General features: G+C 35.3%; 1 pseudogene; it reads left to right on the top strand.

Annotated features, from left to right (window-relative positions):
• The first annotated feature begins 79,669 nt into the window (after window positions 1-79,669).
• Window positions 79,670-102,804, top strand: LOC123809929 (annotated as a pseudogene).
• The last annotated feature ends 41,375 nt before the right edge of the window (window positions 102,805-144,179 follow it).

Below are 144,179 nucleotides of genomic sequence, written 5' to 3'. Positions count from 1 at the left end.
AAATCTATAGTAATTCTTATGCAGGCTACAGTTACACTCCCCCCACCTTTTTTACTGAGAAATGTTTGTGACAGTTCATTCAATTTATTCTCCCAAATCTGACTTGCTATTTATAGGAGTGCATCATGAGGGACTGTGGCCTCAGATTTATTGGGAACATCAGAGTGTATGCACTGAAAAGGAGCAGAGAACCCCCTGAGTGCATGCAGCTCTCCACAGCTCCTGAGTAGGACTTCTTCCTGGAAGATCTGCCTTATACATAGGTGACCATCCTTTGTTATGTGGGCCCCCATCACTCAAGCCATGGTTGATGGAACTAGGGTTAAGGGCCTGCATAAAAAAGAACACAATAGGCTGTACAGATGTCTCATGTATTTTGTCTTAAAAAAAAAGGTTACTAAATCTAATAATATATAGATGTTAAAGAAAATTGAAGGTATAGCCTGGCTGGCATAGCTCAGTGGATTGAGCATGGGCTGTGAAGCAAGTATCACAGGTTCAATTCCCAGTCAGGGTACATGTCTGGGTTGCAGTCCATGGCCCCCAGCAACCACACATTGATGTCTCTCTCTCTCTCTCTGTCTCTCTCTCTCTCTCTCTCTCACTCTCCCCCCTCCCTCCCCTCTCTAAAAATAAATAAATTTAAAAATCTTAAAAAAATTGGATCTCTTAAAAAAAAGAAAATTGAAGGTATAGATAAGAATATTCCTTAAAATAGAAAAGAATTCATATTAACTACCATGTATGGAACTTTCCACACAAAATGTTTATAAGTAATTTCTACCATAACATAAATGTGAGAAATGCAGAGATAAATTAAAATGAGTGGGTCTTTTTATTACAAAATTTCTTAGAATGTTTAAAACTTCAATATAAATTGGGAATCTCTGTGGAAAGTAATACCCCAATGTTTGGCTGTACATCTTAGCCTGTTTTTTAAACAAGCCTGTTGAACTCTGCATTCACGTGAATACAACTTAGAAAATACAGAAATAGTGAGAAGCATATGGACGAGAGACTGATTTTGAAAATAATGCTGGCATCAGTGAGTCCCCACACTGGTGCAAGAACAGAGTTTGGTAAAATAGGGAACAATAAACATGGGTTGCAGGAGGACATAAAGATCCTTTATCACTACACTATTGCCCTGCTTAAAACACCTGTAATGCCACTTGCATTGTGCTTCACTTTCATGAGAGTTGTTCCAAATTGTGGAACTCTATCTTACTGTGTTCGATTATTCTTATGAAAATACTCATCAATTGACTATATTGCATCAATATAGAGCAATTTATCTAATTCAAAGTTTCAACTGAGAATAGACCCCTTTTGTTCTAATGGAGAGACATCTGAATGGAGATATTTTAAAAATGCACAGGGTCTGTGCCAACTTGATTGTTGCTTTCTGCCTTTCCTTGAGCCACAGGAGAAGAAGAATCGAGAAGCCCCTAGACCAGGGGAGTCCAACCCAAGGCCCTGGGGCCACATGTGGGCCATGGCTATGGATGGCTATGGATGGCTATGCATGTGGTCCAACACAAAATGGTAAATTTACTTCCAACAATATGAGATCTTTTTGTGTGATTACATATCGCAGTGCATTTATTGTGTGGCCCAGGACAACTCTTCTTCTTCCAGTGTGGCACACAGACAGCAAGAATTTGGACACCCCTGCTAGACAATGGTTCCATTGAGGGGCAGAGCTTTCCTATTCCAACTAGAGTTAAGAAGGTGGAGAATAGCCAGGCTGTGTTCTGGTCTAATTGGTGGGGGAGAAATGTGGGCTTCCTTAGACTTAGCCAAATAACAGAAAATACTAATTTTCTAACTGTTATCATTTTCTCCTCCTTCCTTCTAAGAGAAAGTCCCTCATGAACATCATCACTACCCTCTTACAAAATTATTGCAGGTGGCAATGGGCCTCATTACAGTATTCTAGTTTTCAGTTTTCTTTGTAGATTTGTATGGACAATGAAATATCAACACACATAGAACAGTGGGGATTATTAGAAAGCCCTTTTTGTCTTTCTACTTTTTCTTTCGCTTATTTCCTAGAATGTGCTTGTGATGGCTTTAAATGTCAGCAGTTATACTGAGATCAGAGGAGAAAGGCCAAGATTATTGTACAAAGTACAGATGTACTGAGTAGCTGCTGAACCAAAGCTAGAATCCACCCATCTCTAGTTTTCTCATTGAACAAGGAGGATGAACTCTTATACAAAGATTACTCTCTTCACACAGTCACTCTACTTTAAATTAAGTGTTTTAAAAGTGCTGTCTTTAACTGCCTAACCCAGTTATTAACTTGTACAAGAGAAGAGAGCTGATGTCACTTAGTACAACAGAAAACTAAGACTGGATCTTATGTGTTTCCTCAGACTGCTCCAAGGTATTCATGTTTCTGACAACAACTAAGAGTGATCTTGCCTCCTATTTAAAGTGCCCATCCATTCAGGCACAGGACATTTTTTAAATTGTACACCAAGAAGTCCATCATACTCTCAGTTCAGACAGAGCCTTTTCACCTGGATCCTAACTACTGCATTTCTATCAGCTTGTTTTCTGTTTGTCTTACAGGAGCCCACTCTTTGAAGATACAACTTGGTCATGAGAGAGAAAACTTCTTTTTATGTAGTAGCATTTGTTTCCAGGGCCCAGGTACAAAACAACAACAAGGAAACCAAGTTGTCCCAGGGATTATGAAGATCTTCAATGTGTTGAACTCCATGAGACTTAAAAATGCCTAGCTGAGACAGAGCAGAAACTAAATTACTTTCTTAAATCACATTTGGAAAACTGCTGAAATAAATTAAAATGAATAATGTTCTGGTTTTATTTTCATTTTGTCTCATGAGAAGACCTGACTTAGATTTTTAGTAACATTTGGAAAACAGACTACTGTACAGATGTATGTTAGATAAACTTTGAAGTTTTATATATAATATATGATGTATTTAAATATATCATATAGTATATATGTATATATAAATATATAGTATAGATAATGTGTGTGTGTATATATATATATGAGCTTTTGTGCAGAATATATTAGAGAGTTAAAATGTCTACTTAAAACAAATCAAGAGAGATATTTAAGGAGATTTCGATGTAACACAGAAATTAAATGTACATACAACTCTTAGTTGTATAACACCTGTCTATAGCTATAAGTAGCTACCTATTGATACAGTTATACTAATATGCATTTGCAGTCAGATATTACAGAAACTTGAGTTTTACAATGCAATCCTGAAAGTCATTTATTTTATTACCCACTGTCACTTTAAACTTTATTTGCAGGGGGATATCCCCTGAGCCTTGGTTGGGAACAGTGGCAGATCATCACATCTTTCTACGTCACTCATAAATAATAGAAAGTTATTATTCCAATTTCACTAACAAATCTTAGTCTTGATTATGACAATTAGGGTCCATTATTCATCACTTTGATTTTTATCCAGAGGTGAGACCACTGATCCAGAGCCCCCAATAGGGCCATGGTTTATTCATCTTTTTGGCTGAAGACCTCCCTGGTCCTGGGGTGCAGGGAGGAAAGCGGGGAAAGGCAGGCAGCGCTCCTTCCTGGCCTGACTCGTCTTCGCATTCTCTTGGCTTTGTGATTAATTGAGGTAAAAACTCTCTTACGTGGGAACATTCTTGGTTTCCCTGAAGGACTGCCCTGTGGGTTCCTCTCATTTTGACACTCACGCTGAGTCTACTTCAACCCAGTGCTGCTTTCTCACCTCAGACTCTGGCTTCCTGTACCTCACTCCTCGTGAACCACCTCTTTTAAAAGCCCCCCTATTTTCTAGCAGAAGCCCTATTAAGACAAATTTCCCAAATGGCGCAATGCAATATGCCTACCACTGGTTCCATGTTTGTCCCCGAGATTCATGTCACTGAACACACTGCTAGAGGGGGACGTGATCAGTTCTCCATGAGTGATCCCTCCCTCTGTGGAACTTGCTGCCCCAGGGTAATAACTATCTTTCACTTTTAGAATCCTCGTACTAGTGCATTATGTCCATTTAAATAGAATACATAAAGATAGGAACTATGTAAAAGAATAGGAAATTTCTAAAAATGGTAACAGTTGGTTAATGTGTCTTGGTTTTGGTTACATGGAAACTTGTCTTCCTTTGTGTTTTCCAAGTATTTTATGTGAACACTGACAAAGGTTATCGTCTCTTCGACCAAACTCTAGTCAGGCTCTTCTGAGACCTCTTCTCCAGAAGGCCTTTACCTTGGCCTCTAAAGACTGGAATAACAATAACATAGTTTCTAACAACTCAAGAACACATGCGTAGGATGATCCTAAACCCCTTAAAGTGCCTGCCTGAGAAAACTCAAGGATGCCCAAAGAATGTACTGTTTGTCCCAGCCAATGCCTAAAGATGGGGTCCCTGTCTCCCATCTTCTGTGGGAGGATAGGGGTTCAATTTTGATAAGAACCAGTTAGCAAACCCAGCTGTGTTTCACATGGACCAACCACCCCTTTCCATGTTTTGTCATCTTTACTCCCTTGACTGTGCCGAGACCCCATTTATGTCATCCCTATTCCCTCATTTGCCCTTTAAAATATCCAGTTAGCACCTCTGCAAAAAGTTGAATTCAGCTCATGCTGCACTTTTCCCCCCTAGTACAGCAGTATACTACTGGTTAAAATCTTTCCTTAGCACTTAAAATGGTGTTTAGCTTTGTTCATCACTGCCAGCGTACATTGCATTTGAAAGAATGATTTAAAAAATATAATGAAACAGACAAACAATTCAAAGTTTTAACTGGATAATGCTAGTTCATTTACAGAAGGTTTAGAAGATTCTAAAAAGTACCCATGTAAGAAGGCCAGACCTACAGAGAATTTTTAAGAGTTTATTTGAGCCAAACTGATGACCTGCCAGGGGGCAAGGTCTCAAATGCTTTGGAGAATGTCAGTTTCACTGTTTCTTTTATGCATTTGAAATTAAGGAGGAAATTTAGGGAAGATTACATGGAGGTAGGAGAAAGCAAGGCCAGAATTGGATTATGTGACATCTAACAAGATTACGTATTCTCTTGAGGGTGGTTATGGCTTGTTTCAAAGTTGTGTTAACCTAGTTGTACGGAAACATCGGAGAGGGCTTGTTTACAGCAAAGATAAACCTTTTACTAAAATATTATAAGTCTAGGGCATGATTACCCCCCATGACCTCCCTAATTAGGAGTTTATAATCAGATTGCCCTGTGAGGGTATTTCCCATAAAACTTTTTTCTTTCAAAGAGTGAAAGAAAATAATTTCATACAAGAAGCAAAAATTGAAGATTGAGGAAACATTTTAGGCTGAATGCATGGTCCAAAACCAGAGGTGAAAAAGAATAAATATACAGAGAGTGGTACATAAAAGATCAAGATATAAACACAGAAACAAATAAACTTTATATATGTACATATCTACATATACACATGTACTTTATATGTATACTCATAAAATTATATAAGATGAAAAGAAATTATTTTAGTAAAAATGAAAAAAGAAAAAAGAAAAATAAACTGTATACATTGCTTAAGGCATAGGAAAAATAAAGAGCTTACATCTTTCAGGGGCTTATTCAGAATCAGCAGAATAATATAAACCTCAAGGAAAACTTATGAAGTTGCTTGTAAAATTGAAGACGAGGGTGGGAATCTATGAGAGATTGCATCCTGTGTCATTCCCATATACTCTGTGGATGCCAGCGATCAGTATTGCCAGGTCCTCGCTTTCACTGCTTCCTGAGAGTTGATGGCATTGTTCTGACCTAGCCAAGCTATGGAAGAGAACAAAGCCAAAACTTTGGGGGCCATAGGCTCTTTTCTCTGTCTTCTCAGACAACATGTTCTGACCAGCACAGGTTAATGTTAAGGTCACCAGGCTTCATCAATAAGGACATTAAATTTACAAGTAAACATGAAACAATGGAAAATATCATGGTAGGTAGAGTTAATTTATGAGCTGTCTCATCTGTTGTCCCTGGAATATTGTTTGTTCTTATTGGGGTTTTTTTGGTTTTTGTTTTTGCCTTCTCTATCAAGGTAGTTCCCTTTAATTTGTGTATAATTCCCAGAGCCTACGTTTCAGATGGAGTGTGATTACATTGTGAGACCTCAAGAATATGCCTATAAAATGTAACTCCCCACCTTTCTTTTCTACATATTTATAGTACACATTGGAGGGCTGGGGGGCATATATGGAGCTTCTGTTTTCTAGTTTCAACTTGTAAAGAAGCTGTTTAGGGGATACTAATAGCTCTTCATGTCAAAGATGGCCTATGGTGACACAGTACTAAATTCTTCTTAGAACCAAAATTATTCTCAATCTTCCTATTAAACCTTTATGATGTACTGATGGCGGTTTATTTCTGTTTCAATAGGTTTTAAACTCTTTTTCCTTATTTCAGGCTACCTCTGAGAAATTCTCTTTGCATATTCAAGTGATTTCAAATCTGTTTTACACTTAGCATCACCACAGTCTGGGAGCTGTATGGGACTGATGCCATCCTCATCTAACACACATAAAGTCCAGACATTTGAAGGTGACTTTTTCAAGGTTATGTAGCAGAGCTGTAACAATAAACCAGATGTAATTACTCCAAGTTATACAGAATTTCCAATGTATGCAAAAACATCGATATTATCTAGTGGAGGTTCACTCTCTCCTTGCCATCATATGCCAGATAATTACATTTGTTAAAAGCCATGTCTTTGTAGAATCTATATCCTGTAATGATGTAAAAGAAAAATCCTTAGAATACTTAGAATAAAGCCATCTCATCTCCAAATAAGCATTGAATACAGATTCGAGATTCAAAATACAGTATAATAATATAGCTAATTTCATAAAACTCAAATCCCATTTGAAACGTTTATTTGAAATCTACTCCCAACTAAGAAATCTAGGCTCAAGGAGTCTAGTGAAATTAAAACAAAAAAAAAACTTTAAAAATTACTATAAAGCTGTCTTTCACTCATCAAAACTTGGTACATTTTTATAATATTTCCCTTCTGCACTTTTAGTTGGAGGATTTCCTAAAAATTCTTCTTCCAGGTGTGGCATTTAATTAAACTGTATATTAATGCCGCTCTATTTAATAAAACTAAATCAGAGATGTCATTCTGCCCTGACTCTCTCTTCGTTCCTGACTCAAAGTAGTCTCTCGGTTGCTTGGAAGACAAAAGCTAAGATAAATATAAAAAATAATTCTCATTAATTTTAATATTCCAGCACAAGTTTTCAAAATTACAGGACAACTTTAATATACTTTACGGTACCATTTGGTAGAGTACAATTTTCTCCTGCTGTGTAATAGCTGTATTTCTTACTGAAAGTGAATACATATGGTTTTATATATAGCTAATAAAATATAGTTGGGAAAAAAGTTGTTTGGAGAACCTGCCTTTGTGATTTAAGAATGCATGAATTTTATCAATTGACTTGAACAAAAGAATTATTTTAAAAGCACTAGTCACTTTTTAATGGAAGCCTGCAATGATTTTGTGTGTGTTTGTGATACAAATAATCCTGTTCATAATGAAAAGGTCCATTCCCTAATGCACATGTGTAATCAGCTTTCATTAAGTGGAGCATTCTATGCAGTCATGAACTTATCCTTGTAACAGCTGTCAAATAAACAAACAAGTGGTTGTTTGAAGTAACTTTGATTCTATTGCCCCTGGTTCAAGTGCAGAGGTGCACACTTGTGAAAGGATAGCGCTACACGACGTGTCAGACAGGTGAACTTCTGGGAAACGATAATCTCCGACAGATTGCCTGGCGTGACGCTATCCGCAGAGCGGCCTCTTTTTGAAAACCCCGAATTTACCAAGCTGCAAATGCAACTGCATCTCAATTTTCGGCCGCAGCCTTGGACAGGCACTGTATTGCTGTGGGCATTCCTTTTCCCCTTTCTAGACAGAAAACAGTCACCGTCGGTGTCGTCAGCGTGAAATATAATGACAACGATGTATGAAGTCTGAGATGGACACACCAAAGACAGCCATAGTAGGGGTTGTGAGGAAAGGGCCGGGGTTTGCAGGTGACATGAAGCTATAAGTGATGGGTTTGGGCAAAAGATAGGTGGATGGGATAAAGAAAAGAAGAGTGAAAGAGACCTTGGGGTTTACAGTTTAAGAAGAGGTGACAGTGCACAAGGAGTAACCTTAGAGGAAGAATGAGTTGCCGTGTCTTGACATTATAAAGTAATAAACGCATGTATGTCATTTATCTGAGGTCTTTATTTACATAGCTTCAATTATTATCAACCAAACAGTAATATCCGGTAGAATAAAAACCTAGTTTAAAATAAAAGTCTATTATTTTCCTCCATGGTGTTTTGAATGTTCTACAAAAATAGAAATCTTGATCCTTTAAGAAATTATCTTTGTAGGTTGATACAAAACAAATAGGAAGCTGATAGCCAATCATAAAATAATTTATTATTATGAAATAGAGATACTGGCTTCAAAGAACAGTGAGTCAGACAGGCAGAGACATGTACAAAATCATGAAACGACTTCATCTGGAGGGAAAAATTTATCACAGAGAAATTAAAAATACAGATCTCTCTCTCTCCCTCTCCCTCTCTCTCTCTCTCTCTTCTCAACCCCCACCTTCTCTTTCCTTTGAACATAAAGATGCGTGGAGCAAAATGTCAGTCTTTTATGTAAAAAGACAGACTAAGATTGAATAGATAGACAGAGGTAAGCACAGAAGAGCACAATGAAAAGATCACATTTTATGGCTGGCAGATACATCAAAGATTTTTTAGTCCACTATTATAGTTTCAAGATGAGAAAACTCTGGCATAGGAAATAAAAGTGAGACACTGAGTCTCACCAGTGGTAAGTGACCTAAGCATTTATGACTTAGGCATTTGTCATTTAGCAGACTACATTATACATAACGTGTTACATATATTAATTTAAATACTATATAATTTTAGGTTACAATGCAACTTTATAGCTTTGCAAAGTATATTCAATAACAGAATAAATTCATATTAAGAAAATAAAACATAGCCAGGAAGCAACAATGACACTCTCTAAATACACACACACCACACACGCACACAAAATAAATGTCTACAAAATCTTTTTAGCTGAAGGAAAATTGTAGAAAATAAGGATGTATTTACCATTTACATTTTGTGTGGCATATTTTTATTCAAATGTTAAAGTGTAACCATTATGTATGTACAATATTTTTGTATCTGTAGTATAATAAGTGTATTTATCATATCACATATATCATAAGGGTTTCTTCATACTTTTAGGTGACTGTATTTTTTAAGACAGCTTGACATTCTAAATATTATTGGTATTACAAACTAAAATTGTTTTTCTCTCCAAATTTGTTACATTTTCTAATTTGAACATTGCATTTGTAAGTATTTATTCTGATTCTGAAAGCTAGAAATGAGAAATTTATTAAAACAAGATCATTTTTATCTGGCTTGGATCTTCAGAAACCATAATTATTGCTAAGAATTAGCTATGGATACAACTGTGGATGTAAGCTGTGGACATACAAGGTGGAGCAAAAGTAGGGTTACAGTTGTGAGTATGTGAAATACAAAGTTTATTCTTGTATCACTATTTGTTAATTATTGTATTGTTTTCCATACAAACAACTGTAAACCTACTCTTGCCCTACACTGTATATACATCGGGATTCCACACAATTGTCACTTAAATAAACGTTGCTTTAGCATCTAACCACTAGGGGGCACCCTCACTGCACATAATGCTGTATGACCAGTACAGGAGTGATCTTTGGACAGAGTGCAGTGACATGAATCTTATTTCTGGCTAATTTCAATTCAGAATTTGTTCTGCTATTGTTATATTTTTAACACCTGACCCAAGAATTTGACATTACTGCATTCTTTGAGATGTGAAACCACTTTAAATAAGTGGTATTAATATTCAGACACTTTGGAGTGTTTTCTGAGAAATGTGAGCTTAAATAGCTCCTTCTAATTTTACATTGGATTTCTGTTCTCTTGAGCAAACACATAAACGCTCATGGGTATGCAGCCTCAATAGTTACAGTTTCACATAGTTCCTTATATCTATTTTCATCGGTTTAAAGAAAATAGCCAACATTTATAGAAGCTAATGAGAGAACATATCATATTATTGACAATATTAAAAATTTCAATGTAAAAATAAAATTTGTCGTGCCAATTACTTTTAAACTAGTTAATTTATTATCTTATCACTAGCGAAAAGAACGGATTTTTGCATCTGTTAATCTATTTGACATTTTAAACATTCTTCACACTGTACTTGATTTGGTCTGAAGACTGTGGGTTATTGTTAAGCTGGTTAACAATGCACTTTCATTCACATTTTATATTACATTTACATTTACAAAGGTTTCTCACACCACTCTAGTATGACCTTCCTGAACAAAATAATAAAATAAATGATTAAAATTTATATGAAACCCTTGATTATTATATCTGCCATGAGGGCAATAAGATTAATTGAACTCTGTTTCTTATATTTAAGCAGTTATCAATGAAAAACTCAGGATTGCTGATAAATTATTAATATAAAACAACAAACACAGTCTTTAGTCTTAGATGATATCAGAACATATTTTGGGAGATTTTAAAATGTGAAAAATATTTAGTGGGTACATTCTCTAGACTACCTATTCTAGATTATCTACATCTTACATTGTCTTTGAGCTAGTTTGAAATTTTGTAGATTGTAGAAAAGTGATAATGCAAATGATTTTTGTCCATAAAATAGAAATTAGTGTCTAGTAAAATGCAATAGAATATTGGCCTGTAAATAGGCCTTATTTTATCTATTTGCAAATGCATTTCAGAATTTCTTATTTCCAGTGTATCTGTGTCTTTTGGGATTCTTCTTTGAAACAATTTTAATAATTCCACATTCATTATCCTGTTAACATCTTTGACACATCATCTTATATTTGTATCAGTCATGATTTTGCCTTTTTTGGCAATTACCTGTTCACAAGTGTTTGATATAAATTAATGAATGAGATTTTAGACAACAGGAGTGGGCAGGTTCCATTAAACCAAAAACTAGCTACTTTTTTTAATTATAAAAAATTCTACAAAAATCCAAATTCTTTTATATGTATTAAGATACAATATTAGTTTCACCTACATAAATCTTTTAATGAGCCACTTTCCTTCTCTCCCTCTCTCTGCCTCTGTCTCTCTCTTTCTCTAACTTCTATTCACTTCCATATCCTCTCTCTGTTGCTGCCATGAGGGCCTAGCAGCCACACGGCCGAAGTATGGGCCAGGTTACAGAAATGCAGTGCCAACTCCAAAGCGCAGCTGGGAACAGACTAAGTTGGCCAGATGGGGACAGAGGCTGAACTGGACCAAGCTTTGATGTGAACTAAACCAATGGCACAGAATTTCTGGACCCTGGCCTTTCCTCTGGGCTTGATAAAGAGCAGGCTGGGCTTCTTCCACAGCTAGATGAAGCTGAAGCTGGGAAAGTTATTTGTGTTTGCCACAGCTTCAATAAATCTCTGCACCATAATTCATCCTTCCATGTGTGGGCCCCAAATTGCTTTTCTTGTGACACTGAAAAGACCCCATTTCCACTGGCAACATAAGTGTGTGTGTGTGTAAATAGATCCTCAGTTTCAGGGTGTTTTATGTGAGAGTAAAAGGGTTTATTCTCCCTGCGAATAGCACACATTCAGAATCATTTAGGAATTTCAGCTACAAAGAAATAGAATTCCTTCTAAACTAAACAATTCTTGGGCCTTAGTACATGATGGTGCTACCACTGAAGGCACATCTTTGTGGCCAGTGATTGCTGACTGAAAAACATTAAGGTGCAAGCCAAGAAGGCAGTTGCTCATGGCAGCAATTTTTAGAGAGCACTAAAATATTACTGGGCAGGCAAACTGGTGGAAATATGAGCTGATGAAGGCAATATATTTATTTTGGCTCATCTACTTGCATCACACTGAATTTTTTCTTAAACTTAACAATGATTGCTTCAGCCCAGTTATTTTATCTACTGTCTGTTTAGGACAGTTTTTAATATATTAGTGATAGAATTTATTCATTCCTTATTTTATTAATTCCTTCAGCTATTATTTATGGAACATCCTCTTATTCAAAGAGTTACCCTTAATGGTACACATTCAACGATAGATGAAAGAGTTTGTTTTTTGCTTTGTGGAGCATGAAGTCCATTAATATAAATATATTTAGCCCTAACAATATACTTGCTTTTGTACTAGGCATTTGGGTATTCACAGGTGAATAAAGCTAACACTGACAACAGTATTACGGAGTTTAAAATCCAAAGTTCCAGAACAACACTTAATCATGGTAGAAAAATAATGATCTTGAGTACATTTGAAATGATTTCAGCATGTCACAATTAAGCATGGTAATTTTGGGGAGTTTCTAGGAAATAGTAAATCATCTGAGGCTTTCAAATGAGGCATAAGGGTGTGCAGCAAATATTTCCAATGCTATAGAGGGCCAAAGGTCACCTGAAGAGTACCTAGGGGAATGTATTTAAATCAGCTCAGTTTACTAGTTATTAAAGGTCCCAGATTTCTTAAATTGGAGACCTTTTGGTCCAGTAAAGATGCAAATAGTTTCCCTCTGGTACAACAGGTAATCCTAGAGGTTCATGGCCCTGTTAGACATAAGTCAGTTTTGCATCTAAGCCAGTTTTTAGCACTGTTTATATACACCTGGTCTATAATGCTGTAAGCTGGCCATATCTTACGTGTTCCCTCATTAAATAATGAGTTTAAATAGCTTTGATGGATGCATATAGTCTATTAATCTGAAAGCCAGGATTTTTACCTATTTGAAAATTATACCTAACAGTATCATATTTAACATAAATATCTTTTACAGGTACTTGATTAGTAGGTTTTTATTTATTTTAATCAAGAATAGTTATTGAAATTTTATTTACTTATCTTCTATAATATCTATCATACAATGACAAAATTATCTTTTTCACCTCTTTGATTAATTAGTGAAATATCACTAATATTTCACTAGTACTTCTTTTAATGCTGGGCCACCTTGATATTTATGAGATGAATAATATGTTTTAAATGTATTATTTTAATATACTTCTAGGTTTAATTTAGTAATATAATTATTTAGAAAATTTTATGTCTAAATTAACACTTGAGTTTCCTTTTTTAAATTTTAAGTTTATATCTGATCTTGTATCTTTTTTTATTATAGAAATGGTAGGATTTCATTTATTTCTTCTGTATTCTAGAATAATTTAAGCAAAAGAGGAATTCTATATGTTTGAAATTGGATAGTATTTTCCCTTTGAAAAATTTAAAATCTGATTACATTTTCAATTTTCAATGGATATTGGCCCACTCAATTTTTCTACCTGATATTGTCTCTCTTAATAAAAATATAGATTATCTTAGTACTTTCTTCATTTTATATAATCACATTTATTAATACACACATGTATTCTTTTATTAATTTAAATATATTATATACTATATATGTATTTATGTATTATTCCATCTTATTGAGTATTTATATGTGATATGTGTTTGATTTTATGTAAAGACATATTAAAAGCATATTTTTCTATAACTTGCTAGTTTGCATATCTCAATTTACTGTGTGAACCCAAATCCTTCAATGTAAATTTATTTAAATGTCCTCCATTTTTCTTTGAATTGTGCATGTTTTACATAGAAGTTCTAGAGTTTATCAATTATTATACTTATAATTACTTTGATTAGATATACTTTTCCTTTGACTTTAAAAGATGAATGCCTTGATAATTCATTTTCAGCTTCTCTACCATATTTTTATAAGTTATTAACTATTTTGTCTTTCCTGTCACATTCTTAATCACATTTTTTTCACAAATCCTTATTTTACATGTTTATAAATATATAAGTCTTATATTATGCAGAGGGTAGAGAAAATAATGTGTGTTTTCTACACCCTTTATTTTTTACATCAGTTTCTAATGTTTCTGCTCTGACCCTGATTTTATCCATCCTTTTTTAATTTTCTTTTTTAAAACAGCTTTGCCTTGAGTTAGCTCCATTCCCTGGGAAGCAAAGTGACATACTTGCAAAGGAGGACTGTTGACTCCGTAATCGCATTAGGCTTCTATCACCCCATTTCATAAGTAACAATTAGAGGTGATGACAGGATGTTCTACAGATTCCAACAGCAAGAAGCTCTTCCCAAGGTCTGCCGTCAGGTGCCAGGGAGCCACCAGGAACTGAAGCAACTGCTCTTTTCCTCTCGCTCACGGTCACTTAACACTTACCTCACTCATCTATTCTTGTGTATGCTTCATTTATCTTTTTAAAGAATGGTTTTCTCTACTTCCTCATGCCAAATAAGTTTGCAGGTACTATTTTCATAAGTGACCACTATTCACCCATAAACTTGTCAAAGAAAACTGCACTAGAAAAGTTTAACAAGCACAGAAAATCTTATGGGAGACTATTGCAATCAGGGAGAGAGATTGACCTCAACTCTGCTGAAACAAAGGGTAGTTTGTAAGAGATGGGGTGAGCTAGTGAAGATGTACCAAAGGCTGTTAGCGCGGAGGTTGATGAATAGGATGTGCTCATATAATGAGTTATTCTTGAATTCACAACTGTTTCTCTCTGTGATTAGTCTGTATTTGCTGATTGGCACGCACTGAAGTGAGGGCCCTCACCTTAAAGAAACCAGGAGATAGGGGACATATCTTCCAAATGAATTACTGTCAGGTCCTTGACAAAAATTCCTGGGTTATAAACTATCAAGAGGTTTGGAGAAGACTAACACACATTTCAAAGGGGCATAAAAATAAATCTCAATGACAAGAGTTCAAAAGTAAGTGTACTAAGGAAAGGGGAGCCTGCAACCTACAATCAAGAAGAAATGTGTCTAATGTTTAGTCAAGCCAGGGGAATGTTAAGCCTTCTTGCTCAAGCCCAAAGTTGCAAACATCTTTCAACTGAGATTCCAGATTTTCAGGTGAATAAAACTGATGGGCTTGGGAGAGGCTAAATATCTAATCCAGGTCCAATCAGAGCTAGCTGTCTAAGCAGAATAACATAGCTATCAGAGAAGGGTCCCTCTCAGAGGCATCGGTTATAGCTTTGCAGGTCTACAAAGACAGCTAGTGCAAATGTTTGGTCAACTGTCAATCTGAAATGATTGTTTACTATTTTACAAGCTTAAATATTAAAGTTATACCTCCTGGCAAGTCTATAGAATAAGAACGTTTAAACAGCAAAGATACTAATGTGCCTTTATGCTGTGCAAGAAATTAATAGAATGTACATGTTAACAATATGCAGTAAAATGGAAAATATGAAATTCGTGTATAATCTATGAAGTATGTGGTATTATTCTTGTTTACTTAATTTCTTTTAGATTGTATTATATTTCTCTGGGAATAAATTTATGAAACTTATTGGCCACAGGATGCTATATGGTGAATACATGAAAATAATGATCAGTCATTTGCTCAATAAATAGGTGAGTGCATTGCACTAAAAGCTGTATATACACTGATCAGAAAAAAACAAGCCCTAAAATGGAAATTTTAAAACAGTATAGAAGAACACTATTTGAGAATACCAAGAGTCCTATGGAAGTTAAATAGAGGGCTACCTAGTATAGCTGGGGTGGGAGAAAAGAAGGTCAAGTTCTTTGGAGGAGATAATCCTGGCTGAGCTGAGTAAGAGTAGAGGCTAGAGCATTACAGATACAGAGTCCAGAGTGAGTAAGGAGACAATGTAATGTACATGGAGAATCATCATGAAACCTCCTGTGCAACAAAAGGTTAAATTCCAAGTCAGGAAGTGATGAAAAATGAGACAGGAAAAATAGGCTATGTCGGAGAATGCTCATAGATGTCTTATTAACACCCTGAATTTTTGCATGCAAATCTTACCATGAAATGGCCATTTGTGAAAACCTTAGCTCCTGCAGTTGTTCCAAATGTTGCTTCTATCATAGCATAGATTGGAGAAATAAAATGCATGCAGCATCCTAGAAAAATGGTAGTGAGGCTTGTTTGCCCCACCCCCTCGCATGCCCCCCAGGCTCTATGCAGCTTCACCAAGAGCTGAAGATATCAATCGACACAAAAGTGTTTGTACAATAGCTGTCCAGCTGCAGGCTTTGAAAATGCCATTTAAGTAAAGGGAGGAGTGAGGCTTACAAGCCTAAAGGCAAAGAGAGAAGTTAAGGCAAGACAATGTCTTCTGAGCACTCACATTAGAAATTGTGAATCAAAGATAAGAGAAGTAGTAAGTGTGGAAGGGGCAGAGATACATTTAAGAAATATTCAGGAGGTAAACTTGACAGAGCTTAGTGATTGTGCAAAATGAAGGGTAAGAAGTAGTCCAGGATTGTGTCTTATTTAACAGCAACGCTAGCATATTTTTCCATAGCAGTAAATACAGTTTTCCCACATTTTGGGAAGATAACATGATCTAAAATATAGTGAAAAAGTGGAGTTGTTAGCAGAAAAAGAGTAGATAAGAAAAATAAGAAGGAGAAAATAAATAAACCGTGTGGGAAAGTAACATAAAGAGAAAATACAAGGCATATTTAGGAGACAACTATTAGTTCCCACGGGTTAAAGTGGATGGAAATGAGGCTCCGAAGGTAGATTTAGCCCAGTTAGTTGAAAACAAGAGTCCTGCTAAAGCCACAGTGAAACAGGGCTGATGAGATTCTCTACTCAGACACCTCATGAAGAAACATGATTGACTTTGGTGCTTTGCTGGACTGAATAAGCTCCTAGGATTCTTAAACAATCCAAGAGAAGTCCAAAGGTTCAGAGTATAAGTTAAGTCTCTCACTCTCTCTCCTTCGTTTTCCTGTGCATTGGCTACATATCAGATAAACTATCTCCACACAGTAGCAATATAAAACCTTGACCACTGACTCCTTTAGTGTCATCTTATAAAGAAAGATACCTTTTCTCTTCTTATAAAAATATTCTGAAAATAGACAAATGAATAATGTAATAGACTTACTCTCACCTTCTGCATTTTTCTAATCTCATGGACCCCAAACAACCAGTTCAAAGACTGGTATTGTTCTGTGGGCTGCACTTAAATAACACTAAATCTAGAGGTCTTCTACCATTTAAAAAACCACCACACTTAAGGGGCTGAACTTCTCTAATTTTGGTAGGAATGATGTCTGAAGAGCCTTTCTTGTTTTCTGTCTATGCAGAGGGAGGCAGAGTCCTGTTTGTACAGCCTCACCGGTGGGAAAGTGGAGCACCCCCAAAAGTTGAGTTACCAAACAAAAGGTTGGGCAGAAACAGCAGGTACCTTTATAATAAGCATAACACTGCCAATGTATTGCATTAGCTACTTTGAAGGGATTAATTCATCATTTAAATAATACAAGTTTATTGAGTGTCTAATATGAATATTTTTTTCCTCTGATAAATTTTAGACACATAAAGGTAAAAGAAATACACATAAGTTTTGCCTTTATGGGGCAGATTTGGTAGAACCTGACCCAGAAACCTACCTAGGGATAAAGCAGTCCTTCAAATCTAAGACCTTAGGCCAAGTCTGTGTTCTCGCCTTTTTTATGAAAATGCCCACTCATGGTATCTTCTTCTAGTTACTGATGATATGTAGATTATGGGAAGATGACTAGCTGAAGAAGAATGGTGAGCTGGAGCTTATAATATTTTAACAATTTCCTAGACTCTTCCATTTTAATGATCAAAATGAATAAAAGCAGGCATACCTTCAAAGTTAGATATGTATATCAGTAAGGTAACCCTATGACATATAGGCTGTGCTCATACGGCTACCGAGTGGATAGAAGAGTCAGTACAAATAACCTTTGAACAAAAGGAGTAAACATGTGGCTCATTTCCCTTACAGCTTGTGTGACGAAGGTGATTTTCGCACTGGCTAGTAGGCAAGAAAAGTGTTTAAGGCAGCAACTCTTTGTCTTAGTTCACAACCCCCCTGGGTAGCTAGCTTGGTGCCTGTCACATCTAACCGGCTCAATACAATGGAGATGGAAATAGTAAATGAGAGCAGCTTTCTCATTGAAGAAGTACTGCGACCTTCCTGTTTCCTTATTGAATAAGGAGCAATGATTCTCTTCCGAAAAAAAGAAATATGTACAATCAAAGCATAAGAAAAAATGTCTCAAGAATCTAGATCTGCTTTCAAATATTTGTACATTTTATTTTCAATTAAATATGTAATGGTTGTTTCTTTTTTTTTCACATTTTGCTCTGGTAAATATAAACTCTACAAAGTCTAAAGGGGCACACCAGCTGTCAATCATTGGACGGATGCTTAAGGCTTCTTTTATTGTTTTGCAGCAGGTGCCCTTTACTGAAGGATATCTCTTGTGGTACCCAGTGGCAGGAACAGAGTAAACACATTTTATTTTATGGAAGCAATTAGACACACCTCTGTTCCAGAAATTCTATACTGAATGCTTATTCACATAGACCAGGTGAATTTCAAAATACCTATCTATGTCAGGGAGGTTTTAAGTCACAGCAGCATATGAAGACCTGGGATTTGGGATTTGGAACCTCTTTCCCTTGGGCTTGATCTAAACCCAGCCTTTCACTCCTCCAGTAATTAAAAACCTGTGGTTATCTCTGTTGCAACCAACCTAAGAAGAATTATTATAATTCATTTGGCTTTTTATATGTATTTCATATGTGATTAAAAGATGCTTTTTTTTCACCTCTAACTCACCAGCTTTGAGCTTTATGGATAGCCCATTAACGACTGCAGAGTGAGTAAATAAATGTATGCAAAAATGAAATAACTGAGTTTCTTAAACCCATATAGCATTATCCTTGAACTTACAGACTTTTTCTGAGGATGAAACTTGCTTGTCCTCCCTTTATTAATTAAAATAATAAAATTAACAAAATAAAACAAAATAGTTTTAAATAGCCATAGACACGCACACAAACAATAAACCGCATACATGCAAATTGCCTGTAGTTATTCATTGCCTCCAGTTGATTGGACTTCAGGAAGTAAGGTTTTAGGTAAAAGATATTAGATAAATATTTAATACAAAATTTATGAAAGTAAACAGAACTGAAAGTAATTTATATGCCTATATAATTTTTTAAAAACCCACAAGGGAGATTACATATCCTTTTACTGTAGTTGTTTTTTTGTTGCTAGATTCCTGTCCCTCTTCCTTTTCCACCCCCACATCACCCTAGACATGGAAATAATTTTAACGACTGGCTTATATTTTTATTTCCATGTTCAGAGTAGTATGTCCTTCTCTCTACTAATACTTAAAGCAACGTCTTAATCTTTGCTGCTCCCTTAGCTTCTCTAGAAGAAACAGTTTCCCATCTAGGTAGTGTTACAGGGTGCAGCCAAGAGGCGGAGGGGCCCAAATAGGGATTTGGAATGGGGTCCAGAACTCAAGGTGTCCAGGACATTTTAGGATGTCATCCTTCCCCCCCACCAGGTGTGGGTTGGGGGAAGGGACAAATGGAGCAGGGCCATTGAGAGCTGTTTCATATAGCAATGGCCTTGCAGCTAACCTCTGGCATGGTCATTTAACATATCTGTAACCTTTGACTGGTTGTATAAATACATTAAATAGCTGTGGCCATGCTCTGGGTCAGGGGGATAGAAAGGAACTGCCCCACTAAGATGTAACTGGGGGGCAGGTCCCCCCGAGTTACAGCACCTGCGTGGGAGCTCAGAGAAGATTGGCTCCAGGACATGGGGCCACACCTGCCCAGACTCATGATGGCAGCCCAGTAAAGCTGGAAGGAGATGAGTACTGGCATGTGAGGCCGAGTGTGGGAGGAGTCGGAAATGGGGCTGCAGAGGAAGACTGGTGCAGGGATTTAAAACCCAGACTTGGCAGCCATTGGGGAGAGAACCACGCAGCTTTGGCAGAGCGGGAACTCCCACAGCCCTGAGAGAATCACCATGTGGCTTTAGCAGAGAATTGCCACTCGGCTTTGGCAGAGTGGCAACCCCCACCCCTGCAGCTTTGTGGGGAGAAGCACATGGTTTCGGCTGAGTGGGGACTCCCATGGCCCTGAGAGAGAGAGGACCTCCGGCTGGAGCAGAGATCCCGGCAACACAGCTAAGGGTGCCTGGAACCCAGGGAGGTCTCCCAGCCAAGACGGATTACTGGGAAGAACCGGAGGCTGCCTGAGCTGTGGACTTCTATTTCCTTTCCTGAGATATAGTACTCTGGACTGAGCAAAGGGGGAAGGAAGGACTGTGTCTGTTTGTGGGTGTTTTTAAGGGACTTTGAGATTTTAATGAAGACATTAGATCACTACTTTAAGTTTGTACAGCATTAAATAAACATTTCCTTTCCTTTTCACGAATCTCTGGCATTGAGAGACGTCTTTCCTCTAGCAGCAGACATAACGGACCTGGGGGGGTTCTTTCAGTAATAATATATCATCCCAAGGCCCCCCTTGTTTTGTTCTGTAACAGTAGGGTAACTCCCCTCCATTGATTGGCTCTTTATTGAGATAAGTTCTCCCTCCTCTTCCTCTCCCACCTCCTTTTCCATGTTCCATATTTATATTTCAGATTTTATTCACATTAGCCATTAATGTTGTTTCCACAGGAGCACAGGGTGTTCCAGTTTTGTTTTCTAACAGCCTCAGTTCTACTCCTTGTTTGAAATGACTAATGATATGACTCAGGTAGAGGGAGAGTTTCTTTTTCTTCCACCCCTGATTTAAAATCCTCATTTCGTACCTTCTGAATTAAGACTGCTCATGCAATCCTGTTCAAACTTCTCCAACTTTTGGACCTCCAGTCGTCCTTGTTACATACTTTGTAGTTCTGAACTGTAGGCTGGGACTGTGACTCATTCACCTTTTATTTCCAACTCCTGGTTGAGTGGTTCATACATCATGAATCTCAGTAAATGGTTGTTAGACAAAGGAAGTAATAAATGAGTCAATGGAACATCCAGAGTTACCATGCAACCTCCAGTACCTATGGAAAGTTAGGGCTATATTTAGATTCAGAAGTCTCTAACCTACTTTTTCATTACTTTTCCCAAATATATTACTGTCTATAAAATGGGTATGGAGTTAAATAACTGTTGAACAACTATAAATAATGACCATGAATAAGATCAATCACTCAAAGATGATAGTTTTCAGGAAAAAATAGTATTATTCAGCTTCAACACAGGCTTTAAAATGATTTGCTTTGTCTAATAATATATTTAATGAAAATTAGAAAATTTATTTGAAATAATACTATAAATTTTTGAACTAAAACTATGTACAGCATAAATTTAATAAAGTTATCAGTTACATACTGAAATACCTGTGATGTAATAAATTTAGCATTTAACGTTTCTAATATATCTGTATCTTTCCAATCACTGTATACTTATACTCCATTTGTCTTTCTTTCTGTACACTTTACTCTGTGTGCTGTGAAGTGCACTGTATGTTTCCTGCCTGTGCACTTTGTTGCACAGAGTAAAACAATCTATGAGAAATTGAATTCTTCTTCTAAAGCTACTAAAATCATTCACCTCTTTACAAATTGTTTACTAAATACTTAATATATGTTAGATGTAACCAAACAAGTATTTAAAGAATTTAGATAATGCATCAATAAAGAATTTTTAATTATACAGTGAACTTTATAATTCACTTTTTTAGTTTTAGTATCTAATTAATTACGTAATTAATCATTGGTAACTTGGCCCTTTTGTGACTCACTTTTTTTTAAATAGATAAGTTCTCATTATCTCTGGTTTTAGAACTCAGCACATTCTTCGTTTTCTAATATACTCTTTAGTTAATATTGTTGTTAATGGCAAATAAATTGGAGACCATTTGAGAATGTGTGTTACTCTTAATAAAGTTTTAAAATAAATGAGCATGGGCATTAGTAATGAGTTCAAGCCATAGCATGGAATCGTAGTCTCTTAACAGAAATGAACACAGAGAATCTATTATGTGATGAGACACGGGAAGGTCTTCCAGGAACTGGAAGTGGTCCTTGGGTTCTTCAGATGTCACAGAGCATTATACTTGTAACTATTCTAAACGCCACTTTTTTATTTTTTTATTTTAGTTCCTCTGTGAAAATCTTGCTTGATTTGTTAACCTTTGAACATTACCGCCTGGAGTGGAGAACAATTAGGTTCATTAATTTGTTTTCCTTTTCGTTTGATTTAATACATTCTCAGTTAATAGAGTATGCTCACTAACAATTGTAGTCTTGACTTTACTACTTATTAGCAAATTATACTTTAAACTGAATATTAAATTATCATTGAAGAATGTGAATAAAGACAGAGCATTTCAAAGCTAGGAAAAAAAAACCCTATTTTTGGCAGGTAACTTTCAGAGGCATAGGATTTTATTTACTCAAAATTGTTCAGAAGATACAAGAAAAACCATGGCGGCATAACTCTCTCACATTGTATTTTTACTAAGTGAAAAATAGCTTGTGCACCACTCACATAAATTAACTAAAAATGGATTAAAGACTTAAATGTTAGACTTAAAACCATGAAACTGCTAGTAGAAAATAGGAATAAAACTCCTTGGCATGGGTCTTGGTAATAATTTTTTTTTGCAAACGATACCTACAAAACAAGTAATAAAATAAAAAATAATAAACGAGACTACATTAAACTAAAAATCTTCTGCACAGCAAAAAGAAACATGCCATAAAGTAAAAAAAAAAAATCTATGGAGCGGTAAAAATATTTGCAAACCATATATCTGATAAGGAGTTAATGCACAAACTATATAAAGAACTCATGCAAGTCAATAGCAAAAACAAACAACCCAATTAAAAAATGAGCAAAGAGCCCTGGCTGGTGTAGATCAGTAGACTGAGCTCCAGCCTGCAAACCAAAGGGTGGCAGGCTCAGTTCCCAGTCAGGGCACATGACTGGGTCGTGGGCGGGTCCTGGTTGGGGTTGTGTGACACTGTTTCTCTCCCATATTATTGTTTCTCTCCCTCTCTTTCCTCCCTTCCCCTTCCTCTAAAAATAAATAAATAAAATCTTGAAAAAACACAACTCAGCAACGCACCTCAGCACCAACTAAGATGGAATAGCAGCTCCATACAAGCCTGTCTGTCCTACTGACCTCAACTAAAACTCACAGGGAGATTTCAAAAACAACTACATGAAAACATAGATTCTTCATGTAAAGAGTAAAGACTGACCAGTGGAGAAAATAGGGAGTGAATTCAAAATTTGTAGGACAAACTGCCCTGTGGGGAGTTTCCTCTTCACTCCTTAATTCTCTACCTTTTTGTCTTTGTCCCTAAACTGGCCCAAGTAACAAGGCTTTTGTTACTTGTCTGTCCCTCAGGCACAGACAACAAAAACTCCAACAAAAACCTCTTTCTGGCTAGAGGCCTGAGGGAAGAGTCCCTAGGCACTGGCCAGTTGGAAGGAGATCCTTGTTGTATTATTTCTCCATCTTTTCTTTTTCTCTCCCAGCTGGTAAAAACCCAAAACACAACAAATAAAATCAAACACGTTTTACTCATAAACCGTGACAATGAGTTCTGGTACCTGCCAACCACAGGGACCTCTCTGCCGGAAGAGAGTGGGAAAAGAGAATCCTCTCGTAGTCGGTGTGACTGGACTTGTCTCAGGTCGACAGGAGAGCTGTGCATTCACACAAGAAAACCTGACACTTTGCAAAGGCTCTGAGGAGGAAGAATGACAGAAAGCACCACCCCACATCTCAGGCTGACTCTGGAGGGACTATGGGAATGGTGAACCCAGGCAGCCCAGCCAAGGCTCTGCACACTGTGCTAACACTGGAATCACTGCACACAGTAATCGTCATCTGAACCTACATGAGTTGACTGCCTGCTAGAATGAGCAAATCCACATGCTCCCCCAAACAAACGGGGCTTTAAAAGGCCCCAGATTTTCACACACTGAAAATCTCCAGGATGCAATTCAAAATTACTCGACAGGCAAAAAAGTGGGAACATTTAGATAATTAAATACATCTAATCAATTAATTAGCTCTGATTTTCTTTAATAAGCACAATCCTCAATAATCCAGATACTTGAATTATCAGATAAAAACTTTAAAGTAGCTATATAATTATGCTTCATAAGGTACAGTTGAATACCCTTACATAAATGGAAGAATAGAGGTTGTAAAGATATTTTTCACTGAATAGATATTGCACAAGGGAACAAAACTGAAATTTAGAACTGAAAACTGTAGCATATGAAACATATAACTAGAGACTCAAGAGCAGAATGAAAATGACAGTATGAGAAAGATAAATCAGCATAAATTATTCAATCAGAGAAACAGGGAGAAAAATTTAAAAACATCAAAGAAAGTCACTGAGGTCTGTGCAATAATATCAAAATATCTAACATTTGCCTCACTTGAGTCTCAGAAGGAAAGGAGAAATTGATGTAGGCAAATACATTTAAAAACTAATGATTGAAAACCTCACATTATTGGTGAAAGACGTACATTACAAATTCCCAAAGCTCAAAAATCCCTAAGCGGGTAAACTCAAAAGCACATGAAGATATGAGGGGGAACTCAGAGCAGACAGAATTGATTTATAAAAAAGTGTGTATTTATTTTTACATGTTTAAACTTAAGTCACCTTCAAAATATTTCCCCTTTGGTGCAGTATACCTATTGAGACCTTTTTTCCACTGCTCAAAACAGTTTTTGAACTCATCGATTTTGGTGCCTTTCAGTGCTTCTGACACTTTTTGTTTCACCTCCTCCACTTTGGCAAGGTGATTCCCTTTGAAGACTTTTTTTTTTTTTTTAAATCAGGGAAACAAACAAGCAAAAGTTGCTCAGGACAAGATCAGGTGAATAGGGAGGGCTGGGCATGGGGGTCATGCTATTTTTGGTCAAAAACTGCTAAACACTTAGTGGGGTGTGAGCAGGCACACTCATAAATCACCCATCATGAAATGCGCAAACATGTTAAAAGAGTCTTAAAAAAAAATTCACAGAAGCTGAATGCAGCCTCTCACAACAATGCCAGCTGGTACACTGATACAGATGATGGGTTCCTAGCAGGGAGAAATCAGTACTATAAGGGGCCTGCTGTCCAGAAGATAATTCCAGGGTTTGGGAATTTTTCCAAAAAAACTAAAACACCAGAAACCAAAGGTAAAGAAAAAGATCTTTCAACTATCTAGAGTAAAAACGAATGTTATAAGCAGGCATAATGACTGAATAGATATTACTCTTACATCTGAAACAGCAGAAGTTAGGAAACAATAAGGCAATATAGTTGAAGTATTTATAAAAAGAAAAAAATCAATATATTACATATCTTGTGAATATACACTTCAGGAATGAATAAAATATGGGGCTTTCTTAGATGAAAGAAAACTAAAAGAATTTGTCACCAGTGTCCCAGATTTAAAAATAAATGTTAAGCCCTGGCTGGCATAGCTCAGTGGATTGAGCGTGGGCTGTGAACTAAAGTGTCGCAGGTTTGATTCCCAGCCAGGGTACATGCCTGGGTTACAGGCCATGACCCCCAGAAACTGCACATTGATGTTCTCTCTCTCTCCTATATATATATATATATATATATATATATATATATATATATATATAGATATAGATATAGATATATATAGATATAGATAGATAGATAGATAGATAGATAGATAGATAGATAGATATAGATATTGCACAAGGGAACAAAACTGAAATTTAGAACTGAAAACTGTTCTATATATATATATATATATATATATATATATATATATATATATATATATCCCTCCCTTCCCTCTCTAAAAATAAATAAATAAAATCTTTAAAAAAATGTTAAAGGGAAGTTCTTTAGTCTGAAGGGAAATGGTACAAGTGGGAGAAATTTATCTCACTAAATGTCTATACCAAAAAATAAAAAGGTCTGAAATAAACATTCTCAGTTTGTGCCTAAACTATGCACATGCACACATGTATATATGTGTGAGCACAAGTGCAAGCATATATAATAGTGAATTAAGTGTAAAGTGAGGAATGATAGGAAATGATAAATATGAGCATAAGTAATAAAATTGATAACAGAAAATAAATACAAAAATCAATAAAACCAAAAGCAGTCTCTTTTAAAAGATCACCAGGATTGATACAGCTCTTTCCAAACTAAGAAATACAAACTACCAGTATCTAGAGTGCACACATTAGGTGTCAATATGGATAGGGACCAGAAGATGAAACAATCTTAGTAATGAAAACCTAATGATAAATGTCTTAAAGTTGATTAGTTTAACCTATTTCATGACAGGAGTAAGTACTAAATCTCATTTAAGGAAAAAAAATGAATAGTTATAAAAAAGGTAAAGAAATTGAAGTTGATTTGTCAAACTTCCAACAAAAAAGAAAAACTTGCAGGCTCATATGATTTCGGTGGCAAATTCTAACAAACATATATAAATAGCAGTGTGAACTCTACACTATCTTGACTTTTTTTGTCTGATAATTTGTCGTGCCAGCAATAAAAAATAACACATCGGGATTTTTATTGAGAAATATATGTTAAGATTATCAACAATAATTGTGAATTTGAGTATTTATCTTTTAGTCCCATTGATTTAACTATATAGTATTTTTTATCATAGAAAATTATTTAATTAAGCTATTAAAGAATAATTCAATTATAATTTTAGACACTAGGGAAAATGGAATATCTTTATGGTTGTTGGCTTAAACCTAAAAATCAATATTGTTTATAAACCCTCGTTTTTAAACAAAAGAATGGTTAATTTTTTATTATAATGTTTGAGAATTTTCTTTTATTTAAAGACAAATCCATAATGACATGTGTCCATTATTATAGTATCATACAGAATATTTTTATGGCCCTAAAACCTCAGTGTTTTTCTTCTATTTATCACTTCCTCTGCCCTCAACCTTTGACAACCACGGATTTTTTCATTATCTCCAGAGCTTTGCCTTTTTCAAGAATGTTACATAGTTGGAATCATCATGTACATAGTCTGTCAAGATTGACTTCCATTATTTAGTAATATGCATTTAAGTTTTCTTCATGTCTTTTCATGTCTTTTCAATGCTGAACGGCATTGTATTTCATTGTAGTATTTCTGCATGCACCACAGTTTATCTATTTATCTACAGAAAGTCTTTGGTAGATCGCGCGCTTCTAAGTTTTGACAATTATGAGCAAAGCTGCTGTGAACAGCCATTGAGCCATTTTTGTGTGGACCTTACTTCTCAGCTCCCACAGCATCTCGGGGTGTCAGCATTGCACAAAGTGGTGTCTCAATGCTGTTTTAATTTGCCTGTGCCTGATGGCATAGGATGTGCAACACCTTTTCAAAGGTTTGTTTGCCACCTCTGTATCTTCTTTGGTGAAGAACAGACTTTACATATTTTAGGTATTCATGCTTTAAACTTTATATCATCCTGATTACTTGACCCTTTTGTCAGTAGAAAACGTCCTAATCATCTGTTCATGTGATATTAATAGAGCCCTGCCAGCTTTCTTATGGTTACTATTAAGATAATGTGTAACTTGTCATTTGTTTACTTTCAGTCTGTGTCTCTGTGTTTAAAGTGATTATTTTTTTTAAATTATTTTAATTGTTGTTCAAGTACAGTTTTCTGTCTTTTACTCCCATCCCAGCCCCCCCCAACCCTCCCCACCTCCCTCCCATTTCCACCCCCTAGTTTTTGTCCATGTGTCCTTTATACTTGTTCCTATACACCCTTCCCCTTTTCCCCTGAAATTCCCTCCCCTCTCCCCTCTGGTCATTGTCAACCTGTTCTCTATTTCAGGGTCTTTATATTAAACAACAAAACAAACAAACAAGTAAAGTGATTCTTAAAGAGAGGCTTGTACTAGAACTTATGTTTATTTGCTTGAGTATGGCCACTTTATTATGGGTGTATATCTCTGTCTGTTAATTAAAATGTTAAGCATGTTTACATTTAATGTAATTAGTGAGATGGCTGAATTTACTCATACTTCTAGCATACTTAGAGCATACTGTTATTTATATATCATTTGCTTTTTTATTTTCTCTTTATTTTTCTTTAGATGACACCAATATTTTTAGCATTACATTCTAATTCTTCTACTGAATTCTCAATATATCTTTTAAATTATATTCTTGTGGCCAATGTAGAAATTAAAATAAAATCCATAATGTATTGGAGTCCACTACCCAGAGTTTCTGAAGAGCAGTCAGCTTTACTTTTTATTACTCTTCTCTTAACATATAATTTTCTTTGAATATTTTAAAGATCTATCTCTTTAACTTTTGTTTTTAGAAATTTGACTCTGATATGCTCAGATGTGGTTTCCTCTAAATTATTCTTCTTGTAATTTGCTGAGCTTCCTAGAAGTTAATATCTTTCATCAACTTTGGGGAAAATTTTTGGTCATTAGTTTTCAGTTACTCTTCTTTCACGTCTGTCCTGAGATTCCAATTACTACGCGTGTTTGACCATTTCAAACTGACCCACAAGCTCCTGGTATTGTTTCTTTTCCTTCTTTTCTTTCCTTCCTCTCTTTTCAGTTTGGACAATTTCCATTACCTTGTTCTCCGTCAGCCCTCGCCTCTGCTTTGTCCGTTCTGTTATTGATTTCATCTGGTTACTTCTTCATTATAGTCATTGTAATATACTTTCAGTCCTAGAAATTTACTTCGGTTACAGTTTTATTTTTCTACTTTTGTTGCTTCATTTTTCCATCATCTTTCCTTCATCTTTTCAATTTAATTGTCTTATGTGTTTAAATAGTTATTCTAGAGTCCTTGTTTTATATAAAATCAATGAGTCATTTCATTTGTAGATATCATCTGATTATTGTAATTTTCTTTTCCTTATGTGTTACATTTGTCTACTTCTTTGCCCATCTCACAGTTTTTCTATTTTATAATGGACATTTTATATAAAAAGAACATTAGAAACTAAAGTAGATAATTTTCCCCAGACAAGATTTGTTCTTTTCACTATTTGGCAAAAAGAAATAGGATTTGTTCACTACTTCCTTAATTTCAGAATCTGAAGTGGATCTGACTTCTGTTAGAACATTAATTATTGTTAACTCTCATCTGAATTAGCAAGACTTGTGGGGGATTTCAGGCAATTTCCTCCAGTAGGGCTTTGAGATGAAACACTGTGACACTCAGGACCACTTTGTGCTTCCCACCCTACCCTCTAAATTCCCTTTTTCCTTTTACTAAGCAAAAGTCTCATGGGCAAAAATTAGGAATTTCAGAGAAGGCCAGTTCTGTGGTTTAGATCCCTCCAGATTCTGGTGTGCCTCACTAGTTCACATGGATATTAGACAGTCAGCCAGTTTCTCCTAATCACAGCAAAACTTACCTGCCTAGGGCAACCTTACTCTTTCAACATCCCATGTACCAGACCCGATTGTAAATCCTGCAGATTTTAATATGAATTCTAATCTCTGCTTACATAGTAAAGGTTTGTCCTCTAGAATTTGATGCAGTTAATTGCTTCCACAGCCCAACTATCTATCTATCTATCTACCTACCTATCTATCTATCTATCATCCATCCACCCATCTTCTATCTATATATTTACACTTTAATAAATATAGTGTTCACTTAATCTTATAGCAGAAATAGTGGTATTTTGCAATCTTCTATAAGCTATACAAAAGAGGCAATATCGGGATCACTTTGATGTTAAAGATTATTTCTGTTCTGGAAAAATATGTCTCCTCAATGAAGGCAGTGTTACAAAAACACTATATTATATCTAACTGGTGGGTGAGATGTAGTTCATTTATTTATGCATCATTACAGTTACTTATTCTTGAAAATATTTATTTACTGCTACATATTCTAAGTCCTCTTCTAAATGCTGAGGAAGCAACTGTAAGAAAACCAAAGACAAAGGAGAGCAACAACTACAATAAAAATTTTTAAAAAGGAAAGAACAATCACAACAAAACATAATAGTCCAGTGGCCAACAGGTAAATGGAAGTTGGTCTGGGACACTGAGCAGCTATCTTCCTCATCATTGTCAAAAGTACATACTGTGGCATCAATTTATCACACTGTTTCTTTTCTTCATTGGACTTCACATATAACCCAGGTAATATCTGTGTTGGTTTTGCATATAATTTATGCTCGATGCTTTGAGGGCTTTCTGCATATGAGCAGTCAAACCATTGTGTATATATTTACTGAACAAATGAGTTCAGTCAGGGTAGCAACCACAATTTAGAAAAAAGAAACTGGCTGCAAATAGTCTTAAAGAAATGTAACATTGGTGGGTACAATAGGTTTGTAAAAATATGTTAATATAATATGTAAGCAACATCTGTACTCAGACTGCCTAGGTGTCAAGAACAGTTCCATCACTTATGACCTTTGTGATTTTGTTACATTACTTAATATGGGTACTTCAGTTCCTTCATCTATACTTCGAAAAATAATAGTACCTTTTAATATTTTGTTGTGAGCATTGATTAATGTTTGTGAAGGGTTTAGAAGAGCAGGTAGCACTAAACAAAGCATACTATATGTTATCTATTCATAGTAATAGCAGTAGAAGTTTATATAAATATTTTATTACTTTTCTATTGCTGCATGACCAATTACCCCAAATGTATTGATTTAAAACAATACCCCTTTATTGGCTCACTGTTTTGTGGGTCAAAGGTCTGTGTGGACTTGAATGGGTTCTCTGCTTAGAAGTACAGAAGGTCAAAAACAAGGTGTTACCCAGGCCAGGTTTTTTACTGGAAGTTATTGACTGTGAGGAAGAATCTGCTATGAAGCTGTCTCAGAATATTAGCAGAATTAAATCTCCTGTACTCGCAGGATTAAAGCCCTGATATCTTTCTAGGACTTTTCTCAGATGCTGTAAGCTATTCTCAGATCCTTTCCTCAAGGTCACCTCAGCAAGGAAAAATCCCCATTCCAACACGTCCCTCCTGCTTCAAATCTCTTTCATTTCTCCTGCTACCAGTGGAAAAGCACTTTGCTTTTAAAAGACTCAGGTGCTAGGGTTAAATCCACTTAAATCACCTCCATGTGTTAAGGTCAATTGGATAACCTCAATTACATCTGCAAAGTCCATTTTGATATGTAACCTAACATAGTCAAAGTTGTAAAGTCAAGGGAGCCACTTTAGAAGGCTGCCTGCTACATTCTCAACCAGGAATCCCACAAGGAGGCCTACTGAGAGATTTCAGAGAAGTGATTGTACTAAGGGCTGTCCAAGTTGTCCCTCTCCTGACCCTTGTCACAGATGTAGGTTAACGCAAGCGGAGGACTGGAGTGAAGGACTTAGAGGGTTTGTGAAGAAAATGTACAGTCCCCTCCGCTCATGCCACCATTCTCCAGAGATCATGGACGACTTTAGTAGATTCACTTAGTGATGTCTGAGAACCAGTGCTCTCTCCACAAGCGCAGACTGGTGAGCATTTTCCATGTTGTACTTGGCGTATCTGCTAGAACTGCAGTGCACCGTTGGTGCTGGAGTATAGGGAATCAGGTAGAAGAGGGATGGCCGAGTTCACAGATGAGCTGTCTGTGAATCAGGCAATAGTTCTGCTTGGTCTGGTAAAGATATAAGCCATTCTGGCCCAAGAAAATCTTTTACAAATATCTTCCCGTATCTAGATACTGCCACATCTTGTGATTAAATACCAAGGAAAATTTGCTTGCTTGGTAGATTTGCAATGTATTCCCAATTAATCAAACCCAATATTGGTAACCATGAGAGAAATTTACTGACCAACGCAAGTTAATGGTTACAAGATACACCATGAGAAGAGTCACATAGGAAGATAAAGCTTGGTTGCAATCTATTAAATTATTAAATTAAGATTTTGAAAACAAGATGTGCCCAGTCAAGAACTCAGATATTATGTGGAACAGTGTGCAATGACCATACAATTAAAGGTATTTATACTATATACTATTAAATTCTAGATGAGAGAACTTAGTATGCACACCAAGCTAAGGAATATTTAATTGGAAATGTTAATTCTTAGGTATTTATAGCCTTCTCATGCATTGATTGAAATGGATGATATTATAGTACAGTGCTTTATATACACTTGGCATTTAATAACATTTAATGATATGATTGATTTAGTTCTATGTGCCCAGAATCATAGAATTTCTTTTTAAAAAGTCAGGATAAGGAAGTTAAAACAAATTACTGGGAATGAATGATTTCTGTACAAAGTCAGGAAAACCAGAATAGGCCAAGGTTATAGAAAACCCTAGTGCCAGGCACCAAGGTTAGACATGGGCAATTCTTGGAGAAAGTGTGAAGGGTAAGGAAGTGGGAAAGATCAAACTCTTTTGTCAGGGAATTTCAGTGTGGATCAGAGTATAATATAGTAAATATCTTTGTGAACCTATACAACGTAGTACATGGGGAAGAAATTAAAGTATATTCAGAGAGGTATAAGTACTTGGTGTAAAATAGTAAAATTGATCTCATTTATTGGAAAAGAAAGTTGACTGCTAATTTGAAGTAGAGTGTCCTCCTCCTAACCTCCCTAGAACAATATTTTTAAAATATTTGATGTGGAGATGGAAAGCCAGCGCTGCATATGTTTTAGCATAACCTTGCTATTTGTACAGGGGTGGACAAAGTAGGTTTATAGTTGTGAGTAGGCAAAATAGACTTTATTCTTGTATTATTATTATTATATTATTTATTTGTATTACACCTGTTAACCCAGTTTTTCCCACCCCTGCATGTAGGGCTGCCCAATACAAACTTCTGTGACTATGAAAGTGTTCTGTATCTGCACAGTCTAATAGTGTGGCAGCCATGAGCCACATGTGACATTTAGCACATGAGACATGGTCTATATAATCATACAATTGAATTATCAATTTCACGTAAGCAATTTAAACTTAAATGTAAGTGCCACATGTGGCATTGGTTACCCTATTGAAAAGCACAGGTAGAAAACAAAAAATACAAAACTCATATTGTAGGTCTTCACTCTGAAAAGTATTTATTTTTAGGGTACAGAATTAATGAGTGGACTAAGATGAAACTCAAGAGGCTTCCAAATTTCAGGATACTTAACTATAATGACTTAGACACATGGATTATTTCCTAATTCATAATAAGTACCCTGGTTTTGACACTGACATTACCTGCCACTTGGCCATGCTACCAGTCACTAGGTTTTTGGGTTTATAGCTCCATCTCTTCTAGTGGCCCCAGCTCTTCCCTCACTTGAGGGCTTCATTCTCCCCTACACGGTTCTGAGAGGGATAGCATAAGGATTTCTCTTAAACCTGGACTTAGTCCAACTACAACTCTAAGGTGCCTCGCACATCAACACTTGCCTACATTATTTAGTTCTTGTTTATATTTCTCCAGTTGAAACCCTTTCTCAGAAAACAAACTGGAGAGTCATGCTGTTTTACTTTGTCAGTGTTTTAATAGATTGCTGGAATCTCAAACTGCTTCTTCAACTTTCTGTCTATGTGCACTCACTGTCATGTTTTTCACACTGTATATAACCAAAGAGCTGCCAACATGCTGATCATGATCATTTAAAAAAAAAGATAGTTAAAATGTTTTGATTACCTATAAATTATTAGGAATGGAAATAGGCATAGTAGCCGCAACAACAGCATAGGAAACATTGACACTGCGATAATCGTTGCTTTGGGTTTTCAGTTCCCAACGTGCAAAATGAAACATCCATACAACAATGTTCAAAGGTGAAAGGATTAAGAAGTACAAATCGGTAGCTACAGGAGAGTCACAGGGATGTAAAGTGCAGCACAGGGAATATGATCAGTAATATCGTAATAAGTCTGCACGGTGCACGTGGGCCCTGGAAACATCAGGGAAACACTTGGTAAAGTACGTGATTGGCTCACCTCTATCCCACACACCTGCAACTAATACAAAGCAATATCAGACATAAACTGAAGTAGAAAAGTAAAATTTAAAAAATAGTAGGAACAAGATTAGGTGTCTTCTCCTTTCTCCTAACTTTACAAGGAATGATTTGGGTCTATATCATGTAAAATGCTGATTTTTACAGTAATAATTACTTTTAAATCTATTTTAGAAGTTCCTATTCAATCTTATTTTAATAATATGAATGTGCTTTGATTTTTGTCAAATGCCTTTTTAGCAGCTATGATCATTTTCTTCTTGGGTATATGTATATGTATATGTATATGTATATGTATATGTAGATGATGTATATGTATAGGTTGTATTGAGTTTTGTTTTCATGTTGCTGTTTTGCTATCCTCATTGGTCTGTTCAGTTTTCTGGAATAGGTGTTTTTGCCTTCATCACACATCTGGAAGGCTTATGTATTTTTTCCTAAGTAATGAAAAAATCAGCAGGATGCTATGGTGATTACCTTGGAGAGAGTAATAAGGCGAAGTGAGTGGGATAATGTCTATGACCTCAGCGTGCCTGAGAGTGAATGGGCAAAGGTGAGCATGAGGATAATCTGGTCACTGAGAAAACAAGAGACAAAAATGCCTGAAATGCTGAGAGCTGTGGAAGAAAGGAAAAAGGAATGACTGGACTAGTGTACGTGTTAGCTTGGCCCATTCTCCAATTACCATGGAGACTGACCTCATTGTCAGTCCGTCATTTTTAGGCCATGATCTAAGTCACGTAATTACCCAGATTCTTCTCTTTTTGTCTAATTTCATTAAGGTGCCCAGGTCTACGTAATAGCTTTAGTGTGAAAACAGTTTCTTTTCAGCCTAAATAGGGTTTCTCATTTCATGATTTTGTTGGAAGATTCCTGTCAATAGCTGGTTCTCTGACTGAGAAGGGAAGCTCCGTGTTCACAGATTTAGCCCACGTGCTGACTTTATTGACCAGGGCTTGACACCTTGTCCAATTTTTCACTATTGTGATCTTCATTCATTCTGTCTCCCCACCTAAGAGTTGCTAAGAAATTTCCCAGAATAGCTTGTGTTTTTCTTGCCTAATGAACCTTTCTTTCTACAAGCATAATAGGAGATTATGCACATACATTTGGCAGTGCCTTGTAAAATTGCACAGAGAGAAAGTTTCTGCGCAATGAATTCCTTCTCTTCCTCCTCGCTTGTGGTGGTTCCCTGGTCAGGAAATTTGTGGAGGAAAGAGTAAAAATGACAGAAGTAGTAACTTTTCCTGATGCAGGGTATGCGTTCTCTTATCCTTCTGTCAAAATGACCGGAACCAAGCTGTTATTGTTACTGCACGTGAGCGACCTTACCGTCTCCAAGGCCGATGTGGGTGCCTTACATTAGCTGATCTACTGCACAGAAAAGTTCTGGTCAAAAGCAGAGCAATATAAATGACAAAAAAATCAGAAATAAAGTTTAAATAGTATTTCTTGAATGCTAGATGGATTCTCATACATAACTATAAAGTGAGCCCCGCATACAAATTGATGGCTATACTGTCTTTGAGCTCTGTGGCTATGATCCAGATGATTTCCTCAATTCAGAAGGAATCACAGCCAGATGCCTTAAATTTTCTCAAGCATTCTGAGTTTAATCATAAACTAGTGTAGCTGGAAGTCAGAATCTTCCCATGTTCACTAGAAGAGGCACTTCTTGGCTACAATTTTAGACATTCTATCAAAAACCAAAGCTAAGTAGTTAAGGTTAATTTTTTTCCTATGGCTTGATTACAGCCTTCGCACCTTAATATTTGAAACTGAAGATGGAAATTATATGATTGACATTAAAAATTAAGAGGGATATTTTTCTGATTCATTGTATAACATACGATTTCTAAAATTTGGTTTCAGGGAGTCCTATAGTAAACAACAAAATAGGGTATACAAGGCATTTTATTCTTCTGATTAATCTCAATCAAGGTGCTAATTTTGTTTCAACAGAATTATTGAGATTCTTTAGAAAGGGAATTGTGCCAATAAGATGAATGAAAACATCATATCCATAGATTGAACAATTTCTACACATAATTTTCTCCATATGCATTATAAAAACTACTTTGGTGTATTACAAATAATGTTCATTGTTTTATTTTAAAACTGAATTTTAAATTTTAATTATTATAAATTAAAAAACACTTAAAAGTATTTCATACATTCCCCTAGATTCTTCTTCACAGAAACTATGTCTGCATGTCACTCTTTGGCATTGCAGAGTTAGCACCATGCATGTCGGTTTTCATTAAACTCATAGACTTGAGTCTTTTCAGGTATTAAGTTTGGAATGGCTACCTCTTCATTGCGTAACAACGTTATATATTCCAGACTGCTAAATGGAATGAGCTGTTGAAGGTTTGTTTGTTGTTTTTGTTAATCTGAGGGCAAAATCGTTGCTGTCCCACTGGGTAGGTTATTGTTGTACTGGATCCAGTGACCCGGTACCATGAGCGAGTTCAGGAGATTTAATACAGATTTTGTGTTTTGTGCTTCTATACATTGGCTACTGACAAGAATTTTTATTTCATAGTTTCAAACTAGATGTTTTTCACTATACATTAGATACTGGGGAATATACAAGTGACCACAGTGATAGCTGGCCACCATTTAAATTAGCAGCAAGTAGAATGTTACTTGTTTTATTTTTTACTTTTTTGTCTTTGCCTAAAGTATGTTTTAACTATCTAAGAGAAGGAGCAAGTCTTGTAGGAAAGGAGTACTGGATTTGTCACCAGTCAGACTAGATCAGTTTAACGTCAGGTTACATGGAATCAGTTGATTGAGTGAATCAACTTATTTGAGTCTTTTGGACATGATGCTCATTTTACACATGAAGTCCAGTAAAATTCAACTCCTATTATTAATAAAATATCATAATGCCTGTCTGAAAGGATTGCTATTTTATAATCCACATCTAACTGCTAATTGTCCATATGTTAAGTGATCTTAACTGTTTATTATGACACCAAAACCAGTAGGAGGACACTGAGTCATTTCTTTAGATGTCTAGAATTTTATATCATATTTCTTCAGAAACATATTATCTACTATGACTATGATAAAATTCACATCCAGAATGTCTCTTAAAGCTTAGTAAAAACCAAGAGGTGAGACAAACAGGAATCGATACATTTCTATGTCATGGTTATTGAGCTAGAAGCTAGGAAAATATTAGTGAAAAAATATGATTAATGAAAAAATACTACTATTATCTTATAGTCTAATGGAAATTATATTTAATGTGGAGTTAGAAGACAAGGTTTCATAACTGACTATAGCTCTGTTATCAGAAAAGTTACTTAACTTTTCTTGCTTCTTTGTTTTCTTAGTATTATATTTGAGAACCTTAAAAGATCTACATGAAGTAATATTTTTATATGTGCTATAGAAATGGTACAAGGCTTTTTATAATTATTCAAATGAACATTGAATGTCTTGGCAACTGGTGTATTTACAAAATTTAACAGTTTTAAAAAACATTTATACAAATAGCCAGTACTGTATGTGCTAGTGCATGGAATGAATTGTGATGGTTTATATTACCTAATTATTGAAAAACAGTATTAGTAAAGAATTAACATAGGTGGGGAAAGAAAGAAAGAAAGAAAGAAAGAAAGAAAGAAAATATCCCCCCTTGACATAGTAATCTTAGTTAAATTATGTTTCTAAAATCTCACCATGACAATGATAAGCTCACATGGAAAAGTATGAGGAAAATAAAACAAAGATTTAATGGACAATTATTCAGTAACTTCATTGTGATCCCAAGTACTACTACATGCTGTGAAGAAAATATTAAGAGAAATAGTAGCAAATTCAAGAAAGTAGACCAAGTACAGATTTTTAAAGTAAAATAATGTCATTTTAGGGGAATGTCCATCAAGGAGCATGTATAAAGGACACATGGACAAAGCCAAACGGGGTAGGCTCCTGGGTGGGGGGTGGGCATGGATGGGGGGTGGGCATGGATGGGGAGGGAAGGGCAAGGTGGAGTGAAACTGGAGACAACTGTACTTGAATAACAATAAATAATAATAATAATAAAACAAAAAAGAGATTTCAAAACGGACAGAAAAATCAATTAAGAGAACTGAGAACAGATCTAAGAACACTCTCCTTCAGGAAGAGAGTTTTCTGATCCCCTGTCTTAGGAGGTTAAGAAATCCAAGACTGAGATAAGACGGCCTTTCAGAACTTGTCGACACAATTACACAGGTGTCTCTTGATAGTACCACCAACAGGCCCAGTATTTTGTAGTTTTCAGGGAAATGGACTATGTCATGTTTTTAATGCAGGAGCTTAGTACAAATCTTGTTTAAAGCATTCATAGCCCTTCAATTAACCTACAGTGTGATTTTTCTCAGGATTTGTAGGAATAAAAAGAAGTTTCTCCACAGCAATATCTTTGACTCCACGGTCATCTGCATTCTATAGAGCCAATTTGATTTCATCAAAAATATGCACATAAACATCTCAAGGATAAAAAACCTACCTGCTGACATTTTCAGTCTGCCTACTTTACGGCCAAGATATCAGCATCTTCTGAGTCTTGCGTGCCAGAAGACCTGGCAAGGCAACACATTCATTTCCCTGAGTGTTTCCATTTGATACACTTAAAAAGCAATGCAGGTAAACAGTAGAAGTGCTTATGTGAGCACATTTCCTCCGAGCTGATTTACCGTTTAATTCACTTCTGGGGAAGAATGATGACAAATAGGAGGCTCTGATTGAATAGACACACAGCTGCTTTTAATATTATACAATTAAGATTTTGACAACAAAATGTGGTTAGAGTATTTTCTCTTTTTTGTGAGAAAAAAAATAACAAAGAAATACAGGGAACTTAATGAATGTATCAGAGGCATTGTGGTATGGTTGAATCACTGCGCTACCTGACATTATCTTATATATTATGCAAAAAGAATGTGAGTTTTAGGATAGTAGCGACTTTGTCTCCTTCATTTAGCCTAGATATGTGTTTCACTGTTAGAGTTTGATTACATTTTTTAAATGAGTAAATGGAACGAACACACAGCTGAGGACCAGTGACCTGTGTAAATTTTAAACAACACTTCATTTGACAGTGTGTTCACTCACCTGTAGGAAAGGGCAGACAAGTGAGAGTCTGATGTGATGTACAAACTGAAGTATAAATTAAGAAATTTAAATGTACATTAATAATACAATTTAGTGGTTTCAAAATTTAGTTATTAAAGTCATTTTAGTTTATGAAAATGTAGTTATGAGACATTTATTTTATAAATTATTACTATATAGGACACAATCAGAGTAAGATTTTTTCTAATAAGAGGGACCATAGGAAGACTATATTTACCTTTGAACGAGGAAAATTAAAGATTTTGAAAAGAAAATGTCTTTGAATTTTCCAACTCTCTAACTACAAAAGCCTTGCCTGTCCTTTTTTAGAAAATGAACCATCATCTTGTCTGCTCTCCTTGTGTATCTCTGTTTTTGGTACTGTACTATGAAATGATTTTTGTTTGTATCTCTACCTTACCAAGAAGATCCATATTACCTTGAAATACAGGATGGAGGTATGTTTCTATATATTTGTAGACCAGATATGTTTGCAACTAATCCTTGTACTTTTTAAGTAGCTCAATTGTATTAAGGTTGCTTGGTATTTATGGCCATGTCCAACAATGGTACCCTTGTTACCAAAGGTCTTGTGACATAGCTTTTTGAATTTAGAAAATACTTGTTATAAGTTTGCCTACAAAAACTAACTGAAGGAAACTTCAAGTGTATGAGAGATGAGTCTCTCCTAGTTAGATTTTTATTCTATCATTTTAGCTAGCATAAAAATCAATCAATCAATGAAAAATGTCTAAAAACTTTAGACTGTATGTAAATGTTTTGTATTTCTAATATTAAAATAAGAACTGATATTTAAGAATATACTATTTTTTTATTTTTACTAAAGTAAAATATACATGCATGAAAGTGCATTGGTGGGCAACTATCTAAGTTTTCATAAACAAAGATGTTTCTGTGACTAGAACCCCAGAAGTCCTCTTTATGTCCCCTTTTAATCACTATATACCCAGCATCACTATGGGTAATCACTATTTTAGTTTCTAAACACATAACCTAAACTGTCTTTTTACCTTATATTAATGGCAGTGTAGACTATGCATTTTTTTAGGTCTGGCTTCTTTTATACAACATTACATTTCTGAGATTCATTGTTAGCACTGTGTTTTGCAAAGAATTCATTCAGTTGTTGAATTCCATTCCATCGTGTGAATGGCTCTTCAACCAATGACAGTCATTAAGGAATTTTATAGATTTTAACTATTATGAATGGTGCTGTGCAACTCATCGTATCACATGTTGCCTGGTGAACCTGTATACAAAGGAATTTCTGTGCCATGGCAAAAGTATGTAGTCATCTTTGGAAGATGCTGCTGAACACTTTTCCAGAAGAGTTGTACTAAACTATTCCGACTAGTAAGGTATGACAATTCTGCTAGCTCCATACAATTATAACTTTTTATACCTATCATTTTTCAGCACTTAAAATAGTTATTATTCAGTGCAAAGGCAATTTGCATAGATTATCAATAATCTTCAAATAATCTTGCAAAGTAGAATGCAATTTTCACTTAACAGATAAAGAAACTTATGTCAAGAAGTTTAACAAATTTTCTCAAGGTCAAAAGCTGATAATATCAGTGCAAGAACTCAAACTGAGGTCTGCCCAAACATATTGTTTTGTAATGTTGGTATTATCATAATCCTCTAGGTGGAAAATTTACCAAGATGATATCTGTGACAGCCATCTGCAAACTGTAAAATTCGATTGCTGTTATTACTTTAATTTTCTTAGTTTCTTAAGTGTTTTATGATATCTGCATATCAACCTTGTGAGAAAGTTATTGCCATCTCCGTTTTACAAGTGAGCAAAACAAGATTTTGTAGAGATAACTAGTATTCATGAATTCACACTGAATGGCATCTCCAAGAGGTCAGAGGACATAGGGGATAAAAATGTGAATTGTTTGAAGATGGGAGCTCTTTCACTCACTACTGCATCACTGGGTCCAGCAAGAGTGAGTGTCCGGCACATGAGAAGCACTGAATGAATATCTGATGAAGGACTGAATGGAAATGAAAGAAGAGGCAAAAGGGAATGATATAACTATATTCCTCTAACTAGTACATACTTAGGTGCCTGAACCTCAGCAGTCTGCTTCAAATCCTTTATGGAAAGAAAACGTCCCTCCTGGAGGAAGGGTATATTAAGTTTATCATCAAGTTTGCTACTAAATAGAGTTGTTTTAAAAAACCAAGAACATCACTTGTTTGCTTTCTGTTAGAAATGCACTATAAAATCAAAGATACATAGTTGAATATAACACTGCAACTTAGTCATCTGGGAAAGTTTGTTCTCTTACCCACCCATCTAATAAATATATTCTAAGTGTCTTCCAGGGGCTAAGAACATGCTTGTGTGGGGTTAATGGATAGAAAAGGAAAACATATCCTTGCCTTTGTTTACATTATACTTATAGATAATATAAAATCCTTGGGCCTCAGTTTCCTAATCTACAAATTAAAATGATAGTAATAATATTATCTAACATTATAGTAACAATAGTAGAACATTTTGATGATTAAAGAGATGGTCCATTTATGAGACAAAACATAGTCAGCTGCTTACAAACTAGAATGGCTAGTATTGTTAATATCCTTAAATTATCTTTAGTATAGTAAAGAAGAATATATGAAATCACAAAAGATAGTTTTTCAAGTATCTCATTTCTATTTTGTTTTATGCCCCTAGCATCCTTAGACTATTCACTGATACCTCTCTCATTCATTTTTTATAGTCAACAATTACTTTTTTTACCAACTGAAACCTTCATGTCTTTATTGGTTTATCTAATTACTTATGTATTATACTCTACAAAAGAGAAGCTGGTGTTCTGTGGAATAAAATACACATTCTTGGCACTGTAAGGATAAAAATATATCCAGTTTACATGCAACCCCCTTAAATGTCTATTTTACAAGGTCCTACCTTTGTTTATTAGGTAGGCCCTACTTATCCTCTTTAGGACTTCTTACTGTGTGACCTTTTTCCCCTTTCATCCAATAAGAGAGTTTCCAATCTTAAGCCAGTTGACAGGTTCTTTTCACCACCTCTGCTATACAAACAGTGATTTTCTTCCCAGAGATTGTAGGTTTTCATGCAGTGGATTAGTGGTAGAGTGCTAGAGGGATGGTCCCGCATAACCTTGGCTATGAGTCCCTGTCTTCTCACTGAGCCCCTGGGCCCAGTAAATATCTACGTTGGCCCTTTATTCACTTTTGCTGTTCAGAATCTAATCTGCTCAGAGTACATCAGTGGTTTCTAGGGCACAGTATAACCATGTTTCACAAGTGACAAGTCTGTTATAATACCAGTTTTCATATGAACAAATAATGGCCCCCATCCATTCATGTATCAGTCACTTAGTGAAAGTACAGTTTATGTCAGGCTTTGTACTAAGTGGTTATTAAACACGAATGTGAGTCAGAATCATTTAATTCAGTAGGCTCAGTGTGAGTTACCATATCTGCTTTTCTAGCATGTCTGCAGGACATGCCACTGTTGCTGGTCTGGGCACCACACTTTGAGAACCATTAAAGTAGAGGACTCCCTGTACAATATATTCCCCATTGGAAGTCCTACTATTCATAATTGGTACACTTGATAAAACCAGTTTGGAATTGGACCAAGTGAAGCCCTGGCCCTAAGGATAACATAAATTTGTTTTGGCTTGGCATTGTGCATTGAACAGGACTTTGCCTTGGGAGAATTAAGTTTTCCAAAGTTAATATTTAGAACACATGGGCCATTTGAGAGGAAAGCCAAGACTGTTTCTGTTACCAGTAAAAGCTTAAACACTATATTTATAAAGGTGGCATTAATAAATATAAAGCTATTGAGGTCTTAAATTTTAGGTTAATTTCCAATAGCCTAATAGGATCATTTTCTAGCTTGAGTATGTCCAAATTGTTATGACATATAAACAAATAAAATTTTCTAAATTAAACATAGTATAACAAGTGCAATTTCTAAAATAAAGATCTTTTACAAATTTTGTGGGTAAAAGAAGATTGAAGCAAACTCAAGAGTCCAAGTGGTAATCACAATAAATGGCCACAAATCTCAGAGCTTTATTTCATTATTTAAGAAATGCTGAAGGAATTTTCAACATGATTACAGTGCAAGGGTATGAATTTTAACTTAAACAAAGCCTTTAACCAATCTAATTAATCATTTTTATTCCTTGATCCCTAGGGTAATTGGAATATAAATATTACCCAATTTTTTCACCTGTATTTTAGTAGTTAAATTTCCAGATCCTCTCATCTCAAGGTTATTCATTTAAATTAAATACCATTGTGACTTGTCAGGTCTATTTTTTTAATAAATTCACCTAAAGATAAATAATTAGTATGTGCTTTATGTTTATGATTAATTGCATAGTGAATAAAAATGACTGGATTGAATTTAATTTCTTCTCTTAGCCTATTCTACTTTATTGATTCTATTTATCAAGTTCTATTCATTAAGAAGGACTTTCTCTTCTGAAGCTCAAAATTTCCATATCTGAGGATCAACTATTCGTGAAACCCAATGGATTATAAAACCCTGAAGAAATTTTTAATGCACTGGGAAAAGAAATGTATTCCATAACTCTGGGAGTAAAACCAGTCATATTCCTCAAGTGTTGTAAAACAAGTGAAAGGGACTCTAAACAGGCTGAACAGGATTCTGAGAAATTCAATCTCATTCATGCTAAGTGTAGTACTTAACACTTAACTAACAGTTCCAAAAACATGTGGAGAGCTTTCATTGTGCCTGAGCAAAAACAGAGTAAGACTGTTCCCAACTGGCTACTCATTAGGCCGAACCCAGCATCATTCAAAGTCACCCTTCTGTAGACCTATGTTCAGATGTTGTCCCAGGCTCTCTTCCTGTAGCTCCAAGGGACCATCCTCGGTTTTAGAATGTGGGTATCTCCATATTTGTACCTCAGAGGTCTAGGGCCTCTTTGAATGCACTCTGGAAATGGGCCACAATGTATTATCAGTTGCTGATACTGTCTCCATTGCAGTATTTGCTTCCACCACATGGGAAACTCTCTCCAACTATGGCAATTTTAGACTGTACAGTTAGCAGGTAACAAAGGTATACATTTTAAATAGTTTGGTTCTGTATCGAAGCATGTCCATTTTCCAAAACCAGAACTCTTCAGAGTCTTGCTTGTTCACTTCCTGGTTGGGTGGGGTTGGTGGGAAATTGGACTTAGTGGTACAAAAGGGAAATACAAGATCCCCCCTCCCCCCATTTTTCAGTAACAGGGTGGAATAAATACACAATAATAAACTAATAGACCACTTTCTATTGTGCCTATGCCTGTGTATGTGCATATGTATATACCCTACAGGGTAATGTAAGGGAGGAAGAAAGAAGAAATGAAAAAATAAAAGAAAGGAAGAAAGGAAGATCTAGGTATATAGACAAATTAAATCATTCTATTCAGGTTCTCCCACCTACCTCTCTTAAAATAAAAACAGTTTCTTGTATCAAGTAGCGTTTGACAGAAGAGCTTCCTTTTTGAAGGGATCTGAGAGAGTTGTTCACTAATTGGGCAGTATTCCCACAATGATTCATAGCTGGGGTCCTTTATTCTTCATTGTAATTCAAGTTCCTATCCTTTTTAACAGATATAAATAAGTCTTAAGAAGTGGCACTCCACAGGAATCTGTTGGAAGACAACAGTGGCCTCCATTTCAATGCCATGTCACATGTTTCACTGTAACAACCTGATTCTTTACAGTCTTATTTTGGAAACGGCTGAAAAAATAAAAGGAAAATACACTCACCCTGCTATTTGGTATTTTTTAAATAGCCATTATGTCTTTTTCCCTAAGGTACAAAATGCTATGGTAAGCCTTTGGTCAGTGAAAATAGGGAAATTAACAGGTAACCCATTTATCTTCTTTTTATCCAAAAATCTCATTAAGACTAATAGAAATTTTATACATTAGTGCCTAGGACTGATATAATCTTTGTATATAAACTTGATGTTCAGAAATTTGACACTTAATCCTCTTTAAAATCCTTATCTTTTAAGAATTTCTGCTTTCTCTGAAGTGATAACCAATTATACTTAGTAAACTATTTTGTACATTTCATAAATTAACATAGTATTTTGAAAATAAAAAATTTAATGACCCTGTGTTCAGCTGAACTGAGCAATCTATATTCCAAATCTATTTTCTCATGTTGTGGTATGCACGTAGCACAGCTATTATTGATTATTTGAAATCATTTGTTTCATGTTTTTCTTCTCTGATTGATTGTAACTTCACTTGGAGACAACCTGCATCTGTCTCCTTCTCTATGGTGTCATCAGAGCCCAACGATAGCTGACGTTTAATAACTATTAAATGAATGAACACTGGCTGACCCACTAACTCCATAAATGAATGAATAAAATGAACAAATAAAATCATTAAAAGAAGAATAGCAGGAAAAAGACTTGAAAAGGTCATTAGAGACCAGGTTATAATAAGTCTAATATGTCTTGATTTATCTTTCTTTCCATGTTTCTAGGTAATTGGAAAACAGAGTAAAAAGATAATAGCATCTTTTGTTACCTCCAATGATAATGTGAAGAAATTAATGAAGAGAAATCAATGGTCAATATTACAGGGGACAAAGTACTCACTGCACATTTTTTCTGACATATCCTGACATAATTTCTCTTACTTTTCTTGTGACCATGCAGATACTTCCCACTCTCTTGTGTTTGCCTCAATCTTCTTCTCCCAAAGTAGTTAATACAGTCAACTGTGTTGTTTGCCTGGCCGAGACTTCTCTAGCACTTATCACGTGACCCAGTTTCTTGTCCAAAAAACATATGTGTTTCTTTGCAAGAATTCTTGGACATATCATTGTATCTTTTCGAATATTCATGTTTTCTCTCTTCAGTGCAATAATGAGCTCTTCAGAGTTAGTTTCTATATTGGAGCTAAGACTTCATTTAATAAACAGTCCACTGCTTCAAGTGGATCTGAATAAATAGCAAAATACAACAAAAAGTGAATCTAGAGGTCAATACATAATGATGGCTGCTAACAAAGTCCAATTTAGTAGGTACAACTTGAAGTCTGCTAACTAAATGAACTTGGGAATATTAATCTATGGAATTTGGCAAACCTATCAAATGAGAAGGCTTGTCCAGTTAAGACTTACAAAATGGAGAAGCAGAGGAAATTTCTTCTCTGTTGATAGTCACATTTCTAAGAGAGTGGAGGTGTTAAAGATGAGTTTGGCTTGACTAGTCTTTCTAAATCCATAAAGCAGACACATTATTTCACATTTCCTTGAGAGGAAATGGTGAAAGCATGCAGAGAATCCAGGAGAGCACCAGGGACATTTCTTTCTGAAACTTAAAGTACGTGAAAGTGTTTTCTATAACAGCTTCTAAGTCTATGTTCCCATGTACACTTCATTATACATTCTTTAGCTGATCTCATCCAAACAAAGTTTTTTGAATGGCATTTATTTAAATATGAGTCCCATACTTATAATTTAGCCTTGAACTCCCCTTTGGTTCAGTCATGCATATCTTTTACTCAAAATTTCAACTTTGATATCAAATGGGCATCTTAATTCAATGTATTCAATTTATGTTTACTGTCCCACACTGCCTCTCCCATGATCTTTCTCAGTTCCTTGAATAGTATCTCCATCCACTCTCCTTAGCAAGTCCCAGATCCATGGAGATACACATAAACTCTCCTATTCTTTCAACCTTACCTTTCATTCATCTTTGAATTGTTAAGGTTCCTAAACCTTCGAAATTATAGTAAAGTTGCACATTTCTTTTCCATCTCATTTCCATTAGCCATTGTCTTCTCAAAATGTCTCCATATTATCACCCTATTTGTTTTATTCATATCACAATTTAATCACAGTCTCAATTCCCCTAAGCATTTATAACTTATTCTTAGTGATCTCCCTGATGAAAATTTCAGTTTCTATTGAAATTACAATTAAACTAATTGTATAGATAAATTTGATAGGGAAATAAGTAACTTTTTTCAAGTATATAAGTCCAGGTTTATAGTCACTGCATAAACACCTGCTTTTCCTATCATTGTTATTTAAGTATTTAGTTAATTTGACTTAACAATTAAAGCATTGTTAATTCATTGGTTGTAAACATAAAACACTCTCTTAACTGAAAAAACTCTACTGCCATGACACACACTCAGTCCAAGTGGGCATTTCCTATTGATTTAACACCACTTTTTCCCATTTTTACTTTGGGCACTTGAAAGGGTAGACTTCTTATGCTCAAAGCATTTAAGTCTCATTTTGAAAGTAAAATTATCATAAAATTAACTTTGCCAGTTCTCTTCAGAGTTGAGAAGAAGGTTGATAGAGAAAGGGAGAGGGAAAGGATTCTGTTTATAACTACTCACATGTTAGACAATAACAACATATTTGAATCCAGGATGACCATAAAAATGGTATGCCCAATAAAGCTATGGTAAAAGCTTTGAGAATTGCCAAAATTTATAAACGTGAGTGGAATATTTTGAAAGTGGAAAACAAAGAAATGTTGATAATAATTTTAAAACTAATAAAATTATTTCAAGAAGAATGTTACAAAAACAAACAAAAAAGATTTTTGATAGAAATGATGTACTCTCACATCAGTTACTATAAAACACTCCAGATTCTATGAAGAGAATAAAAGTTGAATAAATGCCGTGTATAATTGAATAATTCTTAATAGAATATCTTGTCTTTTAGAGAAATATGCCCTTGAGATTTTGTCTCTAAAATAGAATGGTACACAGATCATATGATTAAATTTGGAAATTTACATTAATCACGTGGTTAAAAACACATTTTGATTTTTAATTACAAAACAAATATAATTATTGTACAATAACTATTTAATGCTATTTTAGAGAATAAATATGGACATTTCATCTGGTGTCCCATGCTTGGACTGCTATAATGTCACCCTGCTCCTTGCACTTACCCTTCCCGACATAAACAATGTCATCTGTTTGGTACACACCCTTCCAGTCCTCTCTCTGTGATTTCCTATCCATATCAGGTGCTCACATATCTAGGCCCATATTTTGTGTATATGAAAAACTGAAATTATGCAATGCTTTGTTTACGTAATACATTGTAAAAGCCTCCCCTTTCAGTGCATATAGGACTATGTGATTTTCTAAATGGGTTTTTTATTCATCTTTTATATTAATGTATTATTACTCATCATGCTGTCCCTTTGTAAGGTTCATTCAATTATTTTCAAATCTATCTTTACAAAACATACATATATGCATATATACATATTTAAGTATTTATAGCAAATTGAATTCTAGAACTAAAATTGCTACATCAGAAGCGGAAATTGTTTTTCAAGCAGAGAAAGAAAAACAGCTTATAGATTTAGCTTGGGATTAATTCATTTTTAGATACCAGTAGTATTGGCGCTGGTGACATTATAGAGCAATATGATGTTAGCCTTGAAGGAAGGCATGATAATTGATTTTCATTATCTTCTGTCAGCCACATTATAGATGCAGCCATCTCTACAAAGTCCCCAAGGGACATACATGCACAATAGAATAAGTGAAGCAAAACATTTTATTTCTCCCTGAAATTTTGACCTCAAATCCCAAAGAAATCTATTAGTCAACTGGGCATATCTCCATGACAAAATAAAGGCATTCTTTTGCTTAGGAAAATGTCTCAAGGGAAAGACTAAAACCTACCTATGATTCCCTTCTCCCAGGCCTACACCTTGTTTTATGGAGCCATAATCTCAAGGGAAAGTATATCAAGTGAACAGAAAACAACATTTTTCTTCTAAAGGATTACAACAAGGGTCTGCATACTATAGCCTGCTGAACAAATCCATATTTTTGCCCACTATTCTGTGGACTTCAGAGCTAAGATTTTTTTTTTACAGATAAATGTTTGAAATCAACTTGATCCTGAGAAATACTAACTTTGAAGGTCAGTTAAGCAAAATGTTATTCCAAAATAATTGTTTAGTTCTTTCCAGGATTGGACCACTTTTTACAACATGAAGAAAGGGTATACTTAGAAGCATTTTAAATTTTGTCAGTTACAAAAGTTGTGAAAAATTGTTTTTCTCTCTTATGTATGCTGCCTATGCGGTATCTCTGATTTTACTTCTTGGTTCACAAAGCCTATACTATTTACTTTGACTATATATGAAAAAATGTTGGCATGCCTTTGATGGGAACAAATAGTCAACATTATTTTATTTCACTTATTATTTTCTTCTGACAACAAGCTACTCAGGTCACTGCTTCCTTGAATTTCCAAATGTACAAAAGGAGTGTGTGGCTCCTTTCGTAGGAAGAAGGCACCGGGACTTCCCCTTTCACAAGATCCATCTCAAAGGAGAAGATAGATTCCAGAGGAGGTGGCTTCCAAAAGAGAAAAAAAAAAAGTATACCAAAAATCCTTAAAAAAAAACGAATCTTAACAAATCAAATATTTCTTGTCATCCTAGTTTGTCAACCTTTTCCACTGTCACCCGATGACGTATTCTGGGAACTGTATTCTCTCTGGCCCTTGGGGCTGAAACAAGGAGGTGAAAGAGGCACCTCGGAGCATTCCTTAGTCACGAACACCGATTCTTAAATGAGAAACATCATGAGGTTGTTCAGATACTTTCATCGAGTAACCATGCTTTTGAGAATTTACCACAAGAAGATAATTTAACAGGATAAAAGTTATGCATATAGATAAATATTAGAGTTCATATAGAATTGCAAAGTAAAAGGAAAACAATCCAAATGTTTGACAATAGTAAAATGGAGACATTACTGTTACTCAGAGAGATAGCATTTTATGTAGCTATTTAAATTATAATTATTAGGACTACCCAAAAACTGAAACAAAAATCTTTATGATATGATATTATCTGAAATAAAACTCTAAAGATAAAATTATATTGCAAGTCAAATATTTCATGTATAGGTTTATAGTATAAAAGTAGCATGAATGTAAAGTAGCTTTACCTTAGGAAGGTAGATTTTGTTAAAGTAGGGTTTTTTTTAATATCAAAGTTTTATTACTGCATTGTATCCTTAAAATAATAAAAGCTGATTGCAAATTAATCACTCCTTAAGGTCTACATCTCTTAAGAAATTTGTAAATTTCCAAATATCTCTGAGACAAGTGAACCAGGGAGTTATTGCGACAGATACAAATAGCCAGAGACATCACAAAGGAAACAAAAAACAACAAAACAAAACACTGCAGGTATAGCTTGCTGTGTCGGATTTATTTAGGAACAACTCAAAGGATTTGACAGCTCACAGTAGTTTCACAAGGGTCTGAAAGTGAAGGCATGGCTATGAAAGAGAATCCTGAGAACAGACCAAGATGATGTCTCATAGATGACGGTTACTGAGATTGAGAAGTAAGAGTTTTTGAAGACGTGATGGCCTGTTGTGTAGTAGGGATAGAAAAACAACACAATAACAAGAACCCACTGCATAGCAGGGGTCTACCTTAATGTCTCTTCAGTGTCAAACAGTGAGTTTTAGGTAATGCATTGCACTGCAGGGAATATGCAAGTTCACTATGGAATGTGCATTCTTAACTTGAGAGTATGCTAGTGACTGTTAGCAGGGATTTATCCAGATCTGTGTTCTTATACCTGACACCCTTAACATACTGACAGTAGATAGCATTTGCTTGCATGGATATTTTTACCTTTTATAAGTGCATTGGTTTCAGAAAGCCCAGGCCTGTGAGAAAGAAGAATTTCCTAGTGAAACTCATTAAATGGTAGGACAGTCTGCATAATGTTAAGCTATGGCCTTACCTCATCTGCATGAAACCATGAAAGCCCTTATGAGCAGTAGCACACAGAAACTGAGATTATAATGGTCAAAATCTGTTACTTCTGTTCTTTCTCATTTGTTGCAGAATACACACACACGTATATATGAATATACATATATGAGTATATATATGATGAAAAGAACAAGAACCATATGATTTCACTCATATTTCAGATATAAAAGAGAAAGCAATAAACAAACAAACAAACTCATAGATTAGACAACAGATGGGTGGTTATGAGAGGGTAACAGGGCTAAATAGATGGTGACAGAGGGAAACTAGACTTTTGGGTGGTGAATACACAATGAAATTATATGGATGATGCACTGCAGAATTTCACACTTGAAACTTCCATAATGTTAATATTACCTGATATCACCCAATACATTTAACATTCAAAAAATAAACTTATTTATATGCCTAAGGATCAAAAAATGGATTTCACTGCTTGATAAGTGATTTTAAATAGTACACTGTATACCTTTTGGGGAAACATGACGGGGATTAAAGACAGACTACATTCTTCTGACCATATTACTTTTTCACGGATGATCCTAAACACACTGCATTGCTGGATAGTTTTCTGCAACAAATGTATCCTGTCAGCAGTCCATGGGTAAAGGACTGTGTCTAGTTTGGGGTAATTAGAAAAAAATGCTTCCACGAACATTTTTATGTGTACATTCTTGGATATATTTCTGTAAATTTCTTGATGCTTTATGCCGAGGAGTGTACTTTTGGGGTAAAATATGTGATTCTTCAATCACACACTTAATTTGATAATGTCAGAAGGTTACATGCCTACTCTTAGAATATTAGATTTTCCACTATTCTGTACCTTACAAACACTTGGCATAGTCGGGTTTTTAATGCTAGCCAATGTGAATTGATCAATTGACATTAATTTTAATATGCTTTTCTTTGACTAATCACATGAGTGGGTACCATTTGCTTTTTCTTTTGTGAAACATCTTTAAATGATCTTTACTCCACTTATTTAACTGTGCTTTCTGACTATGCTTAGTGATGTGTGCAAACTCTAAATATAGTTCATTTAAAAGACCTTTGTAGCTTCAGATGTTATTTCTCCAACCCCTGTCTTGTTTATTCACATTCCATACATTCTTTGAAGAATAGACTGCAGGAATCTTAAGATAGTCAAACACAATAATCTTTTTCTTGTACTGACACCATGAAAATACTGTTTTTATTATATTTTAGGAGATTATTTTTTTAAATTTTGTTGATGTCTATGATCCTTCTGGGGTTGATTACCATGTGTGCTATGAGGTAAGGGTCCTACTTGATTTTTTTTCTTCCTTTGGTTTGGTGTGAGTACCAATTATATCATTTTATGGAAATCTGTCCTTTGCCCAATTGCTCTGCCATGCTATGAATCAATAATCAATTGTATTCTGTATACTTATACCATTGGGCTATATTTCTATTTTTATTTTTTTTATTTTAATGAAATTGCTCTTTAAAATGTTAAAGGAATAGAAAAACATGAAGGATAAAAAAATAGTCACCAATAACCACTGTAAAGAATATATAATCTTTTATATATTAAAAGATAATAATATATTTAAGCTATATAATCTTGTTTTTATTACCATTCACATAGTCATAATTTTTCTTCTACAAAAATAAAATGTGGCCATATAGTTTAATTTTTAAAAAATTTACAGTAATATCTTAATCTCTTTTTATTATATAGTCTTCTACATCACAATTCTTAGAATCTTTAATATATTCTCACAGTAAAATAAAAACATAACTTAACTAACTCCTAATTAACGTAGTTAAAACTTGCTTTTGATTGTCAGCCTTCCCAAAACCTTTTGAGACAGGCAGTGAATTAATTATCATTCATGTTTTACTGATAATAGCAGTAAATAGGTTTATGCAGTAGGGTATGTTACCAAATATACCTCACTTTAGAATAAGGACAAGCTAGACTTCAGATTCTAAGTCCATTCCATTTACTGTCTTCTGCCTCCCATAATGAACATTAATTAACTTTGTGTTGCCGATATAGATTCATGAAGTGCTAATTAATGAAAAAAAATTAAATTCTGGTCAGAATTCCACCAGAAAATTGTATTTCCTGGGTTTATCAATTCAACTCTTTGCTGTCTCCCTGAAAACTGACTGGTTTAGAGTTTCAAGCTCACCAGCCCCCCTAAACTAAGAGCCAACCCATGCATCAGTGTGGGCTCCATTATTGTCCTTGACCAAACATATCTAATCACTTTTGTGTCCAACATTAGAATCTCTGCAAAGAAATAATTTGCATAACTTTAATGCCCCCCTCAATAAATCCACCATATACTGAGACGCCTGATATAACCCTGTCTTCAACCCATGAAATTTGTCAGCTTCATCTCTAATTTACACAGGACTCTGCCAAAAATCAGTAATTGCTGAATATATCCTAACTTCTCTAGATTTGCATAATCAAGGCATATGTTACTTCCCTTTCTAATCAGTGATGTTTTTGTTAGGTGAACAGAAAAAACTTTGGGTATGAAGGTATCCAAAGTTCAGTGATGATTCCAACACTATATGCTACAACTATCAGTAGCTTGATGAATGCATGAGAGATTTGTTAAAATATGATTCTCTTATTACACCCACATGTTAATCTTAGCCAGAACACATATACATTCTTTTATGATTGACCTTTCTGGGGAAAATAATATTGACATTGAACTTATTTTTGCAGTCACTTATGAAAGGTTCTATAAGTAAATGTCATCTCAGGCAAATAGACACATGTGTTGCTTATAAAGGGATCTGAGCAGCATAGAGTAATATGCATAGCATCTTATATGTGACATGGTTAATGCATAAAACTATGTAAGTTAATAATTATGGTCACTAAATGAGAGAGAAATAAAAGAAGTTTCATACACAAAAAAGCAACAATTAATGTAATACCATTGGTAGATATTACGATACCCAATTGCCTCTGGAAAACTAGCAATTACAAAAAACATACATTTATCATGTCTATCCTACTTGAAACATTTTCAATTGATAAAAAATTCAAACTTGTAAATGTGAAAGAAGTGATAAAATTGGAATGTCACTGTCATGCAATATGAAATTTTAATTCTACCAAAAGTCATTGATGAATAAAACCATTAAAAGGGGAATGGCTGTTACCCCTGAACACACTAATCTCAAGAAGTATCACTAAATCAGTACTATCAGATATTGTTGCCTCCTGAGGGTAACAAGAAGGACAGAGAAAATTGCCTTGTCAAAATACTGACTCCCTCTTTCTTTTTCTCTCTCTTTTCTACTCTCTAGGGAAAAAAAAAAGAAAAGAAAAGAAAAGAAGAGAAAAGGAAAAGAAAAGAAAAGAAAAGAAAAGAAAAGAAAAGAAAAGAAAAGAAAAGAAAAGAAAAATCAATAAGCAAGTGCTCTGGTGAGGGGTAAAAAAAAATAGAACACTGATCACTCCCTGGCTGCTGTAGCTCAGTGGATTGAGCATGTGTTGTGAACCAAATGGTCATCGGTTCAATTCCCAGTCAGGGCACATGCCCGGCTGGCAGGTCAGGTCCCCAGGCCAGGTCCCCAGTGGGGGTTGCATGAGAGGCAAATATGCATTGATATTTCTCTACCTCTCTTTCTTCTTTCCTTCCCCTCTCTCTAAAAATAAATTTTAAAAATCTTTAACAATTAAAAAAGTACAAAAAATATAATACTGACATAATCAACCATCTTGATTTAACTTTCATTTACATACAAACATTGAGTATAGAAGAAGAAGTTAACTACAGCACAAGGAGTCAAAGATGAAACATTTCACAGGAAAATGTAACCTGTCTCTGTGGTAAATCAGTGGCATATACATTTTAAAAGAGTTAAAAAAAAATAACTATGAGTCCTAATAAATAGATTTTGTCTGGATTAAGAATGAGTCATTTACTATAAAAGTATTACTTTGATGCAATTGAAATATGCTTTTATTTACTGGGTATAATTTGTTATCATGAAATTTGTGATAAATTTTCTGAGAACGATAATGGTAGAATGATTATATAAAAATGCCCATAATTTTCTCTGGCTGGTGTGGCTCAGTGGCTTGAGCACTGGCCTGTAAACCAAAGGGTCGCTGGTTCAATTCCCAGTCAGAACACATGCCTGGGTTGCAGGCCAGGTCCACCAGTATAGGGTGTGAGAGAAGCAATGACATATTGATATTTCTCTCCCTCTCTTTCTCCCTCTATTCTCCTCTCAAAAAAAAAAATAAATAAAATATATATTTTAAAAAGTCCATGATTTTAGAATTGTGTAATGTTTGAAAGTGGGAGTAACATGCCATGAAAGAGGTGAAATGATTCCTTCTGTGTATATTGTCCACCTTAAAAATGCAGGAGCATCAGACAGAATTTTTAAAACTCTGGGACTGGTGGTGGCTTATCTCTCTGTCATCTGCATCCAGCTGGGCAAGGTTCACATGGTCCTCAAACAGTCTGCAGTGGAATATGGGAAATGAACACATTCTAGAAGCTAAAAACATCACTGAAATGGTAAAGACATGTCTACCACTTCCTTTTCTTTGCACTAAGTAAAATAAATTTTCAATCTAAAAGCATGATGATATATATGGGAATGTTAGCTATACTTTACTTACCAAAGATCTAGGGCTCTAAGTCCCTTCACATGAATTAGCTTATTTAATTCCGTTCCACAATAGCTCTTTTGACATAGAGATAATTAGTTAAAATGTGTGTTGTAGTCAGAGATTAAACTAGCATGTAAAATTATGCAATCTGATTTCAAGATATTTTTCTGAAGAATCATGCTAGGATACTATATCAAATGTTGCAATATATTTCTTATTAAAAGAACTGTTTTTAAGCCTAATATTTATAATTAATACTAGAAATTTAATCAAGATTCCTAATCATAGCTCTGAATTTTGGTTTCTATGCTAACAACAACAACAAAAAGAAACCTTTTCTCCCTACCATATAACTTATTGAATCTTCAAGAAAATACCTCAGTCCTCAAAGTAAGAAAAACTCAGGGTTGAAGCCCCATTCAACCACTTAGTACCAGTGACTTAAGTCTTTCGGCCTATTTTTTTTTTAAATCTATAAAAGGGATAATTACAACCATCCTGTAAGACTACTGTAACATTAAGTGTAACAAGCCAAATAAATAAGACTCTAGACTAAAGGATAATAAGCACATTACTTATAGTAAGAAAAATTTATATTTATTTGAGTGGTTCAACTTTAAATAAGCACTGCCTTATTTATTCCTCCTAAGAAACTCTATCACTACAGCAAGTATTATAATCTTCATAAATTAGCTAAGAAAATTAAGACTCTGAGGGGCATAAATGACTTTTTTATGATATAGCTACAAAAGCTGGGCATAGGGTCACTTACTTTATAACTTCTAATGTGGTGGCTTTTCTTTTCCATAATATACCCCCTTCAGTTCAGTGTTATACACCATCTACATAAAGTAAAATCTCCAGCACGTCCTAGTACCTGAAATAGCGCGTGGAGAACCTGAGTGAACTGCCAACTGCTGGGGAAACTTTTATTAGCTGCTAAACCAGTACCCAAAGGGGCCCAGTCAATATCTCTTAAAGCTGCAGTCTAATAAAAGAGACTCTAAACATAACTGTTGGTCCTAAATCAGCATCTTTTGGAGTTAACAGATTTCAAACCACAAAGAACATTACAAACTGAAATCCATCATTCTTCTAAGAATTCAGGTAAATGTTCAAGGCAGGATATTTGAAAATAGCTTAAACCTATTATTGGGACACATTTCATTATTTTAATGAAGCCAAAATTCTTTTAACAGAGTTTTCAAATATAACTTCTGAAAGCTGACGGGCCATTGTCAGAAGCCATTGCCTGTGCTTCTAGAAATTGGTAATATTTATTGAGGGCTCCATATGTGGAAAGTACTTTTCCAAGTAATTACTTTTATCCAATTGTCATAACAATCCTATGGAAGTTATTTTTTGCATCTTATGGATGAACTAATGTTTAGAATAGTCAGGTGACTTCAAGTCACGTAGCTAAGAATCAGCAAATGTAGGACTTAAGCCAGGTCTGAAACAAGGCCCTAGAGATCTCCACCACCAACTATTGGGCCTTGTTTTTGGAGGCTAGCTCTGAAAAGAAAAAAAATATTTCAAGGAATGAAGATACATTTTTCAAATGGTTCAAAATTCTGCATTTTATAACCAGGTGCAAAAATTGAATGATCATTTGCACAAAGGCTATTTAGATAATCTGAATTTGAGACTATGCTGAATGCATGTTTCTAAAACATATTGCTAAATTTCAATATTAAAAAGAGTTAGAGAATTTTTTACCCAGTATGATATGACACAATTTGGAACTTCTCCAAAATAAAATAATGTGATTTTTAACAACACTCTACTCAGAACTGCGATAAATATTTAGAGTTATTAAGAAACATTTCCAATTGTTTTAAGCAATCTAATGTTTTACTCTTCTAATTTATCTTGTTGAGACTTTCCAAAGCTGACTTTCTTTTACCTGTGTGAACTTAGAATATTACAAAGCTTGTTGCTGATATGATTTTGAAAAATTCATTATCTGGCCAATTCACCCTTAAACCAGCTACTTTGACTAGCCTCTATCATCTTACAACTTATATTTGGGGTTCTCTTTTAACGATTTAGAGAAATTCACTGCTTCTTGTAAATATCAACACAATTGTTCAGCTTGCCATTTCATAGGTCATTACTGAATCTAACCTTCCAAATAGAGTAAGACCAGTCGGTCTCAGGATTTTTTTCTTTGTTCTCTTTGGTGAATAATCCTTTGGCCTCAATCTGTTCAGTCCAAATGTCATTGCATCCTCCTCACAATCCTCCATGAATGCCCTATGACTCTGTTGTCTCGTAGCCCACACTTTTAAAAATTAATTGTGAAACCTCTGAAGTTTTATGCATGATATTCTTTTCATATAACTGAATTATTTAATTATTTCAAGTGGTTTTAACATGTCTTAAAACTTGAACAGCAGCAAGAACCATGTCTAAATGGCTACTGGGATTAGTAATCGCAGCTCCTTCTACATAGATGAATGCAAATTAGACATTGGTACAAGAAAGGCTTATATGGCGATGTGAGAAAATCAGGGGGATAAGTCTATTTATTATATCTGTGCTATAATTCTAGTAATTCAAAATTATCTGAAATGTTTATAAAGTCTTAAAGATGCCAAGAATTTTATATAACATGAAGTCTAAAGAAGCTAGTAAGTGATCAGTGGGTTAATATTCTAAAATTTATGACCAAGGTTCAAAATAATAATAAAATTATGCTTCGTTGAATATCCCATCTCTCTATTACAAATAGAGGCTTGGTATACTTAATTCTAATTGATCTAATCTTCATAGGATTGTACAAGGAGAATACTGCTGATTTTTAGTTATTTTATGCTTGTTTTTCAGAGAAAGCATTTTCATTCAAGATAATGCTCACTTCACCTTGATATTCCTGGTGCCTGGCACAGTGCCTAATATAAAAAAGACAATAAATCAGTAGTTCTCCAATGTTTCCAGGCTTTAAAAAAACTCACCAGCATTGTGTTTGAGAAAGAGAGTGCCAGAAATACAGCGGTTTTTGTGAGACTCCATATTTGCATTTTTAAACACATAGTACAGGTGACTTTAATGCTCAAGCTATGTGGACCACACTTCAATAAGTGATAAAATAACTTGCTGGCTTTCAATATTGCTTACTAAATGGACAGTGAAGTTTGATAATTCCTATGTTTGGAGAAGACATAAAAGGCCTGACTAAGAAACCTAGGAACTATAATGCAATAATTATTTCAAAGGAGCAAGAGAGAGCTCTAGCAGAAATGGGAAGATGGCCATTCTGAAACAGTATAATGGTTGGCATTCTACCTTCACTATTTATTCCCCTACAGTAATGGTCAGCATTTTCCTGTATAGTGATTTTTTTTTTCCTGTTAGAGGAAAGCATTCAGTATCAGTCACAGCAAAAGAGCCAGTGATGACTGTCCTTGGGAGCAAGGTGCCTGGCAGCATCAGTCAATGTCAATTAAGACAGAAGCCCTAAAGAAGGTAAAAAAAAAAAGTGAGAGTGACTCAGGTTGAGAATGGGAGGACATGCTCTGTCATGGTCCAAAGAGACTGGTCCCTGAGGGGACAGGAAGCGAGAGATTATCACTCAGTGTTTTACCAAGCCCTCAATGTGGATTAGCTTCATCTATGGGAAAGACCCAAGCAAAGAAAAAATACTGAAGCATTGCTTAATGAAGAATCTTTGAGGAGGCAGTTTTCTTAAATATAAAAATGTCTTAATTTTTGCCTTGACTTCAAAAGGGAAAACAAATCTGATATTGTCTCCATTCCTTTGATGTAATCTTACTTGGACTTCTCTCTTCTTATGTTTTTCTATTAAGCCATACTTCTTCAAGACCTTTTAAACACGAATTGACAAAATTCTGACAAGGCCATCCTTATTGGAAACCTCTCTGCCTGTTTTCAGAAGCTGTAACCCCCATGGCTAAGGCTGAGTAAAAAGGCCTTGGGACTGTAAGACACTAAGGAAATAAAACTTACCTTCCTGTCAGGGGCACAGCCTCTGCCCCCTTTACTTCACCCTGCTTGGCCCCTGAAGAATGACTGGATAGTCAAAGATGGGTAAGATTCCTTAAGGGAGGGACAATCTAAGACAGGCAAGGTCATGAAGGGCCCATCAGGGAAGGACTTAGGGGACTATAGAAAAGGGGTGATGGACCCTCACTCCTCAGCTTTGACATAGTCTGAGTCCTCATTCTGTCTATAAGAAGTCTCCTAATCTCTTGGCTGCTTGCATCCCTGACTTAAACCTGAAACAGTGCTGGAGGCAGGTGTGGCCCTGTGCTGGAAAAGGAAGTTCCCTGGGGCATTCAGGCCTAAGAAGAATGTATAAAATCCTGTGAAACCTGCTTTGCTAAGAATACCTCCATTTAAATGTTAAGGGTCCAAGCATAAAATAAGTTTGTTTTCCAAAGTTTTATGGCCCTTTGGTTATCTGACCCTGACTCAGAATAAGTCCTCATAGTTCTTTGAATGTTATCTATTGTTTGATCATTACTGCCAGATAATGATTGAACTTTATGTATACACCCTGTATTCCTATGCAAATTAAACCCAATAAAAGCCCATTGAGGAACAGGCTCAAGGCCCTTCTCCTCTGAGAGACTGGCTACATTTCCTCCCCAAGCAGATCATGTCTTGGTGGACTTATTCTCATCCTTGGCAGCTGGGGGCTGGGGTGGGGGAGGGGCTCTGCCCACAGACATCTTTAAACAGTCTAAAACTTGTGAAAGAACCCCACTTTCTGCTGATATCTTTAAACAGTCTAAAACTTATGAAAGAATGCCACTTTCTGCTAAAATTCATGACTCCAAGAATGCTGGGAAGTCTGTGATATTTGCTGGGGACAGCCCTCTTTTTCACCACCTTGGAAAACCTCTCTGTATATCTGGCTGCCTGCTAAAGCCATGCAGCAGTCCCCAACATTTTTAGCACCAAGGGCTGATTTCCTGGAAGACAGTTTCCCACAGGCTGGGCTGTGGGGGACAGTTTCAGGGTGATTCAAGAGCATCACATTCAAGCTCACCTCCTGCTGTGTGGCCCAGTTCCTAACACGCCCAGAGCAGAGTGGATCCTAGGATTCCCTGCTATTGCCCAAACATTCTACGCCTAATGCTTAGTTCAGATAATTTGAATAACCATTCATTAAACATTAAGTGTAAACCAGGCATCAATTACCCAAGACAGATAGAGTTAAGAGGGAGATATAAGTATCTAAACACACAATAAACTGCACTTAAATCCTCTACAGCAGAAAGTGTATGTTGTCATAATTACAGAAGGAGGAATATGTACTAGCAATGCTTTTTAGATTAAAAATGATAGGAAAACTAACCCCAAAGTGGCTTAAGAAAAAAGGGAATATATTGACTTAAGAAGAAAGGGAATGTAACAGAAAAGTCCAAGGGTAGGGTTGGTTTCAGGCATGGCTTTGTAAGAAGGTCCTACAATATCCTGGAGCATGTAACTCACTCTGTAATGTGGTTTGACTTCACCTGTGTTGTCTCAGATTTTAAAATGTACATCTCTCCTGGCAGCAAAATGGCTTCCAGTAGCTCTAGATCTATTTCCTTTCTGCTACAAATTGTTCAATAAGATGACAGTATTTTTTATTCCAGCATTATGAGACTCATGCTGTTTGGAATTATTTAGTCAGTTGCCCACATCTGAATTAATCACTGGGAGTGTTTTGTCACATGCCCCTATCCTTGATGGGGATAGGCTCACAGATAGATCTTGCAGACTGGGGAGGTGTCGTCATATATTCCAGAACAAAAACTATGGATGTCGGCACTAAATTCTGAAGAAATCACAGAACAGGTTCCTAACTCAGCCTAGCAGGTTGTGAACAGGGGAAGAAAGCTATTATGTTTTCATTCAGAAAGGACTCAACTACTCTACCAGAACAAACTTGTCTTAAATCTCAGTGGCTTAAAAACAACACTTTATTTCTTGCTTATACAACATCTATTGTGGGTCCTGTGAATTCTCCAAAGCAGTAGCAAATTATGAGGTTGCTCAGGTTCCAGGCTAATTGATCTTATTAAAACTCCATTTCAATATGTGCTTTTACAAGAGGGCTGGAGGGTATGAAACTGTCAATTAAAAGCTCTAATAAATAAATATGCAATTTCTCACCACAACACATTGGACAGAACTAAACACATGCTGCACAGGGTTCTTTAGTTTTACTTTTGTCAGGTGAATTGTTTTGTCAGTATTATTACATCCTCAAAAGTAGCAAGATATTAATTAACAATTAAAAATACATATTTCTCAAATTACCAAATTGGTATTACACAGGTTTAGGAAATGGTTTTGATAAAAAGATAACATCAATAATTAACTATGGTGTATAACTAATTCATGTATAATACAGGTGTCACTCCAATAGACTTAATTAATTTTTTAAGTCACATTTTCTGTTCTATCTCACTTAATCCACTAGAGAATTTGTAGCATGCTTCATAAAAACAATATGTGTCTGTTGTGTGTGTATTTAATTACCTTGGCAAGAAAATTGTACATTTCCTGTTCACACTTTTTGACTAAATATTGCAGACACTTTATAGTACTTGAAGCGTTTTACTCATGATGTCTTCTAAATTAACATCAATATGCTTTGAACTTACTAAATGTCTGGACTTTAGTAAACACAACCTACGAAACATAATTTATAAAATGACCTCAGTGGTTGTTTTCCAGTGGGTAAAATGCAAAATACTAAATGCAAAATACTAAAAGCAATATGTAACCGAGACTGTATCTGTGCAGAGCTATTTAATCCTGTCATGTCAGTTAAATGTGCAGAATGTGCCCACAGTCCATTGACCAGAACTACCTGCATTGCATCATCCCATCACAAGGGATGCAGAGGAGCAAAATCTTCTCTTGTGCCCAGAAGGGAAGGAAAACTAGGCAAGAGCAATCATTTGAAGCCACTGCAGCAGTCTACAGCCATCTGGCCAAGGGACCAGCAGGAGCAGAGACATGGAGATGTGAAGCAGTGCAATGAGTGCTGGGAGCTGCATGCACTCTGGAATTTGGGGGATGCCCAACACAGGGAAAAGGGGGGGGGAGTGGCTGGAGAGCTGTGTAGAAACCAGGTTATGAAGCAGTTCACAGAGCACACACTCTTTTCTTCTTGATACCATTGCTAATTTACTCTGAATTTGACTAGCACATTGACTCTGAGCACTTAAAAAAACTCCACTTGTCTCTTTAGACAATTGCCCAATAAAAGTTATTGTATTATGAAAAGTTATTGTTACTAAATTGGTATGCCCCCACAAAGTCATACACTGAAATATTAACCATTTGTTGATATTAGAAGGTGAGGCCTTTGGGAATTAATCAGGTCCTGAGGGTCTAGGTCATGAATGGGATCGGTGCCCCGTAAATAAGAGATGTTCCCTGCTTCTCCCTGTTCTTAGCCATGTAAGACACAGTGAGACAGCCATCTGCAAACCAGGAGGAAGGCTCTCCCTTAGAACCAAATCTGCCAACACTTTGATTTTATACTCCCCACCCTCCAGACCCATGAGAAATAAATGTTCATTGTTTAAGCCTTCCAGTCTGTAGTGATTGATTTTTTTATAGCAGCTCAAGTTGATTGACAGTTGCCTGGGGGCATGGCCACACCTTGCTCTCCTATGACACTTCCTCTACTGCCCACCAGCAGCAGCTTTAACAATAGTCCCTAGGTGGTCATTGAAGTCAGATGCTGTAGAAACACCCAGATACTAGACGGGCATACCTTGTTTGACAGTGGTTCGCTTTATTGGGCTTCACAGATAATGCATTTTTTTAATAAATCGAAGGGTTGTGGCAACCTGTCGTCATGAAAGTCCCTTGCTGCCATTTTTCCAACAGCATTTGCTCACTTCGTGTCTCTGTGTCACATTTTCATAATTCTTGCAATATTTCACATGTTTTCATTATAATGATATTTGTTATGGTAATCTGTGATCAGTGATCTTTGATGTTACAACTGTAATTGTTTTGAGGCACCACTAATCACACGTCACAGAGAAATTGTTCAGGAAAAGAGAGGCAATTGATGTGGCAAACCTCACTGTTTTCTTATTTTAAGAAATTGCCACCACCTCCCCAGCCTTCACCAACCAACACCTTATCAGTCAGTGGCCATCAGTGTTGAAGGAGATTCTCCACCAGCAAAGAGGTTATGACCTGATGAAGGCTCAGATGATGTTAGCATTTTTTAATAAGAAGGGATTATTAAATTATATACATTTTTAAACATAATGCTATTTTATAGTTAATTGACTACAGTATAGTGTAAACATAACTTTTATATATACTGGGAAACCAAATAATCCTTGTAGCTTATTATATTGCTAAATGAGCTTTATTTCAGTGGCTGAGAACTGAACTCATGTTTCCAATGTACTTCTATACGTTAGTTAGAGCAAATGACTTCAGTGGGTATTAGCAGCCTGAATCTGGGGCCGTATTAGGCCCCAGTACAGTCTTTCTCTTTTCATTGGATTTATTTTATTTGCTGGGTAATAATAATTTCCAATGCTGACAGTCAAGTGCATGCACCAAAATCACAATTTATTTTAAAATATTAAAAAGATGATAAAACTTCAGAGTTAAATGCTAAGAGTGAAAGGACATATTTGATTATATTTTGAACTTGCTCAAAATGTTATTAAGGAGCTGAAATTTACTCAAGAAAATGACCTTTCTAAAGGTCCACTCATCCACGAAAAAGATTCAGAATGTTTAGCTTCCTAGAATAATAAAGGAATAGGGAAAAGAAATATGTTAGAAAAGAAGATGAGGTTTATGTAAAAATTTTGCTAAAAGTGAAAAGACTTCCAGGAACCTTTTCTGGTCTGTGTCTAAGTTGGAAAAATAGCTAGCACATATGTACAAATCGTTTACTTCTTTGGATCTGTGTTTTTACATTTACAGAGGAATGGCACAGAAACACAATTTCTAGTATTGGGATTTATGAAGGCACATACTCTCTGTTTGATATTTATAGAGCACTAACACTAATTTGGTTTAATTTGGTTCCGAGATTAAGTTGCTAGCATTTCCCTCTATAGTTTTATTTCGAAGAAAGTTTCACTAAATGTCTGAATAGCCCTTCCTTGCTGACTGAGTCAGTATTTGGATGTCCTTAGAAGTGGTATTTGTATAAATTACATACATACTAGGGCTTTACTAGGCTAGGTTCCTGCAAGCAATCATTATAAAAATTCATTTTCCAACAAACAAAAATAATCACAAGGTGCATATTTTTGTCTTTAGGAGTAATAAAGGGTACGCTAGCAAACCAGAATAAAAAATTATTGAAATGTTTCTCAATTCCAGGTCTGCCATAATCACTGTGTGCTCCAGAGATTTTTCTAGAAAAAAAAATTAAAAAGAAGGAAGAATGCTTATAGTACACTTTGTCTGACTTTCCTTCTTCTTTATTGCCAAGAGGTCCATCCAGAAAAAGCCAAGTCATTGTTGATATAACGAGAATGGTTTGCACATCAGTGTAAACTGGCAACCAAGGAGAGTGGACAGGAATGTACGTGTGTGAACAATAATGACCTCACTGTACTAGTCAATGTACTAGATGACACTGAGGGAGTATGTGTACTGTGTGGCCAACACATTCAAAATGACTGAGTGAGTAGAACAATAGATCTACATTAAATTTTGCATTAAGCTTGAGCATTCCTCCACATTTGGATGGTTCAGAAAGCCACAGCTAAGGGCAACTGGTGATTAGCAGCTGCATCACAGCAACATGCCTGCTCACGCATAATGTCTCATGCAGAGTTTTTTGGCAAAACATAAAATCACCCAGGTGACTCAGATCCCTACCGCCCAGATTTGGTGCCTGGTGACTTCTGGCTTTTCCCAAAACTAAAATCACCTTTGAAAAGGAGGAGATTCCAGGCCATGGATGAGATTCAGGAAAATATGACGGGGTAGCTAATGGCAGTTGGGAGAACTATGTGAGGTCCCCAGGTGCCTATTTTGAAAGGGACTGAGGTGTCATTATCCTATGTACAGTGTTTCTTGTATCTTGTATCTTCTTCAATAAATGTGTCTACTTTTCATATTACTTGGCTCGAAACTTTTTGAGCAGATGTCATGTTTCATGATAGAACTGCCTATCAGCAGCCTCACCCAGGTAAACAATGATGGTGACCGGCTACTTCAGGATGGGTCTCTAACTGCTGAGGAAAAACACTTTCCCTCATTTATTTACCTCTTGAGAAGTTCTTGGCAAGAATTTCTGGTCACAAAAAAGAGATGCAATTTCTGTCTCATGCGTGGGTTTCTCCATTGGGTAGCAAATCCTTCTACAAGGATAAGGATAATTTCCTTTGAACAATTCCGGGAACACAGTCAAGCTTAGGTTGGCTGTTTCTATCAGATAACCTCCTCATAAACTTGGAATGGGAAGAAAGGACACAAGGCAGTCAAAGAGCTTAATCCTTGTTCACTTAAAAGCCAGTGATTAAGGCAACTGAAGAAAGACAGTATGTTAGCACAATTGTCCCATTATTATTAATTACTTTCATAGTTGGAATAGTCATGAGATTATCTTGCATTCTAAAAATTCTGAAAGGTTCATTTTTAAATCAAATTAGTCCCAAACCTATTATTTTTTTTAAATCAGTGAGAAAAAAAAACAATTGAGAAATTACAGTAATCTTATTAGTTTTCCTTTGTTTATATTAGAAGCAGACTATAAATTTAAAATTTGGGTAAAATTTCATCTTCAGAATTGGAGATTTTATGCTTCCTGCTGAGACCTCCCTTGGGAGATATAACTTCAAAAGCAATTGAGATGCTCTGATTTTATATCTCTCTGTCCAAATTTTCCCCAATAGTTTAGGTATGAGGTTAGTCATGACATTGGTTTCCTGGATTCTCCTCTTTGTTCTGATAAATTCACAAACAACTGAAATTCATAGGGCCCTCCAGAGTTTTTCTTTCCTTTCTTTGTTAAATTAAAACAAAGTTGTATAGCAATGTTTGCTACCTAGTGTTTCTGCTTGGATCTAACGTGATTCTCATTCAAGTTTTTTCTACCTCACTCTACATAAAGTGTTGTTATCAAAGTTTTCCCAATGTAAACTGGACAGAAAGAAGTTTTTTCTATTTTTCTGATTCTCTATAAACTCAACACATAAATGGTAGGCAAATCCCACAGAGCCGAATACTGGAATACCTCCTGGGGAATGAGTCCCACATGAAAAGGGAAACCATTGTCTCGCTATGTCTCTGAGTCCACGGATGATGTTTGCAAGCTTCCACTTAGATGCTGTGTTTGATGAGCTTCAGTGAATTTCTAATTCTGGATTATGCTAATAGAGAAATTTAACAATAATTCAAAAATTTTTCCTTGACTTTTGACATACTTTCTCTCTGCAAATCCCTCTAGCACCTATGGTGATGAAACTTTCCAGACCATTGTTGTGAAGATATTAACATATGTCAAACTATTACTCCCTTTAGTCCTCAGAGATGGCAGGTAAGTTCCAAGGTAGCTTTTAGCTAAAGGCAGCCTAGTTGCCTCTGGCTGAAGCAACCTTGTCCGTATAGTCTCCTGCACTATTCAAGGGCTATTTTCTTTTTGTCCCATGACATGAAAAAATGTGATCCATAGAAACTTTTCCAAATCTACTTAGTTGTTGTTTCACTACAATATGAAAACTGAGCAGATCTGTATTGTCACATATTTTTATGTTCTAGGCCTGGGAAAAACTTTGCGCACACAACTCACTGCCTCATGACGTTCAGTGGAGTTTTCTCTGGCCATCACATGTAAATTAGCAACTCCTAACCATCCCTAACATGTCCCAATGCCCACACTCTGCTTTATTATTCAGCATCATCTTTAGACACACAGGACTTGGTTATTTTATTTGATTTCATTTCCCCTACTGGAATGTATACTCAGAAGGCATGGATTATGTTATGTTCATTAAACCAGTGCTGACTTTAGACAGATTCTAATCATGAGAGGTAGAATATAAATACATATTGAATATAGAACCAATTAACTTGTATGTCTTTTGTTAAATGTCTATTCAACTGCTTGCCCATTTTTAGGATTTGTTACGCTTTTTTTTCTACTAAATTGGTCTGAGGCTTTTATACTATTGATTATGAATAGTTTGCTTAAAATGTGTTACATTTCCCAGGGTGCTGATGGTCTTTAATTATTATTTGTGATACATGATGTCATACTTCGGATTTTTATTTATACAAGTGTGTAAATAGTCTATATCTAGCTTTTTTCTGTGATTCCATTTTTAGAGAGGCTTTTTTAAATAAGATGAAATAACTCTTTACTTATGTGTTACTTTTTAAAGATTTTGTTTCACATTTAAATTCCAAATAATAATGAATTTTGGGTTTAAGGTACAGAGTAGGAAACTAACTTTTGATTTTTCAACATTGTAAGCTTCCCCAGTACTGCTTACTGAGTAATCTTTTGTCTTTCCATACTTTGAAATACCACCTTAATCACATTCTAGATTCTTCTTTATTTTGGAGACTGCCACAGACATTCTTCTTACATCCTTTTGGTTGATTTTGCTTTCCTACAGCTGTACCAAAATATTTTTAATATCCTAAACATATAATGTTGTATTATCTTAGTAAGAAATCTTTTTCATTATTCTTGTTTTTCAAATTTGCTTTAAAGGAATTATCCATAATAAATAAACTCTTTATCCAGATAAAATATTATTTATGTTTTTAAAGATTGTATTTATTTATTTTTGAGAGAGAGGGGAAGGGAGGGAGAAACGGAGTGGGAGAAACATCAATGTGTGGTTGCCTCTCATATGTCCTCCAACTGAGGACTTGGCCCACAACCCAGGCGTGTGCCCTGATTGGGAATCAAACTTGCGATGCTTTGGTTCACAGGCCAGTGCTCAATCCACTGAGCCACACCAGCCAGGGCCAGATAAAATTTAAAATAATTAAGTTCTCCCCAAACTACCTCTAAGATATCTAGAAATTTTAATCTTTATATTTATTAATTCTTTTGGTGAAAACTGACATGTTTTCAGCATTATATCTCCCTTATTATAGATAGGGCATGATTTTCTATTTTAGTGTTAAATAATATTTTATGCTTTAAATTTATTTTAGCATTTTTACTTATCTAAAATATGATTATGGAACATAAAAAATAACAATTAAACTCACAATAAGAAGTAAAAACAAGTGTAACTTAAAATCTTTTCCTATTCTATTAATAAGTCATGAAAAGTAATACTCATTTCCCAGAAGTATTGTACATGTAATGTTTTCCAGCCTAGCATTCTAACCTTTTTTAATAAGTTTAAGCAACTATTGGCACATTGTTATAAAGTATATATCAAAGTTTTGGGGGACATGCTTTTAACCTGAAGCATGTTTTTTAAATTGGGTTGGCCAAAATGTTTGTTTAGCTTTTTTTCATAAAACAAAAGATACATTTTTTCATTTCACCAATAACTTTATTGATTTGGATATTTTGAGTATGTTGGCAATCTCCAACATGGTATAACGTTGATTGTTCTCAGTGTCTAGATCTGATCTCTCTGAACTTCACCTGGTCCACCCAACCATGGAGCATGGTCCAGTGATAAATCTCCAGCATGAACTTCACAAACTACTTTTGACACATTTGACCAGTCATAGCACCTTCTCCATATACTGCATAAATATGTTTTTGCATTTCAGTTATGTTTTTACTTTTCTTGAAATAATAAATCATAATATGCTGAAAATATTGCTTATTTTCATCCATTTTCATTATTAAAATGGTTATATAAAACTTATCAATTTAATAAGTTTTTTAAAATGCACTGCAATATAACTGCTGTCATAATACGATCTAACAAAATTATTTCAAATGAAGTTAAAGACAACTAAGAACTACTAGAACCATTTTACAGGAAAAAGAAAAGAAACAAACCAACTTTTTGGTCAACCCAATACATAATAGGCATGACTATAAACCATTACCCATAGTTCTATATTGTATACCTAATATTTAACTGTGTACCTCATTGGTTCTCAACTGTGGTAACATAACAGGATCCTTTGGAAAGGTTTCAAAAATACCAAAGCCTGGAACATATCCAGGACACCCTTAGTTTCTGATGATTTAGACGAGACCTAAACATTGGTATTTTCAAAAACATTTTAGGTGATTTTAATATGCATCTACTACCATATGTGAACTTTGACCTCTTAATCAGTTCTCTATTAATGAATATTTGGGTCTAACTGCCTTGATTTTGCCACGGTGGCAAATAACGCAACCCCTCCCTAGTTTAACCTTACATTAAGATTATTTCCTGCTTACACTGTATGTCTAGTATGAGAAGATCTGCTAGAGTCTGTGGTGTCATTAGGGCTGCTCACAAATATTTAGTACTCGCTTTGCCAGGCAGATGGCAAAATTGTACTGTTCTACTCCCTTGAACACAGGCATGACCATAGAAGTTGCTTCAGCCAAAGCAATGTGAACAGAAAACCAACAATTAGTCAGCACTTTTTTATTCTCTTTGCCCTCTTCCATGGGTAAAAGTAATGTAAAGGGTGACCACTCCATCAGTTCTGGTGTCAATGTAAGGATGAAGAAAACATGGAATGCAATCCCCACGCAATCCATGGATATTTCATATGAGTGAGAAATTACCCTCCATTGGTTTGAACCATAGAGTCTGGGGCATTATATTATCACAGCAAGTAAATTCTAACTTATTTTAACTAAACAGAAAGTTCTGCTCACTGGGATTACTACTCAGGAACCGAGCTGAAGAAAGCTTCATCTCAACTTGATCACTGACAATCGCACAACAGACAGAAAGGGGTGGAGTGAATTGTGCACTGTTTTTTAAGGCTTATGACTGGAAATAACACATGCCCCCTAATCTCCTATTTCACTGGCCAAAGAACAACCTAATCCCCAAAAGAGTTGAATTCATGATATGCTTAGTACATAGAGAGCCTTAATTACTTTATAAACAATGCTAATGGCAACCACAATGTCAATACCCTTCCTCTGTGCAAGAAGATAGCAAAGGAAGGGCCCACGTGTTTGCATGCACATAAGTAGATCATGATGTTAAATGAATTAGAATTTTTATTTGGAGATGTCAATTATTCCAGGACCTGGTGGGAAGTAGTGAGAAGAATATGTGGCCTTAGGTATTATTTCTTTCTAGGAAATACCAAATAATAATCAATAATGAGTTGCTTAAGAATGAAATATGTTGTACAGGTTTGAATTTAAGTAGGAATGAATGATAAAAGAAGTACCAATATTTAGCTTATAGGTTATAGGGCCTGGAAAATATGTGTTCAAACCTCAGCTCCTTGTAGTTATTAGTTAACAACATTATGCCATGAACTCTACTCCTCTAAGCATCAGTTTCTGCACCAGGGAGAATTTCCATGATATGAGGCATCTCTTACAAGTATGTGAGACAATGCATGTAATACACCAAGTCCATTTTCTGGTCCATATAAGGACATAAACCTATTGTCCTTTCTCTCAGTCACCATCATCCCTCCAATCCCTTATCATCTTAATAATGCTTACATAGATCAATAGGAAGTGATTATCATCCCAGAGTACCTTCAGAATTCAGAGACATTCCGTGCTTGGCTATACATTTCAAAATAAAGAATAACACAAGCAAAGTAAAGTACATCAGTTAGAGGAGGTCAGGCTGCCTGGCAACAAACATCCGGACCACATGTAGGTGTCTCTCTGTGTTTGGGAATGTACTGGCTTACTTGCTGGCATACAGAAGCAACAGAAAATGCAGGCCAATATATGCAAGAGAGGAAGGTAAGATCAAATAATAGTTCTGTCGGAGCCACTGTGACACGTCCTCAGTCTCATCAAAGCAGCGGGGCATCTGAGAAGTTTTGATTCTGTTTTGCCACCAGGCACTGAGCAGCATATTTAGTAGAAAGGAAAGACGGCACCTACCGCTCCTCAGTACTTTCCCGATATAGGCAAGGACACAGAATTCAGAATTGACAAAACTTTCTGTTTTCCATGAAAATTGTGTTACTTTGCCTTTTGCTTTTGTTTGTAACAAGGTCTTCTTATCACTTCTAGAACATATTCAAAAAATAATTTCAAAAAGTAGAACTGATCAGCACTAAGATGGATGATTTGCATGCTTTTCTGTTTGATTCAACATTTCTGAGGCTCATTTTCCTTAATGCAAAACACGCTTACAATTAGTTCTAAAAATATGATTTAAGAAAAAATGAACTGGATAGACATTTAAGGAAATAACAGCACTGGAGTTTGCTTTACACAGTGAATTAGGAAATAAACAACAATGGCTTTATTACCTTGGATACGTACAGGGTGCTCTAAGGTTATTAGATTCTAGGCAGAAATAATTAATAATCACATAACAATATTGAGCTGCTCTGAAATCTGTCATTCTTATTGCCAATATTTTCTCCTAATCATTGCCTTGCTGGAGGATATAGATGGCTTATTTATGAAATTAATTATAACATCGGATTATAATGAGGATAAGTATATTAGGTAGCATGACAAAATTAGTGTTCTCTATCTCCACCTGCTGGAGATGAGGGCCAGGCCGAATATGAACTGTAAGAGCAAATACAAAGATACTAAATCAAGGAATATCAGAGCATGTAGGGAACTATAAAATCAGGTAACAGTTGTTTCTTTTTTTTTTTTTTGCTTGTTTGTCTTTAATAAGTAACAAAATTGAGGTGGGAAAGTAAACCATGATTCTAGTCCAAAAATGAGAAAATCAGTTTTGTGAGTTTAGGAGGGGAAAGATATGTGTTAAGACCTCAAAGATGAGAGAGATTGCTGATCAATGTAAAATGCAGTGCTAAGCAGCTGCCTTTAAGTGTGTCTAGTGGATTTTGAAGTAGAAACATGGTATTCAAAAACAGAGGTAGGATAAAAGTCCTACTCTCTTTTGCAGCAGAATGTGCATAGTCAGAAAATTCCCGGTCACACTTCAGCGGGGAACATAAACAACCTTGACTGCGTCTCAGAGGAGAACAACCGGGAAGAAGTGATTCAGCTCAACTTTACATTACGTGTGGAAAAGCTAATGGAGCATAGACTGAAGAAATTTAAAAAAATATTGTTGCATTTAGAAGTTGTGAAGCTTGCTGTTTTGAACAGAGACAGTTTTGTGTGTGATTTCAGATGACTGAAAATTATAGAAACTATCTGAAGTGAGTTTTGTTGTAAATAGAAGGGGTACATTTTAAATGGGGCAATAGCTAATATGAATTGAGAACATATTTGGGGCACCATTCTATAAACTTTAGATACATTGATTCACTTAAATCCCATGTCAACCTTATGAGTTATGTATTATACTAATATTAGTGTCATTACTCATGTGAGAAACTGAGTGTAAGAGGTGCTTAAAAACAAATTTGCTTAATGCTACAGATATGAGTATGACAGAGGCAGGATTTGAACCAAGGTCATCTATCTGACTGAACATAATCACTTTCTTAAACTGATACTTGATATAATTGGGGTGATGAATCTAAGGTTTTTTTAATTACTAATTGTAAGCTACATATGGAGTAAATATCTTTTCGGTAAAAGATAGACATTTAAGTTAAAAAAAAACAAGCTTAGATTCTGAGGCGTGCCTTCAAGCCCATGTGACCAGGTGCAATCCCAAAGGTGAGAGAGGCAGTCTCTCCTTTCAGCTGTGCAGACAGAAACGTGTGAGGTCACACCAAGGACTTCTGAGGACATCTGAGCACTTATCCGGGCCCACGTTCTCATCTGAGTGATTTTCAAGTTCAATTAATTTAATTCTGTGAACGACCCCACAAAGTGTTATTACCATTGTCCTTTTATAAATAGAGAAACTGGAATACTGGAGAGGGAACAAATGTGTCCACGTGAATATAGCTAGTAAGTAGTGAAACCCGTGTGCAAATATCTGGCTCTAGAATCATAATCTTAACCACCAGGCTGGACTGCAATTTGTCATTTTCAACTTCTTGCAGTGCCAGCAAAATAGTAATAAAATGCCTGGAAGCCACAGCTGACAAGACCTAGTGGATGGGAATTCTATTACAGCTACTGTGGGCAGGTAGATAGGTAACTCTTACTGTGTTCCAGGGCAGTGGGCATTTATATATTCTGACTTTATGTAAGGCAGTTATAATTCTTCATGTTGACTCTTTATAGATCACCTTAATGTGGTGACACAGATACCCTACTTTGTATTTCTCTTTCAGTAACAGAAAACCATTGGAGTTAGAGATGGAAATGTATAAATTATGTTGAGAAAAATATGTAAATACTAATGGAAAACATAGACAAATACACAGATACTTCTTCAGAAGGAACTTGAACCAGGGATTGTATACTATTGGAATCCTTGATGCTTTGGGCATGGTGTTTGCTGGGCCCCCTCTCTTCTCCTTCATTTAAACCATTGGATTTTTTCCCTTAAATTCTTTAGAGAAGGAATTACTCATGAATAAAATTGGGACATTTATCAAAATCAGTAATTAAACACTGATAACACATCTTTTTTATCTAATTTGCACTTCATATTAAAATTTTATCAATGCTCCCAATAAATTTCTTCAGAATTATATAATTATGTGTTTGCATGTTTATTTACTCATTTACTTATTTATTAGATTTGTACCCTCTAGATTTCAATCAAGTTTTCTTGTTGGATGAGCTTAACTTTCTCAAAGTATCAGTATTAGAGTTAATACCTAAAAACTGATATAAACAGTTTTCGTGAGATTTATGTGCATTACACCACTTATGTGATATAATGTGATTCAACATAATAAAGACATTTGCATTTCAAAAAAAAACTAATATCGTTCATTTCTAAACTCAATGGGTCGTTAACTGTGAGAGGGGGGACAGTTCTTACAGCTTAAATAGCCATGGCCCTTGGCAATGAGGAAATCGAATCCAATGAGTGGAGTGGCATGTCCAAAGCACACAGCCCAGAACAGAGGACAAGAAGCCCACAGTCTTAAATCCCAGGCCAACAGATTCTGTTTATCTCCTGTCCTCACTTCATCCCATTCTGTTTGGCTTCTCTTGCCTTTTCTGACTCATCTACATGGCAGTGTTTAAACTACTAAGTGTTCCATGACTGAAGAGCAAGTGAGTGCTTAGGAGGAAATCCAAGGAACCTTGCAGTGACATTGCTCATTACACCACTGAGAAATCAGAAACAGCTCAGCAAAATAATCTCCTGTCACTGATGCCATATGAGCTAAAAAGGTTTTATTGTAGAGTCTTTAGAATGAACAAAGGAAGCTATATGTTGCTTTGTGACTGATATTTTAGATTGCATTCAGGACCAGTCTAAACCCTGTCAGTGAGATCAAGGGAAAGAAAAGAAAAGGCAGAAAACGAGGAGTGACTCTCTGAAGCAAAAGTGAGCACAGAACATCTAGATGTCATCTTCACTTCTTACTCTGAAAACTACTTCTTCATCTCTTCCTCACTTCCTTCCTTCAAGAATATGTGTAGTTAATAAATACAATGTGCCAACCAGAGGCAAAAGGGCAAAGTGTTCAGAACTGAATGACTCAGTTACCTGACCGTAGGAAGCAGCTATGGAAATGGCAAATATGATCCAGTAGTAGAGGTGTGCATTATATATAAAGTGTTGCTGTCTGTCTATTGATATTGATGGTAAATAACATGATAATTACAACATGGCACAACATGAGACTACATCAGACTATGAGTACCTACAGGTTGTAATAACTAAAATATATTATTTTCTATTCATAAAGACACATGAAGAATTTCTTTACTCTGTGACTTGTAATTGTTTGGCTGCTAAAGCCTTATAAAAACATTTTTTTTCTTTTTTAACAATAGTTTAGTAGATTAACTTCTACTGAATCACTATACTTTCTTAGTACAATCTGTCTTGCCCACAACCTGTCTCCATATAAATTCTCTGTAATGGACCAAAAGTCTTCAGGATGAGCTTGATATCTACATTATATATCTAGCAACTAATATTTATCCTGGGGGATGGTATCATCAAATATAATTGTTAACCATTAGGATTTGATGGGTAAAGCTCTCTGGGTCTATTTTGCAATTTGGCTGAATTATCTTCTGCAACAAGAGAGCAGGAAGAACATGCATGCAGAATGTATAGTTTCAGATGGATTTCAAGTTTTAGTGAGGTTGCTTGATGACAGCAGCCAAGTCCAACTTGTGTTATGAGAAACAAATTTACAAAATTGGAAACCTGAGTTTTTAGGAGGCACTATCCTAACAAAGTCAAGGCAGACAAAAGAAAGGAATTAAATTAGTAGGCTCAAATCCATACTAGTAACAATGTTGATCCACAAACATTACATAAACATAGGGCATAAGGACAGTTGATCTGATGTTGAGTTATGTCTCGTTTAGATGTGCATCTAAGAAACCAGGACATCACTTAGCATATATTAAAAGTTCAATTTGATTACATGGAATGAATACTAAATCAGTCACAACAAATCTAATAAGTAACTTTAAATTGACCGTGAGCTACTGGAACAAATAAATCATAAAGTTAGTCTGAGGTACACCTTTGAATGGCAATGACCATCAAAATGATTATAAGAACTAATTTTTTTTCAAAAGATCAGCAATTATAGCAAAAAAATCATGTATTTGGCATAATCAAGTCAAAAGATGATGATGATAACTAAATTATTAAACAATGTGATGAGCACATTAGATAAATTATGCCATTTAACTAAAAAAATCTTATTATAGGGGAAGATAAAATTTTGATTTGTATGTTAGGAAACTGGAGACTTTGGAGACTAGATTCTTCCATGGTCACAAAGCCCCAAAGTGGCTGCCACAGATTTAATCCAGACTTGCCTTACTTCATGAGGCTGGGTAGAGTGTACTCACCTAGAAAGGCTTACTCATCTGAAGTTCCCATCAACCTTGGGGATTGCAATCATGCATATGTGGACTCTCCCCGGGTGTCTCCTTGGGAAATATTGTGTTTCCTGCTGCTACATGCTGGTTCTATGTCATTTATGAGTGCTATGTTATCAAATTGCCCTGTTCCAAAAGTTAGTTCCTCAGTAGCTACCTAGGCAGCAAGCTGGACATATTACAACTCAAAAGAAAAGAATCTCATTTTCATATAAATAAGCTTCCTTTCAAGCAATTCAGGAGAACAGTAGAGGGACTAAGTTAACTATGCCTGAGGGTGTGACCAGGATCAAGGCTGAAACACAGCCAGAGTAAGATTTGTTAAATCACTATCTCAGATGCCTAAATACATAAACAGACATTTGAATGGAAGATGCATCCATCTCATATTTTGATTTTGAGAGGACATGAATTAGAGTGGGTCAGCTAGTGGGTGACTAGTTATTTTTATTCATGGAAGACAGCAATGATAATATAACAGGAGATGGTGGTGGGCCAATTTCTAAGACAGCCTCCATAGATGCCCTCCTTGTGGCATTAACATACTTATGGCCTCCTTTCATCCGAGTGTGGGATGAAGCAACAACTTGTTTCTAACCAATAAAATACCATACCATATCAGGCGTTGAGATGTCACTTTCATGATGAGGTCACAAAAGATAACTTCTTTCTTAATGGCAGACCCTTCATTGCCAATTTTGCTTATTCACTTTAACACAGCAAGCTGCCGTTAGAAGAGACTCACTTGGCAAGAAGCTGAGGGTAGACTCCAGCCTTCAGAAACCTAGCCCCACTGTCCCACAGCCCTTGAGAACCCAGTCCTGTCCCCTGAGTGTGTCTGGAGGTCTATGCTTCCCCAGCTGAAACTTCATATGAGACCTCTGACCCCAGGCAGACATTGATCACTGCCTTGGGAGACACTATGACACAGAGGATCCAGATAAACTCTGCTCAGATTTCTGATGACAGAAACTTGGATATAATATACACAGAGTGTGCAAAAGTAGGTTTCCAGTTGTTTGCATGCAAATTAAACAATACTTAATGAATAATAATACAAGAATAAACTCATGTTTCATGCACTCACAACTGTAAACCTATTTTTGCCCACCCCTAGATTAGTGTTGTTTTAAGCCACTAAATGTGGGGGTAATTTGTTATGTAGCAAGAAATAAGTAATGCAGAGGAATTTACTGATAGTGGAACTCTAACTCAGCAATCCTAGAATTAATTGTGTTTATCTAAATTGGTTATGCACCAGGCCTGCTCTCAGCCACCTGCAAAACCTGGTGTGAACTAAACAGCTACTGGAAACCACATTTACTATCTTCTGCATGTATCTTACAAGTGCGACATTTCTTTTCTCTAATCTCTATTTTGCAGCTTAACCTGAAGAAATCACAGACAGCTTTTGAAAAGGAGGAAGATGGAAAACTGAAATGGAATATGGAAAAAAGAATTCAAAGAATGAATATCTTGTTCTAGCCTATAACCATAGAAACACTAACTCCATTACTCAGGGCCCTTTCCAATGTAATTTTACTATAAATTACAACTGGAATGCACTATAAAAGAAAACTTTGAGTCAACTTACATTGCTAATTTTGGAACACACATTTTTGTATAGAGTCAATTGAAAAAATTACTTTTAAACAATAGACAATTATGCTAAATCTTATTGTGTTAGTGCATAATTGAAGAAGTGCATAATGAAAGACAGTTGCTTTGGCAAAGAGAAATTGAGATAAGTTAAATACTTGAGTATATGAATATTTTCCTTTTATTTTTTCACTGGATCAGTTGTTTAACCTATTATAGGAAATGATATATAGGAAATCTTATATTTTAATGGCATTATCTTATTCAACTTTATACTCCAAATAGTATTTTAGTTTTTCTTACCAATCTAATGTTCAACAACAGGCATTAAAAAGAAAGTTGCAAGAGGAGAAGGTGGTAACCATGTAGGTGAAGGCTGAGTCCACTTGCTTTTGCCCCCAATTCAGATAAACAACCTGAACAATCAATGAATCTTAACTGATATGAAGTTTTAAGCCAAGGAGTACAGAAGACATTTCACAACGAGTGGTAAGGAGACTTTATAAGTCGAAAGGGAAATACCCCATGTGTGGCACCTGCAGCAGTGGAGAGACTAGTGAGAAATCAAAGCTTTGTGGCTTCCTCCCCTCCCAGGGCAGGGGCCCAACCTTGTATGGGGAACCCACGGACCTGGGCCGGGAGTGGCCTGGGAGGATATATAAAGTCAGGGAGATCCAGGCTACACGCATAGAGCAAGCAGCATGTCCACAGCTGCAGTGCCAAATGCCAACCTCTCTCTATATATAGGTTCTTTTGGATTGGTGTTTCAGGGTTCTTAAGGTATAATCTCAGCAGTGGAATTGCCAGGCCAAAAGGCAGTTCCATTTTTAGTTTTTTGAGGAAATTTCATACAGTTTTCCACAGTGGCTCCACCGGTCTGTGTTCCCACCAATAGATAACTGTGCTTGAACAACAATTTTAAAAAGTTTTAAAAAATAAAATAAACATATCCTCTAAGAGATGACAATAAAGAAGAAGAAAAATTAAAACCTTTCTGCACAGCTAAAGAAACCATTATCGAAATGAAAAGGGAACCAACTCTATGGGAGAACATATGTGCCAATGATACATGGGACAAGGGCTTAATCTGCAAAATACATAAAGAACTCATGTGACTCAACACTAGGAAGACAAACAACCCAATTAAAAAATGGGCAAAGAACCTGAATAAACACTTCTCCAAGGAGGACATACAGAGGGCCCAGAGACGTGAAAAATGCTCAACATCAGTAGCCATCAGAGAGATGCAAATTAAAACCACAATGAGATCTCACCTCACACCTGTCAGAATGGCCATCATTAATAAATCAACAAATAACAAGTGCTGGCCAGGATATGAAGAAAAGGGGAGCCTAAGGCACTCTTGGTGGGAATGCAGGCTGGTGCAGTCACTGTGGAAAACAGTATAAAATTTCCTCAAAAAATTAAAAATGGAACTGCCTTATGACCCAGCTATTCCGTTGCTGGGAGTGTACTCTAGGAATCCTGAATCACCAATTCAAAATAACTTATGCACCCCTATGTTCATAATAGTGCTCTTTACAATAGCTAAGTGTTGGAAACAGCCCAAGTGCCCATCAGATGAGTGGATTAAAAAACTGTGGTACATTTACACGATGAAATACTATATAGCAGGATGAAGAACGTCCTACCCTTTGCAACAGCATGGAAGGAGCTAGAGACTATTATGGTAAGTGAAATAAGCCAGCTGGCGAAAGACAAATACGATGACCTCACATGACTGGAATCTAATGAACAAAATAAACTAACAAGAAAAATAGAACCAGAGACATGGAAACATGGAACAGACTGATGCCTGCAGGAAGGGAGGAAGGAGAGGAGAGCGTTGAAAGGAAAGGCAAGGGACTAGTCAAAGAACGTGTGTGAGTGGCTCAAGGGCATGGGCAAAGGAGAGGAGATTGAGTATGGGCCAGAGGGGTGGCTTGGGTAGAGGGGGGCAAAAGGGAAAAAACTGGGACAACTATAATAAAATAAACAATAAAAGTGGAAAAAAGACAAAAAAGAGGAAGTTTCGTAGGTAGCTTCCTTTACTTCAGAATTTCATATATCCTTAGATATCCTAATATTCATTGTTGCTACTTAAAACCAATACTTTTCATGCAGATTCCCCTCAATAACCCTTTGAATAGGTAGTATTGATCTCAATTTATACATAAATTGGCATACAGAGGCATATAGGGGATAAATAACATTCCAAGGTCAAATAGCAAAGGGTAAATTCATCATAGGCAATCTGGTCTCCAAGTCCATCACCTAAGCTTTATGTCATGCTGTTCAGTGTGTACACATTGAACACTGATCTTTTTTCTATGTAGTTTTCTCTCTCTTCCTCTCCTGTCCACTCCTCCTACTCCCACCTCTGCCTGTCACATCCTCCCCCCAACCTCTGTTGTTTGCAAACTTTGTAAGCATGTCTTACTTAACCTGTTTTTTCCTGGTCATTTTAGACTCTTAGTTCCTACCAGTAGTCAATAAAACTGATTTTACAAAATTTTCCACTTCCAGCAATATTCATCTTACTTATTTATACCGTTCATTTTGATATCTATCATTCTCTGAAATTGTAGAATATTTTTAACTATGAGCAAGCCCTGGCCTGAGTTACTGGGGAAAACTTTAGTTTGGTATTTCTCAAAAGTGGCTAAAGAATTGTATGAATTACAAACCCCTTCTCTCGCCCATTACATGTATGTGTGCACCACCTCCACCTCAAACTGCTAGGGTCCGGTAATACTGTTGAGTGTCTCTTTTTTTTTTCAAATATTTGAGGTGTATGGCTAGCAATATAGTCTATCAAAGAGAATTTTTAATTATTGATGTATATTTCAGCCTAATGGACAGGTACAATTGTCTGTCATCCTTGCACCTAAATAAGACTTATTTGACTGGAATCCAAGTAACATAGACTGAATGAGAGGATTCAAAATGTTACTATGGAATTAAAGGCTTAACACAGTGTCTAGAGCACATAGAACAATTTTAATAAATTACAATATTTTTCTTGCAGTCCATCTCTACTAACCCACGACAGTTCTGAGATTATCAGAATGTTTGAGAAATCAGTATGTATACTAAGCTCTCACTCTCTCCTTTAGCTATACTCCTGAACATAATAAGGTTGGCATTATGAGTGCTTGTAATCAAGAAGCTGGCTCTTGAGGGCATTTGAAATTCTTAAGCATCTGCCTTATTTAACTGCTCACAGAATGTCATGTTAGCGCTGGCACCTTTACCCATTTATAAGCAAGATTTTTCTCATTAAAATCACAATCATATTTAATTCAGCTTCACATTATATGGGGACTTATTCATATTACACAGTAATCTATTATTCTTAGGTGGTGATTTATTATGTTAAAGTATTTTAATGTTTATTGAAAATATTTATAAAAGTATGTCCATAGGTAATAACAAAATTGTCACAATTAAAAATAAATGAATAAAAATAACTTTTTGAAAAAGTTGATTTTATTTTCCAAGGGAAACATCTCTATGGATTGGTGAAATACAATTTCTTCTTTGTTCTGCTAAATATGTTATTTTTCTAGGACAAATCAAATATCTTATTTTGAAAGTTGAAAATGTTTTCAAATCATGTAAATCTATTGGGAAATATAGAAAGTACAGATGTTAAGGATTGTGATACTAGCTGAGTAATTTGACCAACTTTGTCTAGATAAACAACTTTTTCAAAACATTTAGCCACAGCTATCTAAGTTAGAAATGTCCGATCCACTTATAAATAGCTCTTCCCTTGGGGTGAAGCTCCTCTATCATCTATATAGCTCTTGGCTCATTCAGTAAATATTAAATGAAAATATAAAGGACAATTATTCTTTCCCACTTTACCAAGTTGTTGACTTTCCCATTGCAGAAGAACAATACTGTCCTTAAAACAACTAAACCATTATAGATGCCTCTAGACCATGAGATAACATCCCTTTATCCTTCTGGTGTCTTCTGTTTCATTATACATCTCACCTATACCCAAAGAGCATCAAAGAATGCTTTGGGGGGACTATTCAAGATTTTATTACCATCATCATATTTTTCAAGGTTTATATTTCATTTTATCTATTATAGCCCACAACAAATCAATCCCAATGAACTGACAATTTTCCAGAAATATGGATAAATAGTAAGTGGTGCATGGGCATGGAAAGAGCATGACCTTGAGGATGGAGCAGACCCAACTTCTAATTTCATCTTTGCCTGCTGCTACCTAGGCCAGTTATTTCACCTCTCTGGTTACTTGCTGAGTTATCTGTATCTTGAATTAGTTATTTATTTATACTGCTATTACTTCTCATAAATGGAAATCTAGTTTCCTCACAGGCAAAATAGAATCAATCCAGTTTCCTAGGGGACTGTCATGATAACTACCTGAATTAATTAATATAAAAGTTCCTCATGCAGTTCTTGACAAAAGTAACCATTCAATAAATTTTACCTGTCATTTCTCCTTATCTCCCAGATCTAGCTTATACCCTTTGGGATTTTTTCTTTTAAAATTAAAGTCAATGCTTCTTTTATTTTTATAAAACAACACTGGATATCTTTTGCAAACCCAAAATTACCATACAATTTTTAAGGAAAATATCACTGCTGGAAGTCTTGGATTTCTTACCTATCTACTTCTACCACTGATTTATAATTTGTGTCTGTTAGGAAACAACCATAATCACATGCTAAGCACAGTTGTTAGAATATTTACAATATAATTAATGTAAGCATAATTAAAAAAAACTTTCTTCAATGTCAAAGGAATCTGAATTCAAACGGTAACAGTTACCACCAATTCTGATGTGTGCACTGTTGGTCAAGTCTCTTTGTCTCCTTGATCTTTAGTTTCATTGACTGTATAATAGGGCTGCAGATTGGGGTGGGGCAATGTGGGGAACAAATTATATCCGTATTAAAGGGCTCTAACAGAATTCAGTGATTATTTACACAGTACCTAGATAATCTCCTGCTCATAATAATGTTCGATAAATGCTAATGCCTTATTTGCTTTCCTAAGGGATTTTTACAAAGCCTTTTCCTTCATGATTTTATGCTGAGATTATAGGTGGGTTTTTTTTTATGTATTCTCTTTTCCAAAACAAAACAATGATGAGAAATATATTCCTTTCAAACTTGAAAATTAAAATTAGGACATAGTTCAGACTTGGATTGAAAGGAGATCATTTAGGTTTTGCCAATGCTCCCAATTAACCTTTTCAGTACTCATAAACAAGTTCCATAGGATTGATATATTTTAAGAAATGAAATTCAATATACTATGACAATGTTTCTTATAAACTCTAGAATTTAATTAACCACTGAAACTTATTTGTGGCCAACCTGGCCCATTATCATATCCCAAAGTTGTGCCAAAGCACAGTCACAGGCAACATAATATTCCCATAGTAATATCTTGCTTCATGTATTATTTCTCAGTTTTGGGGGTATAGTCATGAATAATTTTCTCTGAATTATATTTATTTGTACAGAAGAATGTCAGAATTGAAATGATTGCACCATTGGCTGAGTTCGTGAATAGTGCCATCACATATTTATATTGGTTCTCAGGAATAGCAGGTAAACCAGAAAATGATCAATATATATTGTCTTAAATATAAGTGTACACCCAAATATACAACAGTCCATTTCAAATACGGAAACTGCCCACTGTAAAAATACTACCTTTGAGTTTAGGAATAGGACAAATATATGCTATCAGTGTTAATGCTGAGAATTTCAGTCTTGACAATAAAACTCATCATTTTGGTTTTAATGGAATGTCCTAAAAAGTAGCCCATACTTTTTTGCATAAGATACTATTAGTTACTAACTGCTACAATTTTGTCCTAATTCATCAACGTTGCCTAATTCTCCATATGTATACTATCACCTTGGGATTCACATCAGTACAGAGATATAATGGAACAGAGAGGGATAAGAAAGAAGGTAAAATAAATTGCATGGCAACTGTGTATAGGGATTGAATGTGGAATATCTACACATTATACATTTTTTCTTCCAAAGAACCTTTATTTTAGATAGGTGTCATCACTCTATCAATCTCTACATATAAAATGAAACACATTCAGAGGCATTTAGAAAATAGCCCAAGGTTGTAAATGGCTCAAGGTCATAGAGTTTATAAGAGATGGAGACTCAATTTAAAACTACATTTTCATTGGACTCCATCTGTAAGTTCTACCAGGTATTGATCTTAAGTATAAACAGAAATAGATAGAAGATGTGACCTATAACATATACCCATATAGACACTAAGATTATAAATTAATACCACTATATCTGGCTCTTTACTAATGAATAATGTGTTGCAACGATTTCTCAGATAAATAGACTGCGGGTGTACAGATTAATGGACTCAGACTGAAACCCATCAAAGATTGTCTCTGGTCCCTCACAGAAAGAAAGTGTGAGGTGGTGAAGTGAGCCAGGGCTTCGAGTTAGACAAAAGTGGACTGCTGTTGATAATGCATTCTGCATCTTTAAGCAAGTGATCTAACTTAATTCTTCCTGTATTTCCTGACATCTAAAGTAGAAGGACAATGTCAATGAGAATTATTGATAAGTGTCTCTCAGGGTATTCTAGAAATGAGTGAAAGACATCTGCATTGTCTTACACTACTCATTATATATCATTGGTGTTTACACTGCATTTCCTCCTCCCATCTTCTCTGTTCCTCTTAATAGTTTGTAAAGTGGTTCCTTTCTTTTGGATTCTGTGAGATAGCTACAGTTTTACCTTTAAATACAATTTCTCCTCTTGGCAGGTGAAACAGCAATCACACCTTCGTCTGACGAATATGCCAGTGTGTCATCCAAAGAGTTATTTGCTGCCAAATGTCAGTGCTTACTAGAGGGGGGTGATTAGCAAAATACTAGCCATTTGGAATAATAGAGCTACATGTTATATAAACACCTTTTGTTTCCAAGTGTTTGGTACACATATTTGATGTATGAAAAGGACAGAATTATATGCATATATAAATGTAGCAATTAAGACATGCAAGGGAGAAATATGCCACCAGAACTCTATGCCTTGCAGCTGCTACATTCCCATTTCGTGAACAAAATATGAGCAACACATAATAATAAGGTGAGAAAAATAGATCAGCATGAATGGCTATAATTTCCAAAATTCTAATGGTAAAAGAAAAACTAGAATTCTGTAGTTCAGTTAAAAACACAGAGAAGGTGTTATGTTTCAGATAAAGTATGGGCATCACTTATTTCACATTCTTGTCAGTGTTCTTCAAGCACTATTGCTGAGAATGAGTAGGAAGAAACTGAGGATCAAATGAATTGCAATTGTGGAGATAAACCATGGGATATGGAGAAAATAAAAAGGAGAAAGGTAGCAGTGAAGTTGAATAGACTAGAGAGGCCCACAATGATGAGATCTGAGTGACAACAGGATGTCATCCTCACACCCAGAGCTCCTGTTTTCCCTCCTGACACAACCATCAGCAGACCCCCCCCCCATGCATATGTTCAGCACTTTTGAAAACTGATACCAACCTATTTAGATACAAGAAGAAGAAGAAGAAGAAGAAGAAGAAGAAGAAGAAGAAGGAGAAGGAGAAGGAGAAGGAGAAGGAGAAGGAGAAGAAGAAGAAGAAGGAGGAGGAGGAGGAGGAGAAGGAGGAGGAAAAGGAGGAGGAGGAGGAGGAAGTTCTGTATCAAAAAAACTTTCAAAACTGAAGAGTTATGTGATGTTAAAAAAAAATCCCTTGTGGCATGATTACCAATGGCCTGGGCTTTGCTAATGCTCATTGTTTTTTTGTTTTTTGTTTTAATTTTATTTGTTTATTTTTAGAGGACAAGGGAGGGAGATAGACAGAGAGAGAGAGAAACATCAATGTGTGGTTGCTGGGGGTTATGGCCTGCAACCCAGGCATGTGCCCTGACTGGGAATCGAACCTGGGACACTTTGGTTCCCAGTCCGTACTCAATCCACTGAGCTATGCCAGCCAGGGCTGCTAATGCTCATTGTTAAAATCTAAGGTAGATGTATGGGATATGGGTTTCTAAATGTACTAAAAAGAGAATTCCTTCCCTGCAGTGTTCCTCATGATGGAAACAATCACAAATACATTATGAGACATGTTTTAGACACTTATTTACAAACATTACATGCAATAACTATATGCTAGAGCCTGTGGTTCTCAATCAAGGGATATTCCACCCTATGCCACGGCCCTCCACCTGAAGAGTCTGGAAGCAGGAATGGGTATTCAGGGCTGTCACAATGACTGGTGAAGGGAGATGGGTACGTGTATTTATAGCTCTCCAAGCCACAGACACCAAATCTTTTGCACTTTCACACATTAAAGAACTCTTCCCCACCCAATGCTAATAGCAACTCTATTTACAAATAACTGGCTAAACATATATTTGATGATGTTTCAGGGACAGTCTCACTCAAAGTACATTGATATCTGTTGGGGACCATCGTTAATTGTTTTGTCTATCATTTAAACAATGATTATTTATACCATAAACAATATACATATCTGATGCTAAGTGGTATATGTTAAAAATAATACAAAAGGCAGAAAATAATATTCAGTTTATATTAAGTTGACAGTATTGTAGAAATATTAGGCTTCCTAAAACTACCTTCTGATCATGTTAGTACACTTCCCTGAAGCCATTACTGAATCTTTAACATCTATTCAACATAGTATTGGAAGTAGCCACAGCAATCACACAAGTAAAAGAAATAAAAGGCATCTAAACTGGAAAGGAGGAAGCAAAACTGTCACTGTTTGCAGATGATGTGATGGTGTACATAGAAAATCCTATAGACTCCAACCAAAGACTACTTGACGTAATAAGTGAATTTGGCAAAACAGCAGGACACAAAGTCAATATTCAGAGATTGAAGGCATTTTTGTACACCTACAATGAAATATCAGAAACAGAAATCAGGAAAAAAATCCCATTTGATATAGCAACAAGAAAAATAAAGAACCTAGTAATAAACCTAACCAAGGAGGTAAAAGACCTGTATTCAGAAAACTATGTAACACTAAAAAAAGAAACTAAGGAAGACATAAACAAATGGAAGCATGTACCGTGTTCATGGATTGGAAGAATTAATATCATCAAAATGTCCATACTATCCAAAGCAATTTATAGATTCAATGCAATCCCTATTAAAATACCAATGACAGCCCTGGCTGGCGTAGCTCAGTGGATTGAGCACAGGCTGGGAACCAAAGTGTCCCAGGTTTGATTCCCAGCCATGGTACATTTCTGGGTTGCAGGCCATAACCCCCAGCAACTGCACATTGATGTTTCTCTCTCTCTCTATCTCTATCTCCCTCCCTTCCCTCCCTAAAAATAAACAAATAAAATCTTTTAAAAAAATACCAATGACATCACGGATATAGAACAAACATTAAAAAAATTTACATGAAACCATAAACAACCCTAAATAGCTGCAGCAATTTTGAGAAAGAAGAACAAAGTAAGAGGGATCACAATACCTGATATCAAACTGTATTACAAGGCCACAGTAATCAAAACAGCCTGGTACTGGCATAAAAACAGACACACAGATCAATGGAACAGAATAGAGAGCCTAGAAATAAACCCAAATCTCTATGGTCAAGTAATATTTGACAAAGGGAGCAGAAGCCTAAAATGGAGTAAAAATGGCCTCTTCAACAAATGGTGTTGAGAGAGCTGGACAGCTACATGCAAAAAAAAAAAAATGAAACTCAATTACCAATTTACAACATACACAAAAATAAATTCAATGGGGATAAAAGACTTAAACATAAGCAACAACACCGTGGAAGTCACCAAGGGGAGAATATAGGCAAGAAAATGTCAGATATTCCATGCAGCAGTATTTTTACCAATATGTCCTCTAGAGCAAGGGACATAAAATAAAGAATAAACACCTGGCTGCTGCAGCTCAGTAGACTGAGCAAGGGTTGTGAACCAGGGGTCACCTGTTCAATTCCTAGTCAGGGCACATGCCTGGGTTGCGGGTCCAGTCTCCTGTAAGGGCCATGTGAGAGGCAAACATACACTGATGTTTCTCTCCCTTTCTTTCTCCCTCCCTTCTCCTCTCTCTAAAAAAATTCAAAAATAAACAAAAATAAACAGATGGGACTTCATCAAAATAAAAAGCTTCTGCACAGCTAAAGAAAACAGCAGTAAAACAAAAAGATAACAGAACGTATGGGCAAATATATTTACCAATGATACCCTGGACAAGGGTTTGATCTCCAAAATATATAAGGAACTCACTTGATTCCATTCCAGGAAGTCAAAGAACAATTAAAAAATGGACAAAGAACCTGAACAGAGACTTCTCCATGAAGGATATACAGAGGGCCCAGAGACATACGAAAGGCTGTTCAGTATCACCTAGCCATCAGAGAGATGCAAATTAAAACCACAATGAGATACCACTTCATACCAGTCAGAATGGCCACCATAACCAAATCAACAAACAAGTGCTGGCAAGGTTGTGGAGAACAGGAAATCCTAGTGCATTGTTGGTGGGAATGCAGACTGATGCAGCCATTGTGGAAAAATGTATGGAAATTTCTCAGACTAAAAATGGAACTCCCTTTTGACCAAGCAATTCGACTGCTGGGATTATACCCTAATAACCCTGAAATGCCAATTCAAAAGAACCTATGCACCCCAACATTCATAGCAACACAATTTACAATAGCCAAGTGCTGGAAGCCACCTCATGGCCCATCAGTAAATGAGTGGATCAAAAAATGCTGGTACATTTACACAATGGAATCTTACACAGCAGAAAGAAAGAAAGGGGTCCTATCCTTTGTGACAGCATGGATGGAACCGGAGAGCATTGTGCTAAGTGAAATAAGCCAGATGGCAAAAAATAAATACCATATGATCTCACCTATAAGTGGAACCTAATCAACAAAACAAACAAGCAAGCAAAATACAACCAGAGACATCGAAATAAAGAACAATCTGACAGTAACCAGATGGGAGGGGAGAGAGGGATAATAGGGGACAATAGGGAAAGAGCCATTAAGGAACATGTATAAAGGACACATGGACAAAGCCAAAGTGAGTAGGTTCAAGGGTGGCAGGTGGGGTGGGTGGGGTGGGGGACCATGGTGTGGTGGAAATGGAGACAACTGTATTTGAACAACAATTAATTTTTTTTATTTTATATATGTTTATATATTTTTATATATATATATGCACACATAAATATATGAAAAAAAGAAAAAGTAAAAAGTCCTTAAGCTAATATTTAAGGACCTCCCAATCTCCTCTTACTGAATTATTCTCTATCAGACTCCTTCCAGAATTCCTATGCTTTAACGAATCTGTTCATGTTTCTACTACATTTCTTTTTCGTTGTCTCTGTGTCTCCCCTACATTGTACTACCTTCCTGACAAACCCTTTACCAGTCTTGTTTACATGTCTGAAGCCAATCAGTTCTATCATTCCAAGTCTTGTCCAAAAACCAATATCCTCATAAAACTTTTCTCATTCTATTTTCTAAGATTAGGAAATAACCTCTTGCTTTCTCAATCTTACTATCATTTCCTTTGCCTTTCTTAGGATATTTGGTATTCTCTATGTTGTGATATAATTATTTCTGCATATCCCTTCTCTATCTAAATTAAAAATACTCACAAAAATGCTTTATCCTGCTCATCTTTGCAGCCTCATAGCACCTTAGCGTCTTCATGCGTGAAGTTGATAATTAACGAATAATTGCTAAACTAATTACAAAACCTTGAATAGAAGGTTTAGGGAGCTGAGGTAACTGAATTGGCTGAGGAAGAATGAAATGAGTTAGTATTGGATAGTAATCACAACTTATGCATTATTAGCACATGTTCTATGGCTTATTAATTCATTGGAGTTGAGTTTAAAAGAACATAAAGAAGTTGAGTTGAAATTCCTGTTATAATCATAGGTCACTCAGTGCTCACCCTGGGACACACTCTCTTGTCCAGGGCTGACCAAATTGTTCTGAAGAAGATTTGAACGTTATTTATCTTTTGTAAAGGCCTTTCAATCTCTCACAGTTGATCATGTGTCATAGTCAAAAGCTATCAACTTTGAATCAATCTCCTCATAAATAGTTTCATAACATTTTTCTCTTTTTGTGATTAAATTATTCATTATCAGTGACTCCTTTCTTCATAATAGCTACTTTGCTTCAGTTCTTCCTATAGTAATTTTCTTCCTACTTGAAAAATGCCAAAACAATTCTCTTTTTCTTCTTCAAATAAATTAAAAGCCTTCTCATAACTTCTCTTACACTAATCCACATTTTAAATATTTTAGCTATTTGTACTACTTTTATAGCAAAATGCACACTCTGTTATCTGGGACATAAGTTTATTAACCAGTTATGATGGTAAATGACACAAACTATAAATCTGATTCTGAAAGCTATTGGTTAAAAGCCAGTAAACTGAATGACTTTCTGAGTTACAAAATATATCAAATAAATGTCCTAGTAAAGGTTTGAAGTCATTGTGGGAAAGGAGTTAACATATTATTTAATTGTGTAATATATTTCCCTTTTCTGACCATCTTTTTTTCAGGTACACTAGTCATGATCAGTTTAACCAGATGCATGCCTGGGACACTTCTCTCCTTAATAACTGTTAGTTCTGTGTGGCTGAAACAAACTGTCAAAAATGATTGGAGAGTGATGGAGTGACAGCATTGAAAAGAAAAGGTTGTGAATTATGCTTCAGAAATAATGCAGCAAATTCACTCTTTTTCTCATTAGTGAGACATTCTATCCAGCAGAATCTGTGCTTTTTGTTCCTTCATTGCAAGGTTTGCAGGCCTAAGTGGACTTCTTTGCATTTTGTGGGTGATGCCAAAGAGAAACAAACATAAATTCTCTCCTTAGCATCCAGCATGGTTTATTGCTGCCTGCTTTTTGACATGTACCAGTACCTTCACTCCCCCCACGTAATAGGTCATGGAGACAAAACTCATAATAGACCCAATCAAGATCTTGTTCCTCTTTTGATGCAGTCCCTTTAAATACTGCTCTCTCTGGTATTTGCAATCCCTTGTATGGAAAAAGTCATTTTGTGGATTCATAATGTAAAAAGTCTTTATAAATAACTTGATTTCTATTTTTCTCTCTATAATTGATTCTATATCTATACTTTTATTGTATCAGTATCAACAGAAAATATAAAATGTATCTAATGGGCTGAATTGTGTTCCCAAAAACTTAAGTCCAAGTCGTAATCTTGGTACCTGTGAATGTGATCTTATTTGGAAAGAGGTCATTGCAGATGTACATAAATGAAGGGTCTTGAGATAAATTCACCTTGGATTTATGCTGGACCCTGAATCCAATGCCTATTATACTAATGAGAGTAAAGAACAGGGATTTGAGATGCAGAGAAATAGAGGAAAGGACATGTGAAGGCAACGGCAGAGATTAGAATTGTGTGTCAAGAAGTCAAAGGCTACCAAGGATCTCCAGGAGCCACCAGAAGCCAGGGTTGAGGCGTGGGACAGATTCTCCTTGAGAACCTTTAGAAGGAACTGATGTCATTGGTATCTGCGTTCAGATTCCTGGCCTCCAGAACTTGGGAGAACAAATTCACGTTGTTATAAGCCACCCAATTTTTGCACTTTATTGGGGTGGCCCTAAAAACATTTAAGAAGTGAAAAAAATATATAAAAAGGAAATTTTGCTAAGTAAAGTGGGCAAAAAAAATTAGTATCAAGAAAAGATGTACTTTGAATTCTAGCTTGGCTTACCTTAGTTCAGAACCTTAGATAAGTTACTTAAATCATCCAAATCTCCTTTTATTTACTTATAAAAGTGGTATTAAAAGAAATCAACTTCATGAAGTAATTGGGATACAGGAAAATTGCTTACATAACTATAGAACTGTGTGGTCTTATTTACATTATAATAAATATCTCTTCTTACCAAAAATATTTTTCTCAGAACTTTTCAATATCTTACTGAAACACGTGTAAAGTGCACATGCAAATTAACATTTTCTTTTAAATTCTTCCTAATGGAGAACATTAATTACCAAGCCTATCACTTATCTTAAAGTGTGTCTTTAGTTGAAGTCTTTTCTAGAATGGTAAAGCATTCATGCTGATAAAGATGTTTCTTACTTCTTAGCTGCTGTTTCTCTCATCTGATTTTGAATATGCTTAGGAGATGATATAATTATAAAAATTAATTAGTACTCAGCAGAATAAATTCATATTTCTTCATAGTAGCCATATGCCATTCCCAAACATTGAAGCTCTCAGAGACACAAGACCACAATGTTTAGTGCTTATTAGGTCAGACAACTCAATGAACATGTACCATTTTTGTTAATATCCTGATTTGAAAAATCTAACAGCTTGTCAGATGAAGGGGATAAAGATTCATTAAATTTATAAAAACCTAATTAATTGCTAATTAGATGGGAGCACCTCAAATTCAAAGTAGAAATAATTAGCTTTTTCTTGCAACTAATTAATAATAAAATAGAGAAGATACTTAAAGAAATAATTATATTTAGGTGCTCTGCTTCGGGTACACTTGAAGATCAGGTATAACTTTCCATAAAAGTAATTTAATAGCAACAAGAGCGACAGCAGGGTGCTTATTCTGGAAAGGTATCAGTTCGTCTATCTTGCCAGTACTCGTGATGGAAACATAGTTCCGGGATGACCCAGCACTGCATTTACCGGTGCTTTACTTCTTTGATGCTTCCTAAGCTGAGATCCTTAAGGGCACAGACTGTGAGCAGTGTCATGTTAAACGGTATTGGAGCCTAAGACAAAGAAAAAACCAATAACACCAATCCTCTCTTTAACACTTGATAGTTTCTTTATCACAAATTTTTTTTGCAGTGGTTTCATTTTTTAAATGCTGCATTAAACTATTACTCATCTTGACTGCTGAATCTTTTGGTTGCAGGAGAGGATCTAAGGCAAAGTCCAATGATGTGTAGAACACTCTAGATTGGTTGGGGGATTTCCGTTATTTGCCATATGCTTTTTGATAACATGATAAACTGTTCATTATGTTGATCAATAAACTTACCTTCAATAGGATTAGAAATTCTTAATGAATAGGAATTGAAAACCATGTTCTGCCTTAAGAAGTGATGAATATTTTATAGGGTAGTATGATATCATATATCTGTTGAAAAATTAATCTATATAAGAAACAACATATACTCCTAATATAACTTGGCTGTAGTAAATTTCCTGTAAAAATTATTTGTTGATGCAATTAAAGAAGCAACTTTACAGAGAAAATATGACTTGAGGTTTGCATTTTTATAGTACACTGTAGATTATGCATTATGTTAAAAGTACAATGAATACTAAAAACAGCAAATACCCTGTTAAACACTATCAGACCATCATAACTAATGTCTCCTATCCTAATTTAGCTCAGCCTCTTTATTGGTTTTGTATAGGTTAGAAAAATAAAAGATGTAAAAAGTGAAATTTCATAATCTTGAACTGTCTGACATTCATTCATTTATTTATTTAAAAAAATATAAGAATAAGCTCTGGCTGGTGTAGCTCAGTGGATTGAGTGTGGGCCTGCGAACCAAAGTGTTGCTGGTTCGATTACCAATCAGGACACATGCCTGAGTTGTAGGCCAGGTCTCCAGTAGGGGGTGTGTAAGAGTCAACCACACATTAATGTTTCTCTCACTCTTTCTCCTTCTCTTCCCCTCTCTCTAAAAATAAATAAATAAAATCTCTTAAAAACTGTAAGAATATGCTCTGTTTGTATATAGTACTCACAAAATGGACATGCATGATAATAAACAAAATTACTGGAAATAGTGGAAAGTAGGAGGGAAAGGTTGATAGTAGTATTATATAAAAATTAAAAGTGAAAAATTTTTTCAATTTTTTTTTCCTGGTTCAGAGAAGTGCCTTGGAATCTTATCTCTTAATCTCAGAAGTCAAGGAGGTCTGTAATCTTTTAATCAGAGAAAAACCCAAATTTGCAATAATTAAAACAAACACACAACATTCTGAGCAACAGCTGTGGGTGATTTTACCAAGTGCATTTTGGCAAAGAGTGGGCTTTCCTTGAACGCAGCTTTGCATGAATCTGTCCAGTTACTAAAAGAGACATAAATAGCTATGAATAAAATAGTATGAATGCATTTCTCCTTGAAGTTTTGAACTTTGAATGCTTTGAAGAAAGACTTAGAATTTTTTATGTGTTTAGTACACTATTTCTGAAACTAGAGAGAGAAGACTAAACTAGGGTGTGGATTAACATGAAAATAACAGAAAAGTATACCTAGGAAACAAGTATAGAGTCAAATACAAAGAGACCAATTTTTCTGAGGTTATTATCAATGGTATAATAAGCAGGGATTACAAATAAATGTAAGAACCATATCATAGATATTGACATTCTTGCTTTTCTATTGCTGCATCAGACACCATAACAAAATGAAGGGAGTTCAAACAACAAAAACCTATCTCATTTCCTCTAGTCTGCGAGATAATTTGGCGCAGCACTGCAGTTCGTCTGCTGCGTGTGATATTGTCTGGGCCAAGGTCAAATGACCAGAAATGTCAAGATGTCAGGCCAACCCCAAATCAGCCTGCAATATTCAAGATGCCTCACTAACATGGTTGGCATTTGGTCTTGGCTGTTGGCTAGGCTCAGATGAGAATGATAATCAGAACAAGTTAGTTCTCTGTGTGGCCTCCCTGTGCGGCTTGGGCTTCTTATGTTGCGGATTCTGGATTCATTAAGGCAGAAAGTCGAGGCCACCTGTCATCTTAAAGCCTGGGTTTCTAGAATGTCACTTCTGGCATATTCTGTTGATCAGAGCCAGTTACAAAGGCTAGTCATGATCCAAGGAGAGGGTTAGTAAGGTTTACTTCTTTAGGTGAGGCGTGCAATGAGCATGCAGAGATGAGAGTAACTGTTGCACCCTGTCTTTTTAGATAACAGCTACCATATCACTTAATGTGTTTATCCTTTAACAATTTAACAACATGTGTATAATCCATTGCATGATACAGATATGTAATTTTCCAACTATTTTTATTTGAAAATATAGAATTAAAATAGCTCTTTTATTGTTTTTAATGATATCTACCTAAACCATACAAAGTCAGTTACCAGTAAAGTTAGAATGGACAAACCAAGCATCTCTATATTAGTGTGGCATGTACTGTTCATGGCTGTGTATAAAATCCAGTATTCCTCATGGAGTTGAAAGTTATGGGTTTGGAGTTCTGAAAAACTTTTAAGTACAGAACTGGCTTCAACTTTGAGTAAACATTGTTCAGTTGCTTAATTTCTTGAAACGCTTGTTTTCTTATTTATTAAAGAGATCCTAATATTGTAGTAAGCATTTCTTATCTACCAATATAGTCACTATTTCCTAATTCTCCTTACCTAAAAACATCCAACTTTTATTTGGGTAACCATTGATTCCCCAAATAGCCTAGGGTGTCTTGACTAATTATCACAATCATCCTTCTAACCAAAATGAGGGAGTCAGGAGTGAATTTGTAACTCAGACAATCTAAATAGAATAATTTAAGAACACCCGCAATGTTGGGACAAAGAAAACATTTCTTTCTCTGGACATAAATGAAAAAGCATGTAGTACTAGGAGTTGTTACCAATGCTATTCCATACAGAAGGAGGGCTGTTTTAGCATGATGCTGAAAATACAGAGTTCATAGAATTGGGAATGAAAAAAAAAAAACCTACATCCTTAATTGATACAGTTTTGCCATTGCCATTGGAACTTCTGAAAACTGAAGCTACCTCTTCTTCTGGATATTCCACAGTGGAGAGTTTCGTTCTGAATATGTTGGAATGTCTAACACAGGCAAAATTAAGAGACCAGCAATATTTTTTTTGTAAGGTAAATTTTAAGGATAAAATTTGATAATTTTTGCAAAACATTTAGCACAATGTCTGACATATAAATAATCTTTTATTTTTTCCTTTACTCAGTATGCAGAGATATGGCAATATATCTAGTCCATCAAAAAGTTTTACATTTCTTAAAAAATAGATTTCTTTTTTTGTTTGTTTAGTTACTAAACAAAAGAAAAAATCCTGTGAGCTTGGGTCCACTTGATCTTAATTTAAATACATCAGGTAGAGCTGTCTGCAATTATAAGCTTACCCAGCAGAGGAATATGGTATAAATAAAAAACAATAAAAATGTAATTAAAGAAGATGGCTGATTTTTTAAAAGGAGTTTGTGTTGTATAAGAAAGAGCTGATTTCTATTATTTTTATGATTACAGTATTCTATTTATATTCTCAGCACTGAATTAATTTTCTTGTCTAAGGCTCACCTTGCTAAAGATCATTTTAAAATACTTTAATGAGTTGAGTACATAAATCATCTCAGTGAACACAAATACATGTAAAAATTCTGCAGGGAGCTTTTTAAAGAGTTTAGAGTGTTAGGTAAGTCACTTAAAGTGCCCCTTTTTATCTATCAAGCTGAGAAATAGCAATTGTCCTTTTTCATAAACTTAGTGGTGAAAATCTTTTTTTTTCTTTTTATTGCATCTATTGGTGTTACCCTGGTTAACAAACTATACAAGTTTCAGGTGCACAGTTCCACAACACATCACCTGTGCAATGTATTGTGTGTTCAACACCCCGAGTGAAGTCTCCTTCCATCACCATCGATCCCTCCTATAGCTTCCTGCGGCTGTCTCCTCTCACATTCTCCCACCCCCAGCAATCACCGCACTGCCTGTACACAGGGTCTGGCACAAATAGTGCCCCCTTTTTATTACAAAATCTTTTATTACAAAATCATAAGCATGTAATTCTGTAACAAAACAACATCACACTCAAGCACACCGTATGACATTTTAGATGAAATGTTCAAATTAAAACTATAAATTACTACACTCGTATTATTACCCTACCGACCACACTCAAGCAGGTGTTACTTCTGGCAGACCTTGTATATTATGCATCTTCAATCCTGTGACTTTAAATGGTCTTTTTAAAAACTCGGTATTAAACTATGCTTGATTCCAGCCATGTTTTCTCTAAGGAAGCTTCTGCTTTTACAATGGTAATAACTAGGACCATGATGTTGAGTAGGCAGAATACACATTATGTATTCGGCCTGAGGAAGGTACTGCCTAAGATTATTCCCCTGTATGTGCCTGAGACATAATCATAACCCACAGAGTTGCTTTGTATACCAAGAATCAATTTTTTGAATTTCTTTTTTATTATACTTTTTTAAACATCAGATTGTATTGGAGAGATGTCATCTATCTTTCAATGAGAACCTGAGATCCAAATTATAGTGTCCAGAGTAGTTTTGGCAGAAAATCCATATTGTGCTGAAGATTAAGTCAAAATAAATTGTCACCACTTAAAAAAACTAAACATTATATTAATAACATAGCTACATTGTTAATATCACAATATTTTTTTCTTTCATTATGGCTGATTTTTAAATGGATATATAGACTTTTTATTTTTTATAAAAAATTACAATTAAAGCATAAAAGCATATTTTCAATAGAATATAATGAAAGAATGTTTATAATTACTTCCTATCTTGGCTTATAGCATCAAATAAATGCATCAGAATGCAGATAATATAAAATCCTACAAAATTTGGTACTATGTTATTTATATAAATTAAAATACTTACAAAATTAAATCAAGCTAAAACGTTTTTTATATTTGTATCTCCTTGACTCCCTTACAGTTTCTACTTTTTATCACTTTCATTATTATTACTTTATTTTTTTATATCTTTGCTAGTTTTATTTTTTCAATGTTGCTGAACTGGACTGAAAAAAAATTGGACATGATGCTTTTCTGCATTTTCTTTCAAGCTGGTTCATTTTATTCCCTTTATACCATCACATTACTACCTGTCACCTCCATCTCACTAAATATCACCAAAATCTGGCTTTCCTTTTTCTAAAACTTAGGTCATAGCTCTCTCTATTGATCCTTATCTCTAGTAGAAAATGTCTCTAAATGCACTATGATTAAAATAAACAGCTGTCAGGAAACAGAAGACACATATGACAGGCAATAAGCTTAAAAAAGAATGTAATAGGATTAAAGATTAGAATCTGAAATGCATAGAAAGCCAAAAAAAAAGGTATTTGGTAAAATTTCGTGTTGCTGCCCATAATAATAAGGAGAAAAATCAAAATGAAAAATATGTACCATACCTGCTCAACATTTCTTAAACCTCTGAATTAAATAAAAAAAGAGAATCTTTAAAGCATTTGCTCATGATATCTTCCAAAATATAAAGCACTATCACTATATTTCCTGGAAATTCCCCAACAGTGAAGCATCTTTACTGATATAATAATGAAATGTTAGTTTGAGCCAACCTAAGCATTGTGGCCCATTTTTAGATACACATAATCAAAAGATGAAATCCAGTAAGATTAAGAAGATAGCTTTTCAAATATTCTCCAGAGATGCTAGAAAACAGACTACTTTAAATTGGCTTCAATAAATAAATAAAGAAAATAAAACACTCCAAACAGAATATGAAGGTTGCAGAAGGTTACAGAAATTCAACAGCAGAAGAAATTAAATTACAGCCAAGCTAAAACTTACGTAAAATCTTTTTTATCAACAAATGGCTGTTCTTTTTATTGGTATTCTCAAATGTGTAAAACAGAATAAGTCCAATGTAAGATGATTAGAGAATAGGATTCCCTTATTTTGGTTCTTCAATAACGTACTTAGAACATTCAGTTGATGCAAGAAAAAGAAAACAGGCTATAACCTAATTAGGAATAATGTGTGCTGCCCTTTCACTCTGTTTTACAATATAGCATATGAAAATTAAGCCTCTCTAGATTTATTTTTGCTCCTAAAATTTTGGGCATGGAGGAAGAGCAAGTCTAGGGTCTGCTTCTATTTTCTTCTATTTCCTTTAGAATACAATCTATATCAATACACTTTATGTAAGATGAAATACCAACAACTCAGAAGTTAGCATTACATATGCCTCATCTTCAGGTATTTTTTAAATTATTTTTCTTCCTTCAGAGAAAACAAAATTATTGGATTTAGTTACTTTCAGTATGACAACTTAGAGATGGCTGAAAAAAAGAATATTATAAGGTGGGGCTCATGGTCCCTACTTTTAAACCTGGACTGACCTCTGACTACTTAGACTAATGAAGTGTGGCAGAAATGACTCCACACCTGTTTTGGCCTTAGCATTTAAAAAATCTTATAGCTTCTGATCTGGCCTGTGAAGCCCATAGACAACACTTGAAACACTTGATTACCCTGATGGCGAGAACATATGAAGAGACCTGAGATTACAAGGTAAATGAAAGGGCCAGCGTAGCTCCAGACCAGCCCAACCAAGAGTTGAACTCCCCAAGTCACCCAGTTAATCTCAGGTGAGCAAATAAACAGTCCAACCAAATCTTGGTGAATTCCTGACAAATTCAACTGGGTGAAACAAAAAAAATCATGTTTAAGCCACTGAATTACAAATTACTCTATTATATAGTCATAAATCACTGAAACAATGGGCATTTAGGCTGATTTTAGACAAAAAAGAAATCCATATCTCTAAGACTGTTGCAGAGATTAGAGAGAAAACCAACTAGCTCACTGCAACTCGATATTGTAATGCAAACTACATGGTTGTCTCTTCATCAGTTTAATCCAGCTGGAAGTTTCTTAAACCCCAAAGTAAGAAGGATTGGTCCCTTTCAGAGATAAGAATAATTGTCAAGTTTAACATGAATACATGCAAATTATAAGACTACCTCAATATATTATTGTTTTTAAAATAATGAAGCAGATTTACAAAAAATGATAATAGTAAATAGCTTCTGCATGGCTGGAGAAAGCAGTATTAAAAGGAAAAGAGAATCAACAATATGGAAAAACATATTTGCCAATGATACCTTGGACAAGGGTTTAAACTCCAAAATACATAAAAAACTCACATGACTCCACTCTAAGAAGACAAGCAACCCAATTAGAAAATGGGCAAAGGATCTGAACAGACACTTTTCCAAAGAGGACATGCAGAAGGTCCAGAGACATATGAAAAGATGCTAGCTATTTTTATTAGTAGCTATTAGTATTGCTAGCTATCAGAGAGATGCAAACTAAAACCACAATGAGATACCACCTCACATTGGTCAGAATGGCCATCATAAACAAAACAACAAACAAGTGTTGGAGAGGTTATGGAGAAAAGGGAACCCTAGTGCACTGTTGGTGGGATTGCAGACTGGTACAACCACTATGGAAAACACTATGGAATTTCCTCAAAAAACTAAAAATGGAACTGCTTTTTGACCCAACAATTCCACTGCTAGGATTATATCCTAAGAACCCTGAAACACCAATCAAAAAGATCCTTTGCATCCTAATGTTCATAGCAGCACAGTTTACAATATACAAGTGCTGGAAGCAACATAGGTGCCCATCAGTAAGTGAATGGATCAAAAAACTATGGTACATTTACACAATGGAATTCTATGCAGCAGAAAGAAAGAAGGAGCTCCTACCCTTGGTGACAGCATGGATGGAACTGGAAAGCATTATGCTAAGCAAAATAAGCCAGGAGGTGAAAGACAAGACAAATATCATATGATCTCACCTTTAACAGGAACCTAATCAACAAAATGAACAAGCAAGGAAAATATAATCAAAGACATTGAAATTGAGAACAGGCTGACAGTGACCAGAGGGGAGAAGGGAGGGAATTTCAGGGGAAAAGGGTGAAGGGTTTGCAGGAACAATTATAAAGGACACATAGACAATAACAAGGGGGGGGTGGAAAAAGGGGAGGGAGGTGGGGAGAGCTGGGGTGTCAGGCTGGGGTGGGGGGAAAAGGTAGAAAACTGTACTTGAACAACAATACAAAAATTTTAAAAAATGATAACAGTATACCAAGTTGACTTTATAATAATGTACATCTAAGTATATGCTTATATATAATGAATTATTTTAATGAATATTTATTGAACTTTCACAACATGCAAGTCATATTTTAGGTGTTAGAGATCATACTTTCCTAACTATAACTAACATTTTTAAATAAATAGGTATCTAGATACCATATACATATAAATATACATTTATATACATTTATATATCTCTGAAACTTTAACAGAACACAAGTATGATATAAATATAAAATATAGTCATAATATTTCAGTGACTTTAGTAATATTATTTAATGCATTCTCATTTTAGACTTTGTATTACAATGATCATAGGCTACTTGTATATACACAATATGACAAAGACATTTTTATATCTTCAGAGAGCCAAGCGAGAAGAAAGTGTGTAAGAGTAAAAATGTATATGACTATTTTTAAACCAGAATAAATTGTAATAAGAATTATCCAAGTGATCTCAAGTGTATAAAATATCTGAGAAAGAGATGGTTAATTTGGGGATATTATTCATATTTTATAATTTCTTCCTAGACCAAACCCCAAAACTTAGGAATGCATTTTTATCTGTAGCCCATATAGTCTCATCAGCTTGGGAAGAGTGGCTTGCTTGAAAAGTTTGTCAAAATTTCATTTAATGGACTAACCTGCAGTGTCTCTGTGCTTGTATTCATGTTAATAATATTAATGTTCACACTTTATGTGAAGAAATTATATTGGTGTAACTGGTCACTCATGCAGAATAGGAGACTGCCATGTTATGATAAAAAATCTCTGATACACGAGGTGCCAAAGGACCATGTGGTGGCCGCAGTTCCACCTCTGGTCTGGCTGCCATGTATCATGGGCTAACTACTCATAAAGGGCCCCCCAACTCCAGCACAGATTTACCAGCATCCTCTGAGACTTCTCATTGTGCATACCATCCTGAGCTGATGTTTGCTTCAGCCTTGGGGAGGCTCTCCAGAACTTTCTGTCTCCAGCCTGCAGCTTGATGGGCCCCAGTAGCATGTCCCTCTTCAGCCTATACATGGTACAGAATCAGCATGAGTGCATTCTCCCATTTGTGCAAGTGAAAGGGACCTGTGCTAGGCTGCAGGCCTGCATCTCAGAACTCCACATGCTACAGAGAAAAGGTTGTTTCAGACCACAGGGCACTCCCCTGCAGCTGGCAGTATAATTTGGGCTCTGGCACTTCAAACAGTGCTGTAGACACATGACCACAGACACAGTTCTGGCCTAAACTTCCCTGGAGATTACTGTTCTGACATCCCAGCCCAGAGAAGAAGTGATCAAACAGCTGGAGAAAGGACTGATAGATACAGACCTAGTCAAGGTCAGGTGATGTCAGGTGGTTGAGATCACACAGGAAGCCTTAGGCAGAAGTGTCCAACCTGCAGCCTGTGGGCCACATGCAGCCCAGGATGGCCATGAATGCTGCCCAACACAAAATTATAAGTTCACTGAAAACATTAGGAGATTTTTTTTTGTTTTCATTAGTGTTTGTGTATTTAATGTGTGGCCAAGGACAAGTGTTCTTCTTCCAGCGTGGCCCAGAGACACCAAAAAGTTGGACACCCCTGCCAGGGTATATGGACTCAGCATCCCCCACCGAAGAGCTCAGCAATGATGAGAGTTCTTTCCTGGGAACTGACATTGACATTCACACTATAGACAATGATGCTGTTGGCATGGAGATTTTCTTTAAAGCCTGGCTACATAACAGTGGAATAGATCAAGAACATGTTCATTTTCTTCTTTCTGCACAGTCTTTCAGGAAGATTTCCAGAGCCACAGATAATCCAAGTACACACTCCTAAAAAATCATATTATATGGGCTATCATAATCCTAGTCTAGGGTTAGGATTGTAGATTGGTGAGTCATCAGAGGACAGAGTACTTGAGGTTTAGGAATTAGATGAGGATTGGATGAAGTTGTTTAGTGTAAGCAGTAGGAGTAAGAAAAGAATTTCTGAAAAGTGACCAGTTAGAAAACTGAACTTAATTAAGCACAGAGAGCAAGGGACAGCTAGTTTAGAGGCAAAGACTTAGATACCTCAATAATAGGGCAGTGGCTACACTACATAATAACACAGTGAATCATATTTTTCTTTTTTTTCATTTTTAATGTGGTAGTTATTAATGACATTATAATTTAAGGCATGCTTGCACCTCAACAATATCAACAGGGCCTGTGAGCAGAGGAAAAGAACCAACACTAATCCAAGATTAAATAGAGGTCTTCTGGATAGAGAGACATCAAATTGAGGGGGAGGGACTGAAGTAATTGCCAAAGAGGCCCCAGAGAGGACATCTAGTGGCCCTAGAGTATGGGGTCAGTCAAAACTGAACCAAAACATATCCACCTAAAATTTCAAATATGTTTTGTGTATGATTCATGTATTCAAATATATGAATGAGCATTTAAGTTCTACTATATATATACTATGTAGAGTGTGCTAAATGAAGTGTTATAGTCCCCTATAGCCTAACATTTATGACCTACTAAATAATAATGCACATGTGTAAGTTCATGTGTACATATTCAGAGCTAAAATGTGTATGTGTACATTATGTATACATTTTTGGAAGGAGATAGAGTTGCTTTTTGAAGTGTTTATATGAAGTCAACACTGAGTCAACATTTGTCAACACTGAGTCAACACTGAGTCAACACTGAGGCAGTTTTGAGTAGATAGGAATTGTAAAATTCTAAATAGAGAATATGATGCAGCATAATACATCACACTTTAGTGCAGGAAATGGACAAAAGAAATTATATGAGGATAGTGAAAAGGTAAGCAGTCTTGCAATCAATTGTATGTGAAAGTAGCAGAAAATAAAGTTGAAGGAACGACTGGCTTTACAGTCCAGAGAAGGAAATTGGACTTGATTCCAAGTGGGAAGCCATAATAAGACCTAGAGTCCTTTACTAACATGATGAAACCAGTGTTTCACAGGGATTAGTCTGACTGAAGTGGACAGAGACTGCTGAAGGTAAGGGAACCAATTACCAGATGGCACAGTAATTTAGGTTTGAGGTGAGAGAGCAATGGACTGAAGTAGTGGCAGTGGAACAAAGAGAAAACAACTATTGAGGACAAGCTTCAGTGAAAAATTAAATTTAAAAGATGAGAGAAAATGTCTACAACAATATTGTTCTGGGATTTTATTTAATAATAAAAAGCATGTAGTACTGATATAAAGTGGAGAAGGAGAAAAGTTAATATTAAGCAATGAGTACCAGTTTTTAGTTGGTGTGTTTATTATTTCTTGAAAATAGGAATCAAAGAGGAGAAATTCCCACTCCAGTTGAATATATAGGGATGAAGTTCACCTGAAAGTTCAAATCTGGAGCATCTTAGGACATTCATGTAACTCTTCACACAATTCAAAGCTAAACCTGGAGATTATACTGTACTTTTTAATATCAAGCAAAAGAAAGGTCATTAAAATATGTTTTTGTGGGCAAAATAAAGATCTACTCAGACAAAAAACAAAAACAACAACAAAGTCAAAAGGAGCTGTTGCCACCAAACCAATATTGCAAGAAATGTTAAATGCTCCCCCTTTTTTAAATAAGAAGAAATAAAAAAATAGGTATAAAGAATAAAAAAGCAATAAATAAGTACCTATCAAGAGTAACTTTAAACAGATTAAATGCTCCAATCAAAAGACATAATATAGATAAATGGGTCCTAGCTGGTGTGCCTCAATGGATTGAGCGCTGGCCTGTGAACCAAAGGGTCACCAGTTCTATTCCCAGTCAGGGCACATGCCTCATTTGCAAGGCAGATTGCCAGTGGAGGACATGTGGGAGGCAATCACACATTGATGTTTCTCTCCCCTTTTTTCTCCTCCCCTTCCTCTCTGTCTAAAAATAAAAAATAATAATTATATTTTTAAAAAGATAGATAAATGAATAACAAAACATGACTCAGATATATATTGTCTACAAGAGACCCACTTTAGAACAAATGATACACGCAAATTAAGTGAAGAGATGGAAAAAGATATTACATGCAAATGGAAATGAAAAGAAAATCCTGGATAGTAATATTTATATCAGATAAAATATACTGCAAAACAAAGACATAACGAAAGGCAAAGAAGGACACTACGTAATACTAAACAGAGCAGTCCAACAAGAGGATATAATCTTTGTAAACATATATGCAGCCAACATAGGAGCACCTAAATATATAAAGAAAATCTTGGTGGACATAAAGGAAGAGATTGACAGTAGTACACTCACAGGAATGAATTTTAACATCCCATTGATATCAATGGGTACATCCTCCAAGCAAAATAAATGAACAAGGCAATGGTGGCCTTAAATGACACACTGGACAAAGTGGATTTAATTGATATTTACAGAGCATTTCACCATAAACAGCAGAATATACATTTTTTCACTGCATATGGAACATTTTATAAAAGAGATTGCATGTTAGGATATTTAAAAAAGGCTTAATAAATTCAAGAAGATTGAATCGTATCAAGCATCTTCTCTGACCATAATGGTATGAAAATAGAAATTAGTAACAAAAAAAAGTGAAACTCACACGAAGACATGGAGGCTAAATAACATGTCTCTAAACAATGAATAGCTCAACTGGGCAATCACAGAAGAAATCAAAAGTTACTTTGAAACACAGAGAAATGAAAACACAACAACCTCAAATTTGTAAAACACAGCAAAAGCAGTCCTGAGAGGAAAATTTGTACCTTTACAGGCCTATCTAAAGAAACAAAAAAAATCTCAAATAAAAGATCTAATCTCATCTAAAAGAACTAAAAAGGAAGAGCAAAGACTAAAGTAGAAGGAAGGAAATAATAGAGTGGAGACAAATGACAAGAAGACTAGAGAAATCATATGGTATTTGTCTTTCACCACTTGGCTTAAGTGGGACTTAATCAACAAAACAAACAAGCAAGCAAAACATAACCAGAGACATTGAAATTAAGAAAAAATTGACAGTAACCAGAGGGGAGGGGAAGGGAGAAGGGTTTTCAGGAACAACTATAAAGGACACATGGACAAAACCAAGAAGATCAGGGTGGGATCAGGGGAGGGAGGTGGAGATGGCTGGGATCAGGACAGGGGAGTGGTGGGGCAAAATGCAGATAACTGTATTTGAACAAAAATAAAAAATAAAATAAAATGGGATGGCCAAAAAAAGGACTAAAGAAATCAATATAAAAGATCAATGAAACCAAGAGCTGATTCTTTGGAAAGATAAACAAGATTGATGAATCTTTAACTAGACTTATAAAGAAAAAAAGAAATAGAATCAAATAAATAAAATCAGAAGTGAAATAGGAGAAGTAACAACTGACACCACAGAAATACAAAGGTTTGTAAGAAAATGTTATGAACAATTATATGCCAACGAATTGGACAACCTTGATGAAATGGATAATTTCCTACCGACATACAATTTTCCAAAACTGAATCAAGTAGAACCAGAAAATCTGAATAAACCAAATACAACTAATGAAATCAAAACACTAATCAAAAAACTCCTAACAAATAAAGTCCAGGATCAGGTGAATTTACAGGTGAATTTTGCCAAACATTTGAAGAACACGTATCCTTCTCAAACTATTTCAACAAATTCAACAGAAGGAAAAACTCACAAGCTCATTTTATGAGGCCTGCAATATCTAATTCCAAAACCAGATAAAGACACTACAAAGAAAGAAAATTATAGACCAATATCCCTGATAAACATAGATACTAAAATTCTCAACAAAATATTAGCAAACCGGATCCAGCAATACATTAAAAAGATTATACACCTTGATCAACTGGGATTTATTCTGGGGATGCAAGGTTGACACAATATTCACAAATCAATAATGTAATATACCACATAAACAAAATAAAGAATAAAAATCACATGATCATATCAGTAGATGCAGAAAAAACATTTGCTAAAATTCCGTACCCTTATAATAAAAACTCTCAGCAAAGTGGGAATAGAGGGAGCATACTTCAACATAATAAAGGCCATATATGACAAACCCACAGCCAACATCATACTGAACAAGCAAAAACTAAAAACATTTTTCTTAAGATCAGGAGCAAGGTAGAGATGTCCACTTTCACATTTATTCAACATAGTTCTGAAAGTCCTAGCAACAGCAATTAACCATGAAGAAGAAAAAAACAAGGAAAATTGTCATTATTTGCAGAAGACATTATACTGTATATAGAAAACCTAAAAGACTCCACGTAAAAACTGATAAGTGAAATCAGTAAAGTAGCAGAATACTGAATTATTATAATTTTCAGAAATAGGTGGTGTTTTTATACACCAACAATAAACTAACGGAGAGAGAAACTAAGACTCCCATTTACAATTGCAACAAAGAAAGAAGGTACTTAGGAATAAATTTAACAAAGTGGGTAAAAGACCTGTATTTGGGAAAGTATAATATACTGAAGAAAGAAATCGAGGAAGAAACAAATAAATGGAAACATATACTGTGTTGATGGACAGGAAGAATTAATATCATTTAAATGTCTATACTACCCAAAGAAATCTACAGACTAAATTCAATTCCTATTAAAAGACCAATGGCATATCTCACAGAACTAGAAAAGGTATTCAAAATTTTATATGAAACCACAAAAGAGCCCAAATAGACTCAACCATCTTGAGAAATGAGAACAAATTTGGAGGAATTATGTTACCTGATGTTCAACTAGACTACAAGACCATAGTAAAAAAATCAGCATGGTGCCAATATATATATAAACGGGTATGTAGATCAATGGAACAGAACAGAGAGCCACATGCCACATCTTTATGGTCAATTAATATTTGTCAAAGGAAGCAAGAACATACCATAGGGTAAAGATAGTCTATTCAATAAATGGTGTTGGGAAAATTGGACAGATACATGCAAAAAATAATGATAGACTAACTTCTTATACTTTATAGATGAATAAACTCAAAATGGATTGAAGACTTAAATGTAAGACTCTAAATAATAAAAATACTAGAATAAAACACAGGCAGTAAAATCTCAGACATTACTCATTGCAATATTTTTTTTTCTGATCTATCTCCTAGTACAAAGGGAACAAAAGAAAAAAGAAACAAATGAGACTACATCAAACTAAAATGTTTTTGCACAGCAAAAATAGCCTTAACAAAATGAAAAGACAATACACTAAATGGGAGGATATATTAACCAATGATATATCTGATAAAGGGTTAATGTCCAAAATATATATGTAATTTATATAACTCAACACCAAGAAGACAATCCAATTAAAAAATGAACAAGGGATCTTAACAAACACTTCTCTAAATAGGACATAAAATGGTGGATAGATATTGCTAATAATCAGAAATGCAAATTAAAGCCACAGGGAGAAGTCATCTCATGCCTGTCAGAATGGCTATCATCAATAAATCAACAAAGAATAGGTGTTGGCAAGGACGTGGACAAGAGGAAACCCTTGTACACTGTTGATGGGAATGCAGATTGGTGCAGCCACTATAGAAAGTAGTATGGAGATTCCTCAAAAAATAAAAAATGGAAAGCCTTATGACTCTGCTATCCCATTTCTGGGAATGCATATGAAAAAACACTAATTTAAATGAATATATCAAACCTCTTTGTTCATTGCAGCATTATTTACAATAGCCAGGATTTGAAAGCAGCCCAAGTACCTACCAGTAGATGAGTGGATAAAAAAAGCTGTAGTAAATTTACACAATAGATTAGCCATAAAAAAGAAGGAACTCTTACTTTTTCTGACGGCATGGTTGGACCTTAAAACTGTTCAGCTAAGTGAAATAAATCAGTCATAGAAAGAAAAAAATCCCACATGGTTTTACTTATATGTAGACTCTAAATGAACAAAGTAAACTAAAAACTAATATGGAAATAGGCTCATAGATACAGAGAACAGACTGATAAATGTCAGAGAAGAGGTGGGTTAGGGGGTCAGGAGAGAAAAAGTAAAGGGATTAAGAAAAAAACCTCATAGACACAGACAACAGCAGGGTGATTATAGAGGGAAAGAGGAAATAAATGGTGTCTGAAGGAACCTTGACTTTCAGCGGTGAATGCATGATGCAATATATGGATAAAGTATGATAGAATTGGACACTTAAAACCTGTGTTATATTATTAACCAATTCAATGAATATATATGTACATATACATATTTCTCCTTTTGCATTCTTTCAATCAGTACTTTTCAACCTTTTTCATCTCATGGCATAAATAAACTAATTTTAAAATTCTGTAGCACACCAAAAATATATTATATTTGCCTATCTGACAAAGAAAAGAGGTGCAGTTTTGATTCATTTACACCAAACAGCTATTGTTTTGTTGGAAATGTTGTTTTCATTTTTCTAGTTGCCAGTCTGAGGGAAAAGAGGTCAGTGCCCCTGACTAAATAGTCAGGTATTCCATGTTTTAAAATGTCTTGCAACACACCGTGTGCTGTGGCATAGTGGTTGAAAATCACTGCTTTGCATCATCTGATTAAAAGAACCAAAGTGTCTTTTTCCAATCCTCATCCAAGATGTGTTTATTGCTTTTTAGAAAGAGACAGGAAGGGGCAGAAAGAGAAAGAGAGAAACATTGATGTGAGAAACATCTGTCAGCTGCCTCCTTGAATTTGACCCAACAGGGGATTGAACCCACAACCAGGGTATGTGTCCTGATTGGGAATCAAATCTGTCACTTGTCAGGCTATGGGATGATGCTTCAACCAACTGAGTCACACCAGCCAGAGATCAAAATGCCTATTTACAGAATGAGTCCAATGATTAAAATCCAACTTATTTATATACAATTGTATTGCAATAATTTGAGACTAAATTTGGCATTTTGTACTAATTGCTCATAAATCAAAGTTTGCACTCTCCAAAATTTGTCTCTTTAAAATTTTTCTTGTTAAAGAAACCAAGCACAAAATTGACAGTGTATACTCAGCAAGTTTGCTTTGACTAAAAAACAGGAGGGGGATCCATTGAATAACCCATTTAACAATTTCTGTTTACAGTAGAAAGCAAGAAAAACTTACCATGTGCTGAATGCAAAACAGATATTGTTCAGTAGGCTTGACAGTGACTATTTCATTTCCTTTTGAGACATTTAAGTACTACAGATTGTTCGAACCATAAGTGTCAACCATTTATTAGCTTAATGCAAAAAGGTAACGGATTATGTATTGTATGTAATAGTCACCCAGGGAGAAGACATACATTTACAGCCCATAACACTTATATAGATAGATTGTAGACATACTAATCTTCCACAGGAGGGAGAGAGACAAACAATTACTCTAATGGAAAGTAGGAGAATGTGACTAACTTGGCATGCTACCCAAATACAAACATTTGAGGTGGGGATGACATACAGAGCAGGTATATGACTTGGTCTTGCCCTATGAGCAGCAGAGGTAAAGAAGATAATAAATGTGTTGAGACCCTGCAGTTTGAATTAACCATCATAGATTTGCTTCTTACTTTTTGAAGAAATAATATTTTTTGTGTGTCTGGTGTGGTAAATCAATTCCTGAAATGACTTTCAAAAATGACTCACTTTACTGTGTTGTAAATATGATGAGGCATCACTCTCGTGATTATGTTAGGTTTTATGTCACAGTTGATCTTAAGATAGGGAGAGTATCATATTGGGCCTTATCTAATTACACGAGCCCTGAAAAACTCAGAACTTTCCTTGTCTGATGGCAGAAGTCTGAGAGATTTAAAAGATGAGAAGGACTGGGTGTATTGTTGGTAGATTAAGAATAAATTGGAACCCCTATGAAGAAATGTGGCATTTCTTCCTAAGGAACTAAGAGAGGCCCCCAGGCTAAATTCCAGAAAATTAAGGAGAACCTCCATCTTACTATACTTCAAATAAATTAATTTTGCCAAGAAAAAAAAAGAGCTTGGAAAAGGACCCCAATTCAGAAAGAGTGCTATTGGCCAAAACTTTGATTTCAGCTTCCTGAGACCCTAAGCATGGAACCTAGCTATGCCCTCCTGGACTTCTGACCTATAGAACTATGGCTTAGAAAAAGTAATGTTAAAGAGCATATATATATTTTTATTTTATTATAGCCAAAAGACCAAACACTTTATTACATAGCAAATGCCTACAATATGGACTTAAGAAATCATTTCAAATACACAATATAAATAGCTATGAATGAGGAAATCATGTATACACCGTCATTCAAGATTAATTTAAAAGGGAAATGGTTGGAAAGAATGCAATAGTACATATGCATTCACTTTGAATAGTGTTAAACTGACAAAGACTATTTCAAGAAAATGTTTTACATTGTTGGGCTTATCAATGCATAAAGAAATGCAAAGCATGGTTAAATATAAATTTTGATTTTCCTTTTCTTTGAATTACTATGGTATTAAGCTATTAAAGTTACCAGAAATTTTCTTTTTATAAGCAAATAAATGGAAACAAACTGGTTTTCCTTGCAGAAGCGATGACTAGAGATAACACTCATTTCCATTTTTATGGGAGTGCAGTAGCAGAGGCACCATGGCAGGTGGCGACACAGAGCTTTGGGAAGTGGCAGCGTGTTATAACATGCAGCAAGGAAGGAATGAAAATAAATTCTTACAACAGAACATGACCCTTCATGTATTTGGAATCAACTAAATGTGGAACTTCCAGGTCTGAGTGACTAGTGGTGGTGTTCCTTTATGCTCTTTTTATTCCTTATTTCTTACCTTGTTCTTTGATTTTTCTCTTTTTTTCCTGCCATTATTATAAAGCTTTGTGAATCTGTTGAGTATGATTTTTTTTCTGTGTAATTACACTGGGGGATATAAAATATTATATTAGCTTGTTTTTCAGTGTTATGGTTGTTTATTTTGATGACTTAAGTATTAAGTGATTATAATATTAAATTACCATTCAAGAGTAATAGATGTGACTCAATCTCTACTTGACTGTATAAATGAACCATGAAAATGCTTCAGTATGACTTCCAGATGACCAAATAAAACAAACACAAACACACACACACACACACACTTTGAATCTTTACATAGTTGATGCTACTGAGTAGAGCTGACAAATTGGTCTATACTTACTCTCTCTACTATGTTTATTCTTTTCGATGAAATTCTTCCCAATATCACAAGAAAGCAATTCCCAGTAAAATCAGATATTTATGTTTCTAAGTCCAAAATACTTCCCTCCTCTTTCATTATGTGACCTTTCAATATTTGATAATAATGACCAAAACTTTCCTCCTAAATAATTGCATTACTCTGAACACCCTGTGTTCTTCCTACTCCTCGTATCACTTCTAGCCTATATTTCTCTGTGTTCCTATCCTCTTCTTCCCAGCCATTCAGTGTAGAAGTTCCCAAAGCCCTCTTATAGACCTAATTTCTTACTCCAGATTCTCCCTGAAGGTGACTTCAACTACCAAACTGTATGCAGGTCACTCCCTGTTTTGTATGTCAAATACAAACCTCTCCTTTCAGCTCCCAGTGGATATATCCAATTGCCAGTTTAGAACCTCCTCTTGGGTACCTGGCAGTCTCCCAAATTTAATAAGCTCAAAGCCAACCTTCTAGACTTCCTGCCTGTATTAGTTCTCCATTTCTGTGTAATAAATTACCTCAACATTGATGGCTTAATAAAAGTAAGTATTTATTATCTCTCACGGTTTCTCTAAATCAGGAACTTGGGTGTGGCTTGACTAGGGTATTCTGGCTTGGTACTCAGTCAGATGTTGGCAGTCATTGAAGGCCTGACTGAAGATGGAGGGTATATGTACTCGGAAAAGACTTTACTCACAAGGCTGAATAATAAGTCCTGGTGATTATCAGGCCTCAGTTACCATCCACAGGGCTACTCCCTGGAGCTTCAGTGTCCTCAAAGCATGACGAATGGCATCTCCCAGAGCGAGCAATCCAAGAGACCAAGACAGATGCTGCCATACCATTTCCACAGTATTTTGTTACTGAGATCAGTCATGATTCAGAATGGGAGTAAACATATATGTAAATACCACATGGTAAGGATTATTGGGGGACATCTAGGAATCCCACTACCACACTGCATAAGCTTACTTTTTCCTAGAGTTTTCATGATTACCTTTAGGCCACCCAAAGATCTAGGAGTCATTCTTGACATTCCCACGTTCCCATCCACTCTTCCACATTTAGTCCATTGCTTAGCTTTGTGATTCTACCTCTCGAGTATGTTTTGAATTCCTGCATGTATCTTCTTCTTCTTACAGTGAGTTATTTGTACTGCAGTTAAAGTAAACTTTCCAGAACACAAATTAACTTGTTCTAATCTCTAGATTAAAATATAACCAGGTTTTCTGTTGCCGTTAAGCTAAAGACCCCAACATGATTGAACATAAATTCCTAGCCCTACAAGGGTTGGCATCTACCTACTTCTTCAGCTACAGCTCACATGATGACCCCCTTTCTTTCTGTTGTTAGATGCAAAATCTTTCCATTTCTTTGTTGTGCCATCTTCCTGCATCTGGGGATTTAGCTAGCCTTCTAACTGGATGGCTTGCTTCTTTCTTCTTTTCTTTGTCAACAACGTATCATTCTTTATCTCTTCTTCAAAAAAAGTTTCCAACCTCTCTGACTTGTTTAAGTCTTTCTATACTATGCTGTTATTCTATATTGGCCCTCACATTCATGTTCCTTATTGGATTATAATTTTACTTTGAATTTTATGGTTTTCTGTTATATACTTTACCTGTTTAGCTATGTTAGCGTTTGCCACCTGTATGGTTCCTCTGGTCTTTGTAAACTTCTACTGAAGCAAAAGTCATTATTATAAAGATGAGAAGTGTGTGTGTGTGTGTGTGCACATTATAATAAAGTTGAATGTCAATAAACACTGAATGGAAGTCCCTGACTGGTACTTTGGTAAATATATAGAATATATATATATATATATATATATATATATATATATATATATATATATATATATAATATATGAGAATTATGTTGCCCATTTGGTTCTGAAAAGGTTAACATAATCATGGAAGAATCAGGTTTAGGTAAAATACTCAGATATATGCATCCAGGCTGAGGAAGATTGTGTTATGGCTGAGGAGAACAGGTGCCAGTCTCTTGTCGTAGAGTCATAAAATATTAAAAGCTCATAGTAGTTAATTAACCTTTCTTTTTTCTATGATTGTATTTGTATAATACCTTGTAAATTTTTGGTTTATTTGACCATTTGGTAATAGCTATTTTAAAAAATAAAAAGTTACAGCCTACCAATTCACAGCCAAAGTTAACCACTGTAACTATATAAATATGTTATCTGGACTAATTAATCAATTAATCTAAGGCAAGAAAATAATCCTACTATGACATTTAACTCAAACAGTTAAGTACCTGATGTATGTGAAATATTATGCTATGTGATGAGATGCATAAAGGACCATATAATATGCTTTTCAAATTTGCTTGTTTATTTGGACATAGCTAACTGTGATGTAAGTTAAATTGTGCAAAGTATCCTAAAATGGCAAAAGGTGTTTTCCCTAAGATAAGACCAGTTTCTTGAAGATTCTGAATTGTCAGTCTCTTCACATGCCTTCTGCCATTTTCACAATGCAATACTACCATTTCCAGTATATACAAACAAACCAAAAACAAATCTGTCTCAGTGAACTGTGTTCACTTTTATTAAAAAATCACAGAAACTCTTCTGACAAGAAAGCCACACAGTGATAACTGACCTTATAGCTTTTAGTCCCAAATTCCTAGAGACAAGTTAAATACCCTGCTTGAAGCCTGCTGTTGAGGAAATTTTCAGAGGTAACCCTTTGACCTATCTCTTCAGGCCAGAGACACCTCCAGCTGTGTAGAATATCTTCTTACACTCAATGATTATCATGAATCTTATACTTCAGCTACTTTCTCCTTTACCAACATAGAGGAAATTGCTAGATTATTATAGAAACAAAATGCATTCTCTTTTTTGTATTATGTTAGATTTTTAAGTTTGTGCTTGTTGTAATATATACATAGAGAGTCCTAGCTGCCTTGTGAAGTACATTTTAAGAGGGTTCTTTGCCAAACATAAATTGTATCACAAATGCAAACAAAATATAGTGGAGGAAGAAAGGGGGAGTTTCAAAAGGATAGAGTGACTTGCTGTCATGATTTTAAGTAGGTTAGAAAGGCTTCCTGGAAGAGATGGCAGAAGATGGGTTATTAAAGATGGGTTATTCTATGGAACACAGATATGGTAGGAGAAGGCATCCCAGGCCAGGGATCACACACAAAACACTGAGTTAGAAATGTGCAAGGTACAATTGTAAAACATTATCAGTCTCAACTTGATCATGCCGTGTGTAAAGAATTGAATAATTGAATTGTTTTCTAAAGATACATAGTCAGAGGTTTTCATTAGGAGTACATAGCCTTAGAACTTACATACTTCTGAATCTAAATAGCAAAATATAAATCTGTTAATTAATATTAATTTTTGAGAAATTAAATAATGTAAAAGGAGCTATTTTTACTTGATATTATTAAAGTGTTTATTGAAGCTAAGCTAATCCTCATAAGAAATCAATTTGTATATTTAAGTGAAATATATACTATTTTCTGCCTTGTTCTTGTAAGTAGAGGGAGGCAGGAGAAGTGAAGAAAGTTTAACCGAAGTTCTGTCAACTTTTATTTATTGACACCGCCACAGCATGGAATAAATAGCCCCACCTGTTCTCTCAGAACTCTCAGAACTTTTTAGAACTGTGTGATCATATATTATTCAACTCTGGCTAGTTTATAAAAGTTAATGCTAAAATTAGTCTTTTTTTCCTACCCTAAATGTTATTTCTATAAGCAAAATGGAACTTGTTTAATCTAGTTTCTCTCAAAGAAAACCAGAGTTGGCCAGGAGTTAAAGAGGCAAAAAATAGATTTTATTCAGGAAATATTACAATAGAAGAAAAGAGACCTCCATACAGCAGTGGCCTCAATTCCAAATTAAGGAAAAACGGGAATTTAGAGTCAGGGGGCAAGGCGCCAGGGTCAGTGTATGAAAATTATTACGGGGAGACATTAGGTAGTGGGGGGAATTTTTATCAAGGTGACTTGATAGGATTCCTGGTGAGGGTAGGACGGGGTGACCAGATATCCCCTGGGGGAAAGTGGAGGATGGCACCGATGAGGTATCGATGGAGGATTCACGACAAACTGAGCAAGATTCTTGCTACAACCGGGTCATACAAAGAGGAACAAAAAGCCCAGCCGTAAAGGCTTAGTTGAGAAGAGGATTCAGAGAAAACTTGGTCAAGGAGGCTGTTTTTTCAGCCGGAACTCATACATCTGAGCCAGGTGCAGAGAGCCAGGAAAGACAGACAGTACTTTATTGAAATCTCAGAACTGCAAATGCCATTGTGAACCCTCAGCAACATCAAATGCTATACATTCAGCCTTGGTTCATCTTTAGAAAGTTTTGTGGTAACATTGACCATGCCTTTCTGAAAGTGTCTGTGAGTCTCAAATTAGAAACCGATGAATCCATTTTGTAGTACCTCGTTTGGTTGATTTTTTTAAATAATTCTGCTGAAATGAATTTTGCCTTTAATTTATGGATGACGGTGTTGATAACAGAGGACAGTTTAATCATTGTGCTCTGAAAATAGATGGTCGTTCCATTTAATCAAATGTTATTTGACAGAGTATCGTCTTCAGGGCTTGCTCAGGTAGTGATTCAGAGTTGCGAGGCATGTGGTAGTGCAGAGGAAACGTTGTAAGTTTCTCTAATAATGTGGTTAGGACATGACATGAAAAACGAGACTGGATTTTCTAAGAGAAGATTTCTAAACCAACATTTACCATAGTTATGAAAATGCACTATGATTTTAAAGAATCTTATGAGAAATACTTAAATGTTTTATGCTGAATTGCTTTCAAACCACGTAGAGCCTTACAGTTTTTTCCCCTGGTTGAAATCAAACATTGTAGGTGATGATCAGCATTTCTCTTGTCATCTAAGTAGTTTCAAAGGGAGATAGAGAAAGTGAGAGAGAAAGAGAGGGAGGGAGGGAGGGGAGTTAGCAAAGGGGAGAGAGATGGAGCAGGTGGGGAGGGAGAAATAGGCTGGTTCATGTCTGTCTTAAAATCTAATGATTTTAAATCATACATGGAATATATTTTGCTTCAAATTTGAAAGTATCTTTAAATATATTTTTATTTTTATATATAAAGAGAAGGTAATATCATTTTTAAAAGATTTTTTGCTTATTTTTTTTTTTTATTTTTAGAGAGAGGGGGAGGGAGGGAGAAAGAGAGGGAGAGGAACATCAATGTGTGGTTGCCTCTCATGCACCCCCTACTGGGGCCTGGCCTGCAACCCAGGCATGTGCCCTGACTTGGAATAAACCTGTGACCCTTTGGTTTACAGTCCCGTGCTCAATCCACTGAGTCACACCAATCAGTGTGGTAATATCATTTTTAAAATAACAGAGACCCTGGCTGGCGTAGCTCAGTGGATTGAGCATGGGCTGTGAACCAAAGTGTCACAGGTTCGATTTCCAGTCAGGGCACATGCCTGGGTTGCAGGTCATGACCCCCAGCAACCACACATTGATGTTTCTCTCTCTCTCTCTCTCTCTCTCTCTCTCTCTCTCCCCCTTCCCTCTCTAAAAAAATAAGTAAATAAAAATCTTTTAAAATAACAGAGACTTCTTGTTTTAACTAGTAAAGAACGCAATTCACAACTTCCAGAATCAGAAAAATTAATGTGCAAAAGCCAGCAACAATATTAAGCCAGCAGACAGGTGGCTTATATTAACTAACAGAAGAAAGAGTGATGCCACACAAAAGAGAAGGAGTCCTTGAAGCTTGGCTTGATGAGCCAAGTGAAATATGTAGACATGAAATATGCAGCCTAAGCTGATACCCTCTTAGAGAAGAGAACTCTCCAGGGACCCATGCTGCACCAGGAGAGAAAACCGCTGACCATGAAGGAAGAGGATTTGTGTCTGTACAGGTTATCCATTACTGTACTACTGTTGCGTAAATAGGCACTGCGAAACTCAGATAGAATAAATCATTATTTATTTTGATAACCATTGTGCAGTTCAGCGATTTAGGCTGGCACGGGTGGGTGGCTCGTGTGATTCTGGAATACTCATATTTCAATATTTTCAGTCAGCAGTGGCCTGGGCAACAGGGATGGGAGACAAGGGACCTTGTGATTCTCATTGTCCAGCAAGCCAGCCCAGCCATGCTCTCATTTTAATGACAGGACACACAAGGAAATAAACCCAATCATGCTTGAGTTCAGCTGACCAACATCCAAATGGTCAAAGATCGTCAATAAGTCAGACTGGAGGAATACCCTCAAGTTACAAGGCAAAAGGGATACCTGAGGAGTGATGAAATAGTAAAGCCATTAATTGTTCAGTTTACCTCAACCCTAACCAAGTGCCCAGAAACTTGTTAGAACATGCATAGCAAATCACAATGAAGACATATGGGAAGACTTCACGTTTCCACTCCTTGTTCTCCCCACTCTGTTCTGTGATATACGGGAAAATTGGTAGAATTATTTATTTATTTGTTTGTTTATTTATTTATTTAATATGTTGCATCGATTATGCTATTACAGGTGTCCCTTTCCCTCCCTTTATTCCCCTCTGCCCCGCACACCACCTCCCACCTGCATTCCCCACCTTTAGTTCAAATCCATAGGTTGTATATATAAGTTCTAAAGAAAACTTACAGGCAAGAAGGGGCTTTAAAGAAGTATTTGAAGTCATGAAAGGTAAGGACCTACATCCAAGAATACTCTTAATCCAGCAAAGCTATCATTTAGAATGGAAGGGCAGATAAAGTGCTTCCCAGATAAGGTCAAGTTAAAGGAGTTCATCATCACCAAGCCCTTATTATATGACATGTTAAAGGGACTTATCTAAGAAAAAGATGATAAAAAATATGAACAACAAAATGACAACAAACTCACAAATATCAACAACTTAACCAAAAGACAAAAACTAAAACAAACTAAGCAAACAACTAGAACAGGAACCGATTCACAGAAATGGAGATGACATGGAGTGTTATCAGCAGGAAAGTGGGAGGGGGAGAGAGGGGGAAAAGGTACATGGAATAAGTAGCATAAATGGTAGGTACAAAACAGACAGATGGAAGTTAAGAATAGTGCCTACACTATTCTTGGAGAAGCCAAAGAAATTGGTAGAATTTAATATCTGGAACCTCACTTTGTAATGCCCTAAGGAAGATACACACATCTTAGATAATATAAGAACAGAGTAAAAAAATCTGGTCTTCCTTGTATATTATCATCAATGAAAACAGAAGAAGTAGACACAGTTGTGGTCATTCAGTGTGCTCATGAATTCAGAGCAGGAGTTGAGAGCCCACGGGAAAATGGCTTTCTTTAGAATAAAAATAACATTAAGAATATATATGGGAAAATGTTAGGAATATATTATTGAAGAAAATATAGACCAGTGAAATGAAGACTTTTAATTTGGACTGTTTCCAGTTTGGGGCTATAATTAGTAAAGCAGCTATGAACTCTCGAGCACGAATTTTGTGTGGCCATGTTTTCATTCCTGTGGATAAATACTTAACAGTGAGATCATTGGATCATGTAATAAATGTATGTTTCTTTTTATATTAAAAAAGCATTAATTGTATTTTAAAATGTTTGTTTCATTTTTCATTCTAACTAGCAATAAATGAGAATAAGAGGTCTAGTTGCTACATATCTTCACCAATACTTGGTGATATTAATTTTTTTTTATTTTTAGCATTCTAATGAATGCATGTTTAAGATGCATTTTCCTTAAAATTAAGGATGTTGAACATATTTCATATGCTTGTTTGTCATCCATATATACATTTTTGGTAGTATGTGTGAAACTGTTTTCCTGTATTTTAAAATAGGGCTTTTTGTCTCATATAGAATTGGAAGATCATGGTTTATATTCTGGACATGGGCCTTTAACTGATACGTGATATACTGCAAGTAATCTCTCTGAGTCTGGGGATTTTCCTTTCATTTTCAAAATATAGTACCTTACAAATGGAAAAAAAAGTTTTTAATCTTCAGGAAGTCTAGTGTATCAATGTTTTATTTTATGTTTCCTGCTAGTTATATCCTAACAAATCTTTGCACACCTAAGGCCTGCAAGATTTGTTTCTATGTTTTCTTCTGGACAATTTACACTCTTAGGTCTTACATCTAGAACTATTAATGATTTCATGTAAATTTATATACAGGTAGTAAACCTCATTTTTCCCCATTGACCTGTCAAATTATTCAGCCCCATTTTATGAAAAGGCTACATATTTTCCTGTTGTATTCCTTAGTGCCTTTGTCAAAAATCAATTTGTGTTGATATAATCACTGCACTCTAGGTGATAAATTTGTATCTAATCAGGGTACAGATTGACAATTTTGAAACTAATCCACATATATAGTAGGGTAGAACAAATAAGTAAATAAAGTACAGATAATGGAAAACATATTTCTTAATGTCTGGAAAAAAGTTACAAGGAAGCAAGTAGAGAGGCTAGAGTAAGCCCTATTATGTTGGATAAGAGTAGGGGATGTCAGTATAAATGCATGATTATTTTGTTAATTTGCATATATATATTATCAATGTGTACATATATTTTCTAGCTCTGTCCATGAGAGATTTGAGAGGCGGTGACATCGCAGTGGCAACTAGCATGTAGAGTAGCAGTATATTAGTTTCTAAAGAGCATTGCACAATAAAAGGAACCAGGGATCCCTGCAGGGATTGGGGGTTCTAGTGCTGGGGCAGAGAAAATACAGAGGATCCTGAAGTACCTTAGAGTGCAATAAAGTAAGGAAAATTTTTTTAAAGATAAAGACATATTAGAAGAACAAAAACTCTCTCAATGGCCAAGAACTGAATAGTTTGAGCAATAAATTAAATAACAATAGTACTGATTATAACCAAAGAAAACTTTAATATTCATGAGTCCATACTGATATAAATAAATTATTAAAAAAGTAAATGGAGATGAGGAAAAAATCTTTCTTACAGAAATATTCCAAGTACTACAATTAATACATGTATACATCCTAATAATGAGAGACAAAGAACATTGATGCAGGTAAATTTCATGGAAAAATGCTAAAATTAGCAGACAAAACTGTAAAGAGAAATAAGATAGTTGCATAATATCATGTGATTATCTCCCAAATTTACTTACTTCTGTGGTGCTTAGAATAGGGAAAGGAAAAAAAATAACTTTTCTGGAAAACACAACTTTAACCAAGTGATCAACTTTAACATTACCAGTAATAAATCATGTGATCCACATTCCCTATATCTGATATGCTTCATTTCTGTGTTATTCTTCCTAAAATTCATAAATCTACTTTAGTCATGAGAAAATATCAGAGATATCCAAATGGAGGGATATTCTACAGAATAACTGACTGTCAGTCTCTGAAATTCTCAAGGTCATAAAACACAAATTCAGACTAAAAAAATGATTACAGATTAGAGAGCACACAGAGGCACTGGGACTAAATGCAGTGTGATGGTGTGAGGGTGTGAGTGTTAAGAAACAAAGGACCTTGTGAAAAATCTGTTGAAATATGATGGAATGTGGGATAGTGTCAACAATTTTTAAAAACTAGGTCAAATACAAAACAAAGAGAAGGATGTTGATACAAATACAACTCTATCAGTAGTTGCATCAGATGTAAATGGACAATGTAGTACAAATAAAAGAATAAAACTGTCAACCATTAAAAAAATGTAAAACCCAACTATATATGCTGCTTATAAAAGATACATTGAATATAAGGAAATATAATTTGAACATAAAAGGATGAAAACTGTAATGCAGTGCAATAATACCTTGAGAAAAGTTGTTCTTTCTATGTGAATTTTATCCAAAATTAAGGTTAATGGAAGATGCATTTTTAATGTCAAAGATGACATTTCAGAACCAGAAAGATACCAAGTCACTCTACATAACACTCTTAAATATGTGTATACCTAATAATACAAAGAATAAATAGGGGATAATATAGGAGGGAACAAAAAGTAAAGGAAAAATAAATTCACTTTTATAATGAAGTAACTTAAGAGCAGCATGAAAATCTCAAAGTATGCTGAAGATTTGAGCCACAAAATTAACCCAATTGATCAAAATTAAATATTCTGAAATCAGGAATATTTTACCCATATTTCTTTCTAGTGCGAATTTTAAAAAGTACCAAAATTAAGAACCTGCTAATTCATAAAGCAAATGTCAGTAAGCTTGAAAATTGAAGTTATACAGAAAATTTTATCTTATTACATAAAGCTAAAAATCAATTCAGGAAATATAACTGGGAAAAGTCCATAAATTTTGAAATATAGGACTTTTTCCTACATTTAGAAAACACTTCTAAATAAGCAATACATTACAAAGCATGAAGGAAACATGGAAAATAAATTATATTTCACTAAATCATGAAGGTATGATATATGAAAATGTAGTGAATTAGAAGAAAATATATAGTTTTCAATGTCATAAAGAAAAGGAAACCTTGATGATGAATCATCTAACTATTCATCCAAAGAAAACAGTTCCTCAACAGAATTAGAGAGGAAAAGAATTAATAATGTGCATAAATTATTGAAATGAAATAAGAAAAAACATTCAAAAGTTGGTTCTGTGTGACATTAACTAAAATTATAAAACCTCTAGTAGGAAAGATCAAGAAAAACATACTAGAAAACCACAATTGTCAATAGAAGGGATGGAAAAATAAACATGGCCACCCATGAAACAGACATGTAAAAAATAGAGGATATTAACAAGTATATTACAAATAAAATAGATAACTTTTCAGTAAAAATCAAAAAATCAAAACTAATGCATTGAAACAATAAAAAATCTGAGCATTACTCAATCTAGTTTAAAAAATTTAATCCATTATTTAGTACAGTCACACACAGGAAAGTCCAGGATTTTGCTAGTAAATTGTACCAAACATTTATGAAAGTTGTAACACATTTTATGCAAGCTCTCCAAGAAACTAGAGAACAGATATGAAGTGAACTTAAATGTAAAGGTAAAACAGAAGCTTTCAAAAGAAATTCTAACATCTTTATGACACTGGGTTAGATTAAGCAGAGATGATGTCACAAATAAGACACACTTAACCGATAAATAGGATGTCATAACAATTAAGACCTTGCCTTCACATTCCCAAAACACAATCCAATTTATTACTCTTTTATTGTTGGAATGAACAGAATGCTATGAAAAGGAAAGAACTGGGAAGGGATTGTGTCCGGTAAGACACCAGAAATCACTTTACATTTGAATGAGCTTTAAAAAAAATGACCAAATATTCAAAATTTGGGAAATGAGAGAAGGGCCACACCATGAGGATAGAATAACATAAGCAAAAGCACACAGAGTGAAAATGCATTCACATTTAAAGAACATATTTAGTGAATATATTAGAATGGGCAATATATTAAATAGATTAACTAGATGTCTTCCAACTAGTTTTTCATAAACCTATTGAATCATTATTTTTTATATTAATATAAATTTTAAAAGTTAAAATGAACTTGAAAATATATAGGAGCAACCACTGCATAAAAACCCATTTTTAGACAGGGAAATCTTAATAAGAACGGAATATTAGGTAATATTTTAAAATATTATAAATTTTAAGTATGATCATGTCATAATGATATGGAAGCAAATTTCTTAACTTTCACTTTTATATAATTATTTTTAATACTCTCTGAAATACTGAAGGATGAAATAACAAAATATTTTCTTATTTTGTTTATATTTGAAATGTTTAATTATGACCTATTGAATGTAAAAGCTATCATGAAAAAAAAGAATAAAAAAGAAATATTTACCAGATATTTTGGTAAATATAAGCATTCTACTGTGGCATGAGTAATTGTTTTTCAGAGTATTCTTAATAATACATTTTTCAATTTATAATTTAATTATTATAGAATCTACTGAATTTCCTACAGTTTATTTCTTAGAAAACAGAATATAGCTTATGATGATTTTTTAAATAAAATGTGCTTGCACCCTCCAAGACAGAACAGCAAAGCACACATATTTTAAAAAATTTGAGTTCTCTGTAAATACTAGAAACATCTTACTCTTTTAATATTTGCATGCACTGAGTTCCTTCTTCTTCTAGTACAGTTGAATGCATGCAAATACATATTTTTCACTCCTGGAGAAATACAACTTAACTATGAAATATACCATATAAGTACATAAGAGGAATGTTCAATCTGCCGAAGTTCCATTATTTTATATACATATACTGTTTCTTTAAATCCTTCAAAAATTGAATCCCTGGGCAATAAAGATAAACTTCAGTCAGATTTTAAAACTAGAGGGAGGTCTTTTGTAATTTGTAGAACTATAAGAGAAAAAAAAAAAAGACTTTGAGGTGCTATTGCCTATGTTTTAAAACTATGTCAGTACCAGCCCTCCTATGCCAAGATCTACACGCAGAGAAGGGGAGGGTATCTGGATTATCTCAGTTATTAAGGAGGCTATTGAAAAACGAGAAAGTATCATGTCCAAAATACAATACTGGGCATGTAAGAACACTGCTGGCTTAGAGAATTGATTCAGAGTTACTGCATTTGGATCTCAAAAACTATATAGAATCAATCTAAAATGTGGCTCTTAACTGCAGCTGGCTCTTCTGCTTTGTTATGTGATCACCAGTAATATTTAATCATTTCAGAATATAAGGATGGGGAAAAGAGCAATTTGCAACAGATGGAGAGGGGAGGGAAGGGGAAGGAGGGGAGGGGAGGGGAGGGGAGGGGAGGGGAGGGGAGGGGAGGGGAGAGGAGACAAAAGCTTTTGAAAAAAGAGAATTTCTCAGGATCATTTAAGTACTGTACAGTACTTAAAAATTTCAATTAGTGTGCTTGCACCTAGAGAGGAAGGGAGTTAAACTGTAAACCTAACACAAAGATATATTTAAGTGTAATCATTCCATTCTTTTTGAATTTAAAACCAAAGAAGGATTTAGTGAGAACTGGAACAAGATCCAAACTCCTTATTTAATATACTCTTTAAAGCCAAAGCAAAATATCATGGGGATTCTTACCTAGCTCAGGAACATTCAGGTAACATTCTCATATACTTGAAAATAGACTCTATGCAACAGCTTCCAAAGACATATTTGACTCGGTCTAATATTAACTTTTATCACAGTTACTAGGTGAAACGTTCAATGTCAGGGCAATTTCTATGTCGGCCATCATATAGTTCAACATAATGAAATCTAACATTCACTGCAAAACTGCCATTTCTTGAGCAGCCTGCCTATGAACATATTAAAGATTGTACAGCAGTTGCATATCCTAGCAGAGCATCACCTGAGTAAACACATCTGGGAAAAGAGCAGGAATCAGGGGTCAGCTTCTCATCTTCTTCCTGCCAAGCCCACCAAGCACAAAGCTGCTTTTTGAAGACAGTGGGAGCCTTGTGCTTGGATCTGCTCTGCAGGGAGCCAGAGCCTGAGAACAGAAGTCAATAGATGCTGTGTGTAGCTGTGATTGCAGGAGACGCTCTCTAACTGGTGTCACATTTCAATGCAATCTGCAAGTCTCTTCTTTCAGGTGATTCTCAAAAGTATGCTGTGCTCTTTCTCTGTAGCTTCCCTGCCTTTTCCCACCCTACATGACAAATCTCCAGGTCAGGACTGAAACACTGAAAGCCAGGACCAGGGGACAGAAAGCACAAGGCTGATACAAACGAATCCAACATGCTTGTAACAAGATATGGATTTGTCACAGAGGACAGTGTTGTTGTTATTATTTTCATTATCTTTCATGGGATTAAAATTTACCTTGCATCTCAACTGACCAACAAATATTTCACAAGGGGCTATGATGGATTAACATTTTACTTCCATTCTGGGGGCTTTACCTGTTTAAATTTCTGTTCCCCAAATCACAGTTTCAAACCAGATGTACAGAATAGAAAAAAGACTAAATCTATAGATACTCTTCTTTCAAACAGTTGCTAGAAAATATGTAATACTTACTATATGCCAAGTACTTTGTTAAGACTTTCCATGTAAGTAATTTGCCAAAAGTCACATAATTTGTACATGGCAGATATAAACCCAAGGACTCTGGCTCCAGGACTCATTGTCTTCTTAATCACTGTATCACATCTTCCAGTTAATATAGATAGCATGGCACATGCACACTTCTTAGATTTAGATTAGGGCTCCAGTGAATTTAGTAATGCAATCTGTTTGCTTATATAAGAAATAAATTAGCAAGTAGAAAATCATTCAGGATGTCTCAATAACTAATTTTTATGCATTTATTCATTCCCCCAAATCATTTCAACAACTGTGTCTCAAGCCTGATGTAAGTCGCAGGGATATTTGAAGGCAAATATCCCTGCCTCCTAGAAAGTTAAGCTGTTTAGTAATTTCACCCAAACACTGAATAGTTTTATAGCATTTCCAAGTCACCTGTAAGTAGTTATTTTGGATAAATAAAAACAAAGGACAAAGGTGAGGCACTTATTGCAATCTGTTGTTTCCTTTCAGAATAGATAGGGTTCCTCAGTGGCCCAAGCAGGGTAGTGGCGTCAGAGGGTTGCAAGAGCAAAACACAGTGTTTAGTGAATGAAATCAGCAGTTTGGGCCAATGGTGCTGGCAGCTCCTCAGGAACCTGGGGTGCAAGAAAAAGAGGTTCAGTGCAATTCATAGGGCAGTGCAGGTCAGACATGGACCAGGAGTGGGCTATAAGAGAACATACATGTTCAGAAAGTTTGATTCAGGAATATGGCCAACCAATCCTCAGGATCTCAATATAGTCAACAAGCTACCGCATCAATGACCTAAATCATCTAACCATACCTTTCCACAATTCCAAGGCAGCAAACTCCTGCATAGGTTACACAGGAGGATCCTAGACTAGTCAAAAGTGGGTTTGACTTTTGGTTCTAAAACGTAGCAATACTATAAAATCTATTTAACTAATCTCTTTAAGCTTCAATTTTGTCATCTGTAAAAAGGAATAGCAATGCTATCTGCCTCACAGAGTTGTAATGAAACTAAAAACAGATGATAAGTATGTATTTTTTCAACCAGTGCCTGACATAAGGAGTGATTGATATGTTACTGATATTATTATTTGAAGCATCTTGGTGGGGAAAGCCATTAAAGTATAAAAGGAAAGCGTGTAAAGATTGCTTTTCCAGAGGTTAGAGTGATGAGTCTACAAGACATGGGTCTCTAAAGATTCACATATATAGTTATTCAAGTATATTTTATCAATTAAACTGTTGAAAAGACAAATTTTAAATAATTAACTACTACTTGGTGCTTTGGAGAAATCTCACGTTGAATGGTTCATATCCTCTTGGAGTTGCTACTTTGTTGATGAAGCAGGGATCTTTAAAACTAATAACTGTAAACTTCTATAAATCACATAATAGAGGTTTAAGTTTGAAATAAAGTTAGGATAAGAATCTGAAATGATTTCACGGAGGAGAAGAGAGAAAGAGTAGGTTTTGATAATCAATGTGGAAAAATAGAAAGCTGAATCTAAGGCAGAATTTTCTGGGCCTCAAGGATCTGTGAATTTGCCCTTGAATTGCAGACGTGGACTCAGTCCCCACTGCCAGCCAAGCTTCCCCTAGTAGGTAGTTTAAGATCTTGGCTCTTGAGTCAGAGTGCCTGTGTTGGATTCCTGGGTCCATCACTGACCACACATTTGATAATTACCAGTTGTTTAAATGTATGTAAAGTTTCTTCCAATGTAAAATAGAGAAGACAATACCAACGGCTTCATTTTTCGGCAAAGATTAAATGGGTTAATGTGAAAAATACTTAAAACAGAGCCCCAACTACTTAGTGAGAGCACCAAACTCTTAGTTTTATCAGTGATTTCCTGAAAAAGAAACCAGGTTACCAACCTCGGAAGTGTCACAGGGATATGACGGAATGATTGGATAAGGGTAAATTCAATTGAACTCTTAGAGGTGAACAAAATAAAGCATACGTCACACCTGCTTTATAGAGGGTTAGTCACCCCATCTATGCCCAGCCAAATGCTTTTTACTTTCTACTTTGGCACCTGTCCTTTCTTTTCTGTTTTTAAAGATTTTATTTATTTATTGTTAGAAAGGGGGAAGGGATGGAGAAAGAGAGGGAGAGAAGCATCAATGTGTGGTTGCTTCTCGCATAGCATGCCCCCTACTGGGGACCTGGCCCATAACCCAGGCATGCGCCCTGACTGGGAATCGAACTGGTGACCTTTTGGCTCACAGGCCTGTGCTCAGTCCACTGAGCTACACCAGCCAGGGCAAGCACCTGTCCTTTCTGTTGCACAGACATCTGCTTAATAAAATTACTACAGCAAAGGGCAGTTATTTTTCAAGTTGAAGATTTTTCCCAAGAGTTAGGCCAGTAAGGCAAATTTCCCCCATGAAATATAACCACTTTTAAGATTTCCCCATCTGTTTTCACCATTTATCTAAATGCTTTATTTTTTCTCCATTCCATTAATCCTCTGCATTATTTTCCCAAAGCTGCCATAACAAGTAAGTTCAAACTGGGTTTCTTAAAGCAACAGAAATGTATAATCTCACAGTTCAGATGACTAGGTGTCCAAAATCAGGGTGTTGACAAAACCATTCTATCTCTCTCTCTGAAGCCTCTATGAAGGTTCTTTTGCTAGTAACTTCTGGTGCTATCAGCAATTGTTAGAGATTCAGGTCTTGTGGACCTGTTACTCTAACCTCTGCCTTTGTCACCACGTGCAGTTCTCCCTATGTGTCTATGTCCCTCTGTCTCTTCTCCACCTGGATTAAGGTTTCCTCTCCACTTCTGATAAAAACACTCTTTGATCAAGGGCCTGCATCACTCCAATATGACCTCATGTTAACTAATCACATCTTCAGTGAACCTATTTCCAAATAATGTCACATTCTGAAATAATGGGTAGAATGTGCACTGTGGAGATATACTCTCTTAAAGTAGTTATGCTAACATGTTCATTTACTGGTAGGATAAACCCTTTTGTTTCTTTAATTAAAACACATCTTTAAGAGTCTATTCTCTATGAGGCAATATAGCTAATCAAGGAAACATATTCTATATTTCATTTCAGAAGATTTTTTAAATAAATAATTCTACTCAGAGAAAATACAAACTCTTTCAATAATTGAAGAGGAGGGAATATTTTCAAACACATTTTTATGACAGCAGCATTATGCTGACTCAAAAATCAGACAAAGACACTACATAGAAAGAAAATTATAAGCCCTGGCTGGGTAGCTCCATTGGTTAAAACATCAAACTCATATGCCAAGACTATGAATTTGATCTCCAGTTAGGGTACATACAAGAAACAACCAACTAATGCACAAATAAATGACACAACAAATTGTTATCTTTCTCTCTCTCACTGCCCCTTTCCTCTCTTTCTACAAAACCCAATAAACTACAAACCAATATCCCTGATGAATATTGATGCAAACATCCTCAACACAGTTGTAGCAAACTGAATTCAATAACACATTAAGAGAATTATACACCCTACCAAGTAGGAGTTACTCCTCAATTGCAAAGATTGTTCAACCTATGGAAATCAGATCAATGTAATGCACTTCATTAACAGAATAAACAGTAAAAAACACACATGATAATCCAAGGCATACAAAAAAAAGTATCTGACAAAATTTGGAACAATTTCAGCATAAAAACTCTCAATGACTAAGAATAAAAATCACCCAAAGACTATATATGAAAAGTCCACAGGTGACATCTTACTCAATGCTAAAATGGTTATGAGAATATAAAGAACAGTGTAAGAAACATAGTCAATAATATTATAATAACTAAATGTGGTTGGCATGTGGGTACTTGTAATACCAGGGGAATCTCTTTATAAATTATAGCATAGTAGCCACTATGCTATATACGTGAAACTAATACATAATACTATTGATTGTCTACTGTAATTGAAAAGAAAGTATAGGATGAAAAGTAAAAAAAAAAAACAGATTAAAAAACCTGAAAGCTTTCCCTCTAATATTAGGAACAAGTAAAGGATGTCTTCTCTCACTATATTTACTCAACATAGTACTGGATATCTTAGTCAGAGGAAATAGGTAAGGAAACATCCAAACCTGAACTTGCACAAGCAGAGTAATTTTATGTTATTTGATGTCATATCTAGAAAACCATAACATTCCATGAAAAATTTTAGAATAAACAATTTTCTCAATTTGCATGTTATAAAACAACACACAAAATTCCTTAAATTTTCATGTACTAAAATTAAAAAAGAAATTAAGAAAACAATTTCATTTATGATGGTATCAACAACAATAGCATACATAGCAATAACTTAAGCAAGGAAAGACTTGTATACTGAAAATTATAATCCATTGTTGGAAGTAATTGATAAATATATCAATAAATGGAAAGATATTTCATTTTCAGTAATATCACTTTTGGGTATATATCCAAACATATGAAAAGCAGAATCTGAAAGAGATATTTGCACACCCATGTTCACTACAGCATTATTTACATTAGTCAAGAGGGAGAATCAGCATACATGTCAGTGGATAAATAGGTAAAGAAAATGTGGAATACACATGCAAAGGTGCATTATTCACCCTTAGTAAAAAATGAAACTCTGCAATTTGTGACAATACGAATGAACATGGAGGAAATTTTGCCAAATGACACATGCCAGACAAATACTGTATGATTCTCTTTAACAAGTACAGAAAGACAAATACTGTATGATTCTCTTTAAACTAGTTATCTAAAGTAGTCAAATTCTTAGGACAGAAAGTAGAACGGAGGTTCCAGGAAATGAGGAAAAGTGGAGTTTTGTTCAACAAGGATAGTGTTTCAGTTTTGCAAGGTGACAGAGTTCTACAAATTTGTTGCATAGCAGGTGCATATAGTTAATGCTACTGTATCGTATATTTAAAAATGGTTAATATGGTTAACTTTTTGTTATGTTTCTTTCACCCCAGTAAAAAAAAAATGTGGGCTTAGTGCTGAAATCTTAGGAAGACCTCTGAAAGAGTAAATCTTAGATAAATTATGTATTTATGTTACTCATATGCATTATAATTTATATTGATGCCTATTTGAAATAATATTTAAATATCTTATATTTCTATTCACACAATCACTGGATATTCATTGGGTACCTGGCCCTTTGGGCACTTAAGGGGGTGCCGGATACACTCCAGACATGCTCTTCACCCCCACGGAGCTTACATTCTAGCTTAATCAATGATGAATTAATAAAAGTTTTTGGTTTTCAATACAAATATCTATATACCCATGTATTTACATTATTATTTTTTAAGAACATATAAAGAGTTGAAAGAGTGTAAGTTTTCTGTTATACAGCTTTTTGCTCAATCCTCAGCTTGTGTTTTTAGTAGACTCCTGAACTTAGTGAAATTATTATCTGTGAGGCTCACTTCCTTTACCCCACCATGATGTTGTAAGGAATAAATGGAAAATTCTGTAAATTTCCTGACACAAAATACTTTTTCACCAAATGTTAGCTTCCTTTATACTTTCACCCTAATAATAATAGATTTATTTTTCAGGTGCTTGGGCATGCTTATGTAATAATGTCTCACTAATGTTTCTGAAAACTACAGATCTTAATCAATAATATCGCATACTCTCCTAACACACAAAGTCTGTCCAGAAGGTATCTAGCCATGTAATATGAAAAATAGACATGTATTGAAAAAAATGCAAGATATATAAAATATTGTACCTAGGACTATGATGCCTTACTCCCCATCAAAGTTGACACCTTGGGACATCACACAGTTCTCCCAATCTCCATCAGCTGCCCCATCATATTTTCCTGAATCTCATTGATGGTCTGAAATCTCTTCCCTTTTAAAGGTGATTAGTTTTGAGAAAAGTCAGAAGTTGCAGGGCACCAAATCTGGTCTGTAGCATGGCTGAGTCACCTGGGTGATTTGATGTTTTGCCAAAAAACACTGCATGAGATGTGATGCATGAGGGGTGCATTGTCATGATAAAGCTGTCAATCACCAGTTGCCCATAGCTATGGAATTCTGAATCATCTGAATAGTTTGCAAGGGGACTATTCAAGCTTAATGCAAAATTGAATGCAGATTCATTGCTGTAGTCGTTCAGTCATTTTGAATGCAACAACCACACAGTACACATGCTCATTCAATGGCATCCACCACCTCCACTGACTAGTACAGTGAAGTTGTCATTGTTCACACATGTGCATTCCAGTGCATGCTCCTTGGCTGCCAGGTTACATTGATGTCACACAAACTGTTCTCATTATATTAATAAAGGCTAGACTATTTCCAGACAGATCTTGTATATTTGTGTGTTTAATTTCATTTAATTGACAGAAGATACAGTAATTTTATATTTCTATTGTTCTCAATCTTGAATCCATACAAATGAAAAGCCCATGTCCAGATCCTTTTAATACTTTTCAATGATAAAGTACATTTGATCAAAATCTATCAGCACTTCAGAAAGCAAAAAAGTCAAAACCATTGTTCGGTTCAGGCCTCAAAAACTGGAAACCATGATCTTGGTCCAATCATTTCAGCATTTTTAAAATAAGACATTTTCAGAAAACATTAGATTAATAAAAGATCATTTCAAAAGCAACAGGCCTTCTTTGTCTTGTCATGATTTTACAAATATGGCCCTTTTAAGTCATTTTTCAAAATATATAACTTTTCTGTGATATCAGAATATCACAAAATTCTGGGTTATTTCATGCTATAAAATGCTCGAAGTACTTCAAAATGAGGTTTTGACATCCTGGCTGGTGTGGCTCAGTGGATGGAGTACAGGCCTGCAATCCAAAGGGTCACTGGTTTTGATTCCCAGTCAGAGCACGTGCCTGGGGTGCTGGCCAGTTCCCCCCACACTTCCACCCCAATGTATGGTTGCCCCTTTGCTCACACAAGAGGAACCACACATTGATGTTTCTCTCCCTCCCTTTCCCTCTCTCTAAAAATCATTACTTTTTAAAAAATGAAGTTTTGATGTCATTGAGAAACTACAACAAAAAAAGATAAAACACAAATTTATCTTAATTAAACTCAAGTTTTTGATCTATAATTTTAACTAAATAATTTCAAACTGGGCTTAAAGAAAGTGAAAGCTTCAGTTTATGAGTCGTTTTTGCCACAAAAATACCTCAAAGTAGGTATTTATAATGGAAACAGTCGCTCAACCACGACTATTACATTGCTGTTCTATAGCACTAATACATCACTGGCAGATCTTCGTTCACCAGCAACAGGTCGGCCTTCAGTGATGACCACCCCTCCATGCTGTGGTAGGTAATAGAATCATTCAAGCACTTTGAGACTTAAATATCCTGGAGAAGGAACGAGAAAGTTCACGTTCTTCACCTATAACAGAAGACAAATGCATCTCTGCAGCCTATGAAGCAGAGACTTAGGCAGTTGATAACTGCCGGAAATAAAACTTCAGAGGGGAGTATTGAAAGGTTATTTTCTGGAAGAAATGTGATTGAAATAATTTTTTAGGTGATTGTATTCATCGTGGTCATCCAAGGGCAAAAATGGACTGGTGGAGTTTCAGAGTCAGAAAGAAATCTGTCCTAACTACAGGGTTATTTTTAATTATGTTCATTTTTCATAATGTCTAATATAATTCCCTTTGGTGATAACATATATAATTGTTGCCCAAAATCAAATTCAAAAGTTGAACATTTCTTTAAAATAATGTTAAAAAATAAAACAAAATCCTTTGAAAAATCAACAAAATCTCTTAAGAATCCAATATGATGATATTACTAGCAAACACAAACACCAGGAGTTTAAAAAGTGAACCTTCTTCTTGGAATTCCACTCCTCCTCTTATATGTTTATTTTATATGTATATCAATCTCCTTAAATATATATTTATAACAACTTTAATTACATACACATGTAATTAAAACCTAAGCTGAATTATGTGTTTTCTGGGATTTATAGTTTTGTACTTACAGTTTTCTATGGTAGTCTAATTTTCTATGTTAGCCTCAATAGTATAAACTCCATTTTCATAAATGTAATATTTCATAATATTGATGTCCTATAGTTTATTTAATCACTCCCCTCCTGATAAATGTTTACACAATTTTAACATATTATGCAACATTACATTACAAATACCGCTACAGGGAGAGCCTTTCATGATCACCTTCGCTCACACATTTTATCACTTCTATAGCATAAATGTTTAAAGATACAGTTCTGGAACAACATTTGTGCATTTTAAGTCTTGATAGATATTTCTGATGATCATCAACAAAATTATCAATTTACAAGTTTCCCAGTACTTTCTTTACATTTTTTCTAAATCCTCACCTGAGGACATTCTTATTGATTTTAGAGAGGGGAAGTAAAGGAGAGAGAGAGGTAGAGGAAATTCTATGTGAGAGAAGCACATCTATCTGTTACTTCTCATAGGCTTCCCAACCGGGACCGAACTCACAACCTGGGCACGTGCCGTGGTTGGAAATCGAACCCACAATCTTTCAGTTTACTGGACAACACACCAACCAAGTGAGCCACACCAGCCAGTGCGACAGTACTTTCCAGGACAGTTTATAATCAGACCAAAAGCTTCACAAACAATACAAAATGAAAATTAACATCTATGCTTGCTGTTTATTCTTTTAAACCTTGGCTATGGTCATTCCTGCCTTTATAAGTATAAGCACATTTGACTGGATATTAGGGAATGTCTCATTGGAGAGAAAAGCTTTGCTATCAATTTTTCTGGTTCTTTACAGAACCAGGGAATCTGAGGCAGCAGTAAAGCCACCATTACTCAAAATCTTGTTGCTTTGTTTAGCAAGATTCTAGTAAATGGTAAAATTGGAGCTGGATTACATTTAAAAGAAAACAAATTATAGCATTTCCTCTAGCAAATTCACCCACAATGTTATATGCCTGGCTCCCGAGTGATTTAAACTGTTGTCAAACATTCTTAGCCAAAATTTACCAAGAATATTTCCCAAGTCTATCTTCGTACGTGAGTTTTATATTTGGGAGACATCTACCATTTTGCCTGCTTATACAGAGATCACATTCATAACTCATTGTTTAAGCCATGTGAAAAGCATTTAGGCTAATCTAGTTAAACCACCATCTAATTCAAATTCTGTAGGACTTTGTTAGGAAACTAGCCATACTCTATGTAAGCACAATAATGGAATCAAGGAGATCTAAACTGTGATTCCAACCGGTCCTTCACTGACCACAGCCCCTAAGTGAGTCATTACAACATTCTCTCTCACAAAAGACACCTATAGATGAGACACCTATTTAGATGAGACACCATTTCTCATCTAAATAGATTGGTTGGATCAGGGGCTATTCTATGTCTTTTCAGCCCCCAAAAGATTAAATAAACACTAAAGATATGATTTTTCCTTGCTACAGTAATCAACTCTTCAAATCTGGTCTATATCGAGCCTTATAAAAATTGATAAATGACTATTGGAAACCATTTGATTTTCTTAAATAATAGTTTACCATAATAATTAAGAGCATAAACTTTTGAGTCCCTGAAACTAGTTTCTGTTTCATGAATAATAATAATGTGCCAATTAAACTAACATTTACCTTCTATCTGAAAAAATCAGGGTAAAAGTGATAAAGTCTATTTTATAAAGACGCTGGTAGTATTAAATGAGTGTGTTAGTAAAACATGACATTCAGTACACATCAGGTACTCATTAATGCTATCTAATGGAATTAGTGTTGTCAGGATTAACCTGCAAGACATCAGAAAGCTGTCAGTTTTTCTCATTCCCTGCATTAATTCAGTCTAATTTTCCAAATATAATAAGAATGATAATACCATTTGATACCCAGCTTCCTTCAGCAAAGCAAGGCATTTGGTATAGAGCCTCAGATTTCCAAGCCAAAGATGTCCTTTTCCCCAAAAATCAAAAATCCAGATGCCTACCACTGCACATTTATTACATGCTCAGATACATTATTTAATGGGGAAGATTGAACTAAACAAAATACTCAAAAGCAGTAATTCTAACTCAGGCTTGTCCAAATGAACCTGAAATTCCCACCAAAGTCAAGAAAGGTAACTTTAATAAACAGGCTGTTAGCACCTTACTCTAGAGTTACTGACATTTGTTCAAGATCACTTACTCAAAAGTGCTGAAAGATGTAAGAAGTTATCTGAAACCTTCCTGAGATTTACAAAATCTTTGTTTGAAGTCATGACCAAATGCAACTTTGTGATGTAACTAGAAAATGCTGAGAGTTTAACGTTTGAACATATAAACGTTAGTGTTAGAAGGAATTTAAGAACAATTAGAGCCACACATCCTATTGGTATCAGAAAATCCACCTGGTAGGCTAATTCAGTTCTGTTTCCTTATTTCTTAACAGTGCTCTAAATTCAGTAAAAATGTCCTATATTCCTGAGATTCTCTGTGAATATAGTTTCTCATCTCGTGAACCTTACTGAAATTTATAATACAGATATGTATCAAAGCTCCTTAAATCTTATAAAATTTAAATAAAAATCCAAATGAAGGCTTATTTAGAAAGATATATAAATTGGCATGATAACATACACTCAGAATGAAATAAGAAACAAGCATGATTTTCCCATAGGACATTTTAAATGAGTGAATTGGATAAATACAGCTTTTTGCACAAAATACATTTTTCTCATGAAATTTTAGTAATATCTATTGTGTCCTGAACTCAGAGTCTTCATTTAAAATATTAACTTTACTTCTCTAGTCTATCAGGTTAGTCCCAAACTTGGTAATGAGACAAAAATTCATTGTTTGAAGTATAAAAATGATAGAAAATTTTAGGAGAAACATTTAGGACCATGAAAAAAAAGCCTTTATGATGTTTACATGATTCTATCCAGAGAGAAAATTTTAGTGATTCACACTGAGGAAATAATACATACTCTCATTAAAAATTTTAGGCTCACACCTATTTACCTTTCAATTTATTTATAATAAAGGAAAACTAAAGAATCTAAAAAATCAATGTATCAGGTATATAAAAGCTTATAAACAGTAAAATCTTCATCCACACAATGAATTACAGTGATATTATATATGTACACATTAGCTAATATGAAAAAGTTTGATTATACATGACAAAGAATTATAAATAAAATACATATACTACATGATTTCCTCTGTATATGTTTGGACATTTTTTATCCTTGTTTTCTGTAAGATTATTACATATAATTTTACTTAGATCAATGAAACACTTCTCTGTATTTTTGGAATTTTCTATACTTATGATCTCTACAATTAGAAACCTTTTCTGAGAGTTTACAAATATCAAAACTCTCTTAAAGCAAAAACAAACCAACCTTTTAAAAATTCCCTATCACTGGTACCTCAACTCTATTAAACTAAGTTAAGTATGGGACATTATATTCCCTAATTACAACTCAGAGTTCCCCAATTCATTTGAAATAAGGCACATTGCTTTACCCTATACTGCCATTCCTGGCACGTGACTCAAAATAGATACCCAGAATGATGGCATGTGAGGTTCTTTCCATTGTCTGATTTGTCATTTCTAATATTTTATTCCTCTCTTTTCCTTGATATTTTCTAGGCTTTTTGCCTAAAATGTATTTATTTATTCTCAAGAAAATGTTTGCTTTTATCTGAGTCAGCTATCCTGGAACAGACTTTACCTTCCTCAATAGCCCACTTTAAATCAAGCAATGCCTGCCACAATAGAGTAATCAGGCAGGACTCTGATCTAAAATCTCCACTAGGTCAGGGCCAACAATACACTCCTAGGGGCCTCTCTATAAAACTTGGAGCTCAGTGCAAGAATAAAAAGTTGATCCAAATACTAATGTCTAAATATTTAAATGTTATACACAGAGAGAACAGACTTTATAACAACAAGGGAAGTCATGGTTCAAATTCTGAATTCTCCGGTTTGTCAGAAAGCGAAGCCGGGATGTGATGGCACAGGCAGAGGTGGCGCTAGCTTGTCCCGCTCTGCCTGAGACAACTAAACCGTGACTGCCTCCGCCTATGCAGCCATCCCGGATGCTTCCAACAGGCTATTCTAAGGACTTAGGGTTTTCTACATGTGCAATGCAATCTGCCCAGCAAAAGAGGACCTCATAGAATTGGAAATGAACATGGGACTGTGTGGCAGGGAATTCCATACCTGAGTGATCAGAGGCCAGGCTAGAAACGTGGACATGCACACTGTGTCCACAGCTTGTGGTTCTCTGGACTCCTTGCCTGTGCTGGATAACGACCAAAGAACCAGAGGGCCAAACAGGTGTTGGAGTGCCTCCTCCAACAGGTGGCACTAATTCTGTATTTGATTTAATTGTTTTTAATATAAGAAAATATATCCAGAGGTGAGATAAATTTTCTAATTAACATCCACAGAAATTAGGGAATTATTTTTTCTCATTGAGTTATCTGCTGAGTCTATATTATTACCTCTCTAGATTCCTCATGTCCCGATAACCCCTCCATAGCTCTGAGCTTATCATTGCCTCATTCCCATTCCCCAAATGTGCTTTAGGTTTACAGCTTTATAATCATGGTTGGTAGGAACAGATGAGTAGATATGGGCTTCAGATATATAACTAAGTTTCAAAAGAAACATCTTATTACCCACAGGGAGTACAGGTTCTTGGGAAGACACCCTAACAATTCCAAGCCATAATTTCATATTTATTAATAGCCAGATAATGGATTTTGTGAAGTGCATTTCAGACCATTATTGATTGTTTCACATCATGTTTTTCAAGAAAGCTAATTTACTCATAGATAGTTGGTGATATGGGTAACAAGAAGAAAATAGTTTAAATAAAACTTGCAGGAAAATTACAATTGTGTTTGATGTCTAATCACTTCTACTTCATGTTAGGGAAAAAAATTGATTCTTATATGCAAGAGCCAGGACTGTGGTCTAACATGCCTTATGCTGAAAAATGTGATTTAGGGTACTGTTTTCATTCATTAACAAACAGCCATTTTATTTGTTTATACATAACATTCAGTGATCTCACACACACACACACACACACACACACACACACACACACAATGGAGAAAATACTTTACTGAGGCTTGTTGGAAAGAACTAGAATAACAAGGAACTTGAATTTATCTCAAGGAACTAGAAGAATAAAGGTCTAGTGACAAGTAGATAAGATGAAGGCAGCTTGAATATACATAGTCATTGTAAATACAGAATGGGGCAAAGTAGGTTTACAGATGTGAATACACAAAACAGAGTTTATTCTTGTATTGTGATTTATTTATTATAAATTTATTATAAATAAATTAGATTTATTTTCCATATGAACAACTGTAAACCTACTTTTGCCTCATCCAGTATATTTTATGGATGTGAATGCAAAGACAGATCTAGCACCTTTGAACTATGCATTTCTAATCATTTAATGGGGTATGGATGGTTAGGTGGATGGATGGATGCATGCATTTATGTATATCTTTGTTCCATAACCAGGAGGTGGTCTGATAAGCTTTCATATGGTAAGAAAACAGCAACAGTATTTCTGGTCTGATTATAGTCCACACTTAATTGATCAAGTGGTATTCTGTTTGTCCATTAGACTTCACTCCAACTGGCCGTGGGCAATGACGTTTTCTGTAGGGTTTTTAGCCCACTGATATTTTCATTCCTCATGCTTGCTGCATCAGTCAAGGTTCTTGTTTGCAAGAAATAGGAAATGAACTGTCTATCTTAAAAATGAAAGAATTTATTGAATATCAACTGCTCTTAGAGTCCAACAAAAGTCTCAAAAATCTACTTAGAAAATGAGCAGGAACTAAGGCAGGTGTAAGGCGTATGAAGTATAAAGACAGCTTCTGAACAAGAACATTGTAGCCAGCATTCCACAATGCAAGGCACCTCTGTAGGCTCCCATAGTTATAGGGATCAAATCCTCAGTCTTTGCATCACTCATTCCATAACAAAGTCTAAGAGAACCATTCAGGCATTTGAGTTTTGGCCACATGTTGCCAGAAGGTAGACAATGGGGGAATCTTTCCACTTCATTTTCTGAGGAACAAGTTATATTGCTATGTCCCTTCTGTATTAAATATAATGAAATATCCTCCATATAAGAAGGGCAGTTAAATGTTGGACAGCCCTGAATGAAAATATTTGCTACTTGTTTGCTTTCGCCACTTGTTGTAGGACTGACAGGCTCCCATACATACTTTACTTTTCCTTCAAGTCCAGATTGACATGTCCAGTTGCCTTCAAGACATCTAAATCTAGTCTGTCACTTACTCTACAATTTTTGCAGTGTTGCTGTGCTCTACGTGCTATTCTAAGATGTTCATTCTCCACATCTTCAAAATGGAGCTTGTAATTTTTGCTCTTTTTCTGTCTCTTCCTTTCTTGTGCTTTATCTCTTGGTCTATGGTAATTTCATCCCCTTGAGATTTATCTTAGAGTCCTCCTCTCTCTCCTCTAGACTATGATCATATCATTCTAATTTCACCTTCTTAATATTTCAGGAACACATACCTTACTCTTTATTTCTGCTATTGTTATGACCTATTAACCAATTTTATCAAATAGCTGTAGTGTAACTCAGCAAATGTTGTCTACATAAATTGAGCTTTATTTTACTTAAATTTTTGCATTTTTGGTCATATTCTATAAATTAGTAAATCTAATAGAATATAAAAAGTCAAAGGAAATGAATTTTATATTGTGCTTATTAAATGTTAATTAAAATTTAGTGAAACAGTGAAAACTATATTTAGTAATTGAAACCTACAAACAATCCCAAATTTTATTTTGTGTGCATTTCCTTTCCATTTCTATTTAAATGAGTGGTCATGAGGACTAAGAAAATAATCATATAAATCTTAATGTCAGTACAACATATATACTCTACATATGTTAAAGATAATTATTTTCATAATTAATATTATTTTTCCATTTTTGTTTCCAATACTAGACAGAATAATGAGTCATGAACAGGGGAGTCTGATTCTGCACTTATTCAAGCACTTAGAACAAAATAAGAACTTAAATGTTTTTTGAATGAAGAGAATAACAGAATTGTGGCCAGTGGGGTCACTGCCTTAAATCAGGTCATAATAACCTGCCATTGGATATTATTCTCAGCTATGTATCAGTTTAACTGTGAAATGCATTCATGTGATAAGGGGAAAAGAGAGGTTTTAGACTTTTGGTAATTGGTGAGACATTTCATCTAGTTTCCTATTACATGTTACCTTCTTAGAAGTCTTCTTCACATTCATCATCACAGGCATACTACTGAATGAATCACTTACATGATCTCAACTGCCACACTGCAGGCATTGGGTTTTCCTGGTGAGGGCTTCAATATGGCTGGAGAAACCCTCTGGCTATTGGAGGCAATACCCAGGGTTGTGTCCTTCTCCATAGCAAAGAGATCTACACAGACCTAAAATAGTACTGAATTTTATTTAAACTTGTGTTTCCATATACAAAGAACATTATGCTGGAATTATTTGTAAAATCTTCAGCCCCCCGCCCCCCGTATATAAAATATAAGCAGAGAGCTCAAATGTACCATAATGTGCTATGCAGGCCTCTTATAAGGAAATAAACAAAAATATACTTCTTCCTTACTATATAAATTGACAACAGGTTTTAGCTCTAGCCAATGGCAGAGATCCTATTAAACAGTAAGTCTCCACATCCCTAAAGATATATATATATGTCTGCCTATCAAAGGATAAAGCTACAGTAATGCCCCCTGTAGAATAGGAAATGAACTTGAAAGGATGCTCTGGGGGAATCAGCTTTATTGGCTTAGAGCACAGATCTCATAACACCCTTTGGCTGCCCAGCAGAATTGATTATTTCTCAAATGAGGGAGATGGGATATATAAAGTACCCTTCCCCTCCTTTTGCCAAAATTATCTATGGTATTTATGAGGTGATATTTTTCAATGTCTAATAAATGTCCAGTGTCTTATGAATACAAGCTTTACATTTTTCCCCAAACATATTCACATTAGTCTTGAAAGTTCTAGAGATTTATCTAAGGGAGACTCACTTTACAATAAAATACACATTTTTTATGTGTTTAATCATATCAGTGAGAAAATTAAACATGTTAAGGGCATGTTATAAAGAATTTAAAGAGTCATACTATATTGTAAAAAAACTAGGTAGTAATCAATTTGTATAGTTTTTCTGAAGTTTTATATACTGATTGGGGAAAGCCATATTAAACTGTTTTAATAAATTGAAACCCTTATGTTATTTGCTCTATTTTCTACTCTGGGTCCTGATGTTACAACCATGTAGTTTAACCCTGATTACCATGGCTAATTTTATTTCAGATTTTATTAGTAGACATACTGCAATTGGTATCCCAACACAATCAAAAGAATATTTAAGTTTATGAATACCTTACTTATGTGTGGTATTTTCATTTAATTAATAGATCCTCATTTCTTTGAATAAGACAAAAATTAGTTTCTTGACAGACACCCTTGGCATATGATACAGGAAAGATCAGTCATCTTAACAATGCTTGTTTTTCACTCCAGCCCCAAAGCTGAAGTGGTTCTAAGAGGATTTCATACATTTTACCCTCTAACCATCTCAGCTTTTTGGTTATGAAGGGACTAATATTCTGCTACCCTGAAGCTGTTTTGAAGGATGTTGATTTTAAGCTGTTTATTGAGAAACAAAAGACTCAGAAAGAACCTTTGATCCTTTCCTTTTCTACCCAAAAGACTCTGACAGAGAAACCTGCTTCAGAAAGTTGAGTTTGATGTCGGTAGCCTAATTAGAATTAATGTGGTGAACAAGAGGGCTTCAGGCTGGTGCCTATTAGCTAGATATCTATCCCCTGTGTCCCGTTGTTTCTGAGTCACCTAGCAAGGGCTTTTCTGCCTTTTGTTCCACTCTTCAACTACCTGGAAGTCACCCATTCTCACTTTTAAGATCTAAGACCCCATTGCCCTCTTTTCTCCTTTGTCCAAAATGTCTTCTTATACACCCAATGTTGCCTCACTTGGAATGTTCATGGATTTATTCTGTCTATGTGAAACTTTGATTTCTTTTTTCTCCTGTTGTCTCTCTTAATTTGTTTATTAGCACAGCCAGAATAACTTAGAAGGTGGAAGGGAAAGTATTAATTTTTTAGCTATCCCCAGTTACGAAACAGCACTTCTGCGGATAAGAAAGACAGCCATTAATGGCATTATGAAACATTTCAGAGTTGCCATTTGGAATTTATAAAATGGGGGAAATGCACAAATAGGCAGATTTTAAACTGGACTAAAATATTATTATGTCCTAAGGACTACCAGCTGGGTTAGGGCCATGAGAAATCTCACCTGGGGTATCCTATTCAGCTAGAAATTAGTAAATTGAGATGAAATTACAAGTAATTAGCTCCAGCAATTTTTACAGACCCTCTGAAAACATAAAAAAAATAGCAGCTGTTGATTAATAGAAAGTAATAGGACTGTTGTTGAAAACCATTGTTGGCATCAAAAATGTCCAAACCTGTAAGAATTGTTATGACTTTATTTGAGCCAAGCTGACTCCTGCCAGGACACAAAATCTCCATGGTTTGAGAAAATGCTCCGGAAAATGGCAGTTTTGCACCTTATTTTATACATTAAAATCAGGAGGAGACATTAAGGGGTGACATGAAATTCTTTGGGGATGCATTAGGGATCTGAGTGAAAGCCAAAGGTGACCTCTCTGGGATTAAATAAAAAGTCAAACGAATACACATGTTTCTTTTACATAGGTGTGTATAGGATAGTGGATCATCAACAATTAAGAGGGTATCAAAAACACTGAGGGGACTTATGGTCTCTGGTGCAATGGTTGTGCCTTGAGGGATCCAGAAAAAAAATGGAAATTGACAGTGACAGTCCAAAGTCATGGACAAGCCTGGTTAAGGCAAAGATGGTCTTTTTCAGGGAAGACAGAGGCCTAGGACATGTCTATGTTCCATGACCTGCTGTTAACTGGAAAGTTTTAATTTCAGACCATCATATCTGGTTACTTTAGGGCCCTGAGTTTGTGAGGCCCACCATGCAGGCCTACACTGAGCTTGAAGGGATTCGTGTTTGGCCTC

The sequence above is a fragment of the Phyllostomus hastatus genome, unplaced genomic scaffold (genome assembly GCF_019186645.2).
Source record: "Phyllostomus hastatus isolate PE091 unplaced genomic scaffold, TTU_PhHast_1.1 phas_scaffold_585, whole genome shotgun sequence".
In the NCBI taxonomy this organism is placed as follows: Eukaryota; Metazoa; Chordata; class Mammalia; order Chiroptera; family Phyllostomidae; genus Phyllostomus; species Phyllostomus hastatus.
Note: the sequence above shows the minus strand (reverse complement) of the source record. Positions and strands in the feature narration are given on the sequence as shown.